The sequence below is a fragment of the Pleurodeles waltl genome, chromosome 1_1 (assembly GCF_031143425.1).
Source record: "Pleurodeles waltl isolate 20211129_DDA chromosome 1_1, aPleWal1.hap1.20221129, whole genome shotgun sequence".
In the NCBI taxonomy this organism is placed as follows: domain Eukaryota; kingdom Metazoa; phylum Chordata; class Amphibia; order Caudata; family Salamandridae; genus Pleurodeles; species Pleurodeles waltl.
The window spans coordinates 684,068,304-684,212,482 of NC_090436.1; positions in this window are offsets into that span (position 1 = coordinate 684,068,304).

Below are 144,179 nucleotides of genomic sequence, written 5' to 3' on the forward strand. Positions count from 1 at the left end.
ACTATCAAGTCCACATTCTCACACAACTGGAGTAAGTCTAAGTAGGCTTGGAATTGGAGGTAGGAGTGGGCAGGAGTGGGTACTAGATGTTCCTTAGCGATGCAACCGCACAGTGGAACACTCTGTAAGAGTTACCTTCATGTTTACTCAGACAATGGCTTGGTAGGTGGGAGTCTCTCATTAATTTGTGAGTCTCACTAAAAGGAGGAATCCCCTGCCGTGCGCCCACAGTGAAAGTTCTATGCCTACATAATTAATGCATCTGTGCAGTGATGCACAGTTGTGAACGTAGTTCAGTGCATGCTAGGGTGTCATTCAAGGGAGACAGCATAGTCAGTGGGACATGACATGGTGATATATAGTCAAGTGAGATTCCCAGTGAAGCAACTAAGGTCCAGATTTAAGAGGACCTAGAGCCATTCTAGTGTCACATTAGCATCATTTTGTTTAAGCGAATGTGGTGGTAGATGGCCAAAAATGCTGCACCTTATTTACAAAGTGGTGCAGTGCATGCACCAGGCATAATGTATGCAAAGGGGGCATTAGGGGGGCAAAAGAAATGGTGCAAAGAAATCTGAGAGATTTCTTTGCTTCGTTTTGTGTGGCACTTTGAAGGCCTGAACTAAGCAGGTGTTAAAAGAAGGCTCCTATTGGTTACAATGGACCTCTGGGTGCTTTGCAGGATTAGCGTCAAAATTTTGGACTCTAATCTTGTAAAATGCTGAACTAGCGTCAACAATTCTGTAGCCAGTTCCATAATTACCGCCCTGGTGTGCCCTATATTAAATACGGCACACACATGGTGTCATTAGGGGGGCGCTAAAGGGTGCAAGAAAAGTAGTGCTGCACTAGGTGCAGCACCACTTTTCAGAAATATGCCACTAACTCTTCTGACAGGCAAGAGTAATTTCAACTACAAATTTTTCAGATACATACAGAGATATGCCAGAAAGGAAAACACATGGTACAGATTGAAGGAACTACAAGGATAGAGATTAATCAATATTTATGGCACCCACTTAGGTTCCTAATACATTTCCTTTCTCCCACAAAAAGGAGTGAATAGCCATTGGTTGATAATTTTGGGTTGGGAGTGGATGGGAGCTGCCACTTCAGTAGTGCTGAAGAAAAAAATAATGACTGTAAATACAATGGCAGATGCATGACAATACTCTAATATCCATTCTTGATACATTACCTAGTTTAATCTTTCACTTGTGTAGTCAAAATAGAATAGGGGCACACAGTGAAGCAATACATCACCACAAGAAATGGTTGTTTTGGTCGCAGTCATGTAGGGTGCAGGCATGCATTGCATATGGAGGAAAGATCTACTGTTGCAATCTTGGCGCAGAGTACTTGGAGAGAATGTTATTCATGAGAACTGATGGATACGTAGAACATTGTCTGGCCACGGAGTCAAAGGGCTAGCCAGGGAACTGTATAGAAACACACACTAATGTTCCAATGGGCAGACTTGGATCAAGTGACTAAACAGAAGGCAAAGGAAATGTACTGATGAGGGCATATATCCTATGTATTTTGGGGCTCACAAAAGGGCAAAAGTTTCTCAAAACTGGCCACAGCTGAGAGTGATGTTCCAGAAAAACACTCTGCTGAGGCCTCAAACAAAACCAGAAATGAGAGCCATGTGACCTATGAGAAAAAGCAGGGCAAAGGACACAACAGGAGTTGGCAGCTTTGCTTAAGTGACAGCTTACAAAAGAGAGAAAAATGGGGTGATTATTAAGTTCTTGGCTTCACAGACACAGGCAACATTGGCAGTGCAATGAAAGCATCGCAAGGTATTGGAGTGAATTCATGATTATGTGATAGCAGAATGTTTTGGGTAAGGCCATGTGTGGAGAGGTGGGTATGTTCAGGTTTCAAACTTAACATGTGCATTTACTGAACAGTTAGTCAGTCAGTCATTATTTGTAAAGCACAGCACTATCACCCCTGGGCGTATCTGGGCCCGGGGGTGCGTTGAAAATCCAACTCTTGAGTTTTATCTTGAAGTTCGTAAGGGAGGGTGCTGTTCAGATGCACGGGTAAGGTCGTTTCAGGCCTTTGCTGTGATGTAGGAAAAGGATCAGCCTCTGCCGTAGATGGGACAGATATAGGGCTGCGTGCGAGGGCTAGTGAGTAAAAACACAGGTGTGTGGCAGGTTGGTGGAAGTTCAGTTGGAGGTTGAGGTAGGCTGGCCCTTAATCACGTAAAGCTTTGTAGGCAGGTGAAATAATCTTGATTTGGACTGGCATCTCTTCTGGATGGGGAACCAGTGGATGTTTCTGAGGTGGTAGTGATGTGGGCCTGTTTGGAGAGGTCCAGGATGAGTCTAGCTGCTGTGTTCTGTATGGTCTGGAGTCTTTTGATAAGCTTGGTGGAGATGCCGGCATGGAGTGTATTGCCGTAGTCAAGGTGGCTGGTGATGAGGGCCTGAGTGACGGCTTTCCTGATGTTGACTCTGAACCATCTGAAAATTCTGCAGGGCATGTGGAGGATATGTAAGCATGAGGAGGTGACTCTGCTGATTTGTTACTTCATGGTCAGTTTGCTGTTGAAGGTGAGGCCAAGGATGAGTGCATGGTCTATTGCCGTGGGAGTGGGACGGAGTTTGGCTGGCCACCAGCTGTGGTCCCATATCAATGTTTTTCTCCCAAAGATTAGTGCCACTGTCTTTTCGGAGTTGAGCTTGAGGCAGTTTGCCTTTATTCAGTAGGCTGTGTTGGTCATGGTATTGCAGAGGTTTGTTCTGGTAGTGGTGGGGTCTTTGGTGAGTGAGAGGATGAGCTGTGTGTCATCTGCATAAGATACAATGTTGAGGCCATGGAATCTGATGATATCAGTGAGGGGGGTCATATAGGTGTTGAACAGTGTGGGGCTGAGCACTGATCGTGGGGGATGTGCTGAATATGATGTTCTTGCGTTTGGATGTGAAGAGGGGCAGTCAGATGCTCTGAATACATCCTGTCATTACGTCTTGATAGAGACAATAGAAGTCACAAGTAGTAGTCACTTTAATGATAACTTTGCCCTGCTCATCTCTGTGTTCCTCATACGTAGAAGTTTAATAGTCTAAACATGAACAAATGCTTGCTCTTGCTATTATTATCCTATTGCTATCATATTAGAAGGACTACAATTCTGTCAACTTATCTAGTTTGCTGATTTAATAACAAAGACTTCATATGCATCTCCTTTGACAACTGTTCATCCAAGACAATACTGAAAGAATTAGCTGAATGGGAGACGTGCACTTCAATATTGTCAAGCTAAATATTTTTATGGCTTTCCCCTGACTTATCAATGGCCATTTCAGTCCTGACCAGCATTATCTATGTTTTATTTGTGTATATGGGTGGATACCTATTTCAAACCCAGTGCTACATTTTTGAAGTATAAAGTCGTGTGTGATATACCCGTTAAAGGAAACATCAACATTCACATTAAACCATTTACACATGCTGTCAATGAGCATTGAAAAGTACATTCAACGATAAGTATCCCCGAAGCAGTCCACATGGTAATGTTAGTACACAGAAGATTAAAAAATGACCTAACCACCTCTAGGGGAGCCCTGACTGTACAGCTACACCCATCATTTGTTATCAATGATATCAACATCACCAATAGATCAAGCAGTACTGTGAGAAATTGGGTTTCTGGTTGGATGGGGTGGTGACCCTTGTTCTAGTAACAGCCACAATCCCTGCCAAGGTGAACTAAAAAAGTCACTAAATTAACTTGTGCGTAACCCTCTGGTAGCTTAGCATAAGAACAGTCAGGCTTAATGTAGGTATAATGTACAAAGCATTTATGCAGCACACAAACAGTAATAAAGTGAAAGCATAACACAAGAAATATTCTACACCAATTTAGAAAAACTGAGTAGATTTTTGATACATTATGTGACACACAAATTACTAAAATCCAATCAGTAGAACCGGAGTTATGAATTTTTAAAGTTGAAGCTAAAAACAACAGCCTAAAAGTACAAATCACCAAATGCAGGAATATAGTTGCACAAAAAATATGGTCGACCTTAATAGAGCGCGAGTCAGATACAAGAAGTGGATTGGGTCCGGACGGCATTTACCTTCGGACTCACAAGAAATTCCAACAAAAATGCTCTGAGAATGTAAAAGTTCAGTGAGGCAAGCATTCAGATTGTGACTGAGAAGGAGGAGTTGTTGTCAGAGAGCTCTTGGATTAAGTCAGGTTGAAGATTCCCACATTTAGAGATAGGGCCTCATTATGAGTTTGGTGGTTGGACCACCAGACTGCCATGTTGGTGGCCCCAAAAAGACCGCTGTGCCGGCAGTCCCAAGACCACCATATTAAGATTCATATAGGCAGGACCACGTCCGCCAAGAAAAAAAGGCAGTCCACCAGTGGCACAGCGGGTTGAATTTATGCGGTCCAACTTCCAGTGCTGTCAGCAGCACAGCCAACTACTGAGCCTAATACAAACACATAGGCTCTAATTATGACATTGGCGGTACTTACTGCCTACCGCTGCGGTGATGACCTCCAACATACCGCCACCACGGCTACCATCCATCCGCCATATTATGAGCACTGCCTGACTTCTGCCACAATAAGGGTGGAAATCTGGCAGTGCACATGGTGATGGATGGTGGTAAGCTGGGGCTGCTACCAGCAGCACCGCCATGCCAGTAGAACATCCCAGCCCTATTATTACCAGTAATGTGGCCTGGCAGTGTTCTGCTGCTGGGCGCTGCTGGCGGTAGCGGCTCCCCTTCCCACTCCCTGCCGGAAGAGCTCCTCGACCAAGGTAAGTCGGGCTTCCGACACGGGATGGGGATGGGAGGGTGGGGGTGTTGTGTGTGTCTGCCTGAGTGTGTGCATGAATGTCTGAGTGTATGTGTGAATGCGTCTGTGTGTGTTGTTTGCGTGGGTGTATGCATGTGAGTGAATGCATGTAAGAATGGTGAAGTGAGTGTGTGTCTGCATGTCAGTGTGATTGTGTGTAAGAATGTGTGTGAGCATGGCTGGAAGTATGCGTGAATGAATGCATGTATGTCAGTGTGTGGATGAATGTGTGTATGTTAGTGTAAGTGAATGGGTGTATGCCTGGTGCTTGTGGGTGTCTGTGTGCGTGTATGCGGGGAGGGGGTTGTGGGGTGAGGGGAGCTGTGACTGTAGTGGGGGTGGGGGTGATGTGGGCGTGTGTGGCTGTGGGAGGGTGGAGTCAGTTGTGTGGTGTGTGAATGCATGGGGTTGAGTGAGTGGATCGGAGGGGGATAGGGGTTGAGTCTGGATGGAGTGGGGGGCATCACATGAGTGTTGGAGGGGTGGGGGAGCTGCCTACCGTGACAGGGAAGAAATTCCCTGTCACCAATAGGGCCTACCGCCATGGTTTTCATGGCCGCCAGGGTTAAAATGAGGGCCATAGTCACCATTGTGGTCACTTTGTGGCGGTTGACCACTGCAGTCTGCATTCAGCAAAGTAACAGACAAGTACAGATTGGATGTATTAGAAAAGAACACAGCTGACACACATTGGCCAAGTGGACACACCTGCAAAGGACACTATAAAACACACCCCTTCACAGACCCCAATCCTTTGCATTTCCACTGCAGGACAGCATAATTCTGTAATTTTTTTTATATGTCAGCCCTTTTTAATCTCCATCCCATTTTACACCTTACACACAAATCATCTATTTCTTTCCTCATGTTTACTTGTCTCGTTTAGTTAGTCACTATCATCCCTTTTAGTTTCCAGTCATGTCATGGGTGAAAAACCCATGATTTTCAGAAGATGATTTGAGACTCATGGTGGATGAAATCATCAGATTAGAGCCACAATTTGTTGGAGCCCAGGTCCAAAACAATCTTCTCAGTAGGAAAATGGAAATGTGGGACAGGATAGTCGACAGGGCAAATGCTGTAGGCACCACCCTGTGCACCAAGGAGGACATTAGAAACAGGTATAATGACCTCAGGGGCAAGGTCCATTCCCTGGTCTCCAGGCAGTAGCTGGAGCCCAAGAAGACTGATGGTGGACGTCCCAGTGCCCCCTTAAGACTCTTTCCCTGGGAAGAGAAGGTCTTGGCCATTATGCATCCTGAGGGCTTGACGGCAATACCTGGGAGAGTAGAATCTGGTAATTTACAACATAAACACTGCCACAACAATTCAATGGCATGCATACTCAAAGCACAGCTTTTGCCACTGTGTTGTTCATCTACCTCACCAACATTCAATACTCAGAGTATCTGAGATTTAACACTGCCAATCTGTATAACTGGATAGATCTTCACAGCTACCAAGGCCTATCACATGCCATATGTCCAAATGGTGCCTGGAAGTCTCACAAGAGCAAAAATATATTCCAGGATTCATGGTATGTCCCAAAATGTAAACCTATGGTCAAACCTAAATGCAACTTGCATATAGATATGTAATACCAAACATTTGTCAAGTGTTGACGAGTAGAGAAAGTGACCTGACTGCAACTCCTAGGAGGCCCTGTTACAATAACTCCAAACAACATCCCAGTGGTCACTTGTCCAAATACCCTTGTTCATAAACTCTCAATGGTAGTATACCAGTTACACAGTGTGTATAGTATAGGGTGGGACCAGACTGCAACTCCCAAGGAGGCCCTCTTTCAGTAACTCCAAAAACCAGACCAGTGGTCACATGCTTAAACACCCTTGTTTGTGAACTATCAATTGAGGTGTACTCACCTGGGAGGATACCATTTGGGTAGTGTTTGTAGTAGAGTGAGTGCCAGGACTGCATCTCCCAGGAGGTCCGGTTTCGTAACTGCAAACATCAGCCCAGAAGTCACGTGTCCAAACACCCTTGTTTGTGAACTTTTAAGTGAAGTGTACCTACCTGGGAGGATAATATTTGTCAAGTGTGTGTAGTGTAGAGAGTGATCTGACTGCAAAGCACAATAGGCCATGTTCCAGTAACTCCAAATATCAGACCAGTGGTTACTTGTCCACATACCCTTGTTTGTGAACTCTCAATTGAAGTGTACTCATCTGGGAGGATATCGTTTGTATAGTATGTGTAGTAGAGGGAGTGACCTGACTGCAATTCCCAAGAGGCCCTGTTTCAGAAACGCCAAACACCAGCCCAGTGGTCACTTATCCAAATACATCTGTTTATGAATTATCAATTGAAGTGTTCTCACCCAGGAGGATACCATTTGTCAAGTGTGTGTAGTGTAGCTGGTGATCCGACTACAAAGCACAATATGTCCTACACCAGTAACACCAAACATCAGCCCAGTGGTTACTTGTTCAAAAACCCTTATTTATGATCTCTCAATTAAAGTGTATTCACCTGGGAGAATGCCATTCATAAAGTGTGTGTAGTAGAGGGAGAGACATGACTGTGACTCCCAGGAGTCCCTGTTTCAGTAATACCAAATACCAGCCCAGTGTTCACTTGTCCAAACACCCTTGTTTGTAAACTCTCAATTGATATGTACTCACCTAGGAGGATACCATTTGTCAAGTGCGTGTATTCTAGAGAGTCATCTGACTGCAAAGCACAACAGGCCCTGTTCTATGACCTCCAAACATCAGCCCAGTGGTTACTAGTCCAAATACCCTTGTTTGTGGACTCTCAATTGGGAGGATACCATTTGTCAAGTGTGTGTGGTAGAGTGAGTGACATGACTGTATCTCCTATGAGGCCCTGTTTCTGTAACTCCAAACAACAGCCCAGTGTTCACTTGTCCAAATACCCTTGTTTGTGAACTCTCAATTGAAGTGTACTCCCCTGGGGGGCTACCATTTGCCCAGTGTGCATCGTAGAGGGAGTGACCAGACTGCAACTACCAGGAGACACTGTGTCAGTAACTCTGAATACCAGCCTAGTGGTCTCTTGTCCATATAGCCCTGTTTGTGAACTCTCAATTGAAGTTTGCTCACCTGGGAGTGATCACAATACAGATCATGCTCAACTTTAAGATATGTCTATCTACCTAGCTCCATCTTGATTTGCTAACACAAGATGAACCTATTGAGGACAGGAATGACACTTTGCCCTGTGTGTGCAACAGGTATTCCTAAGGCCTCAAGATGGATCACCAGACTGGTATTGGCATCAGACACATTGACACAGCACTGTGCACATGATTACTCCAATCACGTATACAAAAAAGTCCCGGGTTTGCCTGCATCCCACTCAACTAGGCCTCTAAATGGTCAAAGCCATATCTTGTCTCTCCACTGTGTTGGCTGCACCAGTGGTAAGCTGGCATTTTCAGGCCATCTTCCAAAGTGCAAATGATCTGCACACTTCATTAGCTGCATGAGTCAAATTGGGTTGGCATGCTTCACACGTCATGTCAAATCACCCAATACCACGGTTGCTTGGGACAATTGGATTATTTGCAACTTAACTTTGTCCTAGGGCTCTGCCTACTGTAACATGAAAACTTTGGAGGCAGATGTCACAGTTTAACCAGTAACAATGTATGTTTTCTATCAACAGGTGGATCTGCCACTGGGCACACAGAACAGAGTACCTCTGCCCTCCTGAATAAAGCCCTCAGTGACGAGAACACTGTTGGACTTTTGGAAATCTAAGAGCAGTTGAGGGTCCAGTTTTCCTTCCTGAATGATTGCCTATTTACTTAATGTATAATTTTATTGTGGGAGCTCAGACCAGGGGAATGGACCCTAATCCCCCATATTTAAGGTAGTCCTAACCGGTAAAAGGTGAGGTCCCACTTGTATTTTGTTATAAAGCGTATAATCGCTCATCTTTGAATGATTTGTGGCTATTGAGCATATACTCTCTTGTATTAGAATTGTTATTTACAATGTCTTAGGATCTTGTGAGATTCCCGATCTTAATGAAAATATTCCAGATGCGTTAGTCAGACTTGTAAAGTGAAGTAATACTTTATTCCAGTAAGTTGCATGAGAATGACAAAATGCGTAGAGAGAACTCAGCCAACATGTGTTTCGCCCTCTAGGGTGAGTCCACCTAGTGCTTTCTCAGGGCATCAAAATATAATTGATATGGGCAATGGCGGCAACCTAGGACACAACAGATATTTACTCCACACACGGATTTTCAGAACCGAAAGGATTTAAGACACAAGGATCAACATATACATGATATGAAAATCAATCACCATGAACATTTAAAAAGCTTGTCATCAATTATATTTTTGACGCCTTGAGAAAGCCCTAGGTGGACTTTACAAGTCTGACTAACACATCTGGAATATTTTCATTAAGATCAGGAATCTCACAAGGTCCTAAGACATTGTAAATAACAATTCTAATACAAGAGAGTATATGCTCAATAGCCACAAATCATTTAAAAAAAAACGGTTATACGCCTAATAATGAAATACAAGGGGGACCTCACCTTTTACCCATTAGGACTGTTGGACTTTTGGACTTGGAGGATGGTTCTGGCCATCTGGGCAACCTAGTCAGACTGCGACAATGAGTCTCACTGTGCCCACAACGTTACCTCCCAGCCCTGTTCCTTCAACATCACAGGAAACCATCTTCTCCCCAACCTGTGTACTTAGCACAGTTTTCCACCATCTTGTGCTACCCAGTCCTAAATCCTGAGGTGCAGCTCAGCACTTTAGACAATGTGGGTCCAAGAACAAGTTGTAGAGGGCACCCTGTGCCAAGGGCACAGGCCAGAGGTAGTAGGGTATGTGGGAGGGACACTCTAGGCCAGTGGGGTGAGGCCACTTGTGCTGCTCTTGACCAGGTCACCATCAGCCACGTCTTGGGTATCTAACAGGAGCCCCAAGGTGTGATGGGCCAGGTGGTGAATGAACTCCAGGAAATCTAGCAACTACAGAGGGACATGCATAGTGACATCCGGGAACAGATGGAGGCCCACAATTCTGCCATGGCCTCCATAACAGGAGTATTGAGGGAAATACACACAACAATGAGTAGGGCTTTTCAAAACCATTCTTCCCCTTCCTTTGTCTCATCAACAGCAGGCCATCAACATCGGTGCCAACCACAGTAAGGGAGGCCCTGCCAGAGCAACAACCAGCCAAAGACACCCCTTCCTCTGTAGCAGCTGATCCCGCTCCCTGCAAGTGGAGGAATCTAGCAAAGAATCCAGAAGGTGCAGATGGCAAGGCACCCATCACTGCCAGCAATAACCCTCTTCCTTAAGGTCCTTCTTTGTGTGTTACACATTCACTTTATGAAATGATCATGAACTACCTTCCATTTCCAACGGGAGGAGTACTCTGGGCTTTGGACTTCCAGTGGTGTAGCATCTACTCCAATGATTCCATTCACCATGACCAACCCCTTCACATATTTGTTTTGGGTTGATTCATGTCATTTATACGTTCTGTTAGTTGTAGCTTCACAATAAAATCACCCATCACCAACTCATTATCTGCTGATTTTTGATTTCATATTTAGCTATGTAGATATGCCAGACCATGTGAACAATACAATGATGATCCAAGGTACTTGTTCACGATCAGATGTGTTGCATGTACACAGTTTCCATCTCGGTATTGCAACCATTCCACACAAATACATATATACAAATGTCTGGTCAAACTAAAAAAAACAAATTACAGTGTTTAGCACATGGGCTGTCAATATGTCTGTACTATTGTAAATCATAAATGATTGACTCATGCTGAGTACATTAATATATTTACAGGGACAGACCTAAAGACAATAGAAGGAAGGGATTTGTCAGACATTGTCCTGGAGAATAGGCAAACATCGAAGTGGTTGATGTCACCAGCTTGAGCCTTAGCACATACCACACCAAATTAATCTAACATCACATAATGCAAGATTCAGAGAGATAGCAGTACAACATTTCCTGATCACAGGGCCATTATAATCCAATGCTCTTGCATCTGGTGGTATGACAAAAATGTATGTAAGTGTTTTGTCACAGACACTGTGGCCTACAATGATGAAACACATTTACAGGAATGTACAGCTCATACAAAAAGAGTGTTTAGCCATTGTGAATGGAAACTGACTTGCTCGTGAGCTAGAACTACATATTTTATGACCACATGATGACACATGTGATGAATCAGGCCCACCACAGGACACAACACAAGTCCAGTGGGCACTTCTGAACTTAAGTCCGAACATTGCAAGCTGTCTTGGCACCTGTCTCATACACCCAAACTATGTGACCTTCATTACCTATAACAATCCATGTCCACTTCGTATGTCAGAACAAAATCACATACCTGCCAATGTCACAACTCTGAAACACCCACATAAAGGTGTCATAGTGAGCATCTGGAAAACAAATTACATTTCAATAATTCTGACACAAACAAAGCAATATCATCAAGATGGGGATGACTCAAAAGCTATCTCATCAATCAGCCTTTGGCTGATTTTTGCTGAGTATCAGCTTCCTTGCTGTTTCAAAAGCACTAAACTCCACACATTCTCACAACTACAGTTCATTGTACAGTCCCAGTCATGACATCACATGACATACTTACACTCATGAAAAGTAGCTGTGGATGAGATCTTCTCGCAGGTCAACACCTTCCGCTTTACCACTGTCATCTTCACTTGGCATGTCAGGATTCTCACCCGGTGACACTGAAGGCTCCCTCTCCTCTGGGATGTACAGGATACTCCTCTGCAGGGCGATGTTGTGGAGCATGCAGCATGCCACAGTGATCTGACACACTTTCCTGAGAAAGAAGTGGAGGGCTCTACCAGTCCTGTCCATACAGCGAAATCTGGCCTCCAGGAGCCCAAATGGCCACGCCACATCCAGTTGTGTTCTTTCATGAGCCTCATTGAAGTAGACTTCAACAGGCGTAGCTGAATTCCTGCGCGGCGTCAATAACCAAGGATGGTTTGGATAGGCTGAGTCTCCTGTTAAGGAATGGGACATCAGTGCAACAGTGAGTCATTCACTTCATGATTATAGCACCTGACATTGCTCATACACAATCAGGACAGACATGACATACCAACCAGCCAGGCCCTCTCTGGGTGCAATTGTGACATCAGCTGTGGTATGGTGCTATTCCTCATCATGAAGGAATCATGGGCTGATCCAGGAAAATGGCACACACATTTGAGATATAGAGATCTGCCAAACAGACAACTTGCATGTTGATGGAATGGAAGTTTTTTTGTTGTTGCAATAGACTTGTTCACTGGGCTGTGGTGGCACCAAGCCAACATGTGTGCCATCAATGGCCCCCACCACATGTGTCAGCCTTCACATTGGCTAAATTCTCACGTCCGGGGAACCTGATATAGATGTCAATGTATTTCAACATTGCTGATAGGAAACCCACAACACCAAACTTAACATAGGTTGGGACATACCACAAGATAGGGCCTCTGTATGTTGGAATGACCCTGTGGCCAGGAAGTGCAATACTGACATGACTTGAACAATGCGTGGTATGCAGGATTACTGTTAGCTGGCATCAGATTTGGCTCCAACAGATGGAATAAATCCACTATTGTTTGCCGATTCACATGGTAGAGCTGGATGACACGGCATTCCTCCATGGTTTGAAGGTCTGGCAATGGACGGTAGACGGGAGGCTGTCACAGCCTCCCTATTCCTGGGTACCTATGTATGAAAAGATACGGGGGGTCATTACAACCCTGGCGGTCGGTGTTAAAGTGGTGGTAAACCCGCCAACAGGCCAGCGGTAAAAAAATTTAATCACGTCCGTGGCGGAAACCGCAACATAGACAGCCACTTTAACACTCCGACCGCCACGGTGGGACAAACAAACACCGCGGCGGTAACCGCCAACAGACAGGTGGAGGACAGTGTACCGCCCACACTATTACAACCCACCAATCCACCACCTTTTCCGGGGCAGATTCACTGCAAACAAAAACATAGCAGAAACAGGAATTGGAAGGGAAAACGCTCACCTCTGCACACCCCACAAGGAATCAAGACGCCATGGAGCCCGAGCTCCAGATTCTGCCAGCCTTTATCTTCCTGCTCCTCTACCAGGAGCACGAATGCCGGCGGCGAAGACAATGGTGAGTACTGCACCTACAACACAGGGGAGGGGGATGGAAAAAACAGTGACACACACACGCAACACGCAACACCCCCACTCACTACAACACACACACAAGTACATGTTGATACATAACAGTTATACCCCACAACCCCCCCTTGAAGAATGCAAGGACAAAAGGAAATGAGTCGAATAATTGTGATATATTCAATTACATAAATCAAAAATATTTACAAATATGTACATTTATACTATATACAATTATATACACCAAGAACACAAGTCCAAGGGATTCCACTATCATAGTCCGTGGATCACTGGGCCCAAAAGGCATGGGCGAGGCCCACACCCAATACCCGAACAGGACGGAGAGAAAACTGCAGGGGCATGGGATAGAAAAAAAACAGGCACCACAGGGGGAAGGGAAGAGGGGGCACCTCAGACGGTTGAGTGCACGACACCAGATCCACAGGGGGCTCCATGCCCACTGTTCATTCCTGGGGAGTGAAAAGCCACAGTCTCTCATGTGGGTGGTTTGCCCACTGTTCAATCCTGGGGAGTGTAAAGCCACAGTCTCTCAAGTCTCTCATGTGGGTGGTTTGCCCACTGTGCAATCCTGGGGAGTGCAAAGCCACAGTCTCTCAAGTCTCTACAGTGGGTGGTTTGCCCACTGCTGCATCCTGGGGAGTGCAAAGCCACAGTCTCTCAAGTCTCTACAGTGGGTGGTTTGCCCACTGTTGCATCCTGGGGGGTGCAAAGCCACAGTCTCTCAAGTGGATAACATTCTCCACTGGTTTCTGGAGGGGGCCTTGTGCCCAGAGTGCTTCATCCTGCCAAGGACTGAGGTAGTGGATGTATCTTCCCACTGGTTCTGGAGGGGGCCTTGTGCCCAGAGTGCTTCATCCTGCCAAAGGCTGAGGTAGTGGATCTATCTCTCCCCTGGTTCTGGAGGGGGCCTTGTGCCCAGAGTGCTTCATCCTGCCAGTTGCGGACTCAGTAGCGTTGGAATCATTGGCGCTCACTGGCCTGCGGTGCTGCTGGCGGTGGTGTCCTGGGCAGCAGTTCAGCTGGTGGCGGTCTTGTCCTGGCCTGCGGTGCTGCTGGCGGTGGTGTCCTGGGCAGCGGTTCAACTGGTGGTGGTGTCCTGGGCAGCGGTTCAGCTGCTAGCGGTCCTGTCTTTGGCAGCGGGGCTGCTGGCGGTCACCTCCTGTGCAGCGGGGCTGCTGCTGGCGGTCCTGTCTTTGGCAGCGAGGCTGCTGCTGGCAGTCCTGTCTTTGGCAGCGGGGCTGCTGGCAGTCGCCTCCTGGGCAGCGGGGCTACTGCTGGCGGTCCTGCCTTTAGCAGCGGGGCTGCTGCTGGTGGTCCTGTCTTTGGCAGCGGGGCTGCTGGCGGTCATCTCCTGGGTAGTGGGGCTGCTGCTGGCGGTCTTCCCTTGGGCAGTGGTGCTGCTGGCAGTCCTGTCTTTGGCAGCGGGGCTGCTGGCAGTCGTCTCCTGGGCAGCGGGGCTGCTGCTGGCGGTCCTGTCTTTGGCAGCGGGGCTGCTGGCAGTCCTGTCTTTGGCAGCGGGGCTGCTGGCGGTCCTGTCTTTGGCAGCAGGGCTGCTGCTGGCGGTCCTGTCTTTGGCAGCGGGGCTGCTGGCGGTCACCTCCTGGGCAGCGGGGTTGCTGCTGGCGGGCCTGTCTTTGGCAGCGGAGCTGCTGGCAGTCGTCTCCTGGGCAGCGGGGCTGCTGCTGGCGGTCTTCCCCTGGGTGCCCTGCTGGCTGGTGCACTCCATAATCCGGTGACTACTGGCACCACTGGTCCCACTGATGTTGTGGCTGAGGTGCTAGGTTGGGACCTGGAGAGTCGGGCCCTAGGAGACTGAAAGGGTGGGGGAGGTGAGGGAAAGAGGTCAAGGTTGGACAGGAAAAGTTTCTTAGGAACACTGGGACGGGTAGATGGAGGGGGTTTGGGAGTCGAGGAAGAGGTAGTGGTTGTAGGAGGTGTACGTTTTCTGACTTTGGGTGACAGTGCATGGGCTGGAGGCTGTTGTGAGGTGGATGGCTGTTGGGTGGGTGTGTGCCTGCGTTTGTGAACCTTGGGAGGTGGCCTCACAGACACACTGGGAGTGGACACAGGGGATGTGTGAATGGTAGTGGGAGTGGTGACTGCACGTGAGCGGGGTGTTGTGGTGTGTGTGCTGGTGATGGACGTAGTGGCTGAGGATGTAGTGAATGCAGGTGTGAGTGGAGACGAGACAGGGAGGGAGGAGGGAGACAACGAGGAGGGGGACACAGTGAAGGCAGTGGATGTTGGTGTGTCTGCATGTGTGTGATGCTTGTGTGAGTGCCTGTGGGATGTGTGGTGCTTATGTTTGCCAGAGCTTCCCTTGTGTGTTGAGGTGTGTGCATGCTGGTCTGATGGTGTGCTTGGGATAGGCTGAGGTACAGGGGTGTGGGTCTGGGTGGAGGAAGTTGGAGGGGGGAGGCTAGAGACAGGGACAATGGCTGCCATCAGTGCTGAGGCCAGAGTCTGAAAAGCTCGCTGAAGGGCTGCCTGACCAGAGTGAATGCCCTCCAGGTATGCATTGGTTTGTTGCAACTGCCTCTCTACACCCCGGATGGCATTCAAAATGGTAGACTGCCCAACAGTGAGGGACCTGCGGAGGTCAATGGCCTCCTCACTGAGGTCAGCAGGGGTGACTGGGGCAGGGCCTGAGGTGCCTGGGGTGAAGGTGATGCCCACCCTCCTGGGTGAGCTGACATGGGACAAAAGCTGAGGGGCTGCTGGGAGGGTGGTGCTGGTAGGGTGGGTGGCGACTGTATCTGTAGATGCAGGGGCACAGATGGGGCCGCCACCGCAAGGGAGCTCCGGTGCCTCCATATGACAGGTGGATCCCTATTCTACTCACCAAAGAAGGTATACCAGATCATCGTGGCCTGCTGTATGCTTCACAACTTGGCTTTGCGACGACAGGTGCCTTTTCTGCAGGAGGATGGTCCAGATGGAGGTGTTGTGGCAGCTGTGGAGCCTGTGGACAGTGAAGACGAGGAAGCAGAAGAAGAGGACATCGACAACAGGAACACAGTGATCCTTCAATACTTCCAGTGAGACACAGGTAAGAAGACAAACCTGCCTGCTACATCTAATTTAAATCTAATACCTCTCTACTGTCTGTCATTTTCACCCAGTGTATGGTCACTGAGTTGTCACTTTACCTTACGATTTCACAGATGTCGGTCCCACTGTGTGACATCTGCTTTGTTTCCTCATGGACTAGAGCTGTGTGACATAGGTATGTTGACATTACATTTGAAATAGCATTTTGGCACTGTAATTGCTAATACACTATTTCGAAATCACAGACAGACTCCAGATTGTTTTGTGCAGTAAGGGTGTTTATTTAAGTGCTCAATATTGGAGGGGGTTGTAAAATGGTGAGGGGTGATGGTGAAGGAATGTCCATGGCAGAGTCCAGTCTATTAGTCTCACAGGTGCATTGTCCAAAGGAGCATATGAAGTGGAGCTGGAGCAGTTTAAGGATGGACAGGGTGACAAGGTGCAACAAATGGATGACAATCAGGGTGGTCTAATTTCTTGAAGGGGGTCTTTGCATCGTTCTCTGTCTTTGTCCTCGATCTCAGGGACCGTTTGCGGGGTGGTTCTCCCTCTGCAGGGGGTGGGGTGCTGGTGTGGTGGTCCTGTGGCGGTGCCTCCTGTCCACTAGCGCCGGCGGAGGTGGTGGGCAGTTCATCGTCCAGGCTAGTTTCAGGGGCCCCTGTTGTGCCACAGTGTCTCTCCTGGTGTTGACGAGTTACTTCAGCACCCCTACGATGGTGCCCAGGGTGGAATTTATGGATTTGAGTTCCTCCTTGAAGCCCAAATACTGTTCCTCCTGCAGCCGCTGGGTCTCCTGAAACTTGGCCAGTACCCTTGCCATCGTCTCCTGGGAATGGTGGTAGGCTCCCATGATGTTGGAGAGGGCCTCGTGGAGAGTGGGTTCCCTGGGCTTGTCCTCCCCCTGTCGCACAGCAGCCCTCCCAGTTCCTCTGTGTTCCTGGGCCTCCGTCCCCTGAACCGTGTGCCCACTGCCACTGCCCCCAGGTCCCTGTAGTTGTTGGGGTGGTGGGTTAGCCTGGGTTCCCTGTAGTGGTGAACACACTGCTGCTTGACGTGTCCTGGGGACAGAGGTATGGGCCCGTTGGGTGGGTGCTGTGCTGGTGTTTCCAGAGGGGGGAAGCCCTGTAGTGGCTTGTGCCAGTGTGAGGGGAACCGACTGTCCCGAGGTCCCAGATGGGCCGGGCTGGTCGTCTAGATCCAGATGGACAGAGCTGCTGTCATCACTGTGGGGCTCTTCTGTGGGTGGAATGGACATATCTGGACCCTCCTGTCCGGTGACGTTGGGTAGGGGTCCTCCAAGGGTGTAAAAGCATGATCATTGCATCTGTGTGTGCCATGGTGTGCAATGTGTGGGTGACCGTGTACCCCAGTGCATGCATTTCTGTGTAGGACCTTGTGTGATGATGGTTTAGGGGGGTGTATGGGTATGTGCAGTGGCCATGCTTTGGTGATGGGTGTCCATGCTTTGGTGTTGCATGCAGGGCTTGGGTTTGGGATGGTTGGTTTGTGATATTGGGACATGTGTGAGGAGTAGGAGTGATGGGGGTGAGGGTGAGGGTGGGGGTATGTGATGGCATGCAGGTAGGGTGGGGGATATAGGGGGTTATTCCAACTTTGGAGGAGGTGGTAATCCGTCCCAAATGTGACGGATTTACCACCAGCCGTATTACGAGTTCCATAGGATATAATGGACTCGTAATACGGCTGGTGGTATATCCGTCACTTTACCGTCACTTTTGGGACGGATTACCACTTCCTCCAAAGTTGGAATAACCCCCATAGTAGTAAAGATTTGAATTACCAGAGTCCATTCCTCCAGCTACTCCTGTGAGGCCCTCAGGATGCAGAATAGCGAAGACCTGCTCCTCCCATGTTGTTAGTTGTGTGGGAGGCGGTGGCTAGTCTTCTGTACCGCGATGTGGTGTCTTGAGACCACGGAACGCACCTTCCCCCGTAGGTCATTCCACCTCTTCCTGATGTCATCCCTAGTTCTTGGGTGCTGTCCCACTGCGTTGACCCTGTCCACGATTCTTCTCCATAGCTCCATCTTCCTAGCTATGGAGGTGTGCTGCACCTGTGATCCGAATAGCTGTGGCTCTACCAGGATGATTTCCTCCACTATGACCCTGAGCTCCTCCTCAGAGAACCTGGGGTGCCTTTGCGGTGCCATTGGGTGGTGTGGGTTATGTGTGAGGTGGTTTGTGTTGTGATGTGTGGGGTGATATTTAGTGGTGTGTTGTGTGAGGTGCGTGGATGTTATGTGGGTGATGGTGTTGAGTGCATGTGGATGCTCGTTTGTAGATGGTGGTGTCTCTCTTTGGCCTTAAGTCACAATTGTTGTCGTAGGGGTTTGTGGGTGATGTGGGTGGGTGTTTTATATTGTATTGGGTGTGTGGGAGTGGTGTGTATATGTGTATCAGGTGTGTGTATTTCGAATTGTCCAATGTGGTTGTGTTTTGTAAGTGTGTGTGTATTTTGAGCGCGGCGGTGTGTACCGCCAATGGAATACCGCGGTTGACAGACCGCTGCGTGGATTTATGGGTCGTGATAGTGTGAGTGTATTCCTGTTGGCGTGACGGTGGAGGATTTCTTATCGCCAGTTTATCACTGACGTTTGGTGTGGCCGACTTGTGTGGGTGTCTAGATTTTGGCGGATTCCGGCCTTTGGGTCATAATGGCCGTGGCAGAATTCCGCAGCCGCGGCGGTGTGTTGGCAGTCTTCTGCGCGGCGGTAAACAGCTTTTACCGCCAATGTTGTAATGACCACCATGATGTGGAACATTAGTCACTGTGCACTGCAACATACATGATACATGCCAACAATATCATGTGACAAAGCATTCTGACTGGATATATGAGACTCTCAGCACACATCACAGTTGGCACCTACACAAGGGTCAAATGTGACCCCCATGGTTGGGAAAACGTGTCCACACCAGGAATATGGGTGAAACCCAACTATCTGTTACACAATTGCCCCTCACAATGTGACTGTATTTTCTGACCACTAAAAATAACGTCAGCATTAATGGCCCGTGCACCACCGTCATATGCCATCTCTGACCTGCAGCACACTATACTGGTGGTTGTGTGGTCAGACCTCCACAACAAGACAGAATGAGGATGGTTGTGATGATATGAAACTTATATTGTTTTTTGTGACACAGATAACAGGGCTATATAAAGTATTTCAAGCCACTAAAATGGCAGGTGCCTGACCTGCTCCATTGGACATTTGGAACCGCCTGGGTCTGCCCAGGGGAGATATCCAGATGGTAGGTGGTTCCAACCCCGGTGGACACAGCCATAGGCTAATGTTGTCTTTGGCGGTGGTAGACCAATGGGTATGTCCGTCAGCAGGATGAAGGCGTACGTGGCATACGTGTATTCCGTGTTGTGTAAAATCAGTCACTTGACTCCTGACATTGCTGCCAGCAATACCTTCACCACTTCAGCTGCTTTGTGTCGCCTCTGTAAGCAATCATGCCATGTCCAGCAGGTGAAAGGGCCCGTGCCTCCTCTCCAAAAGAGCTGGAGAGGCTTGTGAGCGAGATCCTTCCCCTGTATGGTCAGCTCTATGGCTCACCAGAGGAGCAGGTAAGTACTGCATAGGCACACTTGACTCTGTTTAAGACCATCCTTTCCCTTGTCACAGGCTACAATGGGCCCCTGTGTCATACGTTAGACTTCTTGTGTGCATGTTATTACAGTCTATGTGGCATCAATGGGGTGCATTTATTGGGAGACCAGCACTATATGTTGTTTTATTCACATTGTGTTATGTAAGGTTTTTGGGGTCCTAAATCCTCCTTGTGTTGGATGCACATAACTAGGCAAGAACACTTTTCTGCCATACAATAACATTTCTTTGTTTATGATGGTAGTAAATGTTAGACAACATGTATGTGCATGACAGCCTGAACTGTGTATTCATCTTGTCTGAGTCATTTGAGGATCTTGTGCGCAATATGCCTTGTGCCACATATCATTCACCCCATATCTGGCATTGACAAACTGTTGTCTGGAAGGCACATCATGACTCACTGTGTCCTTCTGGTTGCCACACAAGCCACAAGCCACATTGCTGATGGCCACATGATGTACTTTCAGGCATTGAAGTGATACAAATGTGAGTGTCATGTAGGCTGTATATGCTCAGTCTGCAGAGACCAGAGCCTGTCAAATGTATCTCCCAGTATGGAACATAGTGCAGGCTGTGGGAGGGTCACTGTGGGTATGCAACTGTGGCCCTGTGCCCTGTGCCCACTCACTGTATACCTGCAGATCCTGTCAGGTAGCCAAAATAAGTCTCTAATAACAAAATCTGCCTTGAATGCCTCAGTCCCTTGACTAGATTAGGAATGGGTACTGATGTAAGTCCCAGAACTAATCCATATCTGCATTTTGCATCATTGTCAATGTGTGTCTATGACTCATGACAGGTCCTTTACTCCCACAGCTCTGTTGGCACCTTCACAGAAGTCATATTCGTCCTAAATGGGCTTATTGCACAAATGACAGACCCACAGTGCAGGCAGTGTGTAGATTCCTGGGAGGCCACGACATGTGACTCAGTAGCTTGGTTATATAGCAAAAATTGTATAGTGCATACCCTTGTGTATTGGATGCCATCTCTGTAGGTTAGAAACATATGTGAGATAAATACACTGTTCCAAAGCAACGGAAAAGAAACATATGTTCAAAGGTGTGTTCAAAGGTGTGTTCTGTGCTACAGGTACATACCACAGAAACCCATACTGAAGTGGCATGAGTCTGAATGTGGTAGGCCACATGTCCACATATGCACAGGAAGGACACTTTCTGTACCCACCATGCCAGCCTTTTCATTGTAACTCAAGTCTATGGGTGAAGTCTGTGCTATGGTAGTTGCCTATAGGGATTATATGCATTGAGACAAGCTTGCAGAGTATAAATATGTTTGCCGAATCAGGCCCAAGGATTTTACCCTTCAGAAGCCACATTGGTATGTAGTGTTTCATTGTGGCTCCCATCACAGTACATGTTGCTGGAGCATGGGTTACCTGATGTCACTAGGCTTGCTTAGTCACTGAAGGACATGAGCAGGGTAGCGGGGTAGTCTCCAGATGACTCCAAAAGTGGGTTGTTATGTCCCTGTACTTATTGGCATGTGTGCTTTACACTTGTGGTGTGTTGACAAATTGCCTATTTTGTAAATTGGTGTTTCTGACATGTGTGTGACACAACCATTTGGGCAAAAACTTGTGTTTGTAATTGCTTGATTTGTCTCTTGCATCGTTACCGGAAAACACCCATCAGAAAAAGACGATTTGGAGAGCCATCGCTGGAAGGTGCGGACCCTGGTGGTCCAGAGCTGGCAGAGCACCCACTGTCGCAAAAGGTTGTAGGACCTGAGGTGCTGGGCCTGGAAGAGTGCAGCAATCCAGCAGGGGCTGTCCTCTCAAATTTGGCGGGGTGCACGTCAGAGCATGACTCCCTAATGCTCCCTAATGCCCAGCATTCTGGCAGTGGCATACCTGGACCTTGATGGACATTTGAGGGGAGCACAGCAGCCACAAGGGGGGTGAGCACAAGACATACTCCTATCTGTCACATAGCCAAGTTGATATGTGAGGTTCTGATACCTCCCCCTGATGACTAAGGATGGACCATGTGTGACATACAAGCTGAGTAACTATTTGTGTAGATATGTTATTTGGTGCATAATGATGTGCCTTGCCTATTAGCCCAGGGACCTAGGAGACAACCAAGTACAAGCCAAAAAACAGTTGCTTTCCAGGGACAAGACATGGCTGTGTACATTGGTCAATCAAGTAATGATTGTTGTTGTAGTTGGTCTAAATTCTGCACAACAGATCACTACTCCTCAGCGTTACATCCCAAAGAAAAAGAAGTGACGGATCACTGACCTCAGCCGTGTGTCTGGTCAAGTGAATAAATTGGCATCTGCCCCCCAGAGGCCACTTGTCTTCAGTGTGTGAAGAGCCCTGGTGCCTCCCTTTTATCTGTCATGTGAAGGTGGCCATTATACATGTGACAGGGCATACATAGTTCTTTGGGTGCAGCTACAGATCAGACCTTTCCCTTGGTATGTGGGGAATGCCCATTGACATGATTTATGGCCCATCACTGTTGCCAGCATTCCTTGGGCAGACATGCTAGAATGTGTAATTTTCTCTTTTGACAAAATCTATACACTGCTGTTTCATGCATAGGCTGCCAGTGTTCATGGGTTGAGTTGTGTTTTCCCTCACATAAATGTGTATGCAAACCTGTGTTTGGAACTGGACATATGCAATGAGGCTACATTTCAAGTGGTGCCACAGACAAATCAAAATCAAATCATTAACATTTATAAAGCGCGCTACTCACCCGTGCGGGTCTCAAGGCGCTAGGGGAAAGGGGGGGGGTTACTGCTGCTCGAATAGCCAGGTTTTTAGGAGTCTCCGGAAAGTGGAGTGGTCCTGGGTGGTCCTGAGGCTGGTGGGGAGGGAGTTCCAGGTCTTGGCTGCCAGGAAGGAAAAAGATCTCCCACCCGCCGTAGAGCGGCGGATGCGAGGGACGGCAGCGAGTGCGAGACCAGAGGAACGGAGGAGGCGGGTGGGGACGTAGAAGCTGAGGCGTCGGTTGAGGTATTCCGGTCCCTTGTTGTGGAGGGCTTTGTGTGCGTGGGTGAGAAGTAGAAAGGTGATCCTTTTGCTGACTGGGAGCCAATGCAGGTGTCTCAGGTGAGCGGAGATGTGGCTGTTGCGGGGTATGTCGAGGATGAGGCGTGCCGATGCGTTTTGAATGCGTTGCAGGCGATTTTGGAGTTTGGCTGTGGTCCCGGCGTAGAGGGTGTTGCCGTAGTCCAGGCGGCTCGTGACGAGGGTGTGGGTCACGGTTTTTCTAGTGTCGGCGGGGATCCAGCGGAAGATCTTGCGGAGAATGCGGAGGGTGAGGAAGCAGGCGGAGGACACGGCGTTGACTTGCTTGGTCATGGTGAGAAGAGGGTCCAAGATGAAGCCGAGGTTACGGGCGTGGTCTGTGGGGGTCGGTGCGGTGCCGAGGGCCGTGGGCCACCAGGAGTCGTCCCAGGCGGACGGGGTGTTGCCGAGGATGAGGACTTCCGTTTTTTCAGAGTTCAGCTTTAGGCGACTGAGCCTCATCCAATCTGCGACGTCCTTCATACCCTCTTGTAGGTTGGTCTTGGCGCTGGCGGGGTCCTTGGTGAGGGAGAGTATAAGTTGGGTGTCGTCGGCGTAGGAGGTGATGATGATGTCGTGCTTGCGAACGATGTTGGCGAGGGGGCTCATGTAGACATTGAAGAGTGTCGGGCTGAGCGATGAGCCTTGTGGGACGCCGCAGATGATCTCGGTGGGTTCTGAGCGAAACGGAGGGAGGTAAACTCTTTGGGAACGGTTTGAGAGGAAGGAGGCGATCCAGTCCAGGGCCTGGCCTTGGATCCCGGTGGAGCGGAGGCGGGTGATTAGGGTGCGGTGACAGACGGTGTTGAAGGCAGCCGAGAGGTCGAGGAGAATGAGGGCGACTGTTTCACCATTGTCCATCAGGGTTCTGATGTCGTCAGTGACTGAGATGAGGGCGGTTTCCGTGCTGTGGTTGGTTCGGAATCCGGTTTGTGAAGGGTCGAGCAGGTTGTTGTTTTCCAGGAAGGTGGTCAGCTGTTTGTTGATGGTCTTCTCTATAACCTTGGCTGGGAAGGGCAGATGAGAGATGGGGCGGAAGTTTTTCAGGTCGCTCGGGTCAACCGTAGGTTTCTTTAGTAGGGCGTTGACTTCGGCGTGTTTCCAGCATTCGGGGAAGGTAGCAGAAGAAAAAGAAGAGTTGATGACGGTCTGTAGGTGCGGGGCGATGATGTCGTCGGCTTTGTTAAAGATAAAGTGAGGACAGGGGTCCGAAGGGGCACCGGAGTGGATAGAGTTCATGATGGATTTGGTTTCTTCAGTGTTGATGTGGGTCCAGTTGTTGAGGGTAATGGCCGGGGGTGCGGGTTCGGTGGTGTTATGTTGGGTCTGTTGTCCGAAGCTGTCGTGGAGGTCGCTGATCTTGCGATGGAAGAAAGTGGCGAGGGATTCGCACAGATCCTGTGAGGGCGTGACGGCATTGGCATTGCGGTTGGAGAACTCCTTGACGATGCTGAAGAGTTCTATGCTGTTGTGGCTGTTTTTGTCCAGTCTGTCGGTGAAAAAGTTCTTTTTAGCAGCGCGGATCAGGCGGTGGTGTTTGTGGGTAGCGTTCTTGAGGGCGGTCATGTTGTCCGTGGTGTGGTCCTTGCGCCAGGCCTTCTCGAGGGTGCAACAAGTTTTCTTTGATTCTTTGAGGGTGTCAGAGAACCAGAGAGGTTTTTTGGTGTTGGTCTGTCGATGTGTGCGTTTGATGGGAGCAAGGTTGTCTGCGCAGTTGGAGATCCAGTTTGTGAGGTTGAGGGCTGCGTCGTTGGGGTCGGTGGTGAGGGTGGGTTGGTTGGCGGCGAGTGCTGAGAAGAGTTGCTCTTCGGGGATCTTGTTCCACTGTCGACGCGGGATGGGTTGAGTGCGGAGGTGGCGGGTCTCGCGTCGGAATGTGAAGTGGACACAGCTGTGTTCGGTCCAGTGTAGAGCGGAGGTGTGGCTGAAGAAGACGTGTTTGCTGGCGGAGAAGATAGGGTCAAGCGTGACAGACAGGAGTGTGTCACCATTGATTGTTGGCTCACACATACCCTCAACTGTCATTGCATGTCATTTGGCATGTACAACTGCAGTAGCAATTAGGGACATGGCTGGTAGGACTCCAGGTTTTACCCAATGTACATTTCTATGACATTGATGTGGCATCATGTGACTAAGGGCCAGATGTAGGTACAAAAAAATGAGCAACTCGCAATTTGCGAGCATGTGCGACTCGCAAATTGCGTGTCGCTAATAGGAATGCAGGTACAATGTCCGTGTACAATTTGTGACTCGCACCCGGAGTCGCAACGCAGATAGCGAGTCCGCTGTCTGCGAGGTCGCTGTTTGTGACCGCGCAAAAAACGGACTCGCAATTTGCGAGTAGGTGTTGCAGATTGCGAGTTCCATGTAAATTGATTGCAGGAGGGAGGACCACACCCATTTTAAACTGCTGAACAGCCAACAGGAGGAACAGCAGCTACAATGGCAGAAACACCAAGAAAAAGAAAACTGAAATTTTCTGAGAAGGAGCTGGAGGTGCTGACAGAAGAATGCTGTCAGCACTATGATGATCTCTTTGGAAAGGCAGCCCTCAATGTGCCAGACTCAACCAAAAAACAACTCTGGCTGGAAATTCAAGAAAAAGTTAACTCCCTGGGGGTCAGCCACAGGAGTGTGGATGAGATCAAAAAGAGGTGGTATGACCTCCGATCCCGGACCAAGGAGAGGGTGGCAGAAAGGCTCCGGAAGATGAGAGGCACAGGAGGGAGACCATCATCCGTACCACCACCCACACCCCTGGAGGAAAGGGTGGAGGAGACCCTGGAGCAGGAGGCAGTGACAGGATTTGGAGATCTGGACACGTCTGAGCCCACTACATCAACCGGTGAGTACCATGTGATATGCCTGTACCCCCATCAATGCCATACCCCCACCCACCATGTACACAGAGGCATGCACAACCAAGATAGCTCCATTTCAGGCTAGCAAACACCAGAATGATGCATTATGGGCAATGTAGTCAAGTAGGCAGTAAATAGGCAAATGTTTATTAGGAAGTGTGCAACAGATAGTAGACACTGACAGTCTATTCCCCATGTCCCACAGGTCTCCCACAAGACACCACCACAAGCCACAGCAGCCAGCCCCATGAGGAAAGCACAGGAGCTGCCACCACTCCCACCTGCACCACCAACACCATCCCCTTGATGTCAACACCTGCTGCAACAGTGGTTCAGGAGGCTGCGCCAACAACAGTCAGGAGTGCCACAGTAGAGCTCACAGGGCATCCACCGCTGCGCAGGCAACGCAGGTTCAGGAGAGCAGGGCTGCAGGCTGAGTCCGGCCGTCCATCGACCACTATCACCGAGGCACAGCTGCTCCGTGGTCAGCGCCTGCAGAACAATATGTTAGGGAGAATTAGTTGGGTTCTGCACCGCTTTGTGAGGATCAATGAGGCCAGCATGCAGCAGCTCCATTCCCAATTGGACGTCATTGGCACAAACACTGGGGACCTAGCCCTGTCCATGCGGGAACTGGTGGAAGGACTACTGTCACAGAGCGAGGGTGGGCAGCACAGAGACCGTCAGCTGCTCCAGAGGCTGGACAGGATGGCCACATCAATTGGCAGACTGGCAGTCAACACGACTGGCCTGTCGAGAAGGACAGTTGGCCTCCAAGTTGAAATGGGCCACTTTGCAGGGGATGTGGCTAGAGGCCTGGGCCGGATCACACATGTGATCAATTTAATGGAGGCACGGCATCTGTCCAGAGGCACAGGGGACACCCCCCAGGACAGCGAAGAGGGCTCCACAGTGAGCAGTGTCTCTGCCAGTGACACTAGGGTGCTCCGGAGTGGGAGTACCAGGCAGAGCACTGCAGAAAAACCTGGGACCAGCCAGGCTGGCAGAGGCCGCAGTAGGACATAGACTGAACCCTGTCCCTGATGTTGGGGCACATGACAGCAATGTGCCCCATGCATGGTTTGCTTTTTGATGTACATGAACAGTTAGTCATTGTAAATAGTTCAATTTCTGCACATATTAAATAGTTTTTTTGTTCCACTTAACAAATTGAGTTTTTGGTCAATAGGTGAGTATGGTTGAAGTTGACACGTACCTTCCAAAGTATTGGGTTGCGATGTGTTCCCGTCTCAGTCTGCCTTGATTTGCTATACTCCGATCCCCATGATGGCGATGTGGTTGCTCCTGCTCTTCATCCTCTGAATCTGGGTCTGCAGGGGTGAGAGGTAGCCCACGTCGGGTGGCAATATTGTGCAGGATGGCGCATGCGACAACAATTTTGAATGCTGTAATGGGGGTATACTGGAGGGCACCTCCACTGCGGTGGAGGCATCTGAACCTTGCTTTCAGCAATCCAAAGGTGCGTTCTATTATGTTCCTGGTCCTCTTATGTGCACTGTTGTATCGCCTCTCGGAATCATTGCTGGGTGTTAAGAACGGAGTCATTATCCATGGCCGTAGTGCATATGCACTGTCACCTGTTGGGCACAAACATTACACTGTTAGAAAGTCCTGGTTGGTGTGCACAGTGACCTGTGTGTATGTCTACGAGGTGTATGCAGCTCTACCTAGGAGGTATCCGTCTCCAAACTCCCCACTTTCCAGGCGTTGGTGTATCCCACTGTGCCTAAAAATGTAGGAGTCATGGGTACTGCCTGGAAATTTTGCGACAATGTCGGTGATGACATAATGGGCGTCACAAACAACCTGAATATTGAGTGAGTGGGTACACTTTCTGTTGCGGAACAGATATTCCAGGTTTGCAGGGGGGCATACTTGAATATGTGTCCCATCTACACACCCTATGACATGGGGAAAGTTGGCAATCCTTTAAAATTCCAGCTTGGTGCTGTTAATTTCTGCCTCATTCCTGGGTAGATATATGAAGTGAGACATGTGTATGAGTATGGCATCTAGGAATGCCCTGAGGAACCTTGACAGTGCACTTAGAGATACCCCACCTGCCACAGCAATGACCCCCTGATAGCTCCCTGAGCTCCATAGGGAGTCTGACGTTCTAGCTGCGGTTTTAGTAATTCAATTAATTCTAGTATGGCTGTGCTGCTAAGGCGGTATTTGTCATAGATCTCTTCCTCAGTTTGCTGAAAAAGAGTCTGCCTTGTTCTGTAAATCTTCTCCTGTCTCTGGCTCCTCCTCCTTCTCTGCTGGGCTGCGTGGGCTCTCCTCCTCACTGCTATCAGGTATATCTCCGCCATCTTGAGTAACCCAGATGCCTTCTGGGTCTCCTTTTATACTTTAGTATTGGTTACCACCTGCTCTGAGTTAGTGGTAAATGGGACATGCAAACTGGGCTTTTTGCGACTAGTCGTAATTTGCGAGTTGCAATTGCATATGGTTTGTGACTCGCAAATTGCGACTTCCTATTTGCGGGTCGCAAAATGGGGTTGCAATTTTTGCGAGTCGCTAACGGCTCGCATCGCTTTTTGCGAGTCGGAAATGGGATTTTTGCATCCCATTTCCGATTTTGCACAGTCGCAAATAGCGATTCAGGCCATTTGCGACTCGCAAAACTTTGCTACATTTGGCCCTAAGTGCTCTGCGCATGTGGAATGGTGACTGCTGGCATGCACCGCAGAGTGACTTGCTGTTATGCTGGAATGACATCTGGTTTGGTCCAACCATTCATCCATGGACATCTAGGTTTGCAGGACCAAAATGGAGAAAGTGATGTAGCTTCTCACTGGTCAACATTTTGAGGGCCTTCTACAAGTAATTCCTAGGCCTCTCCAACATACTGTACAAAGGACTAATAACTTCTATTGATGCAATCAGAGTATGTCATTGTAAAGGGTGCCAAACAGTAGTAGTGATTTCCCTTCAGGCTAACTGATTCATTGCATTGTTGATTTTAAAGACATATCTCCCTGACAATTTGCACATTTTTTCTACAGTGTTCATTTGCATGCCAAATGTGGAGTATATCAACTACTTCCGTGACTCCATTAGGGCAATTTACACATGGTAAAATGTGCATTGCTGATATGCTTCCAAAGTGACATAAGTATTTCCATGTCACCTTCTTCAGGATACTGTACTGCTATCAGCAACATGGCAGGATTTTGGAGCATCTTTTCTTATTGCTGTGTTATTGTGTATGTGACAAATAGACATATGCACAACCTTGTATGGGACCTGTGGAAATGAAATTGACATTGGCCTATATTATGTATGACAACAGTTAACTGAGGTATGCTCAAATAGGTAAAGCATTGAAGGTGATGTGGTCTCCTACGTGTTCAATGGTTACAGTGATTACACAAATTCACCCATGCAATTGTAGTAGTCTGAGATCCTGATTTTCCTGTGGGCAACTGTGTATAGTTCATGTGGCATGCATGCACATGATATGCTACATGTAGGAACCACTTTCATGTAGTTGTTGATGGGTCCTACTTGACGTCATGGTAATGTTTACTAATCATAGCTATTGGTAATGTTTACTAATCATAGCTATTGTTAAAGTGTGATCAGGAACATGTGGTAACCCCTTTCCTCTTTGTATTTACATCATCATCCCAGGCAAGCGCAGGAGACAGGGCGTATCCAAGTGGGAAAACATCTGTCCACGGTACCTCCAGTCATGACACCACTGACGCGGAGGGGTCCAGTGGCCCTGAGTTTGAGTGGAGTGCCACAGAGGACACGGGATTAACCTTGTCATCTTCAGATTCTACCTCCAGTGGCCACGCCGTACTGGTGGTGGACCAATCAGGACCTGCTCCTGTACCATGCTTGTCCACTAGTGCTATTGCCTCTCTTCCTGTTGCTCCCCACCTAGTTGGCTGTGCCTGCTCACCCAAGAGGGGGGATGTCTGCTTTGCCGCATACATCTCAGCCCCAGTCCCTGTTACACCTACTGCCCTGAGCTAGGAAGCTAGTCACCTGCTGAGGAGTATCTCTGTGGGACAGACTGTCATTGTGAATGTCATCCAGGGGTTGGCAAGTCAACTTCAACAGCAGCTTTCCTGGAAGGCAGTCATATTGTGCCCTGTCTGGCCTACACAGTTATTTTCAGGTTCTGGCCTCCTCACTGATGGCAGCCATCCACCCCACACATTCTTCACCCGCTACCTCCCTCTTCCCAATCCAAATTCCCTATTCTCCTACCTGTCCCAAGCACACAGACACATCCGCATGCACCCACCTCAACACACACAAGCACCACACATGCATGCAGGCACTCAACATTCACTCACAAGTACCACATCAGCCACCAGTTTAACAGACACCCCCACCACTCCCACAGACCCTCACACCACATCCACTATACCACAGACACCACCCCAACACCAGGTGACACATCCACAACACCCACCATATGCCCAGACTACATCTCAGATTCCCACATCTCAGACACCATAGCCCCAGACTCTAGCACAACACCCACAGACACATGCACCACAACAAACATGCTCACAGAAACCACCGCAACACACACAGACAGATCCACCATACCCACAGACACCAACCCAACAGACACACACATATCCACCACTCCCACATCATCCAGCACCTCCACCTCCCTGCCTCCAAGACACACAAATGCCCACACTCACACATGCAACAGACATCACCCAAACACAAGCATGCCTCACCCAAGCACACATTCAATGCATTCTGCCAACCACACCCTCAAACTCCAAATCCTCAATCCCATCTGATGACCTTACACAGTTTCCCAAGGAGAGTTTCCTTTTTAAACTTGCCTTTTCCCCTGTTAACTCCAAACTCCCACCCAAACCTAAGACAGCCCTACCCGCATCCCAACCTATCCCTTCCACATCTAAGTCCTCCCCTGTGACACCTGTCGCCTCTGCAAGCACCCATACCTCTCCCCCAAGAAGAAGCCCACCCCCTGAGGAAAAAGCCCCCCTACTAATCCCAAACTCACCCATCCAAAAGCTGACCCCACCCAAGGCTGATCCCTGAGATGCCTGCCTGCCCACTTGATGCCCCTTCCCATTGAGGTTCCCTGGCAGTGATTAGAGTCAAGGTTGGGCACAGTAATGTGCATAGACTCTTATGGACTGACCAATGGCCTTTGATCTACATCATTTGGATTTAATAAACCCAAGCTGTTGTTTTGTTGGGTACACATTTGTCCTGCCCTGACTTTTCTACCTTTAGGTTGTTTCTGAGTAATTTGTGTTGTATTCCCACAGTTGTATATGTTTCACCCTGATTGCTGACCCATTTGATGTTGTTTGGAATATCTGAGTTTGTGAGCAGTGCTCGTGTCACTCAAGAGAAGGGTAGATGTTCACTGTATGAATAAGTGGGTGGTAATCCAATTGGGGTGTCATTTCATTGTGTTATGTTTGCTAGGGTAAGTATTTGTCTTGTGTTGTCCAATGTCAGCATGTATGGTGTCAGATTTGTTCCCCTGATAAGGATTGTACATTCATCTTATGTGTGGGAGCTAGAGTTTTGTTTGTCCACAAATGGAGGGTATTCAATTGTGGTAGCTTCATTTGCATTTGACTGACCACGTGTGCATTTTGATTTGTGTACCTTGCAGCTACTTCATCTAGATGTATGGCCATGATGTTCCTATTGTATGTGCTTTTTTGACTCGCACTTATACATTAGGCAGATAGGCATGTCACCTGGCTCAACTATTTGTTGTTCCTGAGATACATTAATGGCCCGTCCATGTGCAATTGGTGTTTTAGGGACATGTGCAAAGTGAAATGTGCCCCAGGGCAGCATCCTTCCATGAGTGCTCTTGATGCCCCCATCTTTATTGTCCAGCTTTTGTTTGCATTTTTAGCTATGGATATTTGTTTCACAAACTATTGTGCACCCTATTTACCGTCCATTGTGTTGCAATGTTGGTGATGTGTGACTCCATTACAGGGATCTTTCAAGGAAGGGGTATTTGTGTTCCATATCACATCCATACATATGTGTCTTCAAACTGACAACAGTCCAAGGCATGTGGGCCTGTGAGAGTGTCAGTTGAATTGGTAGCTGTGATGTTGCTGTGGTGTTGCTGTTGTGTGGCACAATGTTGGTCATTATGAACATGGCAGGAAACACCGCACCGCCGGCTGGCAGTCAGGTCCGCCAAATAATAAAGCACATGAGAAACAAGAAGCGGGCCATCCACCCACTGCCATTTTGGTAGTCCTGCAGACGACGGGGGAGGTCACCCTCAGTCCGGTGGAAAGGCCCTACGCGCCCACCAAATTATGAAACACCACACTGCCATCAGTTCTGGGGTGGGAACCACCGCCAGGCAAAGCGTGGCAGAAATTACCAATATAAAGGGAAAAACTCACCAGAGGCACACAGAACACACCGACGCAGACATGGAGCGAGAGGTGGAAATAATCCTAGTGCTTCTCCTTGCCATACTTCTCCAGGCCCGTGACCGACGACAAAGACGACAAGGGTTTGTACCGCAGCCTAGTACACATGGGAAGAAAGGGCACAGTTACACAACCACCTACCCAACCCACCCGCAACGCACTCCCAACCCCTTCCACCATCCCAAGCCGTACATATCAGAACAAGATGTACTTACCAGACACAAGCCAAGAAATATCTGCACCAATGCACACACCTGTGCACACCAAACCCCCACAGTGAAACACTGCACAACGGCTCAATATAGCACCAACAGGTCTGCTGGGCACCCAAATTTAGCAACAAGAAATAGTAAAAGAAAATGTCCAAACAAGGCCATAGGCCAGGCAATAAACAAGTCCTGTAAGGACAAATATAGCTACACTTGACTCCTATGATGGCAAAGGAAACTCCACTGAAAAGTGGCATCAATGGGGCAGCCAGGCACCTCAGGGAACAGGGGCAGAGCGTGGCAAGGTGGTGAGTCAGGCCTTTAAGGAGGGTCTTGGGCTTAGGGTTAGGAGGAATAGGTGGAGAGAGTTTGGGCTTGCCCTTGGAAGGAGGGTGAGTGGGCCTGGACCCGGGGTGGCAGAGGGACTTGGGGCAACATGGGGCTTCTTCCTCCCTGGGAAAGGGGCACGGGAATGGGAAGAGTGGACTGGGGCGGACTGTGATGAAGAAGGAGTGGACTGGGCTAGGGCATGGAATTGTCTAGGGACAAGACAGGGTTCAAACAGGTCAACACGGGAGAGGAAAAGCTTCTTAGGTGCAGTTGGAGGGGATTTGGAGCCGGGTCTGGGAGAATAGGTTGATGGAGTGGTGGTATGAGGTGTAGATGTGCTGGACGTGGATGCAGTGCATGTTTAGTCTGCTCATGTATATTGGATGTGTGTGGTGTGGATGAGTGTGAGCGTTTGAGTGTTTTGGGAGGAGGGGGGTGGAACAGTGGGAGAAAACAGGCTGCCAGTGTATATGGATGTTGTGTGGGTGTCTGCAGGCCTGGTGAGTGTGTTGCAAGTGTATGTGAATGTAGTTGTGGTGAGTGCAGGTGTGGTGTCTGGGGTGCTTGACTGGATGTCAGCTGGTGTGGTGACTGCAAGAATGGGGGCAGCAGCAATTACTGAGGGTGCAGTGCATGTGGGTGTGCATGGTGAGGCGACAGACAGGGAGGCGGGGAGGCTGACACAGTGAGGAAGATGGATTATGTTGTGTGTGCTTTGGTATGTTGGGTGCGTGCCTGCCTGGGGTGGGAAGTGTGGTGCTTGTGTTTCACAGTGTGCTTCTTGTGTATTGATCTGTGTGCATGGCTGTCTGTATGTGTGCTTGGGATAAGCGAAGGGAGCAGGGTGCTGGAAGGGGTAGAGGTGATGGGAGTGGGGACGGAAATACCAGGGACACTGGCTGCCGTCAAAGAGGAGGCCAGAGCCTGAAAAGATCTCTGTAGGCCAGACATGGCACTGTGAATGCCTTCCAGGTATGCATTGCATTGTTGCATCTGGGATGCTAGCCCCTGGATGGCATTCATGATGGTTGTCAGCCCTACAGTGATGGTTCTCAGGAGGTCACTAGCCTCCTCCGTGAGGGCAGCAGGGGTGACTGGGGCAGGGGATGAGGTGCCTGGGGTGAAGGAGATGCCCACCCTCCTGTGTGAGCGGACACGGACAATTTGGTGGGGAGCAACTGGGAGGGCGGTGATGGTATGGGGGGGTGGTGGAAGATGACAAAGAATGGGTGGGCCCAGTAGGGTCTGCCACCACCAGGGAGCTGCCATTGAAGGAGATATCAGTCACTACCTCCAATGGTAGCTGCCTCCTCCGTGGTACTCCCCTCGTCCTCCAACCCACTGGTCCCCTTGGCGTCGGTTGACTCTGCTTCCTGGGAACCATAGGCTGCAGCATCCCCACTCGTCGGTGCCACAGCTCCCTCGCCAGATGATGCTAATGTACACAGGGACACAAGAGCACAGTGGTGGGGAAACAGAACAAGAAAGAAGTATGTCAATTCCAGATAATATGTACATGTTGGGACACATACACTCCCACATAGCTCAGGCACAAACCCTCAGCAGACACAACACATGTTATGAATGTGCCCCTGACTGGTAGGCATGACCCCAGAATACACTATATTCCCATCCAGACCCACTACTCTGATACACTTCGTGAAGTGAACCAATGAGAGACGATGCCAAGCCAACACATCTACAAGCTCATGTGGCTACATTGAATACAGTGGTCCAAACAGGGGACCCCTCACAGACCTACAGACCCTGCCAAAACTAGCTATGACACTATCCCATGGATGTGAAGGGGGGCAGGACTACAGGGACACACCTGTCTATGTGCCTGGCACTACTATGCATGCACCTCTTAGCATCTAACTACACTCATCATAGTGGCATCACAACGGTGTTGGCACTCACCCCCTTATGGGTGCTCTGCGGCCTTCAAGCGCCCATCCAAATCCTGATAGGCCACCACCAGAATGTGGGCCATTAGGGGGGTCAGGGTCCTACGGGCACCCCTTCCTCATTGGGAGGCCTTCCCCACCTGGGCTTCTCCGGTCTTCCTGACCCAGCGCCTCAGGTCCTCCCACCGCTTTCTGCAGTGGATCCGCTGCCGTTTTTAGACCCCCAGGGTCCACACTTCCTTGGTGATGGCTTAGTACAGTTCCAACTTCTGATGGGTGCTGACCTGCAAGGAACACACAGAGTAAAGAAACAGACGTCAGTGTGGGTGCCCCATACACAAATTCCATGCCTGTTCAAACTGACATGGCCCATGGAGACATGTATATGGACAAATTTCAAGCCCAAAACTGCCAGACACACTACGGGTGAGCAGTCACACAGCGAACAAAAATGCATACAGGCATCTGACACATTCACACACATCTAAGGAGGACAAATAGCAACTCACCCATACAACTTGACATATAGGGGTGGGGCCCCGTCCAACAGCTTCTACAGATCCTCCGTCATGAAGGCCGAGGCCTGTTCCCCTGTAACATGCGCCATTTCAGGGACCAGAGTCAGGACAAAGCAGCACACGCAGTGGAGTTCTTCCCTTCTCGTAGTGCAGGAGTCACGTGTCAAGGGCCTGTCAAAATGGCAGTAGATACCACAGCGGTGTGTACCGTCACCGACAGTGGTGATCATGATTGGCCCAGGTTCCCCATTGACAACCATGTAATCCAATGATCAGGTGCACGGCAGTGACCACCGCCTACCGCCATGATGAGTTAAGCCAGCAGAATGAAGTCACTTCCACATTACAATACCTAGATGGTAGGAGGCTGCCATTTTGCATACACCACATCTCCGTAGCCTGGCCGGAGGTCTCATCCATGGCCCTAGTCCCTCTCCCCTTCATCGAGTACTGACATGAGTACTGGTCCCCCACATGTAATCATGGTTGGAAGTGTGTCTACACTGTGATGCCATTATGACTGAGACACCTCACCACACATTAGCCTGACAGGATTACCCCATTCTTTGTGTTTTTGTTCATAACATATGTGTTGCATTGAAAATATGAATTGTGTCACCATGTGATGCAAGTGTATGTCCAAACTCAAGATGTGTTCCTTCATCACCCATAGGTACAGACCCATGTGGTGAGGGAGAGCCCCATCTGGTTACAGACCCCTGGTGGATCTGGGCACCATGGAGGAACGTCACATCATCATACCTTACCAACTTAATCGAGCTACAATCCTTGACCTCTGTGCAGAAATAGATCCTGTTCTGAAGCTGGCCAATAGGAATCGCCATGCCATACCTACAACTGTACAGCTACTATCTGTACTCCATTTTTTGGCCACAGGCTCATTTCAAGTTACAGTGGGCATGGCTGCAGGGTTATCTCAGCCAATGTTCAGCCACATCCTGTCCAATTTCCTAAATGCATTCCTTCAACACTTGCAAAGTTATATCCAGTTTCCCCAAAGGGCGGATCTCACCGCCATGAAATCAGGATTCTATGCCTTTGCAAATATCCCCCAGGTGATTGGTGCCATTCATGGTACCCAGTTAGCCCTCATGCCTCCAAGAATGAATGAACAAGTGTTTTGGAATCTTAAAAACTATCACTCCATGAATGTCCAATTGGTGTATACTGCTGATCAGTACATTTCACATGTCAATGCAAGGTTCCCAGGATCAGTCCATGATTCATTTGTCCTGAGAAACAGCAGTGTATCACACATGATGGGACAACTACAGGGGGACATAGCTCGGCTCATAGATGAGTGTGCATGACACTGGATCAGTTACATAGCTGACAGCCAGGCTGTATGCAAGTAAAATGTGTGTGTTTCAACCCTCTTTTGCCCACTTTTGCAGGGGATTCTGGCTACCCCAAATGCAATGGCTCAAGGCACCTTTGAGGAATCCCAGGAAAGATGCAGAGAGGAATTATAATGAGGCACATGGTCATACTAGGAGGGTGATTGAGCGCACCATAGGACTCCTGAAAGCAAGATTTCATTGCCTCCCTCTCTCTGGAGGATCCCTGTGCTATATCCCTGACAAGGTGTGTAAGACAGTGGTGACCTGCTTCATTCTGCACAACTTGGCTATGAGGAAAGCTATCCCACTTCTGGAAGGGGCGGATGCTGTCCAACCAGCCCGGCCACCTCAGAGGAGGGATGAGAGTGATAGTGAAGAAGAGGGGGAAGATATCAACTCCAAGACCCAGCTAATCTGGCTATACTTCCAGTGACTCTCAGGTACATTTCCTATGATCCTGATGGCTTCACTGCATTGTTTCAGGCTGAATGTAGTAAGTACTGTGGTGTCCTTTACCAGTAATAAGGCAAAATCATGACGTGGCAGATGCCAGTGCACGCAATGGAATGAACAGTGTGACATACTTCAGTCTCTACAGTCTGTGAGACCCCCCTCCTGCAATAAAAGAGTCATTATGATGGTAACTGGATAATGCATTCACATTCACAATTGATAGCTCATATTGATTAAGGACGGATATCTTGAGTGCACAGGTGTATTTATTCCAAGTCAAAACATACATGAGTGTTGGGACAGTGGAAGGGAATGGGCACATGGTGAACAACATACCCAGGTACAAATGCTCTGCTGTTGGTTGCACAGGGGTATCGTCCATGGGGCCATTGGAAGATGGTGAGATGGCAGTGGCATGTCAACGAGGTAGCTCAGTGGCACACAAGGGAGACAGTTCAGGGCAGAGTCACTTCCTGGCGCTGTGCTTGGTCTTGGCTGGTTTCAGTGGGATGTCTGGGTCTGAGGGCACGTTTGCAAAGGTGAAGCTGGGCTGCAAGGGTAGGGGTGCTGGTGTCCTGTGAGTCCTCTGGCAGTGCCACTAGTCCAGTGGATGCTGCAGATGTAGATGGCAGGGCAGTGTCCTGGCTAGTGGTAGGAGCCTGCATGTGGATGGAGGGCTCAGGCTGGATGTTTGTCTGCCACTGCAGCACCCCTGCAATAGAGGTCATGGTGGCACTGAGCTGTTTCCATTGCTCCATGGACTCCTGGTGGTGTGCTACCTGCAGCCTCTGATTCTGCTCCAAGGTGGCCAGGATCTGGCCCATCCTGTCCTGGGAAGGGTGGTATGCTCCCAGGAGCTCAGAAATCACCTTCTGGGCAGCAGCATCCCTCCTTGGGCCACCCCCCTGGGCCACTGATGCCCTCCCACTGGCCCTAGCCCCCTGTGCCTGTGTCCCTTGCACAGGTCTGGCAGTCACACTTGCAGTTGACCTTTCATCATCCTGCCTGGCGGTGGGTGGAGACTCTGGCCTCTGTACATGTTGGCAGCCAGTCCGTGGCCTGGTGACACTGGTGACGGGTCATTTGGCCAGAGCGGATGGTGGTGGCTGAGTGGTAGGGTTGTCAGTGGTGTCCTGGGTTGGGCTTATGGAGGGTGACTGTCAGGGTTGTGATATGGGCCAAGGAGTTCCTCTGTGTGCATACATCCCTCTGCACTCTCCTGAATGGGGCCTCAGTCTTCAGGTGGAGGACTGGCACTCCTTGACATCTCCGTCCGGGTGGCGTGGGTTGTGGTGCCTGTGTGTGAGAGAATAAAGATGTGAGTGGCCTGCACTTTCTTGTCAGTTGCAGCACTGGTCAGCAGTAATTGGTGATTGAATTCCCATGTAGTGGCATGCAAGGTCCCTTCATGTACATTTTGTGGCATTTATTGCGGGGTGGTGGTTCATTGTGGGTGTTGTAGTGCTACTGGGATTACATGCATTGGTTGGTGACTGTGCACAGGGGTCTGGATGATAATTTGTATGGGGGATTGTGGGCATACAGGTGACTTGGATGTGAGTGTGTGAGTGTTGTGGACTGGGTAGGGGATGGTGTCCTGGTAGTAGTGAGAGAAATGGGGTGATACATGATTTATATGTGTGGTGACTGTTAAGGTATTGTAGTTGACTAACCAGAGTCCAGTCCTCCAATGAGTCCAGTGAGGCCCTCCGGGTGCAGGATAGCCAGGACCTTCTCCTCCCGGTCGGTGTATTTGGGGGGGGGAGGAGTTGGGGGTCCACCACCAGTCTTCTGTACGGCAATGTTGTGCATGGATGCCATGGAACAAACCTTCCCGCACAGGTCGTTCCATCTCTTCCTGATGTCATCCCTTGTGCGTGGATGGTTTCCCACTGCATTGACCTTGTTGACTATCTTATGCCGTAGCTCCATCTCCCTGGCCAAGGGTGACTGCTGCACCTATGCCCGAATAGGTGTGGCTCGACCCTGAGTATATTGTCCACCAAGGTCCTTAGCTCCCTATCTGTGAAGTGGGGGTGCTTAGGAGGTGCCATGCTGTGTGTTGTGGGTGGTGTGTTATAAGTGTGTTTGTGAGGGTGCTGTTGTGTGGTTGGGTGTGTGGCTTGTGATGGTGGTTGAGCAATGTATGTGTTTTGGTGGTATATTTGTGTGTGTGACTTGTGTGATGGTGAGTTCAGTGTATGTGTGTTGTGTTGTCAATATCTGTTGTGCTATTGGCATTGCAAAGAATTGTGGGGTGTGTATGTGTGTGTTTTAAAGTGTTGGGGATGTGTGTCAGGTGTGTGCTTTTCAAACTTGCCAATGTGTGCATTTGTTGTTGGTGGGTCCCATTGCTGGCCGTGGTGGTACATACCTCCAATTGTCGTTTGACATTCACTGTCCGTCAAGCTGATTTGTGCATCATTATTTGGTGGGTGGGGGATTTCTCTGCATGGCAGTGGTGAGGTGAGGTGTACTGCCTTTCCGCCGTTGTTGGCCCTGGCAGTGGGTGGAGGTTGCAAGATTTTTGGAGGTTTGTCTTTTTAGCATCATTATACGGCGGTATGCAGTTCACCGCCACTGGCGGTCTTTTGTTCACCGCCAGCACAGCGGTTGGTGGTGATTGCCACCAAGTTCATAATGAGGGCCAATGTCCTGTACACTTCACTGTCCTTGTGTCTGAGATGGGCAGATGTCTGTTTTTGTGGAGTGTGCGGTGCAGTGTCAGTGACCTGGCCAAAGGGGGCATTTGATAACTGAGTGTGTCATTCTTTGTGATTCAGATTGTGGACACAATTTCAAGTGTACTTGGTGCCCATAGCATAGCCCCATATCATGTGGATGATGGCGTGACAATCTATTGTTGAGCTTAATGACACAGGTAGGTGTGTGATGGGCTCCATGCTTCCTTTATGCTCTCCATTTCTGTCTGGTGGGATGTGGTAGTTGGACTGCCACAGTCATGTTGGTGGTAGGCAACATCATGATGTGTCCGGTGGAAACACTGCCTCCGTCGGCTCGTGCCAACAACTGCGCTGCTTGGCGGTGCCAGCGGGATGGCAGTGGTCTTTCCTCTATGGGACCACCAGCATTGTAATACAGTGGTCTGACCACCGGGCCGATGGCAGTCAGACCTCTGATGCCATTATGGCGGTACACAGACCACCAAACTCATAATCAGTCTCTTTTTTGGAAGTCAAAAATGACCAGCGTGATGAGGCACGAGTATTGAGCTGATGAGAGTTCCACAAGACTGAATACCCCTTTGGCAAAAGACTACTGAACAAGATTTGCTGCTGCAGAGAAGACCACAGTAGGAGCTACCATGAAGTAACACCAACCGGTGATGCACCTGTCCCTGAGGCTTTGAAGAAGAGGCCAACCAACTAGATCTAGGAGTCACTCAGGTAATCTTGGATTCAAGTGATGAAACAGGGCTCAAGCAGCTGGGCAGGCCTCTGAGTGTTCAAGGCAGGCTCCATGCAGCAATGCTGTCATTCCAGGTGCAGCAAAGTAGTCTTTTAGAGTACACAACAGGCCACAACAGAAGGCAGTCCTCGAAAAATTCCTTCCGCAGGTCCAGAAACTGAACTGAAGAGATGGTCTGAGGGTCTTATTTTTATGCCTGATGCCTTCTTTGAAGTAGACGTTTCTATAGAATTCCTTTTGAAGTGCTTGAAGTTTGCTGACTTCCCTGTCCCAGCCTCAAGCTGATTGCATGAACAATTCTGGGGTGACAATTCCTTTGGGTGAAAGCAGAGCACAGCCTATTCGGTTGCAAATGGGGCTGTGCCCAGCTCCGCTTTCCCATCCTGCCAGTTGATAGCCCATCTAGACACACCTAATCCCTCTATTATGTGGCTATCTGGGAGGAATAAAGAATGCCCAAATGCCAACGTTTCCCAGTCATGTGACCTAGGACAGGCTGCAGGCACCAAGTAGTTAGGGTAGGAAAATGTGGCATTTTCAAAATGGTGGCTTAAAATCTGACTTTACCATTAAAGATGGTTTTTAATTACAATGTCTCAGACACCAAACACGAAATGTTCACATGTTCCCAATCAAAACGTAGCACTTTTAAATGTAATAAGGCAACCCAATGTTGCACTTTGAGAGAGGTAGGCCTCAGAGTATTGAAAAATAAATGTATGAGTTTTTCACTACTAGGACATGTAAAACTTAAAACTACATGTCCAACCCATTAAATACACAGTAACATGCCCTTTGGGCTACATAGGGCCTACTTTAGGAGCAGCGTAAATGCAATAAAATGGGAGTTTAACGCCTGGCAAGGTAGTTATAGTGCGATGTCAAATTGGCAGTTTAAAACTGCATTCCGGCTGCAATGGCAGGCCTAAGACATGTTTTAAGGGGCTACTTGAGTGGATGGCACAATAAATTCTGGAGGCCCTCTAGTAGCATTTAATTTACAGGGCCTGGGTACATGAAATAATACTCTACAAGAGACATCTATGTAAATTAAATATGCCAATCACATGTAAGCTAATTTTACCATGATTTACGGAGTAAACATAAGATCTTTAGTACTATTTAGCACAGGTAAAATGCGCAGACTCCTAACACCAACAAAAGCAAATTTCAGCAAAAAGTGGAGGGCAATGGTAAACATCTTGGGGGAAGACTGCCCTACGCCTGACAGGTCTAACAAGTGCTATCACTGCTGTCTGTCCCTCATATGCTGTTCCTAAGAGTGCCTCTTTTATGTTGACTATAGCTAACTGTGTCTCCCGCTTTTCCAGGATTAAAGACTGACTAAATTTCTCCCTTGAACAATCTGTCTTTCTTGTTAAGGACAAGGTCTGCTCATTAAAGATGTGTCACTTCTTAAAGCCTTTGTCCTCTTAAAGGTATTCCCTATTGCAGCTTGCATTCCAGCACTAGAAATGCAATGAACAGAGTACACATTATAGAAGTCCTGCTTACTAGAAAATTTCTATTAGGGTGGATAGCACTGATCAGTTGTCTAAAGAGATCTTTACAGCGCGCAGAGTAAAGTAGGTTGTAGTTCACAGAAAACATGTAATGGGAATTGCATTGTTGTGAATTTTAAAAACTCTGATTTTATGAGTAATGTCCTCCAAACAAATTAAGTGCCATGTTTCTTATTTGAGTCATATTGTAGTTGTTCCCCTTGGTTATTTCTAACATCCTAAAGACTTGAGCCCTTAGAGGCCTCCTCCAAGGCAGTCAGTGGTCATGGGGGTGAAAGATGTGACATATGATTTTGAAACCTAAAACTGCTTTGATCAACTAAGTCCAGTAAATAGTCTTGACTGACTTATCGAGTTCTAGACAATAATACCCTTTTACTTGATCTCTCAGAATCTGTTGTTAGTAATAAAGAGCTAGAATTAGGTGTTGACACCGAAAATATGCTAAAACCTCCTCAAAAGCATGAAGGCTCACAATATAAGGGTGAACCAGTAATGCAGCTGGAGTATTGAATAAACTGGGAAATTCAGAATGGGTAGCTGAAATTTGAAGGTTTGACAATATTTGCTTTCAGGATACCTGGGTACTGGATACCTTCCATGTGAACAGGTTTTCTACATTTGTCACTCCAGCCCAACCCTTCAGGAAGATAAATAGAGGGAGTAGGCACACTAATATCCAGCATCCTGCCATTATATTTCCGATGGTTTGTCAATGATTCTTTTTATTTTCATCAACAGGAACAGATTTATTATTAATTCATTATTATAATAACTGAGTCATTTCAGATTCAAATAAGGCGGACATAGTGGCAGCTCTAGACTTTGCATTGTGTAAATATGGCACACCTAATAAGTGTGATATTTAGTTTGTCTGGGCCTGAGACTTTAATGTTCAGATATGCACCCATGACCCTTAGGCAGTCTATGGGTTTGAAGATGACATATCACAATTTCTCTCACTTACCCTATGGTGACATTTTGAGTGGCTTACTTACTTCTTTTAAATGTAGATTTGTTTGTGACTCCTGCTGAAATTTTCAAGCAGCCTACCCTACCTTTACTGGCAGAATTACTACTACTGCTACTGATCATATATTGATCTCAACCAACTTGGTTCCTCTAACAAGAGGGTGTGAAGTATTTCCAACACACTTAAGTGACCACAATATAGTCAAAGTAAAACTCAGCCTGGGGATCCCTGAGAAAGCAATCATGACTATAGCAGGTAATTTGTGTGCAACCAGACCAAATGGTGTTCGAATAAATGGTCTGGGATTGACTCTAATAAATACTTTTGGACTTAATCACTGAGAACTGAGAACAAGGACAAAAATATATTTGCTTGCTAAACGTTTGCAGAGGTGGTCTGATCAGGCATGCACTAAAGCACATTTAAACTTAAATGTTGTGCTATGCTATAAGCCATGAGGTCCCAACCTTTTGATTTATGTGGACCCCAAGTTTCTCGCTTCTGGAACCCAGGAACCCCCACGGACTCATTGTTAGAATCTGGGAACTCCCCACTGCGTCATTCTTGAAAGCCAGAAACAGCGCACTAAACACTGTTAATGATTTGAACCGCAAAACAATACATAAAAAATACAGAAGCTAGCATCTCATCAAACACATACATAAATGATAACACATTTTATTTAATTTGCAAACAAATAAAATAAAAAAATAAATAAACATTTTTATTTTTATAGGAAGGTTGGAGCTTTTCTAAATCCAGTTGATGCCACACATCATCCATACTATATTGTGTTTGATGCATCTGCAGTGATCCCACAAATCAATATGATGATACTAATTTAGGTTTCAGTTTCCAATTTCAAATTCTTTCACATTTATAGTATGTTTTACAATTTTTAGTTGTACATTTAGCCACTTTATTTATATCCAGTTTATAAATGAGCTGATATTAGTTAATTTTCTAAGCAGTCACGGACACCCTGAGGAGGCTTCGGAGACGCCTAGGGGTCCACAGACCACAGGTTGGCAACCACTGTTATAAGCCATTTATAAAGTTCACAAAAAGGTTTCAAGGCACTGAAAGAGTAAAGGATAAGGAAGCGATGCTTAACTGTATGCTTCCCTAAATAACCAGTTTTTTTAGCTGGGTCCTAAAATTGCATAATTGGATGAAGCGCTCGCATTTGGGGAAAGAGCGTTCCAAACAAGTGGGGCCTCCACTGAAAATCTGGTGCCTCCATTCTTTTTCTGCTGAATTTAGGGACCTCTAGTAGATTAAAGAAAGCTGATCTAAGGTTACGCTTGAGGGAATAGTTCAGAATTCTGAAAGAAACAATGGTGGGGCATCTTCCATAGCAATATTTAAAATTTAAAAAAACTATTTCTGAGCAACTGGAAGCCAATGAACTTTTGCCATCAGAGGTGTGGAGTGACAGTGTCTAGGTTTGTGCCATACCATCCTAGCTGCTTGATTCTGAACCATCTTGGGTCTCTGACTCAGGCCTTTTGGGAGTCCCAAGTAGAGGGAATTAACATAATCGATCTGAGACAGCACAAAAGCAATTAAGATGTGAATGAGGGCCCCGATAAGAGGCTTCACTGTGAGGTCTTCGTCAATGAAGGTCCCAAGTCTTTTAACTGCTTCTTTTGGGGGTCATACTAGGAACCATCTCTGATGGCCATCAGGAGGGATTCCATCTGTATAGTTTGTTTTCAACCATCACAATTTCAGTTTTGTCAGAATTTCACTTTAATGGAGGATGATTCATCCAGTCGCGAATGTATGGTATAGTGTTCTGAAAGAACTCTATTAACTCTGTCATGTTGTCAGTATCGAAAAGCAGCTGCATGTCGTCAGCATAATTGAAGATGTTCACCCCTGACTTTCAGAGTGAGCCAACCAGGGGATGGATATACAGCTTAAAAAGTGGGGGGACAGTGATGAGCCCTGCAGTACTCCACAATTAAGGCTCACTTTGGATGAACAATAGGGAGAAAGATGGACTGACTGGAAATGGTCTTGAAGGAAAGATTGCATCCAGTCAAATGCAAGTCTCTGCAGGCCTGTAGCCTTGACACATCCGAGAAGCATGACATGATCCACAGTGTAAAAGGCCACCGATAGATCCAGCAAGACAAGTCCCTGGGCCATCCCGTTGTCTGCAGCATCTTTTATGTCATCGACCACAGAGAAAATGATAGTGCCCATGGAGTGGACGGGCCGAAAGCCTGCCTTTAAAAAGTCCAAAAATTAGGAAGGAATAGAGGTGTTAATGGATGTGTGGTGCTAATAATTTTTCTAAAAACAGCAGAAGGAAAATTGGATGATAATTCTTTAAAATTGCTGGGTCTTCTCCAGCTTTTTTTGAAAAGAGGATGGACTACTGCCTCCTTAAAGAAGGAGTTAAAACAATTACCCAGAAACCATGTTGTAATGGTCTATTGTGGTTCTCACTAAGAGCAAGTTCTTAAGGATCGTAAAAATGAACTTATCAAAGAGGCCTGAAACTATTTGGTTACAGCCAGCAAATTAAAAGATCCTGCCCTGTTTTTGTCGACTTTTAATTTTCTGTACTTTAAAGAAGAAAATTATCCCCGATTAGATAAGGGCTTTCCAGAAGATTAATGGATAGTGCATTGCAGTAAAATCTTTAAGGAGGACACATATGTTAGATTTACTGTAACACTGGTATCATTTGGCCATAGTAAACAAATTTCTATCAATGAAATTCAACTGGAGCTGAGCAAAAGCCAACCTGGTAAAGCAGTGGGGCATGACGGGATTCTAATCGTCATGTTCAAATATAACATGACCTTTTAGGCTCTGCTATTAACTAATTTCTTGAATTCAGCCAGTAAGGGTGGGCTTCTTACTACCTGGTTTAGGACTACAATTGTCTCCATATTTTACAAAAGGGATATAGCTGATCCCCAGTGGTATCATTCAATCTCTCTGTTAGATAGATCAGTAAAACAATCTGGGCAAAGTGCTTTGGAGACACTTGAACCATTGGCCGAGGAACAATCCATCACCCCAGATCTACAGTGTGGATTTAGGAACGGCCTCAGTAGTCAGGAACAATGTTTACATTTAGAATTGCTAGTGGGGAAATACACTAAAGCCAGAAATGGTTTTCTTTTCTTGGCTTTTTTGGACCATAGCAGTGCACTTGACCGTGTTAACCACAAGAGGTTGTGGCAGATATTGAATTTGATGGGTACTAATCCCCTCATAATACATCTGCTAAGCTATTATATCAAAATGTGGTCCCCAGAATTCAGTTTGATCCAGGAGGTGAATGTACTAGTTCTTTTCAGGTACAGCGAGGAGTACAACAAGTGTACATTGTTGGCCCTTTTTTGTTCACACTGTATATTAATGGGCTTGAACAAGTCTCTTGCATTCACCTACTGTTGTATGTTGATGATAGATGCTCACTGTGAACCGATTGCAAGCACTGCTGAACTCATTTACGTCATTTATGTGCGAGGTGAATTTAAATGTTAATTGACAAAAAAACGTTTAATTTGATTTGCAGAAAAGGAGTATCTAAAACTAGACAATTTGTCATCACAACACCCAGATTTCTAGAGTATCTAAATTTTACTTTTTGGGGGTACTAGTTTATAATCATGGGAATTCTGTACCTTAAATTCATCCTGAGACCCAGCAGATAAAGAAGATGACTAGGCCTGTCTTCTGGTTTGCCTGGAAAATGGATCGAGGTCAATTAGACAAAATGCTCAAAGTATATTCTAATAAGAGCATTTCAGCTGCTACCTGTGGTTCCAGTATTTGGGGATACACCGGTAGTAGAGCATGAGCTGAGAATACAAATCTAAGAAGGTTATTAGCTGTTTCTCAATCCACCCCAGGTTTCAGTTGTTATAATGAACTAAGTCTTCCTTATATTAAAGACATAGGGGGTCATTCCGACCCTGGCGGTCAAAGACCGCCAGGGCCACGAATGACGGAAGCACTGCCAACAGGCTGGCGGTGCTTCCTTGCCCAGTCTGACCTCGGCGGTAAAGCCGCGGTCAGAAAACCGGGGCCGGCGGTTTCCCGCCGGTTTACCCCCGGCTGGGCGAATCCGCCTTGGCGGGGGATTCTGACCCCCTTACCGCCAGCCTGTTTCTGGCGGTTGTCACCGCCAGGAAGAGGCTGGCGGTAACGGGTGTCTAGGGGCAGTGCAGGGGCCCCCTAACAGGGCCCCATTAAGCTTTTCACTGTCTGCTTAGCACCCGTTGCACCCCCGCAACACCGCCGGCTCCATTGGGAGCCGCCTTCTGTGTTGCAGGGCTCCTTCCCGCTGGGCCGGCGGGCGCTACCTTGGGTAGCGCCCGCCGGCCCAGCGGGAAGGTCAGAATGGCAACAGCGGTCTTTTGACCGCGGTGCGGCCAAATGGCGGTTCCCGCCAGAATGACCCCCATAATCAGATCAAGGTCCATGCTGCTCTGGCATTCCCTCCGGTTGAAATTCGAATACATTTTAAATAGCTGATTGCTGATTGTCTCTCTCTTGATTTACCCTACAAAATTGCTTAGCTGGAGTTTATTAGAACTAGTTACCACTTTCTAAGATTAGGTTTGGGTAACTCTGAAGACAGCATCCTTACTACCACCATAAAATTAATAAAACTAGATGTAAAGCAAATAATAAAAGGATTTGCATGTGAGGCAGGAAAACACCCAGAAATCTTCAAGAGCTCAGTGGCAGCCTATGCAGTAACCCCTTCACAACAAGGCCTGCAATCTTATCTTACACACATTTTAAATAGTTGTTACTGTTTTATTTTAACACATTTCCGCTTGGTGAAATTCATTTTATGGTGACACACCCTTTTCCAAGGAAATGGTTTAAAGGAGTCTATCCATGTGATCGACCCTACCCACTAAGAACTTTACAGTTAGGGGCACATTTACAAGGAGCTTACACCACAGTTGCGTCATTATTTGTGATGCTCCGGTGGCACATTCTTTGCTTCATATTTACAAGGTGACGCACTAGGCCCTGTGGGTCAGTTTTTGTAGACCTGTGTCTAAAAATACCTGCACCTGAACCGGCTGTGCCAAGCAGGTAATAATGTATAAAGGCTAGGTGTTCCCTTGTAAATTGTCACTCACCACTGATGCAGTGATATTTACAAGTTTGGCAATGTGTGACCCTTTAAGCCTGGACTGCCTCAAAGTTCAGATTCCTCTGTAACGCAGATGTAGAAATTGATGCAGTGGTTGTGTAATAGGAATCCGACCAGCTGAAGTTACTTGGCACACTGTAATAAGTAAGTAAATCACACACCCTTAAATAGTAGTAGGCCTACACATGTAACAATCATGTTGTAGGACTCCTTCACCAACCTGGGACCATGGTACCTGATATAATATCATCCACTGCAGCAATGCAATGTGACGCTGTGCACTCCATGTAAGGGACATGTCAGGGTTGTCACATATCCTTGTAGGAATGGGTCCGCAAGCATACTCCAAAGCACAGCAGGTAAGTAAACACATAAGATAGGTAACACATGAATTGCCTCTACATTACAACATATACTTGCATCCACTCAAGTTCATGTGTCACTCATTATGTCACACATACTTAGGTATCTATGTATACATATGTAGACTATGCCCAACGTAATGTGACATACAGCCATACTTCATACTTGTCTGCATTACATACAGGACCAAGGTGACTTTTCCACCATTTCACACTCCATCACATTGGTCCCCGGACATTAGGCTACTTGCGTCATTCAGAACTGACCCATCATCTATGTTTTTTGAAGCATTGATGAAGGTGCGCTTGTGGTAAGCCCAACTACATCAATGCACCACTTTTGGGGCTGATGCGTTGTAGCACCCTTCCCACTGATGCATCAGAATTTCTGACACATCCTCGAAGCCTTACGCCATGGTGCACCATATTGTATATGTACAACACATCTATGGCATTGTAAACTGACTTGTCACAGCACAAGTAATTTTGATTCATTGCTGCCTTAGCACAGCGATGCGTCAGTCCTTGAAAATATGGCCCTTGGTCTTTTTCTGTAAAAATTATAAATCACCTACAGCTTGTTTTTGAAAACAATTTGTACTTGGTATTAAACAGAGTAGACCAGCTCATTGATATCTTCAGTCCTTGCATTCTTTCCCCATTTGTTCTGTTGTTTTAAGCTTTGTAAATAATATGGTGAGGATCAGAAAAAAACTTGCTTGATATGCATGGTGTATGCACTTGATTTTTTTTTTTTTACGTTTGTTGTTTCTCATGTTTTATGTAATCTTTTATGCTTTTAAAATATCAACCAAATAAAAACTTGACTGCAGCCACCTTCACAGATGTTATTTGAGTTCTAAGTAGGGTTTGCGCTTGCAATCGCAGGTAAATTGTAATGTATGAGTGAAATAGGGAGTTTGTGTACTCCAAAGTAATTGAGTAGGGAGTGTATGCACTCCAAAAGGTGAGAGCACGGAAGTTGTCATACTTCAAATGAGTCTTGGGCTTTGTGCAAAAAAATTGCCCATGTTGTTGTTGTTGTAACAGGCCCTGCGAGGTCTAAGACTCTGGAGTATTGTGCACGTGTATGGGACACTTGCTTAGTTGTTGTTGTTTATTGTCTGCAGGTGAAGGTGTTGGTTGATTGAGCGCTGTCGAACACATCTGTAGTCATTTTTCCTTGTGTGTGTGTGTTGTTGGTTGGTATTATTTGAAACCTGTGTGCACATGGTAGATCTGTACTAATCAGAGTAGGTTTGCGGATCAAATCTTACTTGCGTTTGTGAGAAAGCCACAGTTGGAAGAGTAGTTCTGAAGGCCTAAGTGCAAACTCCCTTAAATAGCCAAAAAAGGGCTCAGCAATGGGGGGGTGGAAAGGCCCAGCAGCTAAGAGGTTGACTGAAAAATGTTGTGTTATATATCCGCATCATCATACCGTCACCTTTTGTTTTTAGGCACCCAGTGCAGTGATCGCCTCCCTAGCCTAGTCTCGTGGCATTCACGACCCAATACCTGATAGTGTTCTTGGCATTTTAAGATTCCTCAAGATTTTTTTTTCTAGTTTTTTCACAACTAGGTCTAACTAAGACCTAACTAATATAAGAACATGATACCCATTATGTCCAGACTCTAATCACTCTCTTTTTACTCATAGAGTCATCACACGCGTTATACACCTACCCAAATTATTCAATATGCTTTAGCCCCGTAAATGTAATTTACCAATCTCATTAATTATCATCAAAACCACTAATAAGGTACATAAATCACATATAAACACATAAATAATTACAGCATGTTGAGATCCTATTTACTCTCTGTTACTTATAATGCAATCACTCATGTTGGCCACTCACCAAATTATTCAATTTCATTTGTGGTTATCTCACCATTCTCCCTTGCCTGTCTTCTTTGCTCCTAATATCTTTCTTCTTCCGTATGCCACCTCTGTTTGGTCCTCTTTATTCTTTCACTGTTAAATATCACCTGTCTGCCTCGTGCTTCTTTTACTGTTTCTTCATCACCTTTCTATAGTGGTCATCTCTCACCCCCCTCTGCCAGCGGTCTGTTTCTTAATTGTCTTTTTTTAATTAGCTCTCCATTTCATCTGTATCTCTCACCCTTCCTTCTCTGTCTCTCTCACCAGTGTCTCTTTATTACCTAATCCATCTGTGACTCCCATTCTCTCGCTTTCTCTCTGAACTGTCTGCTTTCACTCTTATTTCTCATCTCCCGAGCCTGAATCCCGAAAGTCTCTCGTCTATCTCTTTCTCACTTGTCTCTTATGTGTCCACCGCTTAATGTATCTTTCTAACACATCTCACCTACCTCTCTCTTATTCTCGCTTTCCTCACATGCTCAGAGATACCGTTTTACTGGGGTCTTTGGCACTGCAACAATAAACAACTCTTTTGCAAGTTTGTGCACCAAATAATGACCAGGGAATGGGCTGGCAGGTGCGAGACACGCCTACACCTGTTTAGGCGAATGATTATGTTATAAATTAATAGAGTTTACTTAATTACCTAAAGTGTATGCATTGTTTTAAATCCAAGTATAATCTGGTACACTTGTATCCTGTATTTCTCTTTTACCCCTTCCCTAGGTTTGATCGCAAACCTGCTCCTAAGGTACGAATGCAAAGCAATGTATACAATTACCCAGCAAAGACATAGGGGGTCATTCTGACCCCGGCGGTCTCAGACCGCTGGGGCCAGGGTCGGCGGGAGTACCACCGACAGACCGGCGGTGCCCCGCAGGGCATTCTGACCGCGGCGCTTTGGCCGCGGTCAGTGCAGGAAAACCGGCGGTCTCCCGCCGGTTTTCCGCTGCCCGTCAGAATCCTCCAAGGCGGCGCAGCATGCTGCGCCGCCTTGGGGATTCTGACACCCCCTACCGCCATCCTGTTCCTGGCAGTTCGCCCGCCAGGAACAGGATGGCGGTAGGGGGTGTCGCGGGGCCCCTGGGGGCCCCTGCAGTGCCCATGCCAATGGCATGGGCACTGCAGGGGCCCCCGTAAGAGGGCCCGCTTGTATTTCACTGTCTGCATAGCAGACAGTGAAATACGCGACGGGTGCAGTAGCACCCGTCGCACCTTCCCACTCCGCCGGCTCGATTACGAGCCGGCTTCATGGTGGGAAGGTCGTTTTCCCCTGGGCTGGCGGGCGGCCTTTTGAAGGCCGCCCGCCAGCCCAGGGGAAAACTCAAAATACCCGCCGCGGTCTTCCGACCGCGGTACGGTATTTTGGCGGCTCCCGCCGGGCGCGCGGTGACCGCACCCGGCGGGAGTCAGAATGACCCCCATAGTCTGCCAAAATACTTTCTATGAATAAATAAAAAATGTTTACAAAAATAAATATTCCATAAATACATATAAAAAGAAAGTGTTACTGAGTGAGCACATTTAAACAGGAATCAATAGCAGCAAAGCAATAAGCATCAAATAATTTGAAATAAAATTCCCAAACGCACAAGAGAAATAACAATAATGTTGCTGTGAAAGCCACAAAGATGAAGAGTATCTATGCTACAGGAACGTTCTAATTTCCCATCCTGATTGGTGACCGCTGGACAAAGAAAGCATTTTGATATCACATACATCATGATACGAGGTGAAGAGGAGTTCTGTTTACCTTCTTTGTTTGGTCCATGTTGTTTCTGCAGCTAGAGAAAATATGTGATTCATAAGGTGAGGTCTTCAGGCTTCAATAAAAATTCACTGTGACCTGAACCTCCTTTATTAATGGCTGCAGGTGAGTTGGCTGCCGAACTGGACATAGGGTTTGTACGTTTTATATTATATAATTAATTGAAAAAGAATGCAAAACGCATAACTTGCTGGAAACAACACGTTCCTTTAAAGTCAAATAATTGAACAATTTCTACACTTAATTTAACTTCATTTAATATGTGTGGGCAAAAATAATTTTACCCAATTTAAATTTTCTGAAAGTAAATATCTTTGCAACGTCACTAACTTGCACTCGCAAAACTAACTGTGGGAAGTATTTCCTGCAAACACGATGGATTTAACCCAGATCTATGGCTGGGGGTGAGTGTTTGAAAAGTTACACCACTCTATTCATCATTCTTTTGTGCTGCTTAAGACGCCCTAAGCGGCCAGGGTATGTCTAGGCGTGTGTCCCTTGCACACTGTGCTACTGGATTCAAGCTAGCTAGGCTAATGAGAGCGATACCCTGAAACCAGTCCCAGGATGCTTGTTTCCGGTCCAGGGAGGACCTTGCCTGGCAGTTCGGGATGGACTGTTCCTATTGGGAGCAGGATGAAGACAGATTTGCATATGGTACAGTGATTCATTTGCAAATAAATATGTGCCGGTGCCCAATGCTCTCCTCTGCAGCATTGAAATGTGCGAGCAGGAAATACTGAGGCAGCATAATTCTGAAGTCATCTCAGGCCTCTTTATTCAGTTTATAACCACCTCCTGCCCCTTCAGCTCACTCTTGCAGCTTTCTGCTTTCTGCCTTTGTGACACTTTTTCTCTTCCTCCGTCTTTCCCATATGTGCCTGTTTCTCGCAGTAAACGCTTGAGGAAGAATTTAAAAGTGCTGGTCCTCAAAAATAACCGGAAATGACCGGCTCAAATTACACACTGATATGGTTGGGTCCAAACTGGGGCTGCATGGGGATTAAAAAAACTATGGATTTAACGCAGATCTGTGACTGGGGGTGAGTGTTTAAAAAGTTCTATCATTACGTGCATCATTTCTTTGTGTTGTTAAAGATGCCCTAAGTGGCCAGGTATGCCCAGACATGGGTCCCTTGTTCTCTGATTTGGTTATGGCTGGGTCCAAACTGGAGTGGCATCATGAGCAAGAGAACAATGGATTTAACCCAGATCTGTAACTCGGGGTAAGTGTTTAAAAAGTTTCAGCACTTCATCCATCATCCCTTTGTGATGCCTAAACTATTATTAACCAATTAACATTTTCTGAAAGTAGCCCTCTTCGCAACGTCACTAACTTGCACTTGCAAAACTAACCATGAGAAGTATTTTTGGAAAAAAATGAGCTTTCGTCTTTTTATTCTCCAGTAAAATCTTTTTTATATATTGGACTTTACAACCACTATTCTTTTTCAGAATTGCCTCCAAATGTGTGAAGTTAGTGCATTGTTTTTTTAAATAAAATTGTAGGAGCAGGCAGAGTGAGGTGTTGCAGAACATGACTGCTTTTAGGTAACACTCCCTATGACTTACTGCATTAGGGCTGTAAGACAAGGTGTATGACTGACGTGTTAGATAAAGTGTGTGTGCGCGTCTTCTGCTGCACCCTCGCCTGCATGGAGTTGGTTTGCATTCTCTATGACCATGATTTCAGAGAGTGCTTGCCCATTCAGCTCTTAAAACACTGATTCTGATCACAGCTAAGTGTGGCTGTGGGCAGTATGGCATAGGTGAGCTGAGGGAAGCAATCTGTCACACTTCACAATGACAAATGGCAGATGACAGATTGGTTAAGATGGACAGGGTACTTCCGGGTCTCTTGCCTCTTCTCAGGCCAACAGCAGAGATCAGATAAAACTGAAGCAGAACCTGGATGAAGATGCACACTACTACCCCATCCTCCCTCCAACTACCATTTTTGGTGTTGCCTGTGTACAGGGTGACTTCTGGAAAACTTGAAACCCACTCAGAGGTTTACTTTAAAACACGGCAGAAGCTCACTCACTATACAGTTACTACTGAATGTCAAGTACCCTGCCCCGGATCCTGGAGACAGTGGGGCAGAGAGTGGAGAAAAGCACAGAAGACAGAGATCCCTCTGAACGTTAACCACAAAACATTAGCTTGCCCACCCTCAGTAGGTGATAACATTTTGTGAGAACATGGCCCCACTGCGCCATGACTCATGGACACAAACTGTGATTCTTGCAATTGCTGTAGGACACATATTCCATCATCTACTTGCTGAGTGATGAGGCGCTAAAGCAGTCACTGTGCACCGCCCTGTCTTCAATACTGGTGTGGGATCTAATGGGGGAATACACTGTACTGGAAGATCCTTGCATGAATGCACTGTGATATTTTTTCCTAAGGAATCCATGCTCTCGATAGGACCCTTTGGCACTGCCCCCTTCCTGAACAGATGATCAAGAACTTCTTACACAACCATCACCAACAGACAGAAATCTAAACTAACCAATATTCCAGGCAAGTGCTGTTCATGGTGGCTGTGGCTAGGCACAAAGATAGTACCTGGTGCAAATGGAAAAGACCCCATAAATTATTCTTTAGACCCATTGTCTAAGTGGTCACTGCAATAAGTTACTGAGACGAATGCAACTTATGTAAATGGTGACAAAAATTAAGACCACAAAGATGGACAGTGCCTCTTTTAATGGTGCCTTGACTCTACAAACAAGTGGATAAACACATTAGAGAGCACCTTGCATAATATGCCTGATTGTGGTCAGACTACCTTGTATTTTCATAAAAGACACTAAGGGGGTCATTCTGACCCTGGCGGTAAAAACCGCCAGGGCCAACGACTGCTGGAGCACCGCCAACAGGCTGGCGGTGCTCCCATGGGCATTGTGAAAACCGGCGGTGTACCGCCGGTTTCCCGCTGCCCTGGGGAATCTGCGCCGCCATGGGGATTCCGAGCCCCATACCGCCATCCTGTTCCTGGCGGTTTTGGCCGCCAGGAAGAGAATGGCGGTATGGGGTGTCATGGGGCCCCTGGGGGCCCCTGCAGTGCCCATGCCAATTTCATGGGCACTGCAGGGGCCCCCGTAACAGGGCCCCACAAAGATTTTCAGTGTCTGCCATGCAGACACTGAAAATCGCAACGGGTGCAACTGCACCCGTCGCACCCCTTCCACTCCGCCGGCTCCATTCGGAGCCGGCATCCTCATGGAAGGGGGTTTCCCGCTGGGCTGGCGGGCGGCCTTCTGGCGGTCGCCCGCCAGCCCAGCGGGAAACTCAGAATTACCGTGGCGGTCTTTTGACTGCGCAGCGGTATTCTGCCGGCGGGACTTTGACGGACGGCCTCCGCCGCCCACCAAAGTCAGAATGAGGCCCTAAGTGAGATTTTACAGTGTGATAGAGGATTTGTAAAAATTGGACATGGACAGGATTCTACTATCCTTTCTACCACATCTACCCAAAATTAAGTGCTAAGGTTGTGTGCTGATAGCAAAGACACCCAACTGCCCCTTGTCAATGTTTGTTTCCTCTGTCTTAAACAGTCTAACCATGTCATACAGGTCTAAAAGAAAAACTGTTGTTACATCTATGAAGGTCCTATAGTATATTTCACTGCAGGCCTTCTTTAAGACCAACTGAAGTGGAAGAAATAATTTTTCTCATGTCCTACACTTTGTGATAAGAACTTAACATTTGTACCTGTTCTAATTAGCTATGATGAGTCTCAATGGCACAACCATGGCATGAACAGAATCTAAAGACATATACAATCTGGACGTGGACATTCGAGGAGGCAACATTGTGGATGATAACAGGATGACAACAATCACCTCAACAACTTTATAAGGACCCATGTTAGCACCAATAGTGTTCTGACGCAGAAAGATTAAACCATGTAGTAGAAATCCTTATCCAAAACTGAGACAACATGAGATCCCCAATGAAGACTTATGTCAGTGGGGCTGTGCTACTACATATTTCTTGTAATTCTTCAAATATGCCATCTGTTTCTTTTTTATTATTTTGAATTTGACACATGTGGTTCACTCAGGCACTTCATGACCTGCTTTTTTCTTGGGTGTAATCGTACATTAGTGCAACATCACTTCAGAAAATAATTTGTTTTGGTTTATTTTTTCACATGATTATGCTAAATCTCAAGTATTCCAAAATATTATTGAAGTCTAAAAAAGCCCTACACCCAAGTGCCAAAATGGGGTGAAACACGTAATGGCTGTCAAATTTCCAGCATTGCACTGAAGCATTCAATATGAACAAGACACCATAAAAGAAAAAACTTGTAATAAATAATATGCAAGTATATTTTGGACATGCCAGTTTATGTATATTTAATAACTTTATGATCAATATAGTTTTAGCTATTTGCTACTGGAAATATTATTTGCATTCCTATCTTTTCTACCCATGAAGACACCTGAATGTATTATTTTTTCTTCCCCACAGGTGTAATGCACCAGTCAGTGCACCTTTTTCTTCTCCACCTATCCTGTACTTATTACCCTTCCACACACTCTGATTTCCCTTTCTTTCCAGTGCTTTGCACCATATTTTTTACCTGGCTCTCATAAGGCCTAAGACCCCCGTATTCCATATCCTCCGCCCTTATCTAGGTTACTGTTGCCATTCTGGAATCCACAAACATAATCTGATAGCACAAGGCCTCTTTCAAACTACTCTCCCTACTATTGCATCTTCAACTGACAGTGGGGGGGGGACAAAATTATTAAGAACCCTATACTCTAGGCATATCCTAATTTCTCACAATCCAAAACTCTTCTGATCTTGATATGTTTCCATCCAGGACGATATCCTTACCTCCCATAGTAGGTTCACTAAGCCGCTGTTCCCATCCTTAGGGTTTCCTGTTTTCAGTGTTTCATTTTTGTGAATTACAGTGGGTATTTTCCAGTGTTATTCCAAATTATGAAAATCGTTAATTATCAGTGCTAATAAATTTCAGCCCCTTAAAATTGATTTTAGGGATGGCCTTTTCCAGGACTTTAAAAAGACATTTATTAGTAACACTGTTATTGTAAGAGAAATGATATATATAGGAGTTCTCACATGTTTATTTTTGCCACAGATTCTTGGAGGTTCACAGACAATGACAAAATAGTTTTGCTACAATGGACATCTTGTCTGCTGCAGAGCAGTGCATGTAACATGTAGGTTCACCAGGAGAGCGGTACACATGGGAGTTGGTGAAATAAGTGCAATGACACGAATCACCTATTATGTGCCCATCCCGGCTCCTGCTAATGCACATTATCACACTCACCCTGCTTCAAGTCCCTCAACCTCCATGAAGCCTTTTTCTTGTTCTTAACACTTGCATTTTGTCTTAACAATAAGACATTTTCTCTTTCTGACCCTTACTTGCAAGCTCTTTACTACCCCTCAATACTATCCATCTCAAGCACTAAAACTCCTAATTACATCAAAACACCACCCATCCCTGAACCTTAAAAGGTAACTACTTCTTTATAATGCAATATAGATGTAATGTATCGTAAATTACCACATTGTAACTTATCACAATGTAGATGTAGATGCATTGTAAAACGTGTTGTAGAGGTGGATTACCATGGCACTCCCCCTTGATATATTATTTTACACCAATGTACTATTCATCCCATTGCCCTCCAGCTTCCTGCCTTTTCTTATCATTCCAATTGTCTCTTCCCCAACAGGTCACACCCCACAGATGTGACTATGCTTTCGCCCTCATCAACCCGACCTGTGAGGATCATATCCAAATCCAAATTGATCATCACTCTATATTAATCTTTGAAGTGTGCTTGACAAGCTGTTCACATCAAGCACACTACGTTTGTAGAGCACTTGATGTGAACAGTTTGTCAAACCTGCTGAAAAAGAAAATCTTTGTGGAAGCACCAGAAGAAATTTATTTTGAAAAATATTGTTGGAATGGGAGTTTTCAATCAGTGGGATGCACACCCAGTGTCAATTCGTTTCAGTTTCAGTAGAGTTTGGGGGGCATAACTCTGCACTGAACATTGATCCGACCTGTCCCCTTTTAGTGGTATTTCTCCTGAGTGAATTTCTGCATGCGGATCACCCCAGGAGGGTCATTCCCAAGCACACATCCACTACTAGACACCATGGACAATTTTAGGGAGGTGAGTACCCCTTGCAGGGTAAGGTAATGTTTCCCCCAAAACTAGCAGTTGTTTCTGCACCCCAAGTGTTTTATCCCCAGGGGGTTGACTAGGGTGGTTACACCTAGTTACCCCAGAGGACAGAATGCCCACAAAACCACCAAGAATATATATGTATTGAAAAGAAGGGGTGGGGGCAGCCAACTCTGGCATTGAGCTGTCAATCAATCAATCTCTATTTGTAAAGTGCGGCTACTCACACATGAGGATCTCAAGGCGCTGGGGAGGAGGGGCAGGGGAGGACGGGCAGGGCCTCTTTCGAAGAGCCATGTCTTGAGGTTCTTTCTGAAGATAGTGAGTGATGGGCTTTGTCTGAGGTGCAGGGGGAGGTTGTTTCAGATCTTTTCTGCAGTGTGCGTTAAAGATTGTCCTCCAGCAGTGGTTTTGCTGACGCGAGGAATGGTGGCCCGGGCCATCTGGGTGGAGCGAAGGGACCTGGTGGGGGTGTGGAAGGAGACGCGGAGGTTTAGGCTCAGCTGTGGTCCTACCACATAACAGCAGTACATAATGGCACAAGTTGTTTATCTGCCTCCCTGGCTGACAGATTGGGAGATTTACCCCAATGTGCTCCCTTCTGGGCAAGCCGGAAAGCCCACTAGACACCTGGAAAAATTAAAATAAGGGGGGTGACCCGCCAGGCTTTGGGCTATGCCCCACTAATTAAACATTTTTGGCCAAATTGGGTGGTTTTACTCTTAATCCTCTCCCACTGGGCAAAAATCCCATTAAATAAAAGAAACAGGGTGGGATGGCCTGCCCAGGTATTGGGTTATGGTTTCACTTCCTAATGGGTTCAGCAGCATTACTGCCCACTAAGGGGAAGAGTGGTAGGTTTTGTCGACTCTGCATTCGGTGGGAAGCCAAAAACACACAAAACACCAGAAATAATAGCTTTTTCCAGAAAAAAAACATATTTCTGTTGGGAGCAGCCCACCCAGATGTTGGGCCTAATCACAATCCTTAAAACCCCAACAGTCTTTCTACCCCTCCGGGGAGTAACATAGGAGGTTAACCTCCCATTATGCCTTCTGATAGGCAGAACGACAACTACTTCCAGGCAGGTTTTTTTGTTGTTTTTTTTTTGGGTGGAGGGCGATCAGCAAAGGGCCATGCCACCACCACTTAATCACCAACAGAGAAATTTGGATAATTTATCCCTTACAGCCTTCAAAGAGGGTAGAAAGCTTGGTAGATACCAATTATACTTGGAAAAGTGGTATAGGAGCAGGCCCATCTAAGTATCTGACTGCAACCCCACCTCTAAAGCAGCAACATCTATTTTCCTCCTCTAATACCTAGGCCATCTCCATCCCCATGGCAAGCAAAATAATTTTTGGATTCATTTGGGTATAGTTTCAAGACATATACCAGCTGAGAGGGGGTGAATCCCAAACGGTGGCACTATTTGAAGTCTAGGTCAACTGTAAACAGGAAACCCTACTAACACTGGTCATTTCTGAAACATACAGACTGAGGCAAATTCAAGATGGTGAGGTGTGTATGGATTCCACTCAGTTCTATGCCCAGAAAGCCTTGCAAACAACAAACCTTACTTATATTTCTGTTAGGAAATGTTACAGAATCTGCAGGGACAAACAAAATTCCCACTACCTAGCATTCACACATTTCTTCCAATAAAATTGATAAATATAAAGTAGCAGAACATTTGCTTTTATCAAATTGAATTGCTCACTATTTTTTTGGTTCTAAATGTATTTTTGTAGTTCTAACTGTATGCCAATGCATGAGAAATAAGACATTTTGCAAACTGCACCCTAGATCACATGATATTATGAGTAACTATAGTGTTGTACAAAGAACCACTAACCCCAACTTGGGGACATCTCAAAGATGTATAGGTTTCCTTCATTCCCAGTTTTCATTTATTAGATTCTACCACATTAATTGTTGTATAATATGCAATGAAAAACCATGTAAAACTGCATCTCAGTTGTTGCTCTGGGTATCATGTGTTGTTGGACAACCAGCAAACATTGCAGATCCCTGTGAGCAAAAGGGTCTAACAGACATAGGGGGTCATTACAACCCTGGCGGATGGCGGAGAACCGGCGGTAAGACCGCCAACAGGCTGGCGGTCTTACCTTGGTGTATTATGACGATGGCGGTTACCGCCATGGTCATCCGTCGGTTCTCCGTCCCGCCCGCCAGGGCGGAGACGACTGCCGGCCTGGAGACCTGGGTCTCCAGCCCAGCGGCCGTCACTATACCGCCGGCGGTATTTGGACCCGGCTTACCGCCGTGGATCTCCTGCGGTTTGAACCGCCATGAAATCCATGGCAGTAAGCACTATCAGTGCCAGGGAATTCCTTCCCTGGCACTGATAAGGGTCTCCCCCAGCCCCCACCCCCACCCGACTCCCTCCCCTACCACCCCTGCCACCCCCCAAAGGTGGCAGGGCCCCCCTCCCCACCCCGACCCCCAACATAACATTACTCACACACACCCGACACACATGCAGGCACCACCAACACACATACACGCACACACCCCGACATACATGACTACATCCACCCACACAGTCAGACATGCACACCCACATTCAAACATACAGGCACACATCCATACAGACATACCCACAGAACTACACGCACTTATTCCCATACACACAACACCCCTGCAAGCATACACGCACTCACACACCCCCTCTACATACACACACACACACCCCCATGCACGCACACAACACACAACACCCCTCCACCCCCCTCCCCTAACGGACGATTGACTTACCTGGTCCGTCGATCCTCCAGGAGGGGACGGGAGCCATGGGGGCAGCTCCACCGACACCACACCGCCAACAGAACACCGCCACGGCGAATCACAGGACGTGATTCGCTGGGCGGTGTTCTGTTGGCGTGGCGGTGGAGGTGGAGCAACCTCCACTTCCCCGCCACCCGCAAGTATGGCTGTTGGTGGCTCTCCGTCGGAATAACGACAGAGAGCAGCCAACAGTCATAATACGCTGAGCGGCAAACCGCCTCCACAGGCGGTCTTCCGCACGGCAGTCCCTCGGCGGTCTTGCAAAAAGACCGCCGAGGTCGTAATGACCCCCATACTGTTTTTTAATTTTGTAACTCACCAATCAAGGCAAAAAATTATATTGCAGTTGAAAATGTTTCTACATTTTGCCACATATTTCAATTCCTTCCTATTTTCTTACATTTTTTTTTTTTTTAAATCAGCGATTAGTTACTATGGGGAAATCATGAGCATTCTATAGAAATGACCCATTGCTGAATTCCAAATGTTGTTTACTTTTCAGAGCTATATATAGGATTTCATGTTCAACAAATGGTTTGACAGACTTTTTTCCACCACAAACTGCAGATAGATAGAAATCTCAAAAAATGGGAAAATTCACCACCGTTTAGACACATGCAAAAAACGGTGGTAAACAAATATTTTTTAAAACTCTGCATGTTGCTGACAGCTCGAAAGATGTGATCTTAGGACAGCAAACCTGTTGATATAATTTTTAGAAAAAACACAAGCTTTCTTGCATAGCAATTTATTTACTATTTTTCCTAGAAAAACAAAATCGCACTATATTTCGGATATTTTCTTGGTTCTTTCTAGGCAAATCCATAACCCCTGGTTACCTTCTGAAACCACAACTTGTGGGAAAAAAGGATGCACATTTGGCATGGATATCTATGATGGGGAAAAAAAACGGTATGAGTGCCCCAAACATCAAAAAATGGTTCTGCGCTGTGATGGATGTAGAAGTCTCAGCAGCTGTGAGGTTATATCATACGACAATGTGTTACAGGGTATGGAAACATGTAGACATTGTGCTTTTACAGACCAATCTCTCACCAACTGAGACAGACAAACTGCGGCAAGGCTGTGCTGGTGGTACAAAGGGCAGCAGCTTCATGGTATACAATTGTGGAGAATCAAGTGATTCCGCTAATGTATGCAGGAAATGTGAAGCAGTCATTCTTGACAGAAAGAGTGTACCACAAAAGATTTTAAAGACATGGACGACAAAAGGGGCCCAATATTCCTTTACCAATATCAAACTGGGAGGACAGGAAATAATAATAGTTTTGTTATGTGCCCCTAACTACGCAACCTCAGTTTCTTCACTGTACAAAAGTGAGTGCTAGTGGAATTTGGCCATACTGGAGTGGTTCTAGGTGAGGAATTGAACTTATCTATTGAACAAGCTATCAACAAATCAGGACTACAAGACAGGTCCAATGCAGCCATAAGGGAGGTTGACAGGGAATTATCATGTGGGATGACATCCTTGTTGAGAAATGGAGATTGACACAACTTATTAATAAGGAGCATACATCTCTCTCCTGTGTACATGGTAGCTCATCCAGCATGATTCTTTTCAGTATATGGCTCTGTTCTCCAGATGGTTTCTACATGCAACATTCTAGAGTGCAGTCTTTAGGTCCATGCCCCAGATACATTCAACCTGGAAATGGAGAAGGTTGAGTGGCCCCTTAAAACTTGGTGAACTAATAGACCAAAATTTAATATGCTCAAAGCAAAATCTGCCCTCAGATTCTTCAGCAAAACATACTTCAACAGCAATTATGATTTTATATCTTCAGCACAAACCCTCTGGGGCAACTGGAGAGGCTTACTCACTAATGAAAGAATCCAGTTTCAGTAGAAAGAGGAATTTAAAAAAATAATCTCATTATGAACAAGCCATAAGAAATCTTACCCTATGATACAAATGCAGCCTCTTTGGAGGCCTTCTCAGGGACCTAAAAGAAATTTGCACTACATATCCTCTTCACTAAAAATGCTGACTATGCAGTATTCTGCCTTATGCTGAGAAATCATGAAAGAGGAGAAAAGGCAAGGCAAACCTCTGGTTCTCATCTGAAATATAGAGATGTAATAATATTTGTTTCAGCCATTCTAGATTACCAGTGTCACCTACCTATGCACACAGCTGAGATGTAGGAGACATTTGCTTCCCTTTTCAGGACAATGTATCATTCAATAACCTAGACACACAGAAGCTGGAGGAGCGATTGTTGGCCCGCGTCCTTATTTTTATGAGCACTGACGAGTGAAGAGCACTCTCATGTGACATTACTTAGGAAAAAAAATACAGTTGGCTATTGTTGATCTCCCACATAATACATGTCATGGTTTCCCTGATACGTTTTTGTTAAAAAAAAGACATTTTAGGCAAAAGCTATGCATGTGGACTTCTGGGATGCCTAAAATGTAGACACTTTTCTAATTTCTTCCAACTCATCCCTGATCTCCTTGATTCCTAAAGCTGGCAGAGATCCACTGCTGTGTGCAGACTGCTGCCCCATCTTTCTGGTTATTACAGATGGAAATGTCCTTGTAAACATGTTAGTGAACCAGTCACAGGTAGGCATTGGTCCCCAGATGATTCAACACCAGGGCCCTCATTACAACCCTGGTGGTCGGTGTTAAAGCGGCGGTAAAACCGCCAACAGGCCGGCGGTAAAAGAAAATGGAATCACGACCGTGGCGGAAGCCGCCAACATAGACAGCCACTTTAACACTCCGACCGCCACAGTGGTACAAACTAACAGTGCGGCGGTCACCGCCAACAGACAGGTGGAAGACAATGTACTGCCCACAGTATCATGAGAGGCCAATCCGCCACCTTTTCCGGGGCGGATTCACCGCAAATAAAAACACGGCAGAAACAGGACTTGGAAGGGAAAATGCTCACCTCTACACACCCCACGAGGAGCCAGGATGCCATGGACCAGGAACTCCAAATTCTACCTGCCATTGTCTTCCTGCTCCTCTACCAGGAGCACGAACGCCGGCGGCGACGACCACGAAGAGTACTGCACCTACGACACAGGGCAGGGGGGAGGGAAAAGAGAGTGACACACACACGCAACACGCAAAACCCCCACCCACACCCTCACCCACTACAACACACACATGAATACATGTTGAACGCAAGGACAAAAGGAAATGAGTTGAACGAATGTAATCAATAAAAATCCATTACTCAAAAATATATATACACTATTAACAAATATATTCACCAAGAATTCAAGTCCATGTACTGCACCTACATAGTTCGTGGACCACTGGGCCCAAGATGCATGGGCGAGGCCCACACAACATACCCGTTCAAAACGGAGAGAACACTGCAGGGGCATCAGATCAAAATAAAACAGGCACCTCAGGGGGAAGGGAAGGGGGGCACCTCAGCCAGATGAGTGCAGGACGCCAGCTCCACGAGGGGGCACCATGCCCATTGATGTATCCTGGGGAGTGCAAAGCCACAGTCTCACAAGTCTCTCCAGTGGGTGGTTTTCCCACTGCTTTATCCTGGGGAGTGCAAAGCCACAGTCTCTCAAGTGAATAACAGTTCTCCACTGGTTCTGGAGGGGACTTTGTGCCTAGAGTTCTTCATCCTGCCAAGGACAGAGGTACTGGATGCCTTCCTCCACTGGTTCTGGAGGGGGCTTTGTGCCCAGAGTGCTTCATCCTGCCAAGGATTGGGTGAGTGGATGCCCTTCTCCACTGGTTCTGGAGAGGGCTTTGTGCCCGGAGTGCTTCATCCTGCCAAGGACAGAGGTAGTGGATGCCTTTCTCCACTGGTTCTACAGGGGGCTTTGTGCCGAGAGTGCTTCATCCTGCCAAGGACAGAGATAGTGGATGTGACACTCCACTGACGGTGGGCCTACATGGATGCTGTCCAGGCCCCTGGAACTGACCACCAGCTTCGTACGACTGACCACTGGGGATGGCAGCCATGTTTGCAGTGGTGCCACTGGCACATGATGTGGCGGGGTTACTGGCGGTGCTTGCGGCGGCCTCAGTAGCAGAGGTGCTTGAGGCGCTCATTGGCCAGCGGTGCTGGTGGGTGGCTCAGTGAGCGAGCTTCTGGTGATGGTGTCCTGGGCAGCGGTGCTGGTGGTGGCGGTGTCCTGGGCAGAGGTGCTGGTGGCAGCGGTGCATGTGGCGGTGCCAATGACGGTCTTGTCCGCCGTGCAGGTTGGTGGCAATTTCCCTTTCTTTCTCTGCCCCTTCCCCACCTTGGATGGTAGCGCAGCTGTCTTGCCACTCCCAACTGTAGTCCTGGGAGAGCTCTTGGTGGCAGGCGTTTTGCCCTTCTCCCTCCGGGCTGTGGCCAACTTCTTATGTTTCTGAGGTGGGGGACTGTCCTTGGCCTGGCTCCTTGACACACTGGCTGCCCTGCTGCTTGGCGCACTCCAGAGGCCGCTTACTGCTGGCACTACTGTTCCCAGTGATGTGGTGGGTGAGGTGCTGGGTTGGGACCTGGAAAGGCGGGCCCTAGGGGACGGAAGGAGTGGGAAGGGTGAAGGCAAGAGGTCAAGGTTTGACAGGAAAAGTTTTTTAGACACACTGGGACGGGTAGATGGAGGAAGAGGTAGTGGTTGTGGGAGGTGTTCGTTTGCTGACTTTGGGTGAAGGTGCATGGGCTGGAGGCTGTTGTGAGGTGGATGGCTGTTGGGTGGGTGTGTGACTGTGTTTGTGTAGTTTGGGAGGAGGGCTCACAGACACACTGGTAGAGGACACAAGGGATGTATGAATGGTATTGGGGGTGGTGAGTGCACGTGAGCGGTGTGTGGTGATGGGCGTGTAGGTGATGGACGTAGTGGGTGAAGATGTAATGCATGCAGGTGTGAGTGGAGACGTGACAGGGAGGGAGGAGGGAGACGAGGTGGAGGGGGACACAGTGGAGGCAGTGGATGTTGGTATGTGTGCATCGGTATGATGCTTGTGTGAGTGCCTGTGGGATGTGTGGTGCTTATGTTTGCCAGAGCTTCCCTTGTGTGTTGAGGTGTGTGCATGCTGGTCTGATGGTGTGCTTGGGATAGGCTGAGGTACTGGGGATTGGGGCTGGGTGGAGGAAGTTGGAGGGGGGAGGCTGGACACTGGGACAATGGCTGCCATCAGTGCTGAGACCAGAGTCTAAAAAGCTTGCTGTTGGGCTGCCTGACCAGAATTAATGCCCTACAGGTATGCATTTGTCTGTTGCAACTGCCTCTCTACACCCTGGATGGCATTCAGAATGGTAGACTGCCCAACAGTGAGGGATCTGAGGAGGTCAATGGCCTCCTCACTGAGGGCAGCAGGGCTGACAGTGGCAGGGGCTGAGGTGCCTGGGGCGAAGGAGATGCCCACCCTCCTGGGTGAGCGGCCACGGGGCACACGCTGAGGGGCTGCTGGGAAGGCGGTGCTGGTAGTGGGGGTGGCGGCTGTACCTGTAGATGCGGTGGCCACAGAGGGGCTCACCACCGCAAGGGAGCTCCCATCAGAGGAGGAGTCGGTGTCGGTGGTCTCAGCTCCTGTCCCCGCCGTGGAGCTCCCCTCGCACTCCGTCCCACTGGTGAATTCGGAGTCCGTAGTCTCGCCCTCCAGGGCCATGTGGGATGCAGCTCCCTCCTGCTCCGGTGGCACTGCTCCTCCACGTGATGATGTTAATGCACACAAGAATAGGGTGACCACAAAAAGGGGGGGAAAGAAAGTAGAAAGACATGTTCAGTGCATGCAATACCACTACCGTTGGCGGACAGTACAGACACAGCAGCCCTCTGCACTACGCCATGCACTTAGAGTTCCCTAATTAATCACAGGGCCATGGGGTACAAGGCCTATGCCCAATTGCTGCACACATGGAAGTCACAGGAGCCTGACTAGGGGTAGATGGCTCTTAACACTGGTGGGGTGCCACATGGCTTACATTACGAAGGGACCTTGCCCACAAAACTCGCCCTGACCTAGGGGTACCCACAGCCCACCTCCCCCACCCAGACACCTCCAATGCGCGCTGAATCAGATGAATGTGACTGTACTCACACGCTTGTGGCTGCTGTGATGCCCTCAAGCGCCGATCCAACTCCGGATATGCCACCGCCAGGATCCGGAACATCAGGGGGGTCATGGTGCGACGGGCACCCCTCCCACGTTGGGAGGCCATCCCCAGCTGGGCCTCCACCGTCTTCTTGCTCCAGCAGGAAAATGTCCTTCCATCTTTTCCGGCAGTGGGTGCTCCTTCTGTGGTGGACCCCCAGGGTCCGGACTTCCTTGGCGATGGTACGCCAAATATCCTTCTTCTGGTGGGCACTGACCTACAGGATAAGTATAGGGGAAAAGGAGAAGATAGAACCGTCCGGACCATCACAGTCATTGGCCCACGTGCCTACCCTTGCCATGACGCACATACACTCACCGTCATTTCATGCACGCCTCATTCTCCCGCCCCAATCTCCCATCCACACCACTCCAAACAGGCATTGCCCATAAAGCCTGCTCACAGTGTACTCACCCATTTGTCTGGAGGAACGTAGAGTAGCGTGTCCTGGGGGAGGACCCCATCCACTAGTTTGTCCAACTCCTCCGATGTGAAGGCAGGGGCCCTTTCCCCAGACACTTGAGCCATTGTCGCTTCCAGACTGAGGTCACAGCAGCACTTGCAGTGTAGGTCCTCTCCTGTCGAAGATCAGGTATCAAGTGAGTGAACAGTGAGAAAATGGTGGTCACGTCCGCAGCGGTGCGTACCGTCACAGCCGGGGTCATCGTCATTGGCTCCTGGGACCCATAGGGTACAATGTTAACCAATGCAGGATTGCGCCGCGGTCTTCGACCGCCTACCGCAACGGTGTACAATGCCAGCGATGTTACCTCATATCCCCTTGTCCCACCTTAGAGGTCAGGCAGCCGCCATTTCAGGGGCCCACATGGCATTAATTGTAAATGCGTCACACATATCTAGGCCTTGCATACACACTAAGACAGGCACATAGCGGATTGACAAATGTGTGCAATAAATATTCTATTTAATACCTCAGTGTTGGATGACTCTCTGCTCGCTGTTCTCGTCCATAGGGCACGTCCGCTGGGGCAGGTGAGGAGATGGCGGCATCCTCCGTGTACAGACCACTGGTGGACTTGTCGACAATGGAAGAGCGACATGTAATTGTCAGATACAGACTTGATCGAACCACAATCCAGGAACTGTGTGCCCAGTTGGAGCCAACCTGATGTCAGCAATCCGCCATCCCACAGGGATCCCCCCTCTAGTGCAGGTTCTGTCAGTACTCCATTTCCTGGCAAGTGGGTCTTATCAAACTACAGTGGCCATAGCATTAGGGATGTCCCAGCCTGTGTTCTCCAACGTGTTGTCCAGAGTGTTGTCTGCTCTGTTTAAACACATGCGCAGCTACATCGTTTTCCCTCAGGTGGACGATTTGCCTACAGTGAAAGGTGACTTCTATGCCCTGGGATATATCCCCAACATCATAGGTGCCTTTGATGGGACACATGTGGCATTGGTACCCCCCCGCAGGAGTGAACAGGTGTACAGAAACCGGAAGAGTTACCATTCCATGAATGTGCAGATGGTGTGTTTGGCCGACCAGCGCATCTCCCATGTGAACGACAAGTTTCCTGGCTCAGTGCATGACGCTTACATTCTAAGGAATAGCAGCATCCCTTATGTGATGGGCCACCTCCAGAGGCACTGTTTGTGGCTATTAGGTGAGGACAAGGACCTATACCATGTGAATAGTTGTCTGGGTCTGGGGTTGTCCCTAAGGGTTAGTGTGTGTCTAACAGTTGTGCCTCGACATTTGCAGGTGACTCTGTGTACCCCAACCTGTCATGGCTACTGACCCCAGTGAGGAATCCCAGGACAAGGGCAGAGGAAGGCTACAATGAGGCACATGGGCAAACTAGGAGGAATATAGAGAGGACCTTCGGCCTCCTGAAGGCCAGGTTCCGGTGCCTCCATATGACAGGTGGTTCCCTCTACTACTCACCAAAGAAGGTGTGCCAGATCATCGTGGCCTGCTGAATGCTGCACAACTTGGTTTTGCAACAACAGGTGCCTTTTCTGCAGGAGGATGGTCCAGATGGAGGTGTTGTGGCAGCTGTGGAACCTGTGGACAGTGAAGAAGAGGAGGCAGAAGAAGAGGACATAGACAACAGAAACACTGTGATCCATCAATACTTCCAGTGAGACACAGGTAAGGAGACATCACTGCCTCCTTCATCTGATACAATTATTCTACCTCTCATCTGTCTGTCACTTTCACCCAGTGTATGGACCATGATTTGTCACTTTCCCTTTCGATTTCACAGATGTGGGTCCCACTGTGTGACCTCTGCTATGTAATCTCATGGACTAGAGCTGTGTGACATAGGTATGTTGACAATAGAATGGACATTGCTATTTCCCTCAGTTATTGCCAATACACATTTGTGAAAGCACAGACTGACTCCAGATAGTTTTGTGATTTAAGGGTGTTTATTTAAGTGCTAAATATTGGAGGGGGTTGTAAAATGGTCAGGGGTGATGGTGGAGGAATGTCCATGTTAGAGTCCAGTCTATTAGTCTCACAGGTGCATTGTCCAAAGGGGCATAGGAAGTGGAGCTGGGGCAGTTTAAGGATGGACAGGGGGACAAAGTGGGACAGAAGGATGACAATCAGGGTGGTCTCATTTCTTGGCGGGGGTCTTGGCATTGTTCTCTGTCTTTATCCTGGATCTCAGGGATCGCTTGCAGGGTGGTTCTCTATCTGCAGGGGGTGGGGTGGGGTGCTGGTGTCGTGGTCCTGTGGCGGTGCCTCCTGTCCACTAGCGCCGGTGGAGGTGGTGGGCAGTTCAACGTCCAGGCTAGTGTCAGGGGCCCCTTGTTGTGCCACAGTGTCCCTCCTGGTGTTCACGAGTTCCTTCAGCACCCCCTACAATGGTGCCCAGGGTGGTATTGATGGATTTGAGTTCCTCCTTGAACCCCAAATACTGTTCCTCCTGCAGCCGCTGGGTTTCCTGAAACTTGGCCAGTACCGTTGCCATCGTCTCCTGGGAATGATGGTAGGCTCCCATGATGTTGGAGAGGGCCTCGTGGAGAGTGGGTTCCCTGGGCCTCTCCTCCCCCTGTTGCACAGCAGCCCTCCCAGTTCCCCTGTGTTCCTGGGCCTCTGTCCCCTGAACCATGTGCCCACTACCACTGCCCTCAGGTCCCTGCTGTTCTTGGGGTGGTGGGTTAGCCTGGGTTCCCTGTAGTGGTGGACACACTGCTGCTTGACATGTCCTGGGGACAGAGGTATGGGCCTGCTGGGTGGGTGCTGTGCTGGTGTTTCCAGAGGGGGGAGGCTCTGTTGTGGCTTGTGCCAGTGTGAGGGTAACCGACTGTCCCGAGGTCCCATATGGGCCGGGCTGGTCATCTAGATCCAGTTGGACAGAGCTGCTGTCATCACTGTGGGCCTCTTCTGTGGGTGGAGCGGACATGTCTGGAACCTCCTGTCCGGTGACGTTGGGTAGGGGTCCTGCAGGGGTGGAAAGGCATGATTATTGCATCTGTGTGTGCTATGGTGTGAAATGGGTGGGTGACCCTGTACCCCAGTGCTTGCATTTCTGTGTAGGACCTTGTGTGCTAATTGTTTAGTGGTCTGTGTGGGTATGTGTAGTGGCCATGCATTGGTGATGGGTGTCCATGCTTTGTTGTTGCATGCAAGGCTTGGTGTTGGGATGTGTGGTTTGTTATAGTGGGACATATGTGAGGAGTTGGAGTGATGGGGGTGAGGGTGAGGGTATGTGATAGCATGCAGGTATGGTGGGGGATTTAATAGTTAAGATTTGACTTACCAGAGTCCATTCCTCCTGCTACTCCTGCGAGGCCCTCAGGATGAAGTATAGCCAAGACCTGCTCCTCTCATGTTGTTAGTTGTGGGGGAGGAGGTGGGGGTCCACTGCCAGTCCTCTGAACCGCGATGTGGTGTCTTGAGACCATGGAACGCACCTTCCCCCATAGGTCATTCCACCTTTTCCTGTTGTCATCCCATGTTCTTGGGTGCTGTCCCACTGCGTTGACCCTGTCCACGATTCTGCGCCATAGCTCCATCTTCCTAGATATGGTGGTGTGCTGCACCTGTGATCCAAATAGCTGTGGCTCTAACCGGATGATTTCCTCCACCATGACCCTGAGCTCCTCCTCAGAAAACCTGGGGTGTCTTTGCAGTGCTATGGGGTGGTGTGGGTGATGTGTGAGGTGGTGTGTGTTGTAATGTGTGGTGTTTTGTGCGCGGATGTGTATGTGTGATGGTGTTGTGTGCCTCTGTATGCTGGTTTTGTCTTTGCAGTGCTGTCTCTCTGGCCTTTATCTACATTTTTTGTGTTAAGGGTTTGTGGGTGATGTGGGCGAGTGTTTTATATTGCATTGGGTGTGTGGGAGTGGTGTGTGTATGTGTATCAGGTGTGTGTATTTGGAATTGTCCAATGTGGTTATGTTTTGTAAATGTGTGTGTATTTTGAGCGCGGCTGTGTGTACCACCAATGGAATACCGCGGTTGAAAGACCGCCGCGTGGATTCGTGGGTCGTGATAGTGTGCGCGTATTCCTGTTGGCGTAACGGTGGAGGTTTTGTTATCGCCAGTTTATCACTGACCTTAGGTGTGGCGGACTTGTATGGGTGTCTAGATTTTGGCGGATTCCGAGCTGTGGATCGTAATAGCTGTGGCGGAATTCCACGGCCGCGGCAGTGTGTTGGCGGTCTTCTGCACGGCGGTAAGTGGCATTTACCGCAAATGTTGTAATGAGGGCCCAGGTATTCATGCATATAGACTGACCAGCAAGATGTTCATTTAGAATGAGGATAGATCTCGGGCATACTCCTTGATGCTATATTCCCATGAATACTCAGTTGGGCTTAGACATTGAGTCCAATTATTTGGGCAAACAGCTCTCCTAATTAACTTTTTTACAGCAAATATTGGAAATGACTGCTCTATTGGCAAATATCAAGATATATTTGCCTCCAAGATATATTGCAACCAGTGACCCCCTATGGGATCACTTTGTCCTAAGCCAGACTATTAAATCCAATGCTCATCTCTACACTCACAGCATGATCGTCTATATGAAGAAAGATGATAACAGACCTATTACTACATTGACGAGCACCGCTCTGGAATAAAGAGGCTTGAGAATGGATGGCAAGTGTATTCACCAGGCAGAGTGGTCTTTCAAGGTTCTAGACAGTGCAGACCAGTTTATATACTATTCACCCATTTGTTGACTTTCAGACAGGCTTTGGACTGGGGAGAGGGCAGACCTGAAGGAATATATACAACCTAAACACTGCCTAAAGGGCATACTAGGTTCATCTTCTTGTATCATATGCAACAGAGATCGGCCTGGCAGCCACCACAGATTTCCATGCTCCAGGAGAAACGCAGCATTTACTATGAGCATCACAGTATTCTATAGTGGCTACGTACCAAGAAATATGGAGTCCTAAATTGTTTTCTTACTTAAAGCCTACAAGAGATATAGGGGGTCATTCCTACATCGGTCAAAAGACCGCAGCGGCCATTCTGGCTTTCCCGCTGGGCAGGCGGACGACCGCCAGAAGGCCGCCCGCCGGCCCAGCGGGAAACCCCCTTCTACGAGGATGCCAGCTCCGAATGGAGCCGGCGGAGTCGAAGGGGTGCGACGGGTGCAGTGGCACCTGTCGCGATTTTCAGTGTCTGCTTTGCAGGCACTGAAAATCTTAGTGGGGCCCTGTTAGGGGTCCCCTGCAGTGCCCATGACAGTGGCATGGGCACTGCAGGGGCCCCCAGGGGCCCCACGACACCCGTTACCGCCATCCTGTTCCTGGCGGTGAAAACCGCCAGGAACAGGATGGCGGTAAGGGGGTCGGAATGCCCATGGCGGCGCTGCAAGCAGCGCCGCCATGGAGGATTCCCTGGGCCAGGGGTAAACCGGCGGGAAACCGCTGGTTGCCCTTTTCTGACCGCGGCTTTACCACCGCGGTCAGAATGGCCAAGGAACCACCGCCAGCCTGTTGGAGGTGCTTCCGTCATTTTAGCCCTGGCGGTCGCCGACCGCCAGGGTTAGAATGACCCCCATAATGTATGAGAAATGTCCATGCTCGCTATTCCTAATGGATCATCTCTTAAACATTTAAAACAGTTGAAATTTGAATTCTTAATCTACTTTCCTTCAAGTACTTTTGATTGATTTATTATAAAGGTGTCTTGTGAATAGCTATGATTTGCATTGAGTCCATCAGATAAAATTATTAAATCAAAGCTTTTGAAGTGGTTCTGTTCAACAAACATGCATTTTATTTCAGTTCAGACAGAGGTATGTGGTCACAAAGTTTTTCTTGAATCACTGTAGATCTGATTCACAAAGTTAAGCTTAGACCTGAACTCTAAGTTTATAGACCGGAAGTTTAAGTTTAGACCTGAAGTCTCAGTTTAGACCTAAAGTCTAAGTTTTGAGTCTATCTTTAAACCTGAAGCCTAACTTCAGACCTGAAGTCTAAATTTAGATCTAAAGTCTAACTTTAGACCTGAAATCTAACTTTAGACCTGAAGTTTCAGTTAGGAGTGAGGTCTATAGTTAGACTTCAATCACATCAACGGGACAGAGCCCTGTAACAAACAGGTTCCTTTTTTATTTTACCAAAAAGAAAATCCCAAAACAGAAATAAAGAATACAATGATCCTCTCACTTTTGGAGTCCCCTCCCATGGTGAGGACCGCATTTAGCAGTTTTTAATGCCCTTACCACCAGGATTTTCCTCACAGTGACAGACAGTGAAAACTGAACTGTCATTCCGCCCATCTAAATTAGGTGGATGGAATGACAGGCCAGCCACTGACGCCCTTACTCCACAGGGCTGTTGGAGGAGATTAGTCATAGCGGAAACAAAGTAGTTTTTAACCTTGGTTAGCCCTAAGGTCCACCATCAGGTGGACAAATAGTTGGGGCTGTATCCTTACCACCAAGAATTACATTGGACCCTTTGTCTCTAAAAATGTTCAATTAAAACTGGACAATTTTCTAGAATCAGTATAACCTCAACTTGCTATAAATAAAGAAAGACACACTTGTAACTCGTAACTAATATAATGGAATGAACAGTAACTGATGTCAATATTTTCCTCAGTGACGTTTACATTGTATTGTTTAAGTGTTGAATATTTTAATTTCTAACCATGCTGCCAGTAGTATTCATTGATACATGGGGTATATTGTGTGTACTGTGGTTGGGAACCTTCAATTGCATCTTTACTCAAGAATGGCATGTCAATTCCTTGAGTTTCAGATCACAGTATCAGAAATAGATTTTCAAAGCATTTCGCCAGCCAGTGTTACCCTCTCACATTTTTAGCAGATTGGACAGAGCACCTATACCGTTGCATCCACATATCTATGTAGAGTGGAAAATGACTACATTACATGGTGGAATATATAACTGGTAGGTTTTTGACCCACAAATACACATTAATGAACTGGGTTGAGAATATGTAGTTCTTGGTTGGTAATTTGGTCCAGAATATGTAGATCTGGGATTGTGATTTAGGATGGTGGGATACTGTGGATAAAACACTCTAGGGGATCACTTTTTCCCATTTTCCTGAATTGGCCTTGCTGCCTCTTTGAAAGTTAAATTCAGACTTAGGGCTGAATTGTGATACGCTGACTTATTTATTTTGTAGGGCGCGTCTCTGGGAAAAGGAAACCCCGTATCGACATGACATTTTGTGCCATGCTTTGTCATCAGGCTTCCCACACCTGGACCTTAGTGAGCATTTGAGTAGGTTTGACCGCCTAGTGTGAGAATGAGGATTTTTTTGTTTGTGAAATTATAGGCCTGAGATAAAGAGGTTAAAACAGTCTAGGGCTGTTGATATAAAAAGTGTACATAAAAATGCAATGGCTAGAATAAAAAATTCATAGAGCTATAGTGACGGAATTTGCATTATTATCACTTGACCGTCTTGGATCATCAACTGATGATAATATTGTACGTAGTCTCACTCCCAGCGGAATTCATTAGAAAAAATGCTTACAGCTGTAATTATTTTGTTAAAATATTTTGGAAAACTTTCCTACCAGCTTGGATTGTTTTTGTTGGCATTTATCATGGAAACAGTGAAATCAGTTTTCTTTCAAATTCATGGGAATTTTAGGTTTTTGGCAGCAGCTATCTCTTAATTAGGTGCAATGACAGAAGTACCATTAAAATACTGAGGTCTATGAATACTTTATTTATACAATGACCAGTTACACATCCACGATTTTGATTTAGGATCTTTGGATATTTCAGAGCTGAAGTTGACTTTCCAACTTCCAAATGTGGACTAGTAAGCTTTTGGTACTCAGGCATAAGCTTCATCTCTTGTGTATGCATGGACCTTTTGTGAACAGAGAAATAATAATGTCTGTCAGGCATATTACTGAATCTTTTTTTAAATTAGTTTCATGAAGATACCCATATTCCATGGCTTTTGACACTAATTGACCAAAACACGTTTCTAAGGGCAATCAGTTCTATTGGCTCGAATGACATAATGCATTTGAAGTACGTAGTAAGACACTAATATTACTCACATACTACAAAATGCTATTCATAAACTTACAGCCAAAGTGATCTGTCTCTCCTATACTTTCTGTGAAGCGATTACCTCCAGTGTGACAGAGACACATAGCTATATGTTTTTGTAGTAAATGTGAGAGCGACAGGAGAGGGACAATACTTTAGGGAAATGTGGAGAGAAGTTTAGCAAGGGGCACCCCAATCCAAACACATACTCACAAAAGAATAAGTCAATTGTTATTCACAAAGTCTAAAGTTACTAGCGCCCTAAAGGTATCAAAACAGGCCTAAAGGTGCTCCAGCACAGCCCAGTAAGTCAAACACCACACATGGCCACTGAAGGTACTGCAACACACTGACTTGGAAAGTGGTAGAATAACACCCAATACAAACTAATATTGAATGACATATAGGCCCTCTTTTTGACTTTAGCAGTCTTTTTCCCAGACTGCCAAAGCCACGGGTGCCAGAAGACCACCAGTGCTGGCAGTCTTCTGCCCACCAGATCAAGAGTACTGAAGGATTTCCTCCACATTTTGGGTGGAAATCCTCCAGTAGTCGTGCTGGCAGTCAGAGGCACATGGGGGGTTCCACCGCCAGCCCCCCCGCCGAAAGGACTCCACCAGCCATATTACGAGCAGTAATATGGCCTGGTGGTGTCCTGATGGCGGGCCACTGCCGACAGTGGAATCGCTCATTCCCTGCCGGACGACCTCCTTGCCGGACACGGTAAGTCGATCGTCTGACAGGGTAGGGGGTGGGAGGGTGGGGGTTGTTGTGTGTGAGTGGGTGTTGTCTGCAAGTGTGCGTATATGTGTGAATGGGTGATTGAATGTGTGTGTGAATGTATGTGTGAATGCATGGTTGAATGTATGTATGTATGTTGAAGTGAGTGCAAGTATGAATGTTGAAGTGAGTGCGCGTATGAATGTTGAAGTGAGTGTGTGTATGAATGTTGAAGCGAGTGTATGTATGGATGCTTGTGAGTGAATGCATGTATGTCAGTGTTTGTAAATGTGTGTATGCAGAGTGCGTGTGGGTGTCTGTGTGCGTGAATGCAAGGGTGTGGGGAGGGAGGCACTGTACTAGAAAGGGGGTGGGGGTTCTGTTCTGGTAGGGGGTTCTGGTATGAAGGGGGTAGGAGGGTTTTGAGCTTGCAGGGAGGTTGGGGGAGTCATCTACCGGTGACAGGAAAGAAACCGGTAGCCTTTCCACTAGGGTTTTCATGGCGGTGCGGTGTCTTCATTGGACCACTGGGTCGGAAATGCGGATCTCCAGCCTGGTGGGTCCAACCACCCTGGCAGTATAGACGGGGATGTGGCGGGTTGGCAGAGGCCAACACACCACACTCATAATGTGGTAGTCTTCACCGCCGGCCCAACGGCCGTGAAACTGCCACAGTGGCCCTGGCGGTCTTCATAATGAGGGCCATAATATTTCAACATTTGAAAAATATACAGATACATTAGGGTTATAAAGTACATATCATAACTCATTAGTTCATGATTTTAACAGATGATGACATACTTAAAATACAATATATTTTAAACTTACTAAAACTCATTTAAATCAATTCACCACATGAATTTTAACAAAATGTACTACAAAATAAAAATGTTTGAGAGGGTGTTTTTAATTGATTTCTAAAATATTGTTTGAATCCAATTAGCACTTTTAAGGTAAGTAATTATTTAATCTATTTTTTTTGTTTTTTTAGTCTTCATTCACTTCATGTCACCCTATTCAAGATCTTTCCTCGTAGACACCCTTTCTCTCATATCTCCAAGGAAAAAACCTCCCACCAGGGTAGGGATTCATTGATTCTCCGAAGCACCACAGCCTTTCAGCCCAGTGTTCAAAGTGCCAGAGCAGCAAATTGGTGTAATCAAAGGACAGCACGCTGATACCTGTTAGACCAAAGACTTCAGCTTATCCCCCCTCTTTTTCTCTAACCATTTTGCCAGCTGCAGCCAGAATTGAATTCTTCCACTCTCCAGATTCCTCATGTCCAATTTTAAATTGTATACAGTCAATCCCAGCCAGTCAGTAAAAGTCGGGGGGGGGGCACTACTGATCCATCTTCTACAGATCTCGCTTTGAGCCAAAAGAGACATATAGAAAAGCAATTTAGCTCTCTCATTATTCCGCTTAGTTTGATCCTGCAGGACCCCAAAGATAATAAGGGGGGGCCTTACCTTGAGTCATGCATTAAGAATATCGCTCATTGCATTGCACACCTCTTCCCAAAAGCTATGGATTCCTGTGGAGGAAGTCGGGGAGTCTAGGTCAAGATATCATTTAAAGAAGTCGGTGTCTGCAGCTGAATCGGAAGAGGAAGCAGAATCGGAATCGGAGCGCCACTGCCACTGCCTGAGCGGGTGGCAGTCAGCGTCCACACAGCGTCCACACAGCATTTCTCTGGCTTTTTCGGGGGCCGGGGATTCGTTGGACAGCTCAGCGGCCAGGCAACCCGGCAATCCGAGGGCCAGGAGCCGGTGTCTGAGCAGTCTGAGCCTGGTCAGAGCGGGCTGCGGCTTCAAGGCGGCAGCCCGCACCAGCCGGCTCAGCCAGAGCTTGGAGTGCCGGAGCTTGAGGAGCTTCGGCGTCGGAGGCTCGATGTCGAGTGTCCAGGCTGGCTGGTAGCACCCTGAGCACCCTGAGCCCAAGGAGTTCAAGTGCCCAAGGGAAGCGGTAAGAGGACCGGGCTAGGACCGGGAACTGCTGGGAACAGCTGAGCCAGTCGACCTAGTGAGCACCCGGCAGGTGGACGCAAGAGCGAGGTGTGGGCAGGGGAAGAGCGAAGCAGAACCTTGAAGCAGCGGTGGGCTGCAGGACCGGGGAGCCGTTGCGGGGGGCATTCGTCTCCCCCTCAGTGTATTAGGGGGAAAAAACAGAGCAGCAAGTGGCAGTGAAGAGAAGGACGGCGCGAACCGGAGGTTCACACCGCCGCTAGGCACAATAACGCGAGAAGGATCACAGAGGAGAAGGGTTGTGGGGACCCGCCGGTCTCGCTGCACCCTTCTGTGGGGAGGCACAAAGCACAGGTGTGCTAGAGAAGGAATCCACAAACTGCTTCCAGCGAGGAGCAGAAAGTCCCTTTCCTCACCGGCCTTCCCTGATAGATTAGAGTTGCCTGACTCCACTCGGCTCTCTTCCTCACAGCAAGCCAGTGACCACGAATCACCTAAAGCACTTGTCTGCATGCCACCCTTCCAGCGCTGAACCAGCCAGGAACAGTTCATCGTGATCAGTACACACGCAATTTTAAATCAACCACCAGTCAAAAGCACTCAGATATTGCCTGTCAACCCAGAGGCGGCAGCAAGGATGACATTAACACGTGGAAGGTAAAAAGCAGAATAGAGGCAAAGGCAAGGCTCCCCAGGGGAAGGCCAGCACAAGCCAAAAAATTTATCAACAGAAAGGAAAGTACCCCCAAATCTGGCACAAACAAAGAAACCGCCTTGCAAATCTCCAAGCAAGGGAAAAAAAGCAGGATACAAAATCACAGACTTCTTGCTCACTAAAAAGGAATCGAAGTCCTCCAGCGCCCTAACGGGCATAACTCCTGCCAACGACTCCGAGACAATATGCATAGCCGACGTGAAGACTGCGCAGGACACTGAAAGGACCTGTGCGGACTCGGGAAAAATCAACATGCCAACTCCCCAGCCAAATAAAATCGGCTTAACGATCAGCGCAGAAATCCACAGATGTTACCTAGATTACACTTTTTCTACTTTAAACCTCAGTAACTGGAACAATTGGGGTGAGAACCCCACCCCTTTTTCCAAACAACCCTCGCAAGCAGAGAATGACACAGACTGCATCATAATTGAGAAATTTCCTCTGATAGACCTTTCAGACACCTGCTCAGATGCACCTCAGGGCACTCAGACTGCAAACAACAAAACACAAATGAGATCCACGTGTAGTACAAGCTCACCATGAAAAGATCTCTCACCTTGTAATATAACAACTACAACAATACTCAACACGCATGTATCCTCAGCTGACATGGCAATGGAGCAACCAAAGCAATTAGAGGAATTTGAAGACGCACTAGACCACACAACTGGGGCTAAAGCAAATGTAGTACCATCAACATCAGGAGACTCATGAAAGGCCTTGCTAGCAACAATGGACATGATATCAGCAGCCATCCAATTTCAAGCAGACAAGCAAGACACTCAGGTAGATTTACTCAACATCCTGGCCATCCACATTGTGAGCATCGACAATAAGCTACAATCTGATAAAGAGGGCTCAAACCCACTCATACACCCAGCAGGTGACATGTCAGTGCTCCTTCACAGGTGATAACTCACAAAGATCCCTGGACATCCTAAATGACATCTTGAAAGAGGTAAAAATCCAGACCCTTAGAACTGAAGCGCATTTTAGAAGTAGTGGCGAGAAGATCCCCAAAAACCTAAAGAATAAGGAAAACCCACAAAACGTAAAGAAATCCTATGAAGAAAGCAATAATATCAAGGAAATTCATTTATCTGGAGAGGGAACGCCTTAGAGCAACACAGAGGACAGATCATGCCTTAGTACACAAGAACCGGGATTCCCCCACGGGCGGATCGAAGGACTTAACTTTCAACAACTCGATAGTGGAGGAGACATCCCTCACGAAACGGGAAAACAAATGAAAAAGGAAGGCACGGAAAAAAACAAAGGGGATCCAGCAAAGCTGCATATGGAAATCATTTGCTAAATTAAATGGTACGCAGTCTAAGGAATCAGAACGCACTGAAAACAGAACCAAAAGCTGCCAATCTAGACAGAACGGCCAGTAGGCGAGGATAATTTTACGGGTGAACCAAGTGCTTTAGTCAATCAATCAACATCACAGCAACAGTCTCCGAAAAAACCCCGTTCCAGCAATAAGCAGGGTAGCAGCCTTTTGCACGGAGAGTCGGCCTTAAAAGAATTCCAGGGAAACAGAACAATCACCAGGCAGTGCCCAGAACAGGCAATTCAGCGGTCTATTGACAGACAGGAAACTGGCAAACCCTGGGCACATAACCCTCAACGCATAAGCTTCACACATAACATGACTGTAAACTAACCAACCTGCAGGTAACAGCAAACAAATTTTAGATCATGGTTACCATCTTTGGTCAGATGATTGCACAAACAGCGCGGCACAAAAAAGTATCCCGGGACACCAGACAGCGCGAGACAATGTGGCCTCAGAGGAAAATAAATTACTTTTCATTCCTTGCTATAATTCGAAGGTGGCTTTTGACATTCTAAATAGAGGCACCATATTGAAGTTAATAAATGCGATTTTGCCCCTGGCCCACATTTCAACAACAGAATTGATGACTGTGGAGTTCACTCCGCATCCAAACAATAAAGACAAAGAGGCAACGCTGACATCCTGGGCCACATCCGCCATTATTAATCAAATTCTAGTACATCAAGACACGTTTAGTGCATGGGGCATCGTCCTGCAAAAACTAGAACCGCCCAAATACCCTAACCTTTTGGTACCGCAACAAAAGAAGGGCGTCTCAATCTTAAAAGGGGCAGTGGGAGTAGAAACCTCCCCAAGCAGTTGGGACCACATAACAATTGTAAAGCACCAAAGCATGCTCCATCCTGGAATGCACCAACAGATCTTCGTTGATACTTCCTCAACAGACAAACAGCCTGGAAGGCAAAATCCCAAAAACAACAATCATAAATGGTCCTGACGAAAACCCAGAATATCTCCATATTTGTTCCTGGAACACTCACGGTTTAAAAGATTTGGTCACCGACAGGGCGGCTGTGAGTTTCCTTCAGCAGTTTGAAATCGTCATGTTGCAGGAAACATGGTGCATGGAGCCGATGCAAATTTCGAGTTTTTCTGGGATAAACGTCTCTGCCAAACAACCTCAAAAACATGGACACCCCAAGGGGGACCTCACAACGTATTGCTCCACAAAAATCAACTGGGTGATCAAACAGATCGACCTGGGAATCGACTGGCTGCTACCAATAAAATTGGAACACCGGGTGCCACTAGGCAACAACAGAACTTTGCTATTGATTAACGTATACATACACCCTAACAAAACCCAAAACAGTGGAAACATTGAAACATGACCAGTATTTTAAAAATGCTGCAGAAACAAAACAAGGACACAATCCTCATTTTGTCTGGTGACTTCAATTTTGATTTGAGAAAAGGCAGCACAAAATACCCCAACAGAATATGCACATATACAAAGCTTGAAACCCTGGGCTTGGGTTGCCTGACGCCTCTCCCTGAGGATGCTTCATCCGCACAAGTAACCTTTTCAAGCGGCACAAAGAAATCCAATATTGATTTTACATTAATAAACGAAATTGCATTGCCACTGGTCTCAGCATGTAGGATCCAACAACGCACAGAGAGCGATCATTTTCCACAACTTATTAAGATCCGGAATGAATGGAATCGGCTCCCCACCACCAACATCATAATTTCAGCCCCAGTGACTTATGATACAAAAAACTGAAATAGAAGGGGCCGGGACTCGACAAAGTAATGGAAGAAGTGTACCGCAGTGCAAGCACAACTAAAGAGCTCAAAGAGTTGCTAAGAGTACAGGAACTAGAAGTCCACCCCCCAGGAGAACGAGTGATCACTTGGATGTACTTGTGTGACTCCTTAATAAATACATTTTCCATCAAAAAAGTCTCCCAATTTCGGTCATAGAGTCAAAAAATAAAGTCAAGAGTCGCACAGAAGAAAAGCCATGGTTCAACAGGACATTGCGCAATCAGAAAAAATCAAGTCTCTAGAGAATTAAAAAAAGTCCTAAAGGACGTACACTGGGGGAGGAAATCTGATGACACAAGGCTTTCTGAACTAAGAGCCAAATATAAGAAAAACTGCTGGATGGCAAAACAGAGTTATCACGAGGATCTGTGGACCAAGCTGCTCATGTCCAACAAACAGAAAAATAACAAAATGTTCTGGGAACTAATAAATGGACTTACTAAGGGAAAAAATCGACATACGATTGCAGGTATTGATGCAGCCACAATGTTCTTACTTCCAGAGCACCATGTGAAGGAGGAGGCCACACAGATAGCCAACGACGTATTAAGATTAATTTTGGCTTCAGAGTAACAACGCAAACAGACTCATCTCCAAACGGAAACAAAGGAAAGCACGCATTAATGACCGTTGACATAGAAATGCTGATAAACCTTATCAAGAAACATGGAAGGGTCAGCTGGTCAGAACGGTATTCTGAACGCCTTGTTTAGAGGAGACCCTTCATTCAGGGTGCACTATTTGGCATTGCTTTTTAACGATCTCCGAGGCTCAACCGGTCTTCCAGATGTATGGAGTGTCAGCATTATCCACCCTATATACAAATCAGGTAACCCCGCAAATCCTTCAAACTATAGGCTAATTGCATTGATAGATGTGGAAGCAAAACTCTAAGCATCCTGTCTACTGCAACAACTAGCAGAATGGATTCATGACAGACAACTAATTCCACAATGCCAGACAGGTTTCAGAGCTGGTATGGGTGCTTCCACCAACCTGGCAACCCTGGCTCTGCTGGGAAATAAATCCAGGCTTAAGAAAAAAAGGTTACTTGCATGCTTTATTGATCTAAAGGCAGCTTTTGATTGCGTACCAAGAACCCGCCTATGGGAGAAATTGAATGGTTGGGGCCTACCATGCAGCCTTCTTGGCGCAATGATGGACTTGTACACAGGTACTTGGGCGCAAGTAAAAATCGGAGAGGGCAGACACCTCACCAACAGAACATTAACAGCAAAAGGACTTAAACAGGGGTGTGTATTGGCTCCCACGCTGTTCAACTTATATCTTGCAGACCTAGCCGAGGCTCTAGCTCCCGTAAATAGCCATCCGCCAGTGTTGGCAAAGGAAAGGAATCACATGACTACAGTACGCAGACGACATAGTTCTACTCAGCCAAACACCTGTTGGGCTACAGCATAGCATTGATGCATTTTACACTTACATAACAATACAAAGTCTAGAATTGAATTTGAGTAAAACTACGGTTGTCCGCCTAGTTGACAGGAAGTTTAAATCTGCTTCATGGTTCATAAATGGATCCCGGGTGGAGGTTGTACCCACATATAAGTACTTGGGATTCACTATGGACCGTCTCTTGTCTTTCAAGCCGCAGCTTGCTGTCGCTCAAGCAAAAGTTCTCTCATTGACCTATGGCTTTAAAGTTCTAAAGCAAAAACTGAGCTGCCCCTCATACACTCACATGTTTTCTGTCATGGCAGCGCGGCTAATACCCACCATCACTTATGGCGCCGAAATCATGCTGGGGAAGGAGGCAGTTTTTATCAATCGAGTCCAGACGAAGGCTTACAAAACAGTCTTTCGGATACCACAACCAGTATCTCCAGCTCAGGTTCATTTAGAATTGGGTCTGAAAAACTATGAATTTCAGAGTAGATGTGCCTTCATTAAACTATGCTGGAGGATGCGTGTAGCTGAGACTGGTACACTAAACAACCTATGTTGGATGGAAATTGAGGAGCAACAGCGTAATAATGATAAAAGCACCTGGGGTCATCACTTAAATAACTGCATTTTAGCACTAGGTTTGCTAGAAGCCTGAGACCTGAACGTGGACAAAAAGGAGTTTTTTTGAAAGGCAAACGCTGTCACTAAGAAGAAATTTTTTAATTCTGACAAACAAAAACTGGCAAGTAGACAGCACGCCTGGACTATAATAACATCATACAAAACTTTACGGGCACAGGAATATATAGCAGCAGCCTTCAACCAGTCGCTGAAACATCGGTTCATGCTTTTCCGCTTTGGGTTGATGGAAACAAAGGGTATGGTCCTTTCATGGAAACACCAGGACCTGACACACTCCTGTCGACTGTGTGGGTACAGTAAAGAGTCATTAGAACATATTTTTTGTGTGTGCCCGGCTTTGCAAAACCACAGGACATTTTATTTGAAAAACATTTTTAAGACACTGAACTTACGCTCATGTAGACCAGCCATTATTAGCTGGCTCAGCGGACTTTCAATCCAGTTTTCTTGTTTAGGGACCAAATTCATGGTACAGGCCCAGAAAGAATTAGTGAACAAAGTTGAAGCCGAGTGTGCAAGGGCCATCATTTTATGATTAGTAAAGCTCCGAAAGCTTCAGCCAGGAAACAGCCCTAGGCACTATTTAAGACGCTCGCTCAGCTTCACTCATCTACTATTATAGTGTTCGCAAGGGAGCAAGAAAGTTCTAAAGTTAAGTTTAAGACCAAGTTTTGGAATCAGTAGAGAACATTTTAGTTATGCACAACTCTTTATCATGCCATGTTTTAGTTTAAGCTTTTATGTTTTTACGGGTCTCCGTTAACATTATGAGAAGGCAAAGTTTTATGTCATTATGTATTTTGGAATTGCAATGGTTTTAATTAACCTTGTCAATAAAAATAAACTTTCAACTTTCCTGTGCACCGCACAAACAAAGGAGTATCATTCATTGTTTCAAGCCCACATATTGCACAATTCACCTTTCATCCTCTCCCCATCTTTGAGAGGCTCTCTGGAGTCCAATACACTTTGTGAAAGGTGAAACAAGATGTTTTCTCCTTAAGCACACTGTCATAAAGTTCTTGGCTGCACCCCTGTCAAGCATTTTCCTCATAGCTGGTCCGGCAGAGAGAGGTTTCCATCCACAATGTCTACCATCAGCCCATACCACTTAGTTACTTCCTTCTTCCTTGAAAACCCTTGACTCCAAATCTTTTAATCCCTACCTTCATGTCTAAGCTCTGTGATCAGCTCTGAGCTTGCAGGTGCTTGAACCTTGATGCTTTACCTCCCACTTCTCCCAGAACTCCTCCCAAGATAACAACCAGTCATCTTGAAAAGGTTGCCCCTATTGAGACCAACCTGCTTCCATTAGGGGGGCTGCCAGTTTATCCATAGTCCAGTCTGGGGAATCACAAATAGGTGCATGCCTTCTAAAATAGAGAAGATTAATGAATGAACTTCCTGATATGACACCACAGTTCTGCCAGGTCGTGCAACACTTTCAGCCTCACTTTCTTGAAATATTTAGGGACATATTTATAATCCCCTAGCGCCACATTAGCGTCATTACAGTGTATTTTGTATGTTAATGTGGCCAAATGAGGCAGAAACCCCCGCTCCATATTTACAGAGTAGCTCAATGCACGCATTGCACCACTCAGTAACCCTTTGCACTAAATTATGCCCACACCAGGCATAATTTATGCAAAGGGGGCATTCCGTGTTCAGGGGGCTGACAAAATGGCACAAGGAAATCTATGAGATTTCCTTGCATCATTTTTTACAGCACTTTTAATGCCTGCTCAGAGCAGGCGGTAAAAAGAGGGCTTCCATTATTTAGAATGGGCCCCTATGTACTCTTGCAGAGTACATCAATATGGTCACATTGAATGACGCTATTGCACCCTACCCTATGCAATGGTGCACTGTATTTTAAATACAGTGCACACATGGTGTCGATAGGGGGGCACTGAGGGGTGCCAAAAAGGTGGCGCTGCAATCGGTGCAGCACCACTTCCCTTAAATCTGTCCCTTAATATCACCCAACTTATACATAAAATTAGAGGTCCTGCCTTTCAGATCCATTAGCATCACCTTAAACGAATTTCCCAACTCTGACGCATCTGAGCTAGTTAACAACGTTTTGCCATTTTTTTAAAGAAAAGCCCTTGCATAATACTGGAAATCAGGGAGTGTCAACCTCCCATTTTCTCTCTTTCCAGGCGGTACATACCCCATTTGAGGCCCAAATAAAACTATATACCCTGCTCTGCAGTTTATCTAGCAAAGCTTACTAAAACAGTAAAGGAATTACATTAACAATGAACAGGAATATACACATTTTCACCAGGTTAACTCTCCAAGGAATGACATTAAAAATGAACAGGAATATAGGTAATATACACATTTTCACCAGGTTAACTCTCCCTAAAATAGTAAGAGGTAAGTGGTCCCAACTTTTCATCAACCTAGTGGCCTCCAACATAGTGTTAAAGAAATTTGCCTCCAGAAGTTTTCTAATATCATGAGTGATCATCACACCCAAACACCTAATTTCATTTTTAATGGACCCATCATCCTTGGAGATGTTCTATGCCATAATCTCTGTCTTTGCCAGATTATTGACCAGATATCCTGCAACCCGACCTAACTCAGAGGTCAGCCTCTACAGAACTGATAGTGCTCCCTGCAAATCAGAAGTATGAACCATAAGGTCATCGGCATACAGGGCAACATTCTGATGCCACAAATTAAAACTGAAAGGGAGAATACGTTTCCCCTTTCTGATTTTATACGCTGGGGTTTCTGTGTACAGATCAAACAATAGAGGAGATAACATACATCCCTGCCTCGTTCCCCTTGCTATCTTTAAAGGTGAAGTCAGGTTCCCATGTCCCAAAAGTCCAACACAAGGGTTCTGATATATCTTATGCGGAGTCCTACAAAGGCTCTCCCCCAGGTTGAAGAGCTTAAGCAAGGTTTGTAAATAGATCCAGTTCAAATTCCTTTGTGTCATCCAACATTATTGCTGTTATAGGCATCTTAAGAGTTGTGGCTAAATCAATTTAACCAATTAGGCCATCAGTCAGCTCATACAGGAATCTATCTTTCAAAAAACCCTTCTGATCGGCATGCAAAAGCCCAGCAATTACACCACTGAGTCTATCAGATAAAAATTTGGCAAAAGTGTTATAATAACTAATTAGACTCCAACCATCTCTGAGTCAGTTTCCCCTCCACTTCTCACACTCTAGCCTCCAACTCTTTAATCTAAAGAATTATAGGCTCTCCTCTTAAGGGAAACCAGTCTAGCAATCCTACCCCTAAAAAAGGGCTTAAAGGACTCCCAAACTGTGCCCAAAGAGGTCAAGCCTAAATTAACATGAAAATACTCCTCAGTGTTCGACTGTAAGTCCTTTACCGCAGTCTCAGTTAATGGGAGCATTTGGCCTAGTGTCCATCTCCTCAGTTTGATCTTACTACTTGGAGAAAGATTAAGGCAAATTGCAGAGTGATCTGACAAATGTGCCCCAACATGCTGAATATCTCAAACCTTTTTCCTCAGATTACAGTTGACTAAGACATAGTTGATTCTAGACTGATGCCCATATTTCTTATTATTAAAAGTATACCCTTGTATTAAACACCCTCTCTCTCTCACTGAAAGCCCAGCTGCTTCATCATGATCTTTATCAGGGATAGCATTCTCTCATTAAATCTTGACCTACTGTTTGTAGACTGATCTAACTCACAGTTTGGAGAACATGGAAAGTCCCATTCTAGAATAATGGGGTAAGAGAAACATAGTCAATTGAAAAACAGCTCCTTCAATGGCTCTTTGTGTTTCATATTAGGGCCAAATTAGCCTGCCAAAGTAAACAATTGCCCCATCATTACCACCTTTGAAATGACCCACCTCCCTAATCTGTCAGAGACACTCTCTATAACTGATACTTTCAGTTGTTTCTTTATCAAAATAGCTACACCTATTGCTTCTGCATTATGGGAAGTACAAACTAACTGCTGTACTCATTTCCTAGGCTTAAAAAGATCCATAGATTCTTCCCTAGTCAAATGTGTCTCCTGCAGGATAACACCTGACTCGGAGAATCCCTTAAATATTGAAGGAATATTTCCTGCCTGTATTTCACTCGCAGTCCATTTATATTCCAGGATCAGATTTCAATGGGAGAACCCTATCAAAGCTGCTTCCTCCTCCTCTCCTGCCGGTGATTTGCCCTACCCCCTTGCTACATAAACAAGGGCTTTCTAGATTGTCAGTGGTTCTTTCTCACATGGGTCCCACCCAGTGCTCTTCTCTATACTCTGACCATAGACCCCCTCTCCCCACTCCCCCCTTTGGAGAATCCCCTCCTAACACTTTTGCAAGCACCGTTACCGTAACGTGTGCACAGTTATCAGCAGAAATAACTAAAAATACCAAACATAACCCAAAAATTCCAACAATCACCATAGGAGATAGCATTCATAAACAACAATGAAAGATGAAAACCACCAAACACACAGGAGAAAACCAAGGAAACTAGGTTAGAGTAGAGAGAAAAATGAACTAAACTTCGTATTGATGCCTCCTACTCTCTCTTAGAACCTCTAATTGCCTTAATTAGTTCATCCACCTCCCTGCACTCCCTAAAATTATACATCTTGTTGTAATGCATAACTCTAAGAGAAGCATTGAATTTCAACTGGAATGTAGTCCCAAGTTTCTTTAGCATCTCACCCTCTTCCTTAACTCCCACTTCCTATCGAGGGTGATAGGTGAAACATCTGATCTAATCTGAAAGGGCAAGCCATCAACATTTAAAAAAAATTGCTACAAAGCGCTGAACAAAATGTTCTCTTTAATAGTATAAGTGAAAAAGTTTACTAAGATTTTCTTAGGTTTATTTCTGCTGGAGACTTTCTAAGGGAGCCACATTAAACTCTCTTGATATCACTTGCAATATCTTGATCCGACAACTCTACCTGAGATAGCTCTTTAATCAATCTCACAAAAGCCTTCAAATTATTGCCCTCTAACCCCTTCAGGATGTTCAAAAGCGTCAAATTGTTCCTCCTCATATTATTTTCCAGTGCCTTGAGTTTTGCCGTACAACTCTCCTCATTGGCTTTCAGATGGCAGATGTCTTTCCTATTAGTTTCCTCTATAGTTTTTAGGTCGTTAACAGTTCCCTCAAATGTAGCAGTCCTGTCAGCTAACTCATCCAGTTTCTTCCGCAATTCCTTACACAACCCTAGAATCTCCAGTTTGTTAAATTTGGACACTTCAAACCTATTCCTGATTTCCAATGACAGGGATCAAATCATGGCCTATATGAACTGGTTTGCTTGTGTATAACCTTGATCCTGTGCCTGTCCTTCAAGGGCTAAGGTAGAGAAGCGTCACCCCACTGCTTTGAGCAGAATAATAAAATGATAATAATGGATTGTTATTATTGTTTTGTTTTTAGCTAAGGCAGCAGGATAGGGCAGGGCAGGGTTGGAGGGAGGAATGGTTTGTGCACCTTCAGTGCACGTGTCTGTTTAGCCGGCCGTGTTGAGCTGGCAAACAGACATGCACACTTTGCATTTCTCCACCCGGCTGTATTTCGCACCCAGGAGGAGAAAGTGCACAGGGTGCCACTCCCACTGTGAGCACCGAAGCAGGGTGCTCACACCAATCACAATGCTGCTGTCATGCTGGTAACAGCAGCGTCGTGATTGGCTGAGGGGAGTCCAAAAGCCTGTGTGCTTCCGGACTAGGAGGATGATGGAGGAAACAAACACGTCTCCAACCTCAACAGGTAAGTGTTTGTTTTTTTTAAATAATATTTATTTTCTATCCCCACCCATTCAGTGGCAACTGCCACTGCTCTCCTTCCACAATAGCAGTTGTTTCCACCACCACTGCTACCACCTCCTTAGCTATTACCTCATCCATCAAAATTGGGGAAGGCACATAGGATGGAGACTTGCTCAAGGAAGCCAAATCCTCTTTTAGAGGCAAGTTTTCCTGCAAGGCCATATTGACCTCCTCTAGGTCCTTGTCTCGAAGCACCTAGAATCTTTTGGGATTGGATAACAATTATAATCCATTGTGACTCTAAGGCCCATATTTATACTTAATGATGCAAACCAGCGCCAGCGCTGGTATGCGTCAACAAATTTACAGCTCGCTAACACCATTCCTATGCAGCAGGGGGGCGCCTTATTTATGGATTGACGTTAGCCGGCGCTGGGGGCTGGTCAGAGTGAAAAATAATTACTCTAACCAGGCAGCACTGGCGTAGGGAAAAATGGGGGTTGTGCATCAAAAAATGGTGCAAGTCAGGTTAGAGTAAAAAATCATGGCTCTAATCGGACTTGCGCCATTTTTTGACCCCCCCCCCATTGAAATGACTCCTGTCTAAGCAGAGACATGAGTCATGCCCCCTTGACCAATGGCCATGCCCAGGGGACTTCTGTCTCCTGGGCATGGCCATTGGGCACAGTGGCATGTAGGGGTGTCCAAGTTAGGCCCCCCCATGCCACTTTTATAAAATAAGAATTACTCTTACCTCAACTTACCTCTACTTACCTGGGATGGGTTCCCCCCATCCATGGGTGTCCTCCAGGGGTGGGCGAGGCTGGCAGGGGGTGTCCCTGGGGACAGGGGAGGGTAGCTCTGGACTGCTTGCATGGTCAGAGACCATGGAAGTGAGCCCACAGGCCTCTTAACACCTGCCCTCACCTTGGTGTTAAAAAATGGTGCAAATCAGGCTGTGCGCCATTTTTTAAGGCCCACCCCGTCCTGTGCGTCAAAATGACGCAGGAGTATAAATAAGGCGCACAGGCCTTAAAGTCATTTTTTGGATGGGAATGCCTACCTTGCATGTCATTAACGCAAGGCAGTTTCCCGCATCCAGAAAATGACGCACAGAGAGGAATTTTTACATTCGCAGGGTCGGGCGTCATAGTATAAATATGGTGTTAGGTTTGCGCCGAATTTGCATCAAAACTTTTGACGCAAATCTGGCGCTAACAGAGTAGAAATATGGGCCTAAGTGTTCCTTCTCCTTACTCCCTAAATCCTTGTTTAAGACTGAAGTCTTGGGGATAACTTTAAAAAAGGTCCACAGCAAAGGGGTCATTTTCAACTTTATTAGCCTGTACCTTGAGTTGCCTCTCTCTCCCAACATTACCTCTTAACACGGGTGATCGAGTGTACTGTTCCCCCTAGGCACGTCCGTCTTCACCTTTTTACCCTCTGAATCCTCAGTTGCCTCAGGTTACTCACGGGTTGACAGTCACCTCTGTGACTGGATGTTATCCTTTATATGGGCTTTGTATGTGCTCCTCTGTCACGTGGGCTCTCATTATCCTAAATGAGACTACTGGATTTCTAGGCAGCAGGATCGATAACGGTGTGGGGGACTGAGTCTGACCCACGTGTAAGGAACTCTGTCACCCTAAATCCGGTTTTTGCTCCGGCTAACTAGCAGTGCCTCATTTCTCCCACGGGGAAGAGATGATTGGTCAGCCGAGCGCATGACATCTTCGGAACTTCTCAGGGAAGTCGTGGTCACTCAGATCCAAACCAACTCTCTCATTTACAGTATGATCTCATACACAAATGACAAAGGCAGTATAAGTTTTATATAATGTTTTAATAAAACGACTGCATTTTAGATAATAAGGCGTGAGCCGCAATAACCAGAACCATACAACACAGTAGGATTGAAATAGTCACTAGGAGAGTAAAACATAAGAAAAACGCTATCATCGTGTCTAATAGTTTCTACTCTCCCTCTGCTTGTTCTATTTCGAGCACAGCATGTTAAGCTTCTAACTTGCCTTTCTGAATCACTGTGGAGACATCAGCCCTCATACCTGAGCAAAGGCCTGTGATCTTGGTTCAGCATCTGCAACGAGGCAGTCAGCGTCTAGTTGTGGTTCCCTGGTCAGAATCTCCGTCTTGCGTGTATTGGGACAAGGAAGTGATTTTATAACTAACATGTCAGCATGATCACAAAATGTCCCTACGCAGGAATGCCAAAGACTAAACTCATACCACGTCTATCGGCAATGTACCAGACTGTATCCTTGACTGAAGCACAGAGTGAACAGGAATGTGTTATGGAGAACTCCAGTGCTGAAGTACGCTAAACAGTGTGATATGAATAAAAAACAAGACCGTAGAACTGGCTATTTGAAAAATAACAGTACGAAGCCTAATAACAAGCATTTAGAGCAAAGTGCACAGAGGCTCCAAGCTGCAAGCAACTGAATAAAATACATCCAGGGCAAAGTGCACAAAGGCCTAAAGCCTGAAGCTAATGAGCAAAGGATACGTAAAACTAACCACACTACACCCTCCCCTTGTCGGTAGCAAGTGGTTCCAATAATATAAAAGTATGCCCCAAATATAAACAATACATAAAACTATATATTTCGACAAGGTCAGAAGACAACAAAGTCATAAATTTAGGAAACATGTGACGATAAAGCCAAATTCAATATAGTATCAATTTTGCAGGAGAGAAAAAAATCCAATCGTCAGACAGAAGCAATAGAGCGTAGGAGCTCCTCCACTTCGATATATGTCAATATCGGAAGATCCACGCCACAAAGTACCATGGAGCAGGTGTGTTCCAAAGCCCCAAAACCATTCAGGGCGGCACCCCGTGCAGGGCCTATGAATGAGACAACACCATCTTCCTCCAGGAAGGGAATCTCAAAAACTGCCTCACGAAGCAGACGCAACTGTAGTGCACAAGTCTGGGAATGAGCCCTAATCGGGAACATCAACAGATCAGTATCGACCACTGGAGGGCGCTGCAGTGAGAGACAGAAAGCCAGTGCATGTTCAAACGAGCACCAAAGGCACCGAAACACGGGTTGCACACAATCCAAAACTGGTCGGAATGACAGGGACCAGTCACACTCCAAATGTCCCAGGAGTGTTGCTCCAAAATGCTGCATCATGCGTTCACAACACAGCTGCGCTGACGGGAGCAGCAATATAGGATCTCGTCGTAGCGGGACAGCCATTGTGAAAAAATTGCAACAATAGCAAGACTCCAGCCAACAAAGCCAAAGTAATCGGGAAACCCCCAAAAATGCTTCCGAAAATAGAGTGTATAGCCGAAGGTATCAAACCGAATATGGAAGAGAAGGTGTGAGCAAAACCAACACCGACGGCTTTGAAAAAATGTGCAATTCCAGCAGTGCTGGACGCATTAAATATTCGTCCCACAAGTTCACCAAAGTGACTCGGAAAGTTGGTATTCAAAAGGGACTGTATTTCCGCCGATGACCTTGCCACCTGTAGTGCGTAGGTCTCGCTAGCAGATGTAAGGGCCACCTTTTTTTGAAACAATTAAGCCTTCAGTTGACTCAACTTGTCGAAATTAACCTTGGAAGTAGCAATATGAGGCCAGATGTCCGCTACCTCCCTAATTTGAGTGGGGGGAAACAACACATTCCCGCAGCACGTAACGGCCTTGGTGACAACGACAACGTAAACTATTCCGGCACGCATGCCACAGCAGCGTTCGCTGTTAAGAACAATGTAACTGCCGTTAGAAAGCACCTGGTTTTTAATAACCGGGACTGGAACTCCCTTCAGATAACAAGCTAAGTTAGCAATCGAAGCGTTGCACGCTCCGTGCAAGGACAGCTGTTTACATACCATGGAATGGCTGACAGAAGTTTCGCATTCACTACCTCTAAGAAAAACCTCCCTCAAACCATTAATACATCTGTATAGAAAGGGAAGCTCCCACACCTCGTGTATGTAACTGTCTCCCAACTGTTCATATCTTCCCACCGGAATGTGCTTCAAACAAGAAGTAAACTGCAGAGTGGAGATAGGCAGATTAATTACCCCATGAATCAACCACTCAGTGACGGAATCTCAGCAACCGTGAAAGGCAGTTTTTCCAATTTTTCAATATTCAACATGACATACGTCACTTCCTTTTTAGCCATCAGCTGTTGTTGACGAGTTAAATTAAAGGAGACAAAGATCTCCCTGGCACGAATGTGCTGCCACGGAACGCGACCTGCCTTCAAGGTCTGAAGAGTCCAACCCAGCTGCATGATGGACCGCGTCTGACTCTGCCCATGATATAAAGAAGACATATCTGATTTAATAATGTCTATAGCAGAGGAAACGATGCTGTCAATTGTGTAAACACGGTCAGAAAGGGTATGCATGCCATTATCTACAACAGACAAAGCCTACATCAGGTTTTCCCAATCAATTTGCCTCAACCGGGCCGCTGCCTCCTGCTGTGAAAGCTTCCAAATGTCATTATATACTTCGTATAAAAATCGTTTCTTCCGTGGTATCTTAGGTCCTGACAAAAAATCTTGTAAGTCAGTATCATTAGACAGTAACGTGAGATGTGATTTAACTGCATCCAGCGTGGACGACTTCAACCATTGCTGACAAAGCTTTCCCACGCTGTATGTAGTGATGATATCAGCATGTTCTGGTGAAATGTAACGAGGGTCTGCCCTACTAGTCCTGAACCCCCCTGAAGAGGTGACAAAACGTTGATGACACTTATTAGTGTCTACAGGCCATAATAACCACCCGCCCGGATGTACCAATGAAGTGTTAAGCGTATTATTCTGGACCCAGTGTGTAAACTCACTAAACGTAGTATTAACATATCGCAGCCAATTGTTCAATTTGGAAGGGACAGGTATACTAGGCAAATTTAACTCTCTAATCATTGCCAAGCCCAAACAGCTAGTCTGTTGTACCGTGTCATTGAGGAAAATCATCTGCACAGGGATAATACATGCTCTAAATAATGTGTCCCTGCCCTGCATTTGCCAATTTTTCGTTCCCCACACACTTTTCAAATCAACAGTCTTAAACCAATATTCATACCCCTCAACCGAAAGTTTAGACACAAACAAATTTGAAGACAGTAATTTAGTATCGGTCAATAACATTTGCTTATTAGCATACGGAGTAACTTTAAAATAGTAAGACTTAGCATTTTGTTGATTATGCCCAGAAAAATATGCAAATTTATCATAATACGTTTTTGAACACCCTTGTGGAGGAGTTGGGCAATGTTCCCATTGCACATGATCAAATATGGACTTAGGGCTACTTGCTTCATGAATAAAATGGTGTCCATAATAGTTGTAGCAAAACATGTCACCATGATTATCTCTAAATAGGTAAGCATCTTCATCGTCATAGACAGTATAATATTGTAAGTCTGTCAGCATAGAATCCACTGTCTTCACATCCCAATCATCAGAAACAATGCCCGGTATAACAATATCATTCATTGATAACTTGAGGACATACGGTATTTGAATCAATTCAGTGGGACCTTATATATCAAACATTACTTTATCCCACACAATCCCATCCGGAATCGGTATTGCAGAAATGTTTACATTGGACATGTCTCTTCGAACCATATGAGACGAAAAATGTGGTTTTAACACAGTCTCCACGTGCTCAATGTCAGATCGTTCAGGAAGAAAATGACCATGTATTACTAGAAAAAAAGTAACCACAAATCCCAACCATGAAAAAACAGTCATAGCAGCCATAAAAAGCCACAAATAGTTCCAAGGAATAACAAAATATGCGCGTTTAAGCCAACACAGCAGCTTACGTGGACCTCGGACTGAAGACATCGAGGACGAGGAGCCGGACACTGCATCATCAGTGTCGTTGGAGCGGCCAGAGGCAGTTCTTGCAAAAGGTGCAACTGTGAACAAAGAAGCAGATGGAGGCTCTCGCCTTGGCACACTATAAACCACATGTTCAGAAACATCAGTAGAACGTACAGCAACTTGATCAAAAGATTCCAAATTAATCGTTGTCTGTGGAACAATCGCAAGATCATCTTCCACCCTCCCCAAGCTCAGAGAGGAAACAGCGTTGGTGTAAATCACCTGCAGCGGGACTTCTTCCCCAGTAGTGAGAGGGATTCCGGAACTACTGGGTATCCCTCTTGGTCTGCTGTGCAGAATCGGCCACATGTTGTAACTTGACATTATCAATGGAAACAAAGCGATTTCCTTTGGCCCCTTGCAGCGGCGGTAAAATCACAGTTCTCGTGCCACTAACCCCTAACACAGGGACAGGTGCTCGATAAGAAGGACCAAATTCTTTCTTTACTGCGACCTTTTCACGCACTAGATCCCCAATCCTGGGTATCCAACCAGTAGGAGTTACTGGCGCATCCTTAATTCCTGAGGAGGCAGCACTTGCAGAAGAATTATCTTCACGGAATTGTTGTAAATCCTGCAAAACAGTGACACGATCATTTATGTCAAAGGGCGTATCTGCCGCCTCCACACCAGGACCATCCAGATCAGGAACATACATTTGTGTTCCAAACAGGCACTCATATGAAGTACGACCCCCCAGTGACCTTCTAGGCAAGTTATTAAGTGCTCTCTGTACTCCATACAGGTGGGCTAGCCAACTACTACCCGTACCTAAAACTCTGGCCGTTAAGGATTGCTTTAAATCACGATTTAAACGCTCCACGACAGAATTTCCCTCGGGATGAAATGGAGATGAGAATTGGAGTTGGACCCCCAACAAAGCCATGGTGTCCCTGAATGCCTCAGAGGCAAAAGCAGGGCCCTGGTCCGAATGAAAAGCCGCAACTGCAAATGTATCAACAAAGATGCGCAAATCTTTAATAACAGTCCGAGCGTCAGCCGAGTGCTGTGGCCAGACCCACACAAATCTGGAGCACGAATCTACAGCAATCAAGATATATTTGTATGAACTGTCTGGGGTCAACGGACCACAATGATCCAAGTACACACACTGTAAAGGTTTGTTTAAAATTAGAAGGGGCGTCTGCTGCGGGCGTCTAGCTGAAGAAGCTTTAATTTGTTGACAAACATCACAACAAAGGACATATTGCTTTGTCTCTTTATAGAGACCAGGCCACAAGTAACGAGCCTGTAAAAGCGAAACAGTGGCAGCCACACTAGCATGTGCAGATGCCGCCCCCTCATGTGCTGCAGAAATTAATCGAGGTCTCTCAATTTTATTTGGTAAATCACGTACACCAATGCCTGGAATATTAACAACAGCATTGAACGCACTACTCAAGCAGTAACGATACTTAGAAGGAAATCCTTTAGGAAATGGCGTGCCATCAGCCGTAGCTTTTATGGCAGCCGAAATCTCTGTGTCTGGTTTGGAACTCGAACGAGTCACTGCGGCCACAGTGGCAACAACCACTGCCGACTTCGCGGCTTCATCAGCCAAATTATTCCCAGCAACGTGCATCCCAACGCGCTGGTGTCCAAGTGCATGCACAACATGGACCTTAGGAAGCGTCTCTTTCAGATCCGCAACCTTACCCCACAACAATTTGTGTTTAATGGTGTTGCCCTTAGAATCTCTGAACCCATTCAACTTCCAATAGTGTAGATATTCATTGAAAGACTGAACATAGTAGTAGGAGTCACAGACCAGCAAGGTTAAGATCGCCGGATCCGCGTGCTCCAACGCTAACAATAGAGCTTTGAGCTCAGCCAGCTGTGCCGTGCAATCTCCCAAGGTTTTAGTATAAGTATGTCGGGGCAGAACACTTCCCCCTCCATAGTGCCGCTCACCACCGCACATGCAGCAGAATACTGTTGTCTAGTCCCAACCGCTGGTTGCGCAGAGCCATCGGTATACATGACCAACTGATATTGGTCAATAGGCAATGTGCCAGCAGGATCTGGGTACTCCATTTCATATTGAAGAAATTCTTGAATCTGCAGTTTAGGGTCAAAGATGTAATCGACATCAGTGGCTGTCAAAGACGTAGCCCATTGTATCCATCGCGGGTGTAAAGCTTTCGAATTAGGAACACTCGCTTTTGTAACAGCCTCTAAGGCTGGAATCGGGGAAACGACAATGATGCGTTGTCCCTGGGCAAGCGGTCTTTCTTTAATCACAGCCATCTGTACTGCAGTGAGTATTTTCTCAGTTTGCGCAAATCGTTGTTCTGCAGCAGAATACAAGTGGGACTTGTATGCAATCGGGACAGTCTCACCCTCATTAAAGGTGACATATGTAAACCCAACAGCCCCAGGTATCAACCTGATGACTAAATGTGTCATATTGTCCAATGTGTGTAAGTGTTTAACTGCTAAGAGATCAGTCTGCAAATCTCGTAGGATATGTGTATGCTCAATCGTCCAAAATCTACTCAAAAAAATTCAGGCGAATCAACTCGTATAAGGGTTTTATACGCGTAGCATAATCAGGAATGTAAGTTCTGCCAAAATTCAGAAACCCCAACAATGACTGGAGCTTCCGAACCGTATTAGGAGGCTGCAATAAAGCACATTTCTCCAAAAAATGTGGTGCTAAGCTCTTGCCCTCACTCGACAACTCATATCCCAGGAAAGTGACTCTGAGGAAGGCAATCTTCGATTTCTTAAAATTAAACTTATAGCCAATTTCAGCAAACCCCACAACAATGCGCGATACACGCCTCAGATGTTGCAGAATCTCATCGTCTGTCAGATATATGTCATCAACATATGATAACGCTTCAGGGTCCAACTCGTGCAGCATTTCAGTCAAACGAGCCGAAAACAGTCCTGGGCTATTCTTATACCCCTGAGGCAAACGACAAAACTTTTCTGAGAACCAAACGCACTGAAACTGGTATAGTCCCGACTTTCGGGTGCTATATTTTGGCAGAAAAATCCATTCAAGATATCTAACGTTGTTTTGTATTTTTTACGCACTATATTACTCATAAGCGCTGCGCTATGTGAATTCTGTATTGCATATGTGCGTGTATGACCATTTAAATGTATGTAATCCGCCATTATCCTATATGAATGGTCCGGTTTAGCAACCGGAAATAAGGGATTATTCATCGGCGAGACACAGGGCTCAATTACACCCTGGTACTCCAATTGTGTACGAATTTTCCTAACCGATGCCCTTGCCTCAAATTTGATAGGATACTGCGGCTGTGGCTGAGGTTCGCCCTTTATTGGAATTACATGATAAGGTGATTGTCTATCCCACCCCACGTTATTTCTATATAGGGCGGGAGCCTGTGCTAGAGCCCATGTTTTACTATAGGACTCTGCTAGTTCTCTCGGAACAAGTGGTGAGAAGGAAGGTGTAATAACCTCCTCCCCAACCGGACAGTCGCGAACAAAGTCAGGTGGCCAATCCTGTTCGGCCAGCAGAACATCATATGATTTTACCACATGGTCCCAAAAGATGGCGTGTACAATGCGGTCAATGTCCCCTTCTAATCGCAGAGTCACTTTATATACTCAGGATCAGAGACTCGCATATCCGCCGTTTCGACTTGTATGAAGTCATCAGTTGCTTTCACCTCCAGATGCTCTAGAAGACTCCAGCGAACTATTGTGACCTCTGCCGCGCTGTCTAATAGTGCCAACGCCCATGTCTTGTTCGTCAAGAGAACTCTCCTCTTGAGCGGCATGTCTAACTGAGACTGCTGCCACTTTCTTCTTTTTAAATTGCTGTTTTTGTTGCACAGTTTCTCTTCTTGTTTAATAGAAACCTCCGTTGAGCATTGTGAATCCTGTCTTGGTTTCACGTACTCCGTTCTCCGCTCTGACCGTCCACCTCTCTCACTTCTCTTCTCTGAGGAGTCCTGAAAGGAACGAGATTGGCGTGTATCAGTATATTGATATCTTTCAAGCGTCTTCAAATTATCCCTATTCCTGAGATTATACCTATTCTGCGGGGTCTCCGGTTGCGGAAACTGTTCCCCATCTTTCTTAGGTGTTTGCTGTTTCTTTTCCAGGTGCTTTTTAGTACCCTCAGGTTGCTGTTGTTTAGCATTGTCTTTATTATTTTTACCCTGTAATTGGGGTTTTTGCGGTCTAGCCCCTAGGCTATCGCAACCAATACTGGAATATGTCTCTGCTATTATTCTCGGAAGTTCCCGCTCCTGATTAATCTGTGGAACGTCCCGAAGACGCATTCGCACTGCTAGTGCTACTGCCTCTCCCTTGAGATTACTCAAAATAATAGAAGAAACTGCGGCAAAATTGCCCATTAACTGCTTGCCCAAATCTAAGGCAGGGGCAGCTCCCATATTCATCTTGAATTTGTTTAAGCACTTCCGGTAAATTAGCTAATGTCGGTGTACCGTGTGCCGTAATGTAGAACGCGGCAAACACCGTGCCCCAGGTATTACAAAGGTCCACCGGAGGAACCATCCCATACGGCAAACTCATCGTCAACATTCTATGTTTATCCTGAGGTCCCGTATGGGGAAATACTGCTTCCAGCGTATGAATTTTTTGCGCCAGCCAAAATGGAGTTTCCTCACGTTTAGCCGGTACCTTACCCATAACTGAGTGTACAGTGGCCGGATTGATACCCGGAACCACCGCCTGTGGGTGCGCCGGAGCAGCACGCGCTGCGTTTGTATTTAGTATCTGCATTACAAACTGAACTAATCGTCTATATGTAGCCGTTAAGTCTGTATATAAACGATGAACTTCAACCACTGTCAATTGAGCAGCCGCAGGATGAGGTGTATATGTAGCCAATAAAGGCCAGGTAGGACCATCATTACTCAGTGGACCTAACCTAACTTGTGCTACTGTGTGTGGGAGGGCGCCATCAAGCCAATTATTGTGTTCTTGATAAGATAAAGGTATCTCTAAGTATGCATAAGCCCTGTATTGTCCAGGGACATTTGCAACAGTGTATTCGTGAAAAGTGTTTGTACCCCCATCAACTGCTGGAAATACGACCCAAGAATAAAAAAGTTCTGTTCTATAGGCTGCATGGGCGTCCACCACAAAAGTGACCGGACCCCCCAGGACCGTCAGGCCATGTGCCACCAGATGTCCTGTGAGCGGTTGTCGCATATTGATTGCTATATTCACTACATTAGGATTCGCCATTTGTAAAAAATAGCACTAGGTCAGAGAAGGCACACTAATATCGGGGTTTTCCTTTTAAAGTTCAAGCTTGAACAACCAACCACTAAGTAACAGGATGTACCTATACCGTGGTGGCGGAAACCCTCAGCCCCACGGACGTCTCCGCTTACGGAACCGAGTAGTCAAAACATATATGAAACCGAGAGAGTCAGCCGGACCTAAATATTAGAGCCAGACCAATCGTTGGCGGCGCCATGTCGCGTGGGCTCTCATTATCCTAAATGAGACTACTGGATTTCTAGGCAGCAGGATCGATAACGGTGTGGGGGACTGAGTCTGACCCACGTGTAAGGAACTCTGTCACCCTAAATCTGGTTTTTGCTCCGGCTAACTAGCAGTGCCTCATTTCTCCCACGGGGAAGAGATGATTGGGCAGCCGAGCGCATGACATCTTTGGAACTTCTCAGGGAAGTCGTGGTCACTCAGATCCAAACCAACTCTCTCATTTACAGTATGATAAATAACAAAGGCAGTATAAGTTTTATATAATGTTTTAATAAAACAACTGCATTTTAGATAATAAGGCGTGAGCCGCAATAACCAGAACCATACAACACAGTAGGATTGAAATAGTCACCAGGAGAGTAAAACATAAGAACAAAGCTATCATCGTGTCTAATAGTTTCTACTCTCCCTCTGCTTGTTCTATTTCGAGCACAGCATGTTAAGCTTCTAACTTGCCTTTCTGAATCACTGGGGAGACATCAGCCCTCATACCTGAGCAAAGGCCTGTGATCTTGGTTCAGCATCTGCAACGAGGCAGTCAGCGTCTAGTTGTGGTTCCCTGGTCGGAATCTCCCTCTTCCATGTATTGGGACAAGGAAGTGATTTTATAACTAACATGTCAGCGTGATCACAAAATGTCCCTACGCAGGAATGCCAAAGACTAAACTCATACCACGTCTATCGGCAATGTACCAGACTGTATCCTTGACTGAAGCACAGAGTGAACAGGAATGTGTTATGGAGAACTCCAGTGCTGAAGTACGCTAAACAGTGTGATATGAATAAAAAACAAGACCGTAGAACTGGCTATTTGAAAAATAACAGTACGAAGCCTAATAACAAGCATTTAGAGCAAAGTGCACAGAGGCTATAAGCTGCAAGCAACTGAATAAAATACATCCAGTGCACAAAGGCCTAAAGCCTGAAGCTAATGTGCAAAGGATGTGTAAAACTAACCACACTACACCTCAATGCATACCTGTCCTGCCTGCTCTCCCTCTAAACCAAAACTGCATCACCTGCACTGTCTTCTGAGGCATGAGCAATGTCCTCTCTGTTAGCCTGCCTGCTTACCCCAATACTCGCGTTGCATTTCTCCACAATTTCCTCCTCCTCTATCTACTCCACCTGCTCCATGCCCGATCCTTGCCTGCCAAATTCCTCTCCTCTCGTTTGTGTCTGTGGCTGCAACTGCCAATGTTGTCTCCACTCCTTCTCTCCTGGAAAGAAATCCTTGCCACTTCTGTCCGCTCTCTATGGAGCCCAAGCGTGGCTCTGGACCAGTGCTCTGACCCCTGTTCTCTCCCTGCCGGTTCTGCCGTGATTACACTGAAAGGGCACCTCAATCTGCAGCAACTTTAACAAAAGGAAAGTGAGTGAGTGTGCCCCAGCTGCTTTCTTATCACTCTCTATGGGTTATTCTATGGTGTGCACACATAGAGCACTCCCACACCCCTCTCCCATCTGATCCATGTTCTCCAGCCTCTATGAGATCGCTGCTGGGAAAACCTAATATGCAGTTAATTTGATGAGTTAATGTTCTGTAAAAGTGTTTTTAATTAGTTAATTTAGTTTATGATTAATATTAAATTAATTAAATTAATTTACATTTATATTACACATTATAAAATGTGTTATAATTATTTAAATGATTGTAAACTTTATTAATTTTCCCTATTCTTTTTCAGAGAGAGATCTCTGCCACTCTGGCGAGCATCTCCATCTACATTCACAAAGCTAATAGTAGTAATTTTATACTTTTATGCTTCGCCCCCTAGTTTGAGAACGGTGGAGATATTTAAGTCTAAACCTAGGTGTAAAGCTACACTTGAGAATGGCGAATATCAAGAACAGTAGTAAATATACACATTGTGAATTGGGCCGAAATACTGTAGAACAATCGAAGAGAAATATACGTCTCTATTCTGTCTGGTTATGGCAATTTTCTATTCACATATTTAGTGGGAGCTTTGGCATTGAGATATTCACACCCGTTATTTTAAAATTCAAGCAAACAGGTTGTACAGCCAATAAATAATCCTCAAGTGACCCACCACTGATTCATAGAACTGTCCGGGAGCATTGTGTAATTTTATTTGCTGCTGTGGCAAAGCTATATAGACAAATCATTTCCGTATTCCATGCAAAGATTCACTGGAATGCCAGCACCTCTAAAAACGTCTTGCTAGGAATACATTTGTGGTATTCTAATTAGGGGTTTTAGTTGCAAAATGGATTCCTAATTACCAGAACACTTGTAGATTCAATGTACCTGCATCCCACAGACAGCTTCTTAATAGGTATTTTATCTAAAAAAAAAACATAAGCCAGACCAAGCATGTCATATTGAGAACCAGTGCCTGGATCATTGGCTGCTTTTTGATATAGGGTTATTATTATTCATTCAGAAATCAGATTTGTTTGAGCCCATTGACAAGGTGAACATTTTATCTTACTTGTCTGAGGGAAGCAGGTAAGTACGCCATCTGGCATGAAACGGTGAGCGGTGGGTTTGGAGCAGTGCTTCAGCAGTCGAAGAAATAAATTAATTACAACGGAGCAGAGACACCAGCGAGCCCTGAGAAACACTGGAAGAAACTTGTTTTGAAGATGTTTTATCATGCTTTTGAATGGAATGGCTTGTCATATCACATCCGTGAGATCACAGTATGATCGGAAAGGTTAAGTTACATTATTTTATATGTAGAAATCGCTGAATGTTCTGCTGCTATCCCGAATTACTAATGGTTACTATTAGAAGAAGAATCAGATTAACAAAGCCATTAGTAAAGTTAATTTTCTAATATAACATCTATTTAGCGTCATAATTTTGAATTTAAAAAGTGCTATGTTGGTGCATACACTAGAAATATGTTATCATCATCATTATTATTATTATACTAATTTCCCTTTTATAGGTTTCTTACGCCTATAACATTATCATTTACACAAATTATTTTGCAATCCATTCTTTTAAAGTAATTATAACAGTTGTTAATTAACCTTTTGCATTTCATTTCTACAATCAAGCCTTCCGAAAAGCGAAACCCTGTGTAGTTTGTTTTGGGTATACACGTTTTACTCTTCGGGACACACATACAGTGACACCCATCATTGGTGTAAAAGGTCATTTATTTAGGACAGGATTTGAACATAAACATCAATAAACTTCAACTGTATACCCCAACTTAACAGACCCCAACTCTTCAAAATTTCCTTGATCCTCTTTCTCTCTTCCAAAACCTTTCTTCGGTTCTCCTCCCCTAGACACTCCCCTATTCCTCTTATGCCCTCCTTGCTTGGAGCATACCCCCCCACTCTGATCCTTCACCTCCTGTTTTTTTCCCCTTGGAAGGGTGAACAAGTCTACATCTGGCTCTCCACCCTCCCCCATCTTCTGCTGAACCCTATACAAACACCTGCCCTAACTGACTCTCAAACCCCCTCTTTCATCCTCCTCATCTCACCCCCTAAACTCCTCTTCCAGCCTCCTAACTTCTTAAACTGCCGGGTAGGTGGGTGGCCAATTCTCCACTCCTTCCTAATACGGTTGGCACGGAAAAGAGGCCGGCCCTCCCTCCCACCCCCCTTTTTAGCCCCCTACTACAAAACCCACCCCCACTTACCTGCAGCCAATCCTGGCGCACCCGCGCCACTTCCTGTCCTCCTGAACGTGCCCGCGGAGAGACTATAACGAGTCTCTCTCTCCGCGGGCCACTCCATCGGAACACACATACAGTGACACCCATGATTGGTGTAAAAGGTCATTTATTTAGGACAGGATTTGAACATAAACATCAATAAACTTCAACTGTATACCCCAACTTAACAGACCCCAACTCTTCAAGATTTCCTTCATCCTCTTTCTCTCTTCCAAAACCTTTCTTCGGTTCTCCTCCCCTAGACACTCCCCTATTCCTCTCATGCCCTCCTTGCTTGGAGCATACCCCCCCCCACTCTGATCCTTCACCTCCTTGTTATTTCCCCTTGGAAGGGTGGACTAGCCCGCATCTGTCTCTCCACCCTCCCCCATCTTCTGCCATTCAGCAAAACCCACTAGGCATTTTGCTGCCCCACCCCGTTTTTTTTTTTTTTAACTTGTTCCCTGAACCACAGCTTCTCACCCCATAACTCACCTAACAGCAGCCTCAACTCAGTCAAATAGTATGCATTCCCCAATTGTGACAAATGCACCCCATCCGCTCTGAACAATGTCTCGTCTTGCTCTTTAATATCCTCATCTCTCAGGACTTTGATCCCTTGGGCCCAACAAAATACCCTCATCACCCTGTTCAGTTTCTTGCGAGCCCGCTCAATGGCTCCATGTTTCACTGCCCCCCTCCACACTCGCCTGGGCACAAATTCTGTCCACACCAAACATGTCCCGCGTAACCTCTGCTTCAAAAGTTCCAAATCTCTCTGCATATGCTGTATCAATTTGAGCCCCAATAGCTTCACCAGGTCATTTTCCCCCAAATGTATCAGCAATAGATCAGGACATCCCCATTGTGGCAAACTAGCAGTGATAAATGGGAGCAAACTTCCCCACCTCATGCCACTCTTCCCCCACCAACAAACTTCGTGATGTCTGCTCGGCAGTCCCATTGCCCTGCCGTAAATTTGTTTTTCTGCAAACTTCGCCGCCCAGTGGAAGAAGGAATGGCCGACCAGCCATGTCACCATCTTGTCTTTCTGTGGCCCGGCCACACATCCTGCAAAGAAAAAACACTGTAAAGGTTGCCGTGAAAAACCTAAACAACCCCCCCACCCCAATATGTCTCCGTTAATCAAAGCCATCCACTTGAACCATACTAACTCACGGCCTCACATAGCGTTCGCGCACCTAGACTTCCATCTACCTATGGCCTTAATTCTAGCCCAGTCCCAGCCTAAGTGAGCTGCCGCTGTAGCTGCGCCAATCCTAAACAAACGTGTGCCGATGAACGCCGACCTTGCCGCCCAAGAGCCATTCTCAAAACCTGTAACAGCTGATAGCTGGTAAGCTTCCCCCCTGAGCTATGTACAAACACCCCGCTTTCCCCTGTCATGCATATTCTTTGCCTAAACACCATCCATTCCCTTACTGGGCACACCAACTCATCCCCCCCCCTTTTCCAGCCATACCGATTTTCCCTTCCCCAACTGGTCTGTCTTTGAGCGCCTGAGCCAAATACCTAACCTGTCCCTATGCATGCAAACCTCCTTAACTTTTACCCCAATCTCTTTCCCTACCCCCAGTAATTCAGATACTCGAAATGCACCAAAAAACATACAAACCATGCACAGGCGAAATAAACCCACTTCGTACTCATCCGCACAACATACTGGCAAATCATTCAGTAACTCCAAAAGTATCTCAAAAGTAATGGGTTCCCTGGCTGGTTTGACCACACTAGCCCTGACCCTGCCCCAACCTTTCAGCATCCTTCCTAACAAGTCATTGCGCGCTGGATCAGAACCAAAGAAATGTTTCCCATAAAAGGAAACCCCAGCTAGCTTCCCTCCGATTGTAGCTGGAGAGAAACCCTCCTTAATCAGAAAAAGCACAAAACATAATGTGCATGCCTCTAAAGCCTGTGGTCCTTGTGCCCAAAAATTGCCCAAAAACAACTCAAAAGATTGAAACTCCAACCATGCAAGCATGTAACTCCGCCGCATTGATACCGCTAAAGACATCTCCATCAGCCCCGTGATCATCAAGCCCCCCCACTCCCAAATGTTTGCTGGGACCGCAGTCTTGCTCCATTCCGCACCTGGCGCCAACTCGTGAAAATGCGGCCACTGTGAACGAGACTTGGAATCTGCAATCTCGTTGTAAACCCCAGGTATGTGTGCAGCTTTAAAAATAACATTTAGAGATAAACATCAAAGAATAAACTGGCGCAATAAGCGCAACACTCTGAGATCCCTAGCCCGCTGTCTGTTTACTAACTCCACAACCGTCATGTTGTCCACCTGGAAGACCACTGTCCTGTTGGCCAATTCCTGCCCCCAGACTGCCAGTGCCACTAACAGAGGAAAAAACTCCAGGAAGGCAATACTCCTCCCTTGTTGCAGCCATTGCGTGGGCCATGTCTCAGCGCACCACCTCCCGTCCCAGTAAATACCAAAACCCAACGCTCCTGCCGCATCAGAAAAAATTGGAACCTGCCAAACCGTGTCAGTGTCTTCAAAAGACATGGGTATGCCATTGAATTCTTTAAGAAAGGTTTCCCAAACTTTAATGTCTTCTCTCAGAGCTAATGAAACCCTTATCCTGTGGTGTGATAGCACTGCTCCTGACATGGATAGCCCCAAACGTCTGCAAAATGTCCTTCCTCCCCGCACCACCCTGCATGCGAAATGTAGGTATCCCACAATTTTGAGCCGTTCGTAAATCCATTTTGCGAAGTACCCGCACCGAAGACAAAAACTCAAGGATCTCTATCACGTTCGTCGCGGGCAATCTGACCACTAGCAAGTTTCCATCTAGTTCAATGCCCAAAAAGGTCAAAACCGCCCGTGGCCCTTCCGTCTTTTCAGGAGACAAAGGCACTCCTGATTGCCGAGCTAGGCTTTGAAAATCTGCCAGCGCCCGACCACAGGCCCCAGATGTGGCCGTCCCTACAAATAAGAAATCGTCCAGGTAGTGAGTCACCGTCCGGTGGCCACTCCTTCTGACATAAACCCGCTGCAAGAAAGTGCTGAAGGTTTCAAATAGAGCGCATGAGATTGCACAGCCCATGGGTAACACCCTGTCCACGTAAATGGCTCCGTCCAACTGCATACCCAGGAGGTCAAAATCAGCTGGAGGAATGGGTAACAGCCTAAATGCAGATTGTATGTCACATTTTGCCATTTCCGCCTTACGCCCTCACCTCAAAACTAACTTCACAGCATCATCCACTGAGGCATATACCACTTTGGTGTCCTCCTGTGCGATAAAATCATTGACCGACGCTCCCTCAGGCCATGACAAATGGTGAATCAGCCGAAACTCGCCCGGTGCTTTTTTGGGGACAACTCCCGAAGGGGATATCATCAATTGATCACTTGGCCAATCATCAAACAGCCCTGATATTCTTCCCAGCACAACCTCCTTTGCCAATTTGTCCCATACTACCTGAGGTTGTTCTTTTGCAGACCACAAATTGTCTGCCCACCTTCTGCTTCGAGGACCCTGATAGCCCACCCGGAAACCTTCACGAAACTCCCACTCCAACTGACAAGCCTTCTCCGAATCTGGGTAGATGCGTAACCAAGGCAGCAGAGTCTCCAGCCTAATTGGCGTAGGACCCCTTTGGCGCAGTAGCGCCCTGCGTGCCCTGTCCTCTGGATATCCTCCATTGCTCCGCCGGGCTGGAGAGGGAAAAACATTGAGTGACTGGATGACGGCCCCCGCACTTGGAACAGTCATGTTTAAACCTACATTGTTGTCGTGAGCAGAAACCCTTGTTGAACTTCCAACAAGCCCCCGTGGTGGGCCCGGGGTCTTGGTAACTGTGCCCGTCCCTCCTTGGACGGGACGGGCCTGAAAAGCCTTGTAAACTACTGGCAGCCCACTCGCAGTATGGGTGGACGCCAATGATTGAGCCAATGCCATCCAGTTCACCTGAGCTCTGAACTCTTCATCATAGCTCAGCCAAGCAAAACCCCGAAAATACATCTGTGCCTTTCCTTATGATGTCCATGTATTTGAAAAGTGCTATAGCCCTGTCCGGATATTTCTCACAATATATACTGGCGAATATCAGGAAAGCGGACGTCCAGTTGTCCATTGTGATAGGGACCCTGGGCCTGCGTGCTAATTCCCATTCTTCCTCCTTGGCCTGTATATCCCTATGTAGTAGCTTAAAAACATCTACATACTCATGTCTCCAGGTTCTTGATTTTGTTTTGTCAGCCACATGTGACCCCAGAGGCATGGCCAGTCCCATATACGGGAGCCGCTTCTTATGGCTTCCCCCCTCATTATCCTCCGTCACAGTGTCTTCCCCAGTCTTCTGACTGCCTGATTCTGCCACTATTACAGAGGTTGCCTCGTTGTTCTTGTTCGCGTCTCCCTTCTGTCCTGCACCCAAACTTGTTGTCTCCAATACTGACCCATCCCCCACACCAATGGACTTGCTTGTGCATGAAAACTTGGTGCCCCCCTATCACCCCAAACTGACCACCATCTCCCCTTACCTCCGTCCGTTGCCCCCAAATTGCGCGGTGTTCTCTTCAATAGTCTACCACGTGACGTCATTTGTCGTTAACCTGATGGGCCTTCAGCCAACCTGGTGTCCTGTAAAACAAAAGCAGAGGAAGAGGTTGTGCCGCACTTGCGCCCTCGCCCCCCTTTTCTGACACCGCTCACCTCATCCTCCCGAATCTCTCCATCTTCCCAATCATCCCCGTCTTCCTCATAATCCAGTTCCAATTCTTCCTGGCCTTCCCACTCACACCTGTTTTCAACATAGCTTTAGCGTTGCAGCTGTTGTTTCCTGGCCCATATGGCGCAAACCATCTGTGTGATACCCACGATCCTGCGATGTAGAGAAGGCCGCTGTAGACCCCTCTAGCGCTTGAGACTAACGTGCTTGGGCCGTGTTGCGCCCCGTTGGCATCGCTCTTTTTCAGCCAACCTCAGCTGTTGACATTGACTTGCTTCTTCCCACGTGACCGTGTGCGCCACTGGAGCTTACAGTGCCGATCGGCCCTACGGCCGCACAAGCCTCCTGTACCCCTCCCCCGAAAGCCTGCGGTACCCAGACCCAACTCCCTGTCCCTGCACTAGCTGGCTGTGGCCCTCTGACGTCTGTGGCCTCTCTGGCCCTCTTGCTTGCCTCGCCCCTGGCTCCCAATTCCTCCCAGTCGTTGCATAACTGAGCCCACCTAGCCTCTGTTTCAGCAACTACTCTGTGTTTTTCTCGAATCCTGGCTTCCAGGTCCCATGCCTCCGCATGGTCCCAACCTCCTTGCACAAAGGGGCCCGGGGACCCCCGGGCCCCCGCCTCCCCACCTGCCTTAGGCTTTGCTGTCCTGGCCTGTCTCTGTGCTGCCTTAGGTTTGGCCGCCCCCCGGCCTTCCCAGTATATTTCCCACATTTCTTTGCAGGGGCCCCAAGGCCCCCGGAGCTGATGGCCCCCCCTTGGCGCAGTATAAATCTAAAGGGGCCCAATCCCCACTGGGCCTGGGAACTAGCTACCCCCCCTCATCTGACTGTCTTGCAGGGGACCCACCCTTCACCATATCCCCTTTGGCCCCTAGGGGACCTTCCCTGGCTGGGCCCAAATCACTCTCCCCGCCGGTCCCCACCCCAGTCCCCTGAGTTACAAGGGCTTCACTGCTCATGTTTTGGGGGCTGGGAGTGCTTCGCGCCTCCACCCGTGCCACGTTCCTGTTCTTGGGCCCCCCCATCCCTGTCTCCGTCTTGATCAAAGGATTCACACGCGGCAATTGCAGCCGCTACCCGGCCCGACGCGGCCCACGTCGGCCGCGTCATTCTGACCCAGGCCTGAGCAGGTCGGAACGGCCGGCTTCACCCAATATGCGAAGCGCGGCCTTTACCGCATCAGCATCGCGGCTGGTTGCCATGACGCTGTGCGGACAGAGCGGGGAACCCGTGTGTACCTAAATACAGAAACACGGGCCGCCTGGTCTCGCGTAGGCACAGACGACTCCTGGCTCCTTTCTTAAATAGCGCGCTCAGGCCGCAGAGCCGCGCGCCGACACAACTAATTAAATGAACCTCTTTTTTTTTTTTTTTTTACCTTTGCCGAAACCCGGGATCGAACCCGGGACCTTTAGATCTTCAGTCAGATGCTCTCCCCACTGAGTTATTCCGTCTGACTACGTACTAAACCAAACCTCCCGCCCTAACTACCTCCTCACAAAAACGCCCCCACTCGCCTGCCAATTCTCCGCTCCTTCCTAATACAGTCGGCGCGGAAAAGAGGCTGACCCTCCCTCCCACCCCCCTTTTAAATCCCTCCTACAAAACCCACCCCCACTTACCTGTAGCCAATCGCGGCGCACCCGCGCCACTTCCTGTCCTCCCGAACGTGCCCGCGGAGAGACTAGAACAAGTCTCTCTCTCCGCGGGCCCCTCCATTCCCATCGTCTTTAAATAAAATCAACCCAATTAGAAAGGCTTTCTCTAACATTTTAACATTAAGAGAAAACGCGATTTCGAGTGGCTGGTGTTTGAATTGTTAACAAAGCCGTCAACCTCTCTTTGACTGCGTAACTTTAATTTCCAATAGCCTGTGTCACATGTATATATTCCTCAAATTAAAAGACTAAACCCACACTTAAGGACTATTTAAAAAGCGTTTTCTTTACTTAGAAACTTTAAATCTTCATTAGTGAGCCATTAGTCGTTCACCTACTAAAACACGTCCCTTAAACTGAATTGATTAGTAAAAAACACTCAAAAAACATGATTGAATGGATACTTTATTTTAACAGAGTAACAAACAAAAAACAGTCAGTAGGAGCCTATTATAGGATTACAGTGTATCCTTTTCTCATGCTGTTGTCACATCATTGTGCTAATGTTGGACTGTTCTTTAGAGTGCTGCAGAGCAAGGAGTAAAAGCGGTTATGCATAATGCTATCCTCCTTGTCTTTAATAAACTCCTATTTCTCCTAAAACAATAGCTTGGAGAATCTCATTGTCCCATTATAGCACCACATTATATGTCTGGAAACCGTATGCCATAATCTCAACGCTATCTACACATTTTCTTATCATAGTCAATGCACCAATTCTGCGTGCTTAATGTGATTTGATCTATATAAATTCCTGCAGTCGACATAGACAAATCTATCAATTTAAGTATAAGTGATTCTGCTTGCACCTGCACTGAATTTAAACACAAAGGCCCTCATAATGAGTATGGCGGTCAGAGCTCTGCCGGACACGCAATATCGTTGGACCGCCATACTTCAGGCGTCTGACCACCACATTACAACCCTGGTGGGCGGACCTACTAGGGAACCACCATCACCGCTGGGAGCATGGTTTCCGATGAGCTGATGGTGGTCTGAGTTGTGGTCAGTGACAGCAGTGCTGCACTCAGTGCCGCCGTGCTGATTACAACTCAACTTTCCACCAACCTCTTCATGGTGAGGACCCTGCCAATAAGAGGCTGGTGTAAAGCCAGTGCAGGGCACCCCCTGCCCAGCACCCTCAGAGTGCACACTGTCTTCTGTGCAGACAGTGCACATTTTGAGGGTGCTGGTGTGTTATGGGAGCCAAGACCAATACCATGGCCCTGATCCTGCTGGTCAGCCGGCGGGAACGTCACAATACGATGTTCCCACTGGTCAGCCCTGCAGGAACATAGTAATATGACAGGGGGGTGCCGTCAGCATGACTGCAGCGTACTCCCTGTGAGTTTGGCAGTTGGCTTGTAATGAGGACCAAAGTCTTGCTCTTTTATAACAGTTTTGACACCTGGTGTGTCTTATCCAGGTGACTGACACTGTTTTAATTTTAATCAATATAAGTCAATAAGGACGCTCAATGAGGGACGACACACCAATAATGTAACCCAGATTAGCTTTAATACAATGATCAATGACATATTTATATATATTATTGGCACACCAACAGAGTAGAATGAGACTGACAATAAAAATACCTATTTATATGTATGCAAAGAGTTTACCAATATAGCAATCTAAATATAGCTTTACAATACGAAACTACATTAATTGACTGCCTATGAAATACACATTCAGCTACAGCATCACATTGAAACATTCAAGGAAAATAGATGTAAATGAGCAGAATACATTTGATTAAGGACACAGCTCTAGTATATGGATCAATTAGAATAAAGCAGAGAAACAAAGGCCTTTCATCCCTGGGTGGAACTTAACTTTATCCACAATGCTGGGAAGCCCTCTCCCGCTCCCTCGAGTCTCTCTCCCCCTCGAGGGTCACAGTCTAAAGACAGCAAAACCAGGGAAGCCAGAGATGTGGGAAATGGCAGCTTGCACAACTCCATCTGCAAGCTTCAATTCCCCCACTCATGCTTCGGTGCTTAAATAACCTGAAGCTTGGATTCTATTCCTTTCTCTCATTTTCTAGCTATGTTATCAGTACACGTACCTCGGCTGCCCTGTTGCTGACTAGTCATCATCTCTTGGCCTTTTCTTGAACTCTCTTTCTCAGGGTTAGAGCAACCTTCGCCTGCCTCTCTCCCACACTTCCTGCTTCTTGCACATGCAGACTGCAGATAATTTTAGCTATGGAATGTTGGAAAACAAGCTTCAAAGCGACATCGTGAACTTTTCCTCATACTGTTCAGGTTTCTGCATGTAGCACACTCATCTACACTGCTCAGACTAATGAACCCTTTGCGTCACAATACCTTCCTCACCTTTCCCTACACTGATCATGGTGGATACACTTCCATCATTTATTATGCATTTTTAAGGGCATAAACAAGTGCCCATTATCCGTGTTACTGCCCATATTCAACTTGACTTCTAGGCCAATAGCTTTCTTTTGAAAGTATCTTGATGTGCCTTCAATTTGTAATTTATTTTTAATTTGCTTGAAAATGATGATTGATTAATTTAAGCATACATAAGTTAGCATAACTAGGCAATACCACACCACACTGACAGTCATCCAAGAAATGCTGCAGAAAAGCGGCTCACATGCATGTGCATTTTTTTCATTAAATTGAAAGAAATACAGTTTCAGCCATGATATTTCTTGGTACAAATGTATGGTAATGTGTTCTATTCCTTGGAGAGAAGGATGAGTTTCAAAAGTCAGTCTCTTATCTCTTTACTATTGTTAGGTATGTACGAGCAGCAATTCCTAGAGTTAATCATTTTACAGACCCCGTCATCCTTCGCTAGAAGGATGTCTAAAGCAAGGCGATTCTGAAGTGTCATAGCCCTAGCTGCAGCTAATTCTGTTTCTATCAAGAGTATTGCCCCTGTAAAATTTGTCACCATGTTATCCACAATAGTAGACAACTTTTGTATCTTGATTGAGTTCAGGATGACTCCCAGTGAAGGAATCACCACACCAAATATATCTCCCATGATAGCAGAAGAGGATTTCCTCCCCTGTCGCTTATGATGTAATTCAGTCAATTTCAGAAACTTCTTGAAGCCATCTATCTGATAAATCTAGGGGAAATCTATCCCCAAATACCATGTCCCATATCATCCTCTTGAAAGACAATAATAAACATTAAGGGGGTTATTCTAACTTTGGAGGAGGTGTTAATCCGTCCCAAAAGTGACGGAAAAGTGACGGATTTACCACCAGCCGTATTACGAGTCCATTATATCCTATGGAACTCGTAATACGGCTGGTGGTATATCCGTCACTTTACCGTCACTTTTGGGATGGATTAACACTCCTCCAAAGTTAGAATAACCCCCTAAGTCCACAAATATAATAGATACCGGGAATCACAAGGTCCTGACCATTCAACACAAAGGTCCATTTACTCTGAAACAAAAACACGTCTACATTCACTCATTCCCACGAACAAAGTGTCAGTGCATGATTTTGGCCTATATATACACAAAGCTTCCCTACGTGTAATACATCTAAAGCTAATTTCCCTTGCGTCTGAATTGCAGTGTAAGCATAATCATTCTTGTAACTCCTTTTCTCTAAACCGTTTTCCAATTTCTCCTTTAGTGTTTTTCTCCTGTCATCAGTATGCTCTATAAAGCTCTTTTCAAAAGGTGTAAGCAAGCATGTGAGATTATTTTTATGCACATAAGCAGTTCGGCACTTCTGGCGCGACATCAACGAAGAAACGTCCCCAACTCCTATACTACACATCCATACTCCACAGCTAACTAGTATAGACACACAGGTGGAGATTAACACGCCATTTCGAGACTACTACACAAGCCTGTATTCTGCCCCGCCCGCTCTAGATCAGGTGCAGCTTAGCTCCTTCCTATCTGGCATTACCCTACCAACACTTCATGACACTGCCAAGCAAATCGTAGGTGCAGAGATAACACAAGGGAAGATTCACGAAGCCATTAAAGATATGACGTGTAATAAATCGGCAGGATTAGATGGTCTCCCGACCATATTTTACTCCTTATATAGTTCGAAACTGGCCCCTCAATTGGAGAAATTATACCAGGCCTCAATGACTGTTGGACACCTCCCTGATGTGACAAAGCAGGCAATAGTGATCTAACTACCCAAACCTGGCAAATCTGAAGCAGATATGTCGTCCGATAGGCCCTTATCATTACTGAACACAGAATATAAAATACTAGCTTAATTGTAAGCACAGAGACTCCTCCCCTTCATCAGCACCTTGATCCGTACAGATCAATGCGGATTCAGACCAACTCGTAATACTTCCCTAAATATACACCACTTATATCATATCATAGATTATATGAGGGGGAGATATCCCCAGGAGGGTTGTCTTTCCCTGGATCTTCGCCAGGCATTTGATACCTTGAATTGGAATTATATGCTCGAAGTGCTGGAGCGATTTGGGCTCCCTCACGACTACATACGGTGGGTGCGACTGTTATATGCTGATCCCACAGCAAGAGCTTGTACTGGGCACAACCTTTCAAACTCCTATCATATACATAGAGGTACTAGGCAGGGATGCCCACTGTCCCCACTGTTGTTCGTCTTGGCGGTTGAACCTCTAGCGCACTGACTCCGATGAGATGCAGAATCATGGGAAATCGATATTGACAATACAGTGCACTCAATATCACTTTATGCCGATGACATTATACTATATGTGGATGACCTTAGTCGAAGTCTGGACTCTGCTGCGCAGATATTCCACGATTTCGCCCCATTGTCAGGACTAGAAATCAACTATAACAAATCCATAGCATTTTTGTTTTGTACAGGAGACATGGGTGGCATAATTGCTTTTGGGGATAGAACATTGCAGGTGGCCATGGACAGTTTCTTATACCTAGGAATTCAAATATATCCAACCCCATTGGATCTATTAGAAAGTAACCTACAGAGAGCGATGGCTTCACTTAAACCATAGATCTAGCTCTGGATAACACTACCACTATCTGTTGCAGGCCAACTAGCGCTGACAAAGATGGTGATGTTGCCCGGTATTCTGTATTATTTTATGAACCTGCCCGTGAGGGTGCCTGTTACCTATTTTAAAGCACTTCATTCTATGTTGGTGGACCTGGTGTGGGGGAGGGGAAGACGCCGGATTGGCTTGGTAAAATTACAAATGCCGGCAGACAAGGGGGGCATGGGTGCGTCTGACTTTAAAGCCTACTGTGTGGCAGGCCAGCTTCAGTGTCTTGCATACTGGCTGGCTGGCAGAAACTTGCACGAGATAGGGTTTACCCAATCAATGTTAGATAAGGGCTGCTTACTCTCACTGATATGTCCCGGATCCCGCCCTCCTGGGAGGATGCCACTTCTACTGCGGGTCGCCTTACAGTACTGGAAGCACGCTCTTAGATACACCGCTGGCACGATCCCCTATGCCCCAAACGTTCCCTAGCTGGGATTACCTGTGAATGTTGGAGTATTGACTCAAAATGAGATACAGAAGTGGACACACAAGGGAGTAGATCCAATTGGGATGCTGTTCAAGGACCCTCATCTCCTCATACATACGTATTTAATTCATGAACACAATTTGCCTGCTTCACTGTTTTTGCTGTACGCAAATATAGTGCACTATATAAGGGACCACTGGGCTCCAGATGATATAGAGCCCCCGACACATAATTTCATTAATACACTGTACATCATAGGGCACAGGAAACACCTAATCAAGTGGCTCTATCAAGGGCTTAGAGTACATTTACAAAAGCCTTTAACATCTCTAAGGACTAAATGGGGAGAGGGTATAGGTAAGGAACTCTCAGACAAAGAATGGTCCCTAATTCTGGAGTACCCCAAAAAGGAGTCTCGAAATACGAGGTTCAAGTTTATACAATATACCATACTGCACAGTGCGTGTCTTACACCACATAGGCTACACCTAATATTCCCAGTGCTCTTGCCGACATGTCTACGATGTGGAGCGAAGGATGCAGAGTTACTGCATATGCTTTGGAGCTGCCCTAGTCTCTCTTCTTACTGGTGCACTATAGGTGCCATATTGGAGAGGGTGACAGGTCGTTGTGTCTGGAGGACAGCAGAAGCATGCCTGCTTGGTCTATTTCCCCATACGAAAAAAGGGAAGGTATCGTCATGTTTTGCAGACCTGGCCCTGCTGCTGGCAAAGCACCTGATAACTAGACGCTGGAAGGCTACAGTAGCTCCCTCAGTGCATCAGTGGAGGGCAGAGGTGGTTGAGTGGGGCACGGTGGAGAGTGCCGCCATCAGGAGAGAGGAGAGTAGAGAGCTGAGAAGACACCCTATGGCGTTAGAATGGGATGAGTTGCTAGAAATTTTTAAAATGCCAGATGGGGGAAGAGAGAGATGGACTGAAGACATACAACTAATTTCCAATAAGAGTACTGTGTTTATCACAACCCACCTGTAGAAACTGAAAATTGTAGATAATGGCGACGGGCCAGGGGATACTCAGACCCGAGTCACAAATGCACTGCAAGATCTCTTTCAAATTAGAACTATGGCATGACCGCGGGTTGAGCGGCGAATGGTAAAAATAAGGACACATCACTGCTGTAATTTTATCTGAGAATATGATGTGAAGATTAATGGGGGGAGAGGGGAGGGGATTGTTAATTGTTATTTGAGATAAGTTTTTTCCTAGAACAAGCTGTTACTTGTCAGAGTTTACTATGCCATGTCCATGCCACATAGTTATACGAGCACTGTAGTTGAACCCAGACGTAAAATTGACTGTTTGAACCATAATATACAAAGGTATGCTACCGAGATAATGAATATAAATGCCCTGCAAATTATGGCAAAATGTACACCAAAACTGTTTTTGCATATTCTATGACGAAAATAATAAAAATGTGTTTAAAAATAAAATGCACGTAAGTAGTTCCAAATGTTAATGAAGACTCAAAGAATCCTCTGACTAATACTATATCATGATCCTTAGCTACTATAATTAGATACCTAATAATAGGAACAAACGGAAACACCATATCGTAGTTAGAATAAAAATATTGTATATACTCTTGATTATAGAACCTTGTTAGTAGCAGACTACAGCTTATTCCGTAGGTTAGTGGAAGGCTGTGGTACGTAACTCCCTCCTCTACTGATGAAGGAATTTGCGTACACACAGGACAATCCTTTGCATTCATTGTCTCAACATATTCACTCAACAAGCGATAGAAAAAAGTTCTCTTTAAGCGTTAGTATAGTCAGGCAAATACTTCTCATCTAACTTAAATGTCTCTAAAGCTGTTAGTGTAGTAGTTTCAGGAACATAAGTACGATTGGCTCCTTTCGTATCAAGAACAGACATTCCCACAATCACTACGATAAACAAAATTCCACACATAATCGCCAATCCAATGCTCATATATCCACAGCGCCTAGCATTCCTAACTTCATTATTTAACTCAGCCATGATCTGTAAAGAATCAGAAAGCAGAATGAACTCATATATAAGTGCAGTAAAAATAAAAAAATAAGGGAAAAAATTATTTTCTCACAGTTCAGTTTCACATCCAGGAACCCTTTTCCTCTGTCAAACTCGATTAGCAGCTTGTCACATCCAGGTTTTCATGTAAATCAGGTTATCAATGTCCCTTCCTGTTTATTTTCAACAGTCTCTTTAAGGTATTTCAGATTGGTTCAACAATTCAGCTTCTTGTACATCAAAATACTGACTCAGAACCTCTCTATCAAAGCAAAAGGACATAAACTTGTGTTGCCATTCATTAGTAGTTGTGTACGCCCATTCAGGACCTGCGTAATGCCGACTTGTTATTCTCTTTCTTTTCAATTTTTGATCACCACTTATTTCTCCTCCACTGAATTCTTCTTTCCTCGTAGTATCTACTTATTCATCTATTGTTTCATTTCTCTACTTGCGATTCAGGCCCACTATCTCCTTTTCTCAATCCCTCTGTTAATATTCTTCTCAAGATTCAACTTTTCTCCTTCTCTTTTTCTATGGTGTTTTCTCTTGATGGACCTGCAACAGGCTCAGGAGGAGTCGGATCACCTTGACTTTGCTCTGTCTCAACTCCCTTCCCTTCTTAAATCTGGCACTTGCTCTGTCTGCTTCTCAGCACCATCTGCTTCTGGGAAAACCCCTGCTGAGCTAGGCTCTCCTGCTGTTTCTATGGAGTTTGATACTTCCGCACCCTCCTGTAAATCTTCACTTTTGTCTCTTACAGGGGTCATAGATCCCTCCTTCACAATCTCTTATTCAATTTCAGGCTCTCTTGGTTCTTTTTCTGGCTCAGGTGCAACAACCTGTTTCACTGTTGTTGGTGCTCTCAACAACACTTCTTCATGATCCAGTGGACATGTCACTTTCTTCGTATGACTCACGTGAATCCAGTTGGGAAGTCCTGCACACTTCATAGCTGTCATAGTTGTCAAGACCTGGTAAAGCCCTCTCCAGCATGGCTCTAAACACGTCTTGCGAACATGTTTTCGAACAACGACCCAGTCACCTGCTCTCAGATTGTGCCCTGGATCGTGGATGGGTGACAGAGTAGTGGCTTCCACCTGCTGAGAGAAAGAGCGAACCACATCAGCCAGACCTTTGCAGTAGTCCAACACCATATCATCTGTAATATTCACAAGTGCATTGGCTGGAACTACTGCCAATCTCATTGCTCTGCCCATGAGGATCTCGTGGGGTGACAGCCCTGTCTTCCTGTCAGGCGTATTTCTCATTGACATTAACATCAAGGGCAATGCATCTGGCCATTTCAAATTCGTTGGTGCACACATCTTAGAAATTCTTGATTTCAAAGTATCATTCATCTGTTCCACCAGTCGTGATGCTTCAGGGCGGTAGCTACAATGCAACTTCTGCTCAACGTTTAGTGCTGCACATAAGAGGTTCATCACCTCATTATTGAAGTGAGTTCCCCTGTCTGATTCTAAAGAGATTGGAAACCTGAAAAGTGGTATTAACTCCCTAAGCAACAACTTTGCTCCTGTGAGACTGTCATTTCTTCTTGTGGGGTATGCTTCAATCCAGTGACAAAAAATGCACACAATCACCAACACTTACTTCAAAACTCCACATGGTGGCATCTCAGTGAAATCCAATTGCATTCTGCTGAATGGACCTCCTGCTCTTCCAATGTGGCTCAAATTCACCACTGTCCCTTTTCCCACATTTAGCTGCTGGCAGATTATACAGCGATGCAATACTGTTTCTGCTGCCTGCCTAAATTTAGAATTGAACCAGTCAATCTTGAACAACTGAACCATGGCATCCCTCCCAATGTGTGCCTGTCCATGATAATACCTGCCCATTTGCAACAATAAACTATTTGGCAGGACCATCTGACTTTCCTCAGACACCCATATTTTGTCAGGCCTTTGAACACATTTCAATTTAGACCAAAGTCTTTTCTCCTCTTTGTCAACATTATTTTGCAGTGTTTTCAATTCTTCTAGAGTATTGATCACTTTCAATGCAAAACTTGTACATGTATTATCTTTCTTCTGACATCAGTTCCCACTTGTCTTTAAACGATATACAGTACAATGCTCAAAACCTTGCAACTTGATCCACATATCCATTTCCTAGTGAGATGTAGCCCTGTGACTTTAGGTATACACTGCATTTTACCACAGCAATTTGTTCACGTAATTGTATTGCATACAGCAGCTCTCTTATTCTGTCGCCATTTCTTACTGGTGTACAAGTAGAGGTTAGGAAACCTCTTTGCGACCACAACTGACCAAAATCATGAAAATTCCAAATCCATATTGGCTATCTGTATAGATAGTAACTCTCCGTCTAGCAGATACATGGCACGCTCTAGTAAGAGCTACCAATTCTGCTACTTGTGCAGAATACACACCTCGAAGCCAAGAGGCTTCTAAAGTACCTGTAATTGTGCACACAACATATCCTGCTCTCAGTGTTCCTGTACCATCTCTGAGACATGAGCCATCAACAAAGACAATTTGGTCATTTTCTTCCAATCCTGTATCTCTGATATCAGGTCTGTGTTTCGTGCACAACTCAGTTACCTCAAGACAATCATGCAAAATGTCTTCTTCCTTTTCAATTTCAACAGTACCACTTGGAAGCAATGTTGCTGGGTTCAGCACTGTACATCTTTTCCATGTTACATTTGGAGCACCTAGAATGCTTGTCTCATACCTTGTCAGTCTGGAACCAGTCAAATACTGCGTTTTTGTCCTTGTCAGTAAGATCTCAACAGAGTGAGGTACCATTACCATTAGAGGATATCACTACTCCCTCACATTGTGAAAGGCTTTGACCAACTGCGGCAACTGCACGCAAACAACCTGGTAAGGCTGCTGCAACTGGGTCCAAGGTAGCTGAAAAATAGGCTACTGGGTGATAAGCACCTCCATGGACCTGTGTCAAGACAGACAAAAAACAAGCATCACGTTCATGACAAAACAATATGAATGGCTTTGTGTAATCAGGCATTCCCAACGCTGGAGCCCTGCACAAACTCTCTCTCAGCTCAGTGAAAGCCTTCATCTGATCCTGATCTAAGGTAATGGGATCTGTAACATCCTTATGTGTCAGCTGCTGCAATGGTTTGGCAATCTCAGCAAGGTTTGGAATCCATTGACAACAATAACCTACCATTCCCAGAAGCATTCTGACATCTTTCTGTGAAGTCGGGGGACTTCTCTGCAATATCATGGTAATCCTCTCTCTGGAAATTCTCCTTGACCCCTTCTTAATTTGGTGTCCCAAATATTTCACTGACTTCTGACAGTACTGCAATTTCAAAGGTGACACTTTATGTCAGAATTTTCCCAAATGATTCAACAGGTCAATCGAGTCGTACTTACACTCGTCCCTTTTTTGGATGCAATAAGTAAGTCGTCAATGTACTGCACCAGAGTTGATTGGTACGGTAGCTCCAATGACTCCAGATTCTTTTTCAAAATCTGATTGAACAAAGATGGTGACTCCGTGTACCTTTGAGGAAGCCTGCACCAGCTGTAGACTCTGTCTAGGAATTTGTAACTGAAAAGAAACAGACTATACTCATGAAGAGGCACAGAAAAGAAAGCTTGTGACAAATCAACCACTGTGAACCATTCTGCATCGCATGGAATCTGAAACAATATTACTGCTGGATTTGGCACCACTTGCCTACTATGTCATTCACTTTTCGCAAATCTTGCACAATTCATACTTTCCACAAGGTTTCTTCAAGGCCATTTTCGGTGAATTACATGGGCTGCTCAACACTTCTTTCAAAACCCCTTGTTTCAGGAAATCTCCAATTATCTGTGCTACTTTCATCAGAACATCTTGTGCCATGTTATACTGTGGAAGCTGCGAGAACGCTACATTCGGCTTCGACGTGATCTTAATTGCCTCCACTCCCTTGATCAAACCCACTTCTTTACCTGTCAAATACCACTCATTCTCCTGTACTGTTCTCTGCAAGTCTGCATGCAATTCTTTCACAGTAAACATCAGGAAAAACTCAATCAACTGATGATCTTCATTAGTGGTTTCATTCTCAGTTTCAGGTGTTTGTTCTTCCTCATCATCACTATTCATCTGAACCTCTATTCCAGCAGTCGAACAATTAATCGAACGTCTGGTCTTGCACAATAAGTCCCTTCCCAGTAAGGATACTGGACTTGAATCACAGACTACAAATTTATGCAGTCCCTGAAAATTGCCAATCTCAACCTGTACTGGATTTGTAATCGGATTTATCAACTGTCTATACTCTAACCCTACAACCTGAACTGTTTTGCCTAAAACAGGTAAGTTTGGAACTTCTGCACTTCTCACTGTACAATGTGTGGCTCCTGGGTCCACTAGAAATGAGACCCTATGACCTTTCCTCTCACAAAGGGTCCACTTGGATCTACCTCTAGGGATGCTGCAAGCATACATGGCTCCTCACCTGAACTCTCACACATCCATTCATCATTTATTTCATTCTCACTATGTAATGGGAATTGGTACACTGTGTCACTGTTTCTGTCTTGTCTCTGACCAGTGACCTGTTGAGTAAGCATCATCTGTTGCTGTTCCATCAGGGCTTGAGGTATCTACATTTGCTGACTAGGTACCATGGGAACCTGCTGCTGCATTGGTTGCAATTGTGTCATATGTGCACGAGGCATTTGCACCTGCTGCATGGGTTGAAAATTCTGCACTTGATTCATGTTATTCTGAAAATTTGGATTAAGTCCTCTCATTCTAGGGACTCTTACAGTTTGAAATGTATTGACATCACCACCTTGCTGAACAACACCATCCTGCACCATCATCGGACACTCCTGCTTCCAGTGTTCCATGTTTCAGCAAAGATGACACAGTAGCATCTTTTTTATTCCTTGCACATCATTCTGAACCACTACCGTATTCAAATCTGGACCATGATTCATATTATCTCCACGACCTCTGCCTCTCACCTGGGGTTGGAACATAACAGTTCCTTGCTGCTGTGGCATCTGCTGAACCAAGGCTCCCTGCACTCCTGTTTGAGCTGCCTTAATCTGCATCACCATCTCTTTTTCCTTCAACTTCTTCTGCTTTAACTCAATCTCATCACTATAGTATTTCTCATACTGCAACACCTCATCAATCAGCTTCGCTTGCCAACAAATCAAATGACTCTTAATCATCTGACTTACTTCAGATCTCAATCCTTCCACGAACCTGAACACAAAGTGTAGCATGTCCTTTGGCTCAATTGCTTCTTTGCCACTGTACTCCTTGAATGCCTTCAACAACCTCTCATAGTACGCATGTATCAATTCTTTTACCTCCTGCACTCTCCTGTCAATTCTCTGCCAGTCAATATTTTTAGGTGAGATTCTCTTTTTCAGGAATTCAATCACCCTATAATAATGTTTTATCACTTTGGGTGATAGTACACCTGTAACTCTATCTCTTTCGGGTCCATTCATCGGCCAATCTACTGCTTTCTTGCACTCAACCCACAAATCAGCTGGCACTACTATCTGCAACTAGAGTATTCAGGTCTTCCCACAGACATTTCGAAAGCTTCACAAATCTATCTGTCTGCTGGTACCATTCAACTGGTTTCTCCCTCAAGTTTGGATAATCATTTGTGAATGACAGAATATCACTCCTGTGCCAGGGGAAGTGAACAAGTTGCCCTACTGGAATTTCCCTCAGTGGTTGAATTTTTACTGGATCCTTTTCTCTCTGAGCACTTTCAGACCTTTCTTGTGAATCACACTTTTGTTTATCCTTCTTCTTTGCCCATCTGCCTTCCCACTTCGCTAATGCTCCCAGATCTGAGCACTCTGCAATAGCTCTTTAAGATGCGCTTTCATCCCAGCTGACCTCATGTGTTCAAAATCTTTTGCCTCAAAGTCTAATCTGTAACATCATTTCAAATGCTTCATTTTCTCAATTTCTATGTCATGCTTCTCTGCTAAATCTGCCAATTTCTGATGTATCTTGCCCACTTCTCTCATAATTCTCGGACCCAAGTATCTCTGCTCTTCTTCAGTATAGAATTCTAGCATATTCACTCCCATTGATCCCTCAATCAGTTCAGTCACTTCTGTAGCCAACCTTATATGATCACTTTGCTCTTCACCCTTGGATGTGTTTCGTGGGGTATTCAGACTATCTAACCACTCATTTAACTGCTGCGCCCTCAATCCTTATAATGAAATATTACTTGCGTTGGGCAATGGCACCTGTTGTACCTCTGTACCAGGAGTTTGTGGTGTCAAAAGCTTCAAGCTCTGACTTACACTTGGGTCATTTACGACATCGGGAAGCGCAACAAGTGGACTAGGGTCCATTAATGACCTAGATCCATCATAGGTCTGACCCATAGATTAAACAACCTGCACATGCTCTCTTACCCCCATCCTTATGAGGTTTTGTGACATTTCACTGTGTTCTCCTGCAATCTGCTTCTTCTGTGCAAACAAAGGTACCACTGGTCCAACAGTAATCGGCAGCGATTTTGCATCTGGTGCCGCTCTGACACCCGCATTTTGTGGAAGGGCTACTTCCATGCTCTGATTCATTACTGGTGTCACGTCTGACTGTGTTCTGGTCATTGGTGTGAACTTCAGCAAACCCTGTGGCTGTGCCTGAGGCATCAACATTGGAGTCGGCTCTGTCTGAACTAGCATCGGCCTCGGAACCATTTGCTCCATAGGTGCCACTAAGTTTGAGGTTGTCTCAAGCATTGGTATTTCTGGATATATTCTCTGTACTGATAGTGGGTGCATCTGTGCTTGGACCACCGAAGTAGTCACTGCATTAGGAGTACTCTGCACTACCCCTTGTACCTGTCTATTATCTGCTTGTACTGGTCTTGCTGTCCCCGACAACTGAGCTGGGGCAGTTGGAGCAGTACTAGTACTTGGACCCCCTGCATGCACCGCACATGGTGTAGGTCGGTCTCTCAACACCTGAGTAATAAGATCCTCAATATCTGAATCTTCCTCTTCTGTAAAGGTATTTGTCTTCTTCTTGCTCCCAAACAAACTCTTATCACTCTTACTAGACTCCTCTTTCCCTTCTGACTCATCTTCTTTGATGATAGCAGGAAACAACTTAACGCCCTGCAACATCTCTGTTCTCCACTTTTTCTGTTCCCAATCCCATCTTGCCTCTGCTAAAGACTTCTCTACCTTCCTTATTCTTCTCTGGAGTTTGATTTCTTGTTGCTGTCTCGCTATGAGCTCCCAAACTGCTAATGCTTCAAACTGTGCTGGTCTCGGAAGAGGCTTTGTCTCATATGTCATTCGCAAATGATACAAAATTCTCAAATGAAACGTTCCATGCTCTGGAAATGCTAGTGCTCCCTGTTTCTCTGTCAACTTGCACCACTGTTTTAACCAAAGACATGGCGCGACACCTCGCTCCTCCATCACAATATAAGCCGGAGAATTTTCTGGTGGGGTAGGCTCCCCCACTGTTGCCTCAATGTATGTATCACCCTTCATTGCACTCCTAGATACCTTGAAAAACGTCATCTTTCTCTGTTGTATTTATTTAATTCAATAAAGAAATTACTTTCACCTGCTTCCTCAACCAATTGTCTCTCACAGATGGCTGCCAATCTGCTCGCAATTCTTCTTACTAACCAACCTATCCCACTATCCCTATCCCCTTCTTACTCTGACATCACACTTACACACTGTAGCTGACAAAGTCTTGCGGCTTGTCTTCCTACTCTTCAATTCACACAAAACTAATGCAAATTATTGTGACCACTAACCAAAAACCAATAACCAAAACAAATCAGCTGGTTTACCACAGGAAGGTACACAATTGTCTCAGAGACCTCACAGATTTTCACTGATGGCCCTTTCGCTCATGCAGCTATTCCTCTTTCTCAGTCTCCTGCATTCGCAATCAAAATTCAACCCGCAAATTTTACTCACAACTGATCAATGGGTCTGTCCTGGTGCACATAGAACTCACCAAATCTCAGTCTAAAATTTCTCTTAGTCTCTTAACTTACACACTGACTTGTTGACCACACCTGATCAACCTACTAAACCAGACAGATTACAACATATAACCAAGTGTCTCCTACACTTGTCAATATACTCCGTAGTCTTAGACCACACAGGGTCCGCACATTAGCAAAAACCGCATGGACAATTTTTGAGCACAAAGCGCCACACACATGTCCAAAGACTTCTCTACTTTCGTACTGCAGAGTACATACACTCCTACTAAAACTTAACTGGAGTACGCAGACTCTAAACTTCCCTCACATACATCACAATTCACCTGCGATTTGCATAAGCCTTTGAAAGCACAATCTACCACTTTCACACTATCTTTAGGATGCTGAGAACATACCCAACGTTACTAGCGGGATCCAGGATCTGGGAAAGTAATTTCTAGATTTAAGTGGACATCATTCTTGCTACAATTGCCATTATGAAAAACAAAATTCAAATCTCATAAAAATGAAAAACTAACCTTACTTTAAGCTACCACCATAAGCATAGGTCACCACATAACTAGTTCTCCAAGGAAACTAACCATCAAGCTGCTACCAAAAACTGCCAGCGCGCCTGGTCCTTAGTAAGTAAACTTACAGAGGGAAGCGTATAGGTCGATGAACCTTTTGATTCGCATGGAGTATCCCAGCTTCAGTGTAATCAATGTGTTCCAATAATCAATACACAAAACCAATAGCCAATAAGCAAAACATTAGTCAGCAGTTAATAATGTCAACATTCATGAATAACCACAGCTCAATATACGTTTTAACAATTTTTATTTCCCTACTCGTTACAATACGAAGTCATGAGGTTAATTCAAACTTTATTCAATTCCACTCAAGATGAAATCATTAGTGACCACCAATAACACAATCTAATCAGAACTTGAGAAAACATGCGTTCTAATGCCTCAACATAAACCAATAACTATGAATTTGTTAACATGAGTAGCAGAGTTCAGCAAATCAGCCCGTCAATCATTTGTCACCGTTTATGTCAACCTCTCAGAATAGGAACTCTACCTAACCCAGATTAGTATTAGCTTGTGGGACTTTGTGCGAAAACAGTTTAGAACATACATTTGGAAAAACATCTAGCTAGGAGAAAAACTATAAAACAGCTCAGTTGGTACCTGGAAATGAAAGGCACAAAAAGTCAATCAGTCACATTATTATAGCTACCTATCCATGGTATGGATCAGCACCAAAGTCAGTCTTCGCCTTCAGGTCATCAATCGATCAGCATTGCATCAGGCTCTCAAAGGGTTGAGCCCAATGACAGAATCTTGAAACTCTTCGAACATCCATGCCTAACCTCGAACATCTCCCTCTCCACATCTGTTGTGTTCCCCCTGTGTCATGGCATTATATCAAAGTCACCCAGACTATCCCCGAATTCCTAATTGGTCAATTAGTCACCGGTTATGACTCTACCCAATAATTTTGGTTCTTCAAATCTATGAATTCTAGTATTAAATGGTTCTCAATGTGTTGATTGGTTCACTGTACGATGTTCTCATCATCTGGCTCTTCACGTATCAAAAATGTTGCATCTTCTTCTCCAGTCAGTGTCTCCATTGTTCAAGTCCTGGGAAAGTACATCTTGTCTGCTTTACACAATCTTGTTACATTTATGAATCCAACCTCTCCTGTCCGTCGCTTCACACAGAGGATTCTTGCTGAGAAGATTTTATCAAACAATAAGCAGTTCAGGGTCAGTTCAGCACATTAGCTTCTCTACATTGCGCTAGTAATTCAGCTTCTGCATGAGGCCTGGCAAACTAGGCCACAACTTCGGCTAAGTTAACTCTACAATATAATGCAAAACATACATTAGATATCTCAATATAACATATTACTACATTGTTTTAATATATATATTTTTATATTTCACACATGTTATTTATTTTATTAGTACATTTGTGAATCTTGATGACCACTCTCCTAGGGCACATTTTCAAGCATGCACATTATTTTTCTACAAATTATTATTACTTTTCAAAAATGCATAAACACTCATTAATATTTCTAACTAACATATCTGCTTCAACATGAGAAAGTATATAACAAAATGTTGAAAGATCAGATTGGTAGTTCTATTCAGAACTGGATGGATACAAGACTGCAGGAGTAGCATGAAGACGTGTTAGACACTGTGTGCACATTCCTGTAATTGCTAGTGCCCCAAATAAAAACAGATCAAAACAGAACAAGATTAAAATGAAGGTGAGAGAATGAATGATTCTGAGTAAGAAGATTCATTTATGGATGATTTATTGTTTGTGACACAGCTAACTCATTTTACTTGAGTGACTGTTTCAAAATGGCTTTGTGAAGATTTGGATGCATTATGTTGAATAATTATGCTTAAGGATAAATGAAATGAACGTAAACATAATGTAAAGTGTCCAGAGGAAGAACCACGGAGATGATTCTAGTTACAAGTCTTCGTAAATTGTCATGCAAACATATAAGCAAGTAATTAAGCAATTAAAAGGAGAGGCTGCAGGAAAGCAGGATAATTAGTCAAAAATTATAAGATTGCCAGACAATGCAGATGAGTCAGATCATGCATATTATTAGAGATTATGCAGATTGACAGGCAACACAGTGAAATGTAGGAGGAAAACACATCTTGTGATTGTTCCTTCCTGCACAAAAACAATCACCCCAACAATGCAGACACCTTTGTGCCTGCATTGACGCCTGCCAGCACTTTGTGCACCAGCGCAAGGTGAGAGGACAGAAATGCTCCTTATCTTGTAGATACAGTGCATTTCTGCCTTTCCCAGTGGTGCTGGGTGGTGCAGGCCTTGTAAATGAGGCCCTCAGAGTTTCTTATGGACCAAATCAGACACAATGATGAGGCCTGGGGATGGGGAATGTTAGAAATGTGGTCTCTAGTTGGCAGCGAGTTTGAACTCTGTCAAGCAGGGATCCTCACTCTAGTCAGGGTAGAGCGATACACACCTAGGAGAACCCCTGTTCATCCCCTTGGTAGCTTGGCACAAGCAGTCAGGCTTATCTCATAGGCAATGCGTAAAATATTTGCACTAACACACACAGTAACACATTGTAAACACCAGAAAAGGACTCTACACCACTTTAGAAAAATAAACAATATTTATCTAAATCAAACAAGACCAAAGCAACAAAAATCCAACATACACAAGCAAAGATAGAAATGTTTAAAGCAAAAAGAGTCTCAATCCAGAGAAAACAATGGATGCATTGTTTTAGTACAAAGTTTCTGGTATGTGTCAAAAGTAAAGCCTTACTGGTAAATCAAACATGCCAATCAGGGCTAACCAATCATATTCCCAATTTATACAGGGAGCACTTGCACTTTATCAAACCAAGGATGCCAGGTCTAACATATGTGTTATTTGTAAGGACAGTCCCTGGCAAGTGGTATATGTGCTGTAGGTGTGTTGTTGCTGATGTGTGTGACAATGTTGTATAGCCTTTAATCTCCCTGTGCCTGAGCTGTGTGATCATATGTATTTGTGCAGTGTTTGCAGTGCAGTTTGAGTGTGCTAGCCAAAGTGTGCATATTGTGATTGTGACATATCTGTGTTGATGTATGTTTATGAGTGTGTCTTGTATGAGATGTGTATCTGCTGCCCATGGCGTGCCCTCTTATGATGTGTTTGCTGGCGTTAAGCCTATTTTTAAGGTTGGTGATGCAGGTAGTTGTGTGTACTTACAGTTGTTGGCGTCCGCAGTGACACTGATTTTATTGTCTTATGATGAACATCAGCAGCGACATGATGTTTGTGAATGTCTCCATGGTGGCAGCAGAAGTGTGAGGCTTTATACTGACCCTTTATACTGTCCCCCTTTATACTGTCCATGTAAGCCTTCTGATACGTGGTGGTTGGACCGTAAAGAGTCAGGCAGAAACACAGGTGCTGCCGGGCTGGTTGTGCTTCCTCCTGACAGTGGCAGTCTGTGCCGGCTGGCGGTGCCGGTAGATTGTTGGCGGTCTTCGGTTGGCATGACTGCCTGTCATATTACACGCGGTCACATCTGCCAGACCGATGATGGTTGGGCCGCCACTATGGCCACCCCAGGACTACCAACCTTCTAATGAGGCCCATAGTCCTCCTACGGTGGGAGCCATCCAGCTCGAACTGGCAAGCCAGGTACGCTCTGAATCAGAACACTATATACTTTCAACATGGAATGAAGTTCCGGAACAGGCATATTTGACAAACATTGTGCCAGAAGAAAGAGACATTAATGTGAAAGATTAAAAGTATTTGCTTGAGGAGCCAATTATATAACAAATTAACTACATAATGATAATTGTGGAATACGTTTCCAGATGAAGAAGTGGGCTACTGTTATGGATTTTGCATTTGACTAGTTTGGATTACTTTTAAGCTATATTTGGGTTACTTTTGGGCTTAACTATTTCTGACCGAAAAGTCAAATTTACTTTGAAAATACTAGGGCAGATGTCATCAAGCAAAAATAGAAATGCTTTCCAAATAATTTTAATAATTTAATTTTGATTGCACAAATTAGGGTGGGTAATCTCTCAAACCCAAATAATAACTCAATGTTCTATAATGATACTGATACTAAATATTATAGATTAGGTCATAAAGAAAGTTATAGTGAAAGATTTGGAGAAAATTCTTAGATAGATTTAAGAAAATTGCTAACATCAGTTGTTGATGGTGTTACTTATGTAAAACTACCTCCAAGCTACACCCTTTTATGTGCAGCCTATTATATAATCATCATAAAATGGAACTACTTAGAAAAGGGTAATATAGATTATAATTTGCCTATGGCTAGACTTTATTGGTAGTAAAAGGTTTGAAATGCCTGCAAAGTTTGTAAGTCCTTTAAAATTGTATTTTACTGACACTAGAAACACTAGGCCATAAAGTGTGTGTAAGTTGAATGAAGTTGAACACAATTATATTTGAGAATGTAGCATTAAAGTAAATAATTAGAGGATCAGAAAAATTAGCACTGATGTGGGAGAAGAAGCAGTGGAAAACGCATCCTAGTTTTAGAATTTGGAAAAAAGAAAGAAGGAAGTATGTATGTAAGGCTAATGAAGTGTAGTGAGTATGATAAACCAGTGGTAGTGAATAGCAAGTGTGCTCATAAGTATAATAGTGATAGGTTTTATGTGTTAGGTAGCACAAATGTATGTCCAAAGCCATCTATTACTTTCATAAGAGTACTTATTTTTCACTTACCCAAGGGTGGATAGTTGCTTGTTTTGCAGTGTCAGTGTTCCCAAAAGGATATCCTGTGAATTGATCTACTGAAGCGTCTCATGGTAAGGTAAAGAGAAAAAGTATGGGTCAACAAGTGCTAAGTGTGCTTGGTATTTTGTTTCTTCCTATTGAAAAAGCTTTAAATGATCCTAAGACTGGACATGTGTCTACTTTAGTAGAGCATGTAGCATGTAAAACAACATGTGTTCCAACTAAGATGATTGAAGAGATGTTTGCTATAAGATCAATACTTATACACAAATGCACAACGTTAGATATGCTTTTAGCTTATGATGGGGGTTTTCTGTGTGGTGGAGAAGTTGTGTTGTAATAGTGAGAGTATTAATGACCATGTTGATAACATACCTAACATTGTAAATGAGATTCATCCAATGGTAGAACCTGGAATTTGTGAAAAGATAGTTTCATGGTTTGGTGAGTTTGGTAAAGTTATACTCATAAAAAAGAGTGGTTGTATTAATAGTCGCATGCCTCGCAATAATGAGTGTTTTTCTAATATTTCAACTTTTAGAAATTTACATAAGAGGTTTTAGTAGTAATTGCAGAGTTAGGAAGAAAACAATAAGATGGATGAACAATGGGGAGATTAATCTTGATAAGATGAAGACCAGAATACATGATAACCTAAAGGCTTTTCAGGAACAAAATTGACAAAACTAAAAATGATAAAAGAAATGTAGTAGAGCAAGATGATAATCAGTTATTATCAGAGGAGGTAATTGTTAGAAAATATTAATGTGTTAGAAAATAATGATGAATATAGGTATGCTCCAGATAGTAGGCCACGCCATGCTGCATTTTCAATCATTCATAAAATGATGCAGAAAAGTGCATACATATTTTCAGTGTATGAGCATTCCAAGAGTGTGTGTTACTTTATTTCAGAAATTCAATGAACATGCATCCTCAGCCACTGTGTATCTTAATACAATTGTGTAATTATTTGTTCTCTTCTCCGAAGACAGAATGAGTTTGTGAAACAAGTTCAAGATCACCTAGCTGAGTTGTAGCTGAACAAGCTATCATATTCCTATGTTTCATATTATGTGATTTCATCGCACTTTTTAGATATGTACAGTTTTAACCAAAAAGATGCTTTAGGAAGTAGGAGTAAATAGGGTGTTGTACCAACTAATGAATTTATTGGTTAACATGACTGAAACATGTTTTATCCAACCCTTCTATGTAATCTAATTCTATGAAAATATGTGTACCTTCTTTTTCTAAAACATAATTAAAAAACATTTAATTTTAAGGTATAGCCAGTTGCAGCTGTTTTGCAGTAATCTTTTGCGGTTTCTTGGGAGACAGACTCTATGTCAGTCTATTTTGCAGGCTGATTTAGATACTTTTAATTATGCTAATCATTTTGATGTATTCGTTAATCTTTTTGCCCTCTGTAATGATACTATTTTTGAACAACGCCTCAAGGTTATAAACTTTAGAATCTTGTCATGTGCAGGTTTTATTATTTTACTTGGATTGAGGGAGTCATTACGAGTTTGGTGGTCTCATAACCGCCAAACCCACAGTGTCAGTTGGACCCCTGCAATCCTACTGCTCCAACCTCCAGATTATGCCCCTGGCGTCAGACTGCCAGGGGACTGCTGCCACCCCTAGGATCATAAATCCCAATGGGTAGGCAGTGGTTGAGGTCGTAGTCAGCCACGGCGGTGCTGAGTTCAACACTGCCATGCTGATCATGACTTCACTTTCTGCCAGCCTTTTCATGGAAAGGCTGGTGGAAAGCCAGGGCTGGGGCCACTGGGGGGGCCCTGCATTGCCCATGATCATGTTGTGTGCAGTGCAGGGGCCCACCTGCCCAGCACCCTCATAATGCGCATTGTCTGCTACAGTAGACAGTGCGCATTCCAAGGGTGCTGGGGCCACCCTCTGCGCAAGGGCATTGACCTTGGCTCCCTGAGTAGCCAAGGCCAATGCTGCTGTACGATTTCCACTGGGGTGACGGGCAAAAATTTCCTGATTCAGAGGTTTCCACAGGTCAGCCCAGTGGAAACCTTGTAAAACTGCCGGAGGGGGAGGAGACCTCCAGCTTTGCAGCGGTCTCCTCCCCACCGGTCTGGCGGTCTGATGGTAGGACCACCAAACTCGTATTGAGGCCCTAAGTCCATGAAAGACCCAGATAGTCCCACTCCTGTTTAATGACTCTTTAATTTCTCAATTTAAGTGTCAACACATGTTAGTCATTGACTGAAGATCTAAAGGCTCCACTATTTCCAGTTTGTCTAATGTTTTGATAAGACACCATTTGTAGTATAGCATCAGTTATAGTTAATTTGGTCTCTGTAGAGTATAGGGCTTATGTAAAGAATAGGTGAGTGTCCCACCAGCCAGTGAGCCAGGTCACAGGAGACCCTCTCCTATGCACACCTGCTAGGGACTACCCTTCATATCTAGAGATCCTAGACTGCTCAGCAAGGATTTCTGTGACAAATATGTATTTGCTGGCTAAGTGAATGTACTTTCATCGCTATTAAAGGCTGAGCAGGCCGAATGTTTAATGGGTGCATTGATTATTTGTTACTGTGAAACAAAACAAATATCCCTGATGTTCAGGGAGCTTTCCTCCTTGGGTATTTTGACATTTTCATTACCTTTACAGTTTATCTGGTAGGATGATTCTCCCCATTACAATTGTGTGATCACCACTATTTTTTCAGCACACTTCTAATCATGCATAGCCTTGCACCAAGTGAAACTTTGTAGTAGTAGGTAGCAATTCTGTCACTGAAGCCACTGTAACCTGAACGCAGCCGCCATGATGGTTTTCCTGGCACACATGCTCACTTGACATGCTGTCTGTGCAGTCTGAGTATATTAACTGATTTGATATACTTGTCTTTCAGGAGATGTGTGCCATTTCTGAGATACTATTTGATGCATATATTTGCTATTTGAATGCCACAGCACCATATTATTTAGGAAAAGCTGAGAGGGAATTTCTAAATAGTTTAAACTAGCATTAAATACCCACAATACCCTTCTTATTGTCTTGTAGTGGCATGCAAGCATTTTTTAAATAAAATATGATTCTGACTTTTATTACTTTCTAAGAAACCTGAATCACCGACTGTACCGCCAGTTTGTTTGCTGTCACCAGGCCGGTGGAAAGTACCTTGCCGCCCACCGCATCATGGCTCAGCACACCGCCACGATTTCTGGAGCGGTTTGACCGCCACCCAAAGCCTGCCGAAAAGGTAGAGTACATAAGGAAACACTCATGGTAGGGACACAGAGGAGGCTGCCGATGACATGGACATCTTCCCAATGCTTGTACTTGCAGTTCATCTTCAGGACCTGCAGCGCCGATGAAGAAGACAATGGTGAGTATCCTGCCTACCACACAAGGGAAGGAAGGGGACAATTACACACCCACAACCCACACATACACCCAACACCAACTGCCATGCCCACATACAAACACAGGCACAGCAACACCCCTATCCATACACACACACACATACACACACATGTGCACTCTTGCACAACCAGAACACACGCCACGCCCAACACACACAGCACTCACACACCGAACAATACTATATGGAAACACTTAACAACACTCATCCCCAGCCACACACAAATTGATCACAAACCCACGGCCAACATAGACCTCAGGTAGCAGACAGGCATATCAAACACGCAAACAGCACACAATCACAAATACCATCCACACATACACTGGTACCATACATGACGCCATCGTCCATAACACTAACTCTACCCACACCATGCATAACAACTAAACACACATCACATTCAATAACCCACACACACCATCCACACCAACTCCTAAACTCACCACCACACATACAACATTTCACAAACCAATACAGAGACAAAGCTCAGAACAGAAGTAATGTTGCCACACAATCACAGTACACATGCGCAGATGAGGAAAATGATCCACATACCTGCGTACACAAGGCATCCATAGTCAAAAACAGGACAACTGAATCAAATTGCACCAACTGGGCAGGTTGGCCAGATGTATGAAACAAAACAAAAAAACTATATAAAATAGATGCCCATTTGGCAGTCCAAAGGTCCATGTCCATGTGGCACAACAGTGCCAACAAGGCCCCAACTTGACTCCTAACACAACAGTGGTCTCCACAGGGCAGGGACATCAATGGGACAGGCACATTAGGGTGCAGGGGGTGGAGGTGGTGGTGGAGACTCAGGTTAGGTAGGGGGGAGCTTTAGCTTAGGCTTGGGAGGGTTTGGGGGCCGGGCCTTAGCTTTGGATGGAAGGGGAGTGCATTTAGACCAGTGGGGGGGAACGGGATCAGGCTTCTTAACTATTTTTTTCTTGGTGGGGAAGGGACATGGGAACCGGAAGGAAGGTCTTGGGAGGATTGTGAAGTGGAGGGGCTGGATTTGGGGAGGCCAAGGGAACGCGTATGGACAAGACGGGGTGGGCCAGAAGGCTTGAAACAGGTCAATGCGGAAAAGGAAAGGTTATTTAGGAGTGGAGGGGTTGTGGAAACAGGCTTGGGAGTGGAGGTAGAGAGAATGGTCATAGGACATGTAGGTGTGCTCGATTTGGATGCAGGTGGATGCTTAGTCTGCTTGTGTATGGTGGATGAATGTTGGGTGGCTAAGTGGGAATGTTTACGTGTTTTGGGAGGGGGGAGAAAGGGTGGGAGAAGGCATTGCAGGTCATGTGGATGTGCGCTGTGGTGGTGTCTGCAGGTCTGGTGTGTGTGCAGCAGGTGTCTGTTATGATTGTTGTGCCGGAGGTATCTGAAGTTAACTACTTGGTGAACAAAGGTGCAATAGGGGTATCAAAGAGGGTGATTATTCACACAGAGCATTTGGCAATGACAGATGAGGTTAAGGGAGATAGAGAAGCATTTCCTGGCCTATGAAACAGTGATGAGACAGATGGTGCTGCAGAAACAACATGACTGAACTGACTTCTCTGCAGCAAAGAGAGTGTAGAGCTATCTTCTCATCTCTTTTAGATGACTCCATAAACAGAGGGGAACGATTGCAAACAAGGAGCAGGATGTACCAGAAGTCAGATATACTGCAGGGGTGGATCAAATTGGAAGTTGACCAGCTTAGCATCATGCCTTTTCATCTCAAGAATGTGTCTGATACTTTTCAGCACCTAGTGAGCTATGCTCTCTCAGGTCTGGAATAATTTTGTGGGATCTCTGAGGTCTACCTTGGGCATCAGGTGGCAATGGGAAGATCTGTCTTTTGGGTGTTTAGATCCAGTACCTGCTGGAGGTTTCCACCACCTAGATGTGACAAGGAGACATTTCAGGACTCACTGGATTTAAAGGAACTTTGTGCCTAACTATGTACTCATAATTCCACAGCTTGATGGTCCTGACAGCCAAAAGCAGCTTAGGAAAGTGATTTGGACTTCAGAGTGTCAAAAGGACTTTGAGTATCTGAAGACAATACTATGCAATGCTCATGTATTAAAGGCATCTGATTAAAGTCAGCCCTTCACTGTACAGACTAACGCTTCTGACAAGGGAGATGGAGCAGTATTGCCTCAACTAGATGATCAGGTATGAGAATGTCCAGTGGCATTGATTAGTTGCAGACTGCTTCCAAGGGACCAGAAATATGCTACCATTGAAAAATAATGAGGTAGTGTGGGCTTTGAAGAGCTTCCAGCCTTCATTGCAGACCTGGGCATAATTTTAATTACTCCAGACTATTTGGAGTAATTTGGAAATTCTGCATTATTCTTGTAATTTACTGATTGTAACTCTATGATACCACAATGTGTAACGATTCTCCTTATCAGGGAAAATCGACTGCCGGGACTGCCAGATGCATTGAAACAATGCAAGAATGTGAATTCTGGTGTTTGATTGTTACTGAATGCGATCGAAACAATTAGTGTAGCCTGTGTGTGTTTGGGGGGGTCACAGTGGACTATCTGTCTTTGTTTTCTTTGCCTCCTTCCTTGTTCGCTATGGCTGGCTTTGTGGAGACCACCATTGATAACCATATTGTTTTTGTCCTCTATGCTTTCTCCTTCAGTGACCATGTGGTGGATGAACTAGCTTCTATCTTTTTGTGTGCTGCCAGTATGTGCATAAATCCCTTTAATCCACTTTTAAAAGCCCTTTCCTAGGACCATTGATAAAAGATGCCTATTAAATTTTTGTCCATTTTTCATGTTTCCTAACTTATTTATTAGTTTTTGTGGTGGACTGTAGTACAGTGCTGTTGTTTTTAAATACTTTTCTCAGTTTTGTATGCTTGTCTCCTATAGTGTTCCCATGACCACTGGTGGGGCACCAGCAATTCCCTTTTTTTGCCAGTTTGTTTTTGCTAATGTAATAGGCTGTCATGTGTTCATTGTTTTCTATATCTCTTCCTTGCTGGTCATGTGGCAGTGGACATTTTGTGTAGCGTGTGTGTCTGTATGTATGTGCAGTCACTGTAGCCTTTTGCTTTTGTTCTCTATGCCTCCCTCTTTGCTGACCATGTGACAATCACCATTTTTTCCTACCTTATTTATTAGTTTTTGTGGTGGACTGTAGTACAGTGCTGTTGTTTTTAAATACTTTTCTCAGTTTTTTATGCTTGTCTCCTATAGTGTTCCCATGAGCACTGGTGGGGCACCAGCAATTCCCTTTTTTTGCCAGTTTGTTTTTGCTAATGTAATAGACTGTCATGTGTTCATTGTTTTCTATATCTCTTCCTTGCTGGTCATGTGGCTATGGCCATTTTGTGTAGCATGTGTGTGTGTGTGTCTGTATGTATGTGTAGTCGCGGTAGCCTTTTGCTTTTGTTCTCTATGCCTCCCTCTTTGCTGACCATGTGACAATCACCATTTTTTACTAACTTATTTATTAGTTTTTGTGGTGGACTGTAGTACAGTGCTGTTGTTTTTAAATACTTTTCTCAGTTTTGTATGCTTGTCTCCTATAGTGTTCCATGATCACTGGTGGGGCTCCAGCAATTTCCTTTTTTTGCCAGTTTGTTTTTGCTAATGTAATAGGCTATCATGTGTTCATTGTTTTCTATATCTCTTCCTTGCTGGTCATGTGGCAGTGGCCATTTTGTGTAGCGTGTGTGTGTGTGTGTCTGTATGTATGTGTAGTCACAGTAGCCTTTTGCTTTTGTTCTCTATGCCTCCCTCTTTGCTGACCATGTGACAATCACCATTTTGTGAAGCCAGTTAGTGTGTGTGTGTGGGGGGACATATTGTATTTTTTCTCCATGCCCTCTTCTTCAGTGGCCATGATGTCGATCAGCTAACTTACACTATTTTGAACAGTCAGTGTGTGCCTCAATCCCTTTATTCTACTTTTGAAAGCAATTGATAGAAGAGACCTGTGACATTGGTGTTCTTTTTTATTTTTTCCTAATTTATTCACTTGTGGATATTTGTAGTACAGTGTTTTTCTTTTTTAATATATATATATTTTTTTTTTACTGCCTCCCCTTGTTTCCCATAGTCTCCATGGGCCCTGGTGGGGCACTAGCAAAATATTTAATGCATTTTGTTCAATCTTTCCCAGTCTCCTCCTGTTCCTCAGCTAGGCCCCATAAGTCCTGGGGCTGGTGGATCACCAGTGATTATTTAATGCATTTTGTTTGATTTTGCCTGCCTCCCTCAGTCTCTGATAGAGTAGACAAGAGCCAAAGGGCCCTGAGCCCTGGTGTGGCACCATAAATTATTTAATGCATTTTATAGTTTTGCCTCCCTTCCTCCGCCTCCCATAGAGTCCCCATCATGCCCTAGTGTCTTGTGGGATACCAGCAATTAGTTAATTTCTGTACATCCCCTGCCTCCTATAGGGTTCCCTGTGTGGCTCTGGGGGAACACAAACTAACCTTCATTGTGTAATGTTGCTGTCATGTGCATAAATATGCATGTTTTTGGCTACACTATTTTTAAGCAGTTTGCTGGGGAGGATGATGACTTCACTTGTGTTATGTTGGCTAGATTCTTCTGATTGCCCATGTTTCATTGAATATTTTTTGTTTGCTTGGACGTGTTACAGAAGACATCACACATGGTACTGAAGTCCCTGGAGGAATCAGCTGACAGTGATACCATATTTTTTCCACTTCTAAGTGCTTCTGCTCTGAGTGCTAAGTGCTAACTGTTAGTGCTAAGATGATGGCTCCTAAGAGTAAGGTTCCTGCCAAGAAAGTGGCAAGTTGAGAGGAGAAGAAGCAGGTGCCACCACTGGCAAAAAGCCTTCATCCTTTTTCCAGGAAACCTGACACATCTGCTGCAGTATTTTTGTGCAGTAGAAGCAAAGACTCCTGTATCAACTGCACTGCCACTACCAAAGCCCACTGCCATGTCTCTGAACACTGCAGTGACTGCAGTCATGGAGAAAAGTGAATCTGAAATGAAATTTCTCCATCAGAAACCACTGTTGCGTAAGCTAGGATTTTGGCGTAGCTCTTCAAAAGGTGCTGTCCCACTCACGGCTGACACAGGTAAACTTGATTCAATGCACCATCAATGAATGTGAATTGTAGCCCAGCAAAACACAACTCAGTTTGATATTGAAATAGAAGTTTTGTTTTTGTGCTTGTGGGTTACTAACAATCCCAAAAGGGAGTCAGGGGCACTACGGTAACAGTAACACACATCGTTTTGTTATTCACAGTATCACACACACTGTACCAAGAAGAATGAACACTTCTAAGTTAGAGATATTTACACAGGATATTTAGAAACAAGAACAATCTGTTTATCAGTACATCTAAAATTACTACATAGAGTGTTATAAAAACAGTAAGAATACATATTATAATAACAAGAATAAAATGAACATTTATGACATGTTTTAAAATGTCACTTCAAAGAAAATACTCTTGTAACGTCTCCCATACTACAGAGGAGCCACTAGGTATAAAAGTAGGACCTTCAAGCCTACTCTTTAGTTCACTATCTATACCTGTGGAAAGGTTCTCAGAGGACTGCCAGCTGCTGTGACCTGCAGTACACTCTGCAAGACTGCTCAAGCTCTAGTTTGCTGGCCTCCTGTTTAGAGCCACAAGGTCATAAAGGCTCCCATCCTCTTGAACCCGTACCTTGACCCAGCCTCAGTCCTTGAACCTTGCTTGTGGTGCTAAAGATGTCCAGATACCCAATATCCAAAACTTGGAACTTAACAAATGTTTCTGTTAAATTGTTCTAAGAACCATGGGAAGCCCAGGATCAAGCTGCTCATCAATCTGCCTATGGTGCATCACTGGTTGACCTGACTTTGCAGCTACTCCTGCTATGTTCTTCTCCACAGCAGCAAATCCTGTTCAGTGGTCCATCGCCAAAGGGGTGTCTGAGGCCCTGGAATTGTCTTTAGCAAAATCTCCTGCTTCATCCTGCAGGAGATTTTTGACTTCCAAAAAAGAGACTAAGGGGTTCATTATGAGTTTGGCGGTCTCAGGACTGCCATGTTGGCAATGGCGGTCGTACCGCCAAAGGCCCAGCGGTGAAGACCGCCAAATTATAACCGTGGCTGTCTTCCCAGCACAACACTGCCAAACCACCACCAGTACCGCCAGTGCGGACATGCTGCCACGGATGGCAGTAGGTACCTTCAGGCCAGCGGGGACCATGTTCCCGCCAGACATATTACGAGGCTGCACACCGCCAAGGTTTCAACCACGGTTGCACCACCACGAAAACCCTGGCGGAAACCAACACTATAAAAGGAAACTCCCACCTTCTGGAAAACATATCTGACTGGAGCAGCCATGGAACCTGAACTGGAAGTCATCCCACTGCTCCTGCTCACACAACGACTCAGGAACCAGCGACAAAGACAACAACCGTGAGTGCACACACCTACCTCACACTGGAGGGAAACCCATACTACACAAGGGACTTGGCTGGCCTTAAATGGGAATATGTGCTTTTATGCTGGCAATGTTACATTGGAATAATAGCAACATGTATATCGACAATAGCAAATGGCTGCTGATTACCCTGGCAGAATTTATGATTTGTAGATGTGTTGCTATGCTTTAATGTCAGTGGATGTACATTTCGCATTTCAAGCCCTTTCCATGTCTGTAATGTGGGGATGGTCTAATGACATAGGAACATGTGTGACTCCATCCTGCCCATATATTGGATGTGAGTATTTGTATCACCCTAAGCATTGAGTATTCACTTCTCCATTCATCTGCATTGGTTGCTCAGAACAGTCCCATTTGTGTAGCATACCTGTATCTGCTACATTGTGACTCTCCATTTATCACTGGTACTATGAACATCATGTACTTCTTATGGCATGGACTGATTGTGGGGTTGGCATTGCAGTCCCACCACAGACATGGCCTTCATGGGACAAGTGTATTGGCCTGATAGCTGAATAGGCATTTAAAGGTGATCTGCTGATTGTAGGGTATGTGTAGGGAGGCAACCGGGGATACTTAAACATGTCAAATTGATGAGATCTGATTTCATCCATAATCCATTTCTAGGAGCAATACTTGTAGGGATGTCACCTTAAGGCCAATGGGAAGGTACTAGAGGTGGTAAGTGCCCTGGTAGATCTCTTATAAGGCACCATGATGTGTATATGGCATGTATGACAATGACCTAGCAAATCCTATGCTACGTTGCTGAGTTACTGCCTACATCATGTTGTCATGGATAGTTGGGGCCACATGTGATGGGCTCAGACTATTTCAGCTTGCTTTGGCAAATATGGAGTGGCAGATTAGAAGTGGTTTGGGTATTGTATGAGACATGGAATGTTGATGTGAATCATCTTTTGCTATCAGCCTCCTCAGGCTGCCTCATGTACTGGTGGGAGGTGTAATTGGTGTACAGGCAGTGGTGATTGCCCATGTGTGCCTAATGCATGCAATTAATCACCGTCTCAGATGTGTTTTCTGGGCTCTGTGACAGGTCTTGCCATTTCTGGATTGGTGTGTGTGAAGGTGGAGCTGTAATTGTGCATTGTCCAACTGGTGTAACTGCATGTGTGGTGGCATTGGAAGTGGTCCATGATGCAATATGTGTGTTTTAGAAGTATATCTGTTGTGACACTGCACTCAGTGATTGAGTATGGATGTGTTATATATGCTATTTGGTCCAATGTAGATGCACTTATCAGTCTGCTAAGTATTGATAAATGTGTTTGGCATTTGCTGATGTGGCTCTGTGACAGGGTCTAACTATTCACATGGCTATACCACAGATTCAATTTTGATACATCAGATGTTACCTGTTTGGTGCCTGACATGTGATGGCTTCATCATAGTTGTTCTCTATTATGGCATCACTACACTGAGTGGCCTGCCATGTAATGTGACAGGCAGGTGGTGTGTGGTCTTTGAGTGGAGTTGTCTTCTCTGTAATGGATCTATTACTGGGGACATGGACATTAACTAATCAGGTATTGTTAATGTTGAGGCCAGAAGTGTATTGTTCAGTCAGCTGCACATCCAATGGTTGATAGGGGTATAGTGAGGTATGAGGTGTATTCAGTCGTTGAATTGATACTGCATCCAGGGCATGCTGTGCCAGCTAAAATGACTTTGTTTGGCATCATGTGGATGACTCTAGTAGTGCTGTCCTACTTAGCTATTGTGGTAGGTGTGAGGGTTGGCAAACAGGTGTGGGTAGTAGTGACATGTAATGACATGATGTAGATTATGTATATTGACAACTGCAATAGCCTATCCATGATATGTATAGATACTGATGTCTATGTGCCCCTGTATGTATGAGAGGTATGTGCTATTCCATATTCGCCCTACCTCTCTCTCCCTCCCTCTCTCTCTATTTGTGTGCATCAACATCATCAGGTAAAGGAGAAGGGACACAGGTGAGTAGGGAAGCTGCAGCCCATGGGACCCAGGAAGCAGCTACCAGCAAGAGCGAGGAACCCAGTGGGACGGATGGCAAGGGGAGTGCCACTGGGAGATCGGATCTATTGTCTCTTCTTTGGGATCCTCCTACAGTGGATACTCCCTGGAGGTGACAGACCCATCTGGGACCACCGCAGAACCATCTTTGTACACCACCACCCTTACTAGCACGGCCCTCCCTGTAGCTCCACACCCAGTTGCCAGTGCATGCTCACCCAGGTGGGTGAGCATCTCCTTTGCCGCAGGTACCTCTGCCCCTGCCCCAAACAGCCCTGCTGCCCTCAGTGAGGAGGCTATTGACCTCCTGAGGTTCATCTCTGTGGGTCAGTCAACCATTGTGA